Source organism: Molothrus ater, chromosome 19, assembly GCF_012460135.2.
Source record: "Molothrus ater isolate BHLD 08-10-18 breed brown headed cowbird chromosome 19, BPBGC_Mater_1.1, whole genome shotgun sequence".
NCBI lineage: Eukaryota > Metazoa > Chordata > Aves > Passeriformes > Icteridae > Molothrus > Molothrus ater.
In genome coordinates this window covers 4,596,771-4,714,571 of record NC_050496.2, presented here as the reverse complement: position 1 = coordinate 4,714,571, position 117,801 = coordinate 4,596,771, and the positions used below count along the sequence as shown (strand labels likewise).

General features: G+C 52.3%; 4 protein-coding genes and 1 long non-coding RNA gene across 5 annotated transcripts; 3 read left to right on the top strand and 2 right to left on the bottom strand.

The window, feature by feature from the left end:
* The first annotated feature begins 5,518 nt into the window (after positions 1–5,518).
* On the top strand, positions 5,519–12,628 carry SPHK1 (sphingosine kinase 1). The gene is given in 6 exon segments (XM_036394369.2): positions 5,519–5,956; positions 10,024–10,173; positions 10,502–10,596; positions 10,822–10,937; positions 11,411–11,529; positions 11,532–12,628. Coding segments are annotated over 6 exon segments (1,551 nt in total). The 5' UTR covers positions 5,519–5,538; the 3' UTR covers positions 12,185–12,628.
* Positions 12,629–14,396: 1,768 nt separating this feature from the next.
* Positions 14,397–76,746, bottom strand: UBE2O (ubiquitin conjugating enzyme E2 O). The gene is made up of 18 exons (XM_036394456.2): positions 76,348–76,746; positions 43,155–43,214; positions 38,002–38,112; positions 37,233–37,330; positions 35,814–35,877; positions 33,976–34,119; positions 33,239–33,348; positions 32,286–32,436; positions 31,039–31,550; positions 28,152–28,306; positions 27,153–27,265; positions 25,971–26,096; positions 24,878–24,967; positions 21,939–22,596; positions 20,947–21,083; positions 20,243–20,446; positions 19,524–19,581; positions 14,397–18,123 (listed from the first exon to the last, which is right to left on the bottom strand). Exons 1-18 carry the CDS (start codon positions 76,720–76,722, stop codon positions 17,402–17,404), a joined length of 3,888 nt encoding a protein of 1,295 aa, XP_036250349.1. The 5' UTR covers positions 76,723–76,746; the 3' UTR covers positions 14,397–17,401.
* Positions 76,747–83,084: 6,338 nt separating this feature from the next.
* On the top strand, positions 83,085–88,809 carry LOC118693868 (uncharacterized). The gene is made up of 3 exons (XR_004981336.1): positions 83,085–83,103; positions 85,138–85,311; positions 88,693–88,809. It is a non-coding gene; the product is annotated as an uncharacterized LOC118693868 (long non-coding RNA).
* Positions 88,810–88,908: 99 nt separating this feature from the next.
* Positions 88,909–92,771, top strand: AANAT (aralkylamine N-acetyltransferase). The gene is made up of 3 exons (XM_036394686.2): positions 88,909–89,065; positions 89,765–89,919; positions 91,704–92,771. The coding sequence occupies exons 1-3, from the start codon at positions 88,909–88,911 to the stop codon at positions 92,007–92,009; spliced, it is 618 nt and encodes a 205-aa protein (XP_036250579.1). The 3' UTR covers positions 92,010–92,771.
* A 1,759-nt stretch (positions 92,772–94,530) lies between these two features.
* RHBDF2 (rhomboid 5 homolog 2) lies at positions 94,531–114,724 on the bottom strand. The gene is made up of 19 exons (XM_036394593.1): positions 114,670–114,724; positions 104,578–104,684; positions 102,848–103,003; positions 102,650–102,756; positions 101,599–101,791; positions 101,315–101,527; positions 100,548–100,673; positions 100,082–100,215; positions 99,637–99,849; positions 99,398–99,509; positions 98,974–99,048; positions 98,485–98,646; positions 97,793–97,893; positions 97,332–97,395; positions 97,118–97,212; positions 96,837–96,912; positions 96,366–96,466; positions 95,613–95,766; positions 94,531–95,030 (listed from the first exon to the last, which is right to left on the bottom strand). Exons 3-19 carry the CDS (start codon positions 102,977–102,979, stop codon positions 94,611–94,613), a joined length of 2,478 nt encoding a protein of 825 aa, XP_036250486.1. The 5' UTR covers positions 102,980–103,003; positions 104,578–104,684; positions 114,670–114,724; the 3' UTR covers positions 94,531–94,610.
* Between the last annotated feature and the right edge of the window lie 3,077 nt (positions 114,725–117,801).

The window sequence follows — 117,801 nt, the reverse complement described above, 5'->3', positions numbered from 1 at the left end:
CATAGGAAGCTGGCTGCTTCCTGAGGCCCCTCCTGCACCCACCAGAGAAATGGCAGTTCCTAGGGGAGCCAGGGAAATCTTGCTGCAGGGGGGGCATGCCCAAAGGGTGGGGAGGGAATTGTGCCACTGCAGGAGGCATGGCACTTCCCTCTGCAGAGCACTCAGCCCTCCTCTATAAAGCCCTTCTCTGCCTGGAATCAGGCATGTGGAGAAGGAAGGACTCTTTATCCTCTCCCAGCTGGCTCCTCGCTCAGCACAGCAGCCCAGGGATGGTGCTGTGGCATCTGAGTGCCCTCAGCCTCTGCTTTGCCCTCTGGGTCCCCCAGCACCCTCCTCCTGTCACCATTCCTGCTGTCCTGTGAGGTGCTCAGAGCCATCCCAGCCATAGGGAATGGATCTCATCGCCATTGTCACTTCCCTGGCCCTTTTCCCACCTGCTGAGGCTGAGATGCAGCAAGTTTGTAGGTTCTGCTGCAGGGCAGACAAGGTGTGCACTCCTTGGAGGGGCTGGGTGTCCCAAAACCCCCCACCCCGTTCTGTGCTCCTGAGATTCCCCCTCAGTGAATCATCGGCTGTCATGGCTCTCATGGCTCTCATCCCTGTGGGGAGAGGCCAAAGCCTTGAGAGGGTGGCCCTGTGAGTCCTACTGGGATCGTTGTTGAAGCTGCAGGGTTGGGATCAGCCCTGGCAAGGGTGGCAGGCAGAGATCACGGTGTTATCACTGCCACAAGCAGCCTTCCTCTGGAAAGGGGAGCAACTCTGATTTCTCTGCGGGCTGAAGGTCGCGCTCAGTTTTACAGCCACGCAAAGGAGAAGAAAGGAGCAATTTTGTTTACTTAGGGAGTCATTAATATCCCAGCTGCTGGCATGTACCGAGGCAGCAGGAACCTCCCCCACAGAGCAGCAGAGAGTGAGGCTGTGCAGCCCTTTATTATTCCATTATCAGGCAGGCAGGATTAGGAGGGCGGGTCAGGGAACAGTGCCGGCTTTGAGCAGGTTTAGCTCCTTTCCAAAGGCTTATCCCGGCTCAGTCTCACTCTCTGGACTCGACTCACTTATTCTCTACGTGGAGGGGTTTGAGTAGTGCTGGGGAGAGAGTGGCCATGGGGTCATGGAGCTTTAAGGGCCCAGCAGGCAAAATCTGGGAGGTTCCTTTAGCAGGGACTCATGTTATATGTTGAATTTCGGAGACCAGGGAGGGCAGTTTCTCAGCTCCGCCAGCTCCTGCATTGCTCCCCAGGGAAAACCAAGCCTCGGTGCTGCTTTGGGGCACTTCTGTTCTCGGAACAACGCGGTGCTGGGGCGGGACAGCCATTCCAGGCAGCTTCCTGCAGAGCTGGACGAGGTTTTGCTCTTTATTCTTACCCAAGTTTCTCCCTGGAGCCCGGGTGGGGTGGCCGGAGGTACCGATCCCAGCCCGGCAAGGGAGGAGGAGCCGTGGGAACCGAGGCAGCAAATCCCTTTCTTCTTCCAGGCCAGAAACGGGGTCTGTGATGGGATGTTTTTGTCCCCTGTAAGTAATTCCACTCTGGGAGTGCTGCCTGCCGGCATCGAGCATCGCAGCAGGGATCAGCCCTGGATCGGGATCGAGCCTCCCAGCCTAGCCCCAGCCAGGTGGTTCTCATTGCAGCCTCTGACTCACCTCCCAAAAATTCCTGCGCTCACATCATCGCAGGAAACCGCTACCGGGAAGTGGTAAAACCCCTGGACGGCCTGAAATTCGGCTTCCCCCAGCGAAGGGGGAGATCAAACGGCAGCCTTTGGCCTCAGTCCCTCTGACGCCAGGGCTTGTCATCGGGGGGGACGTCTCGGCCAGCGAGTGGTGGGTGTGTGGTTCCTCCAGACTCAGCAGCTTTTTGCCTGGCGTTTGGGAGTGTTTTCCCTGAGGAGGCCTGAGCTCAGAAATATTTTTAAGCCAATTATCAGCTGGGAGGAATGAGCTCAGCTCGTCGGCATTGTTCAGGGCCTCCCGGTGAGCCCTGCAGTCCCGGGCTGTGCCTGCTGCTGCGGGAAGCTCACTGGAGGGTCAGTGTAGGGGAGCAGCCCCCAACAAGTTGCAGAGCCTGGCTATGATTTAGGAGCTGCCACAAAAAGCCTGAGCTCCTTGGAGGCTGAGAGAAGATGGATTTTGGGGAAAACCTGCCCCCCCTGGGTCATGGGGGCAGGTAGAAGGTGCAGCCACTTTCCCGAGTTCTGCAGCAGAGCCCAGCCCTGTGTCCTAGCTCAGGTGGGATGTGTTCCCAGTCACTCTCCTCCACGAGATATCTCTGTTAGCTCTGTCCCCTCCTGCTCTTGCTGGTCCCCCGTGTCAGCCCCAACCCCACCGCTGAGCGGGGCTGATCCGCAGTCGCGGGGCTGGGTCTGCACGGAAATGGCTCCATCTCTGCGCCGGCCGCTCCCGCAGGAGCTGCCTGGAAAGTTCCCACTGCTGCAGTCGGTGCCTGTCCCCCTGCCAAGCCTGCAGCCCTGCCAGCCCCGATGCAGCGCCAGCCGCGCTATTTCTGGCTCCACCTTGAGACGTGTACCTTCATCAGTGGGAACGATGCTAAAAGAGATGGATTCGGGAGGAGTGCCTCCCCCTCCCGTTCCCGTCCCCCGGTGGCTGCCGGCGGACGCGGCAGAGCGGGCAGGGATGTGGAGGAGCTCTGTGCCTCCAAGGGAAACGCTGCAGTTCATCTCGCAGCAGAGGCTCGTCCTCTGCACGCCTCCTCCGGGGCTGTGATGTGGCAGTGGGGCCCCGAAATCCGGGCCTGCGTGGGAAGACCCGAGGCTCTGTGCTTTTCTTTCCCCAGGGTAACTCCCAGTGCAGATCAACTCCTCCAGCAGCTGGGGGCAGGAGCAGGAGAAGCCCCTGCCCGGAGGGAGCTGAGGGAGGTTGGTAAATTTAACCCTTGGCTTCTTGCACAACTCAAGACAAACCTTATCTGGTGTTTCTGCCTCAGTTTCCCCACACTCAGGGCACCCATCATCTTGCCCAGTAAACCCAGGCTTCAAATGTACAAACGTTCTCCACCAAATGATGTCTGCAGAGTCTGGGATCCTCCAGGGCTCCTGCCGGGACAGGAGCTGGAGGGATGTTTGCTCTTGAAGGGAGACTGGTGTCATGGCTGGACTGGACCCTCTGCTCCATGGGCGAGTTCCCTTTGCAGTGAGGAAGGAAGTGGGGGGATTCTCCAGGAGCTGTCCCCCATCACACCAGCTCTGTGCCACATCCCCACGTCCTATCCTGGCACTTCCCTCCCACCCACACGGCCCGAGCAGCACCACGCAGGCGGGAATGGAGCCGATCAGGACAAACCCGACCGGCAGTCGCCTGCCCACAGCCTGGGAGCTGCTGAGCACCCTTCAGGCTGCCCTTGGGGTCGAGGGGCCTCGGTAAGGCTCTCCTAATTAAGATAGCCCCAAACGAGTGGTTATCAGCATGGGGAAGGAAGTGATCCCACTTCCACCTTGGACATCACATCTGGAGGCAAACCAGCGGTGTCCGTGTGGGACCGGGTTGGATCAGCCTGTGGCTGTGGAGAGCAAAGGGACCTGCCTGGGGCTGGTGGTGGCCACAGCGCTGGTCATGGTAGGGAGTGGGCATCCAAGGGTGGTACAGCACCAGGTCAGTCTTCTGGGAAGTCCCCACAGACCAGAACTGAGATGGAAAAGCCCTGTCTGTGTCAGCTTGCCATCACAGAGGCCGGGCCTGTGCCAGTCCCATTCCCCATCTGAGACAAACCTGGCTGCAGCCCCCAGCCCTTGGCATCCCCACCGTGCACAGCCCTTCCCCAGCCCTTCCTGCACCCACCTCCAGCCCTGACACCGCGCGATGAAGCCACTCTCAGCTCCTTTCTCTATGAGCAGGGAGGATGGCCAGCAGAGCCTGGACGGGCATTCCACTCCTATTTAAAGCACAGGCTGGCAGGACAAAGGGGGATCCCTGCAGCCCCAGGGCACGGGGCCTTGGACGGATGTAACATGGTGAGGACAGAGCCCAAAGCAGCCTCATCGTCCCATGGCACCTGCCAGGAGCAATGGGACAGCTGCTCTCACATCCTCCCAACACGACTCATGCCTTCCTGAACGGAAATTGGGAGCGGGTTAGTCACCAAGAAGGGTGAGGGGCAGGTCAGGACGCTGCACTCCCCGGCATCCAGCCATTTCCTCCCATGACACCTTGCTGAGGAACCTCGGAGCTGTTTACAAACGCTGGACTGTGTCATGGCAGCGGCGGGGAAGCGGCTGAGCCCGAATCTCACCCAGAATCAGCTGCGACTGCTGCAGTTCCCAAGCCAAAAGCATCAGGGCTGGGAGCAGGTTTGGCCCCTCAGAGCATCCCTTTGTGCCCACAGCGCCCAGGGAAGTCTTTCTGGAAAGCACAATGCTCCAAATCACAGCATCTTGGCTCTCCTCATAGGTCTGCTAAGGGAAAACAAGACTCAACCATGTTTTCTGCCCAGGTGGTGATCCTGTGTCCTCCCTGCAATTTCTTGGCCAGTTCCAGAAGGTTTCAGCAGGGACAGAGGGCTCGCTGCTAATTAAACTGCCCTAAGTGTGAGGAGTGATGCCTCCCTGAGGTGTGAGCTCAAGGTTAGGACAGAATTACATCCATGGGGAATTGGTTGGCAAAAAAAAAAAAAAAGTCCTTGTTGGGCTGGGCCAGACCCCTTGGAGCCCAGCAGTCCCTTGGGAGGGTGAGGTCAGTCCTGTTGCCAGCAAAAACTGCTGTCAGTGATTTTTGCCAGCTGCCGTGAACACAAAGCAACTCCCAGCCTTGCTGGCACCCTCCAGACAAGTCCCCTGGGCTCTGTCCCCAGAGCTCTGTGCCCCAAGGTGGGGTTCACAGCACAGCCCACCTCCCTCCACGGGGCTTCACGCCCATGGCAACCTCGAATCCCGAGGGATACCTGATGGCGAGCCACCGGTAATGGGTGGGACATCACCCCTCTCCGTCCTCCTCCCCCGCCGTCTGCCCACTGTCCTCACCCCTCACCGTGCCTCGATTTCTCCAGGCCCCCGCCTCACTCCTTTCGTGCTTGGAGAGATGCAGAAATGATATTAAAATTCTGTTCAGTCCGAGGTGGGGGCTCCGGGCACACCTGCCAGCGCCCATGCGTGCCTTGCTGGGAATGATGTGCAGGAGCTGGGGCGGGGGTGGCTGCCGGGTGCTCTGCCTCCCCTCTGCCGGCAGCGCCGTGGGTCTGTTCTTTGCACCCACGCCAGACACCCACCCCAGCAGCGCAGAACCACCCGCGGCAAACCCACGGCGTCCCTTTGCCCCCGCCCGTCTGCAGAGCCGGTTCCCCCGCGGAGCACTGCCCGGAGCGCGGGGCGGCGCTTGGGGAAACTGAGGCAGCTGGCGGGGGGTGTGGGGGGTACCGGACCAGCCCCGGGACGGGCCCCCCTCGGCGGGGGAAGAGGTGGCTGGGGGGGTGGGTGGGTTAAATTTTTATGAATGGGGCCGCCCCGCCTGCCATCGCCGGGCGTCAGCAGCGAGCGGCGGCGGGCGGCGCTCCCCGGTGCCTCCCGCTCCGCTCCGCGCCCGCTCCGCCGATGGCCGCCGGCCGCCGCGCTCCCCCGGAGCCCGGCGGGGGCCCGGTGCTACTTCAAGGCATCTTCGGCGCGGGGCCGGCCCCCGGTGCCGCCGCCTGCTCGCTGTCCCTGACGGCCCGGGAGCTGCAGGTGCGGCGTGCCGGCGGCTGCTCGGGCGGCTCGGCCGGTCCCGACGCCGCGCTCCGCCTGGCCGACTGCGTGGGCTCGGCCGCTTTCCCCGCGGCCGCGGCCGCCGCCTGCTTCTCGCTGGTGTGTTACCCGCTGCGGGGGCCGCGCTGGGGGCCGCCCTCCCGCCAGCGCCTGGAGCGGACCTTCCGCGTCTCCCGGGGTCCCGACGCCGAGGGCAACCTGCGCATCGCCCAGGCCTGGAGCCGCCGCATCCGCGAGCTCGCCGTGCCCGCCGTGCCCGCGCAGGACGGTGAGTGCCGAGCCCCCCCCGCGCCCCCCGGCACCGCTGCCCGCGGGGCTCGATCCGCCGGGGCCTGGCGGGGCTCGGGGTCGCGGCCGGGGTCGCTCCGCCGCCGGGCCCCACGCGGGATGGCTGTGGCCGAGCCGCGGGCGCTGCGCGGTGTCGCGTTCCGGGGACACGGGGGGGACACAGACCGGGTGTGACCCGCGCCACCGCGGGGTCACTCGGACACCCCCTCCCCCCACTTTCGCCGAGTCTGGGGGGACAGAGACATCTCTGCTCTCAGCCCCACGCAGGGCTTGGTTGTTTCGCTTTCCTTTTACCTTTAATTTGAAGGGGCAGCAGGGACGTGGCCACACTATGGGGGCCCTTTGCACCCCCCATCCCCATTGCTCCCGTTTGATAACTCCAAAGCTCCAAAGGGCAGCATGATCCAAGGAAAAAAAGTAATCATTGCTGACGCAGGCAGGACGGGAGCCAGGCACTGTCCCCAGCAGGTCCCATCCATCACTTGGGATTTGGGGACAGGCAGATCCCCCCAGGACCCCCGCGGTCCAGCGGGATCTCAGGGCAGCCTGGCGGGGGCTGTGTTTCTGATCCTGCTCCCCTCGGGAGCTGGCAGTGTCTGGAAGGGGAGGGTCCTGCTCGGGGGCCGCATCCCCCAGCTCCCGCAGGCAGGGCAGGGTGTGCTGGCAGATAGTTGAACATCTGAGCAGAGATTCAATTATATGCACTACTTCATTTATTTGGCTGTCCAGTCGCTCTGATCAGACTTGGAAATTAAGAGGCATGCGGTTAGAGGGATCCTGTCAAATCACATTTAGCCCAGCTGTTCCTTGCTTGGATTTTAAAATGCAGCTCTTTTTTTTATATGACCTGCAGCTACAAAACAACTTTCTGTCTCTCTTCCTAAGGAATTACAAAAAAATCCAGTGGAATGGGGTGAGGGCAGAACCAGTTCCCCAGCTCTATTTCCAGCCTGAACTCAGCAGCTGGAAGTCTCCAAGCGCTTTCCAACCCTCGCCCTGTGAGCAGGCGGTGCGAGGGTGCTGGGGCAGGAGCAGCTCATTGCACGCAGGGCCCTCAGGCCAGTGGGGGGAAGGAGGATGGGAGAAGGCAGTGCAGAATTTTGCAGTCACTTTCCTCGCTGAAGGCCATCAGGATTTGCAATCCTCCTCCCTCAGTTTGGGACAGAGCTAAAAATGCCCCTCGTCCACACCCAGTGCTTGCACGTGCCGGCAGAGAGGCCTGTGCGGGACTGATAAGGCCGTGCTGGGAAGCTGCGGGTGAGTCCGTGCAGAGAGTCCTGTCACCCTGTCCCCATGGGGAGGGGACCTGGAGAGCCACCAGCGATCCCAGCCTGGTGCTGTCGCAGGGGTGAAGGGATGATTCCCCCTCCTCGTTTCGTCCCAAGGGATAAACAGAAAGTTCCTCAGCAGCTGCTAACCCCAAAGCTGGGGCTGCCTGCAGTGTGTCCCAAACTGCAGCTATCCAGGAGGGAACAAACTGCCCCCAGGCTTGTGTCCCAACAGGGAAATCCAGATTAGGAAACAGCCCCAGCCTTATTCCACCTGGCATGGCTGCTCCTTGTGCTGAGAGTTTCCAGAAGGATGCAGGGATGCAGTGGAGTGGCTTGGGCTGCAGACAGCAGAGCTGTGGCAGTGTGGTCCCGGCCTGAGCACAGCCAGGGCACATCACACGGGAGGATGTGGGCAGAGGGAGTGGAGCAGAGTTTGTGGCAGCAGCTGGAGCCCCTTCCTCCTGCTGACTCAGATTCTGCTCCACTCAGCATTTGAGGCTGAAAGCGACCACACTGTGCTGGGAAGTGGAATCTTGCTGGGATGCCAGGGACTGGCCGGTGTTGTGCAACAGGAAGGGTTGGATGGGTCAGGATGCTGCTGAAATCTGTCTCCCTGTGCATCACCATTGCTGGGCTCCAGCTCTGATCCAGCACCCTCCAGTTCCACCACCGGGCTGAGCCTGGTGCTGCTGGTGTCACCAGTCCCACACTGGGATCACTATTCACAGCCTGGTACCAACAATCTGTCCCCTGGGAGGCAGTCATGGCATCCCTCTGTGCCCTGAGCAGGGTTTGTTTTCCCCCTCCAGCCAAGGAGCTGATCCTTGGGGTCCCAGCCTTTCCCTGCTGCCCAGAGGAGGCACTCACAGGTCCAGGGCAGCACTCACAGGTCCAGGCAGGATTTTTAGGCAAGACTCAGCTGCAGATCCATGTTTGTGTGAGAAACAATGTGCTTGGTTAGCACTGCAGGGTTGAAAACTGCATTTAGGCTTTTGAAGTGTCTTTGCCTTTTGCTTTTCAATATCCAGGACTCGCGGGAGGAAAGAGAGAGAAAGCCCCCCAGAGAGAAAGCAGCTGGGCTTGGGTTCAAAGCCTGTGTGGGCCTTGTCTGCATTTGCTTGCAGGGGATTTAGTGCCTGTGGGGACCAGGGAAGCTCCAAAGGGCTCTGAGCAGGGTCAGCCCAGCCCTGGGCTGCTTTTTGTTATCCCTGACCCAGACTGGAGTGGCCTCTGCTCTGGGTGCTTCACTGCTTTCCCCGAGGGCAGCTGCTCCCTTTGTGTCTGGAACCCCCTGATAAGGGGCTGGGGAGGGGGGTGGGGGGGAGCCACTGGCCCTGGGCAGCAGTGGGGAGAACCAGCTTGGAGCCAGTGCCTGGAGCCAGCACCCAGGGCCAGCCTGGAGCCAATGCCCAGAGCTGGAACCCAGGGCCAGCCTGGAGCCAATGCCCAGAGCCAGGCTCAGCCCTGGGGCTCTCACAGGCAGATCTTTGTTGTGGATTTGGTGGCAGGTCCCAAGCAGCTGGCAAGGGGCTCAGGAGGTGCCCTGGAGGGTGATAGCACTGCTGGGTGATCCATGGGGCCAGGAAATAATCCTGGTGGTGATGTCAGCAGAGCTCTGTGTGCTCCCAGGGCTGGGATGGGCATGGAGATGGGATGCTCCAGTCCCACCTCCCTCCAGGCAGCTTGTGGAGCTCATGGCCATAGCTGGTGTGGTGCTGGATGTCACCCAGGGGAGGTGACACATGTGGTGTCATCCATGGCCCCATGCTCACCTCTCCCCACCACTGTCCCCACTGTGGGTGCTGAGAGGATTTAGCTGTAAAACCCCAGCTCGTGTGTTCAAACAGCTCAAATCACTGCACGTGTGCAGATGAGGTGGGGCACCCCCAGTGCCAGGAGGGCTGAGAGGGGATTCCCAGCCCAGGATGGTGCTGGGAAAGGCCTCTGCTCTCCTGACTCAGCAGCTCTTCCTGCTGAGTCAGCAGGCGCAGCCTCGAGCTGGGTCTGTGTGCTGGGGTGGGCACCCACCCCCCCGAGCCCAGGGGGCACAGAGCTGGTGGGGACATCCCCAACAACCCCAAATCTGGCTCCTCACTGCAGAGCCAGGGATCTCCAGAGGCACGGGGAGACCCTGAGGCTGCTGCCCTTCCTCACTTCAGGGCTTGGGGTGCCCAGCAGCACCCGGGGTTCCTGCCCTCCTCCTCCTCCCCTGCCTCCCTCACAGGGCAGCTCAGTGGCCTCCCCCTGTCCCCCTGCATGGGGACCACTGGGCTTGGGGAAGGAGAGACTGGAAACAACTGGGGAGGCAGAGGGATGGGACCCCTGCCAGGCTTGTAATTACAGCCCGGCCGAGGCCCTCGCAGGCGAAACCTGAGCCCCGTGGGGAGCAGGGAGAGGAGCGTCCGTCTGCCAGCACAACTGTCTGTCCTGGCCCCGCTCCATCTGGGTGGATGCGGGGAACTGGGACCTGGAGTTCTCATCCCCCCACTCTGGTATGGCTGGAGTGCTGCAGGGTGTGAACATCTCTGCTGATTCTGGGGGAGCTCAAATGAGTCCCTGCAGGCCCCTGTGTCCTGTCTGTGCTGCCTCCCCAGCATTCCCAGCAGGGACCCTCCATCCCTGCTCGCCCCCGTGCCCTCTGGGTAGGGATGCTTGCGAGGATGGGGGAGGGCCAGTTCCCCTTCCCCTTTTGGTTTTGGCAAATGCTGCCCTGGCTGGCAAAGCCCTCCCAGGGCAGGGCCACGGCCCAGCAGCCTAAGCCCCCTGTCCCCCCCAGGTGACAGCTATGGGGTGCTGCCCCGGCCCTGCCACGCGCTGGTGCTGCTGAACCCACAGAGCGGCTCCGGCCGAGCCCTTGATGACTTCCAGGCCGTGGTGCAGCCCATGCTGGCTGAGGCTGACATTGCCACCACTGTCTTTGTCACCGGTGAGTCCATGAGCAGCTCTTCCTCCTCCTCCTCCTCCTCCCTTCCCTGGGATCCTGCCTGGGCCCTGCCACATGGGGACAGGTTCTTCCAAGGGCCTCTGACTCTGCATCAGCACTGCTCTGGGTCCTGCAGAGGAGCAGTGACTGCCTTGCCTCCTGCATCCCTGGCTGGGGTCACTGTCTGGGGTTGGGGTCACCATCTGGGGTTGGGGTCACCCTCTGGGGCTGGGGTCACTGTCTGGAGCTGGGGTCACTGTGTGGGGGGTGGCAGCAGGAAGGGCAGAGGGATGGAGGGTGATGCTCCAAATCTCTCCACTCTCCCCAACAGAAAGAGCCCACCATGCCCATGAGAAGGTGCGAGATGAGGACCTGTCGCAGTGGGACACCTTGGTGGTCATGTCTGGGGACGGGCTGCTCTTCGAGGTGAGGGCACCTGGGGCTGGGCACAGCTGGGGTGCCTGGGGCAGGAGCCAAGCTCTGAGTCACAAAGTCAGGCTGGGAATGGCAAAGGAGAGATGGCACCGGGCTTGGAGCAAAGCAGCCATCACCCCTGTCCTGCCCTGGGCAGGGGCACCGTGGGCTCTGCTCCCCCCGGGCTGGCAGGGGTTGCTGGGTTCCTTGGGTACCACGGGTCCTTCATCCCCACAGGTGGTGAACGGGCTGATGGAGCGTCCAGACTGGAGGGAGGCCATGAAGAAGCCGCTGTGCATCCTGCCAGGAGGCTCTGGGAACGCCCTGGCTGCCTCTATCAACTACTATGCAGGGTGAGTCCCAGCCCCGCGGCACCCACTGCCCCCTGCGGGAAGAGAAAGGCTGTGTGGGGCTGCAGCCCAGGGAAGGGTGCTGGGATGCCCAGGGCTGCCCGGCAGGGTCCTCACTCCCCACAGGCTGGTGCAGCACCGCCCCAGCTGTGAGCAAGGGATTAATCCCTGTGTATCCTACTCCCCCCACTCCCTTTCTCTGGGCTCAGGGACTGTAAAGCTTTAACCCAAAGGACCCACCCAGGCACAGTCAATCCCAAGGTGTGGGGGACCAGCATTGCCCTGGCTCGGTTCCCTCTTTCAGGAATTTATCCCTCCCAACCCCAGCAAAACGACTCCCAGCAGCTGTCCCTGAGGGACAGTGTCACCCAGCAGGGACATGTCCCAGCCATGGCACAAGGGTGAGGTTTGCAGGTGGATGCTGGGGCAGCAGGAGAGTTCCTGAGCTCCAAACTCACCCTCTCCATCCCTCACAGCTACGACCACGTTGCCAAGAAAAAGCTGCTGACAAACTGCACCTTCATCCTGTGCAAGGGGCTGTACACGCAGATGGACCTGGTGTCGCTGAGCACGGCCTCGGGCAAACGCTTCTTCTCCTTCTGGGCTTTGGCTGGGGCTTCATCTCGGACGTGGACATCGACAGTGAGAAGTACCGCTGGCTGGGCAGCGCCCGCTTCACCCTGGGCACGCTGCAGTGCCTGGCCAAGCTCAGGGTGTACCAGGGCCGCCTGTCCTACCTGCCCATGGCCGCGGAGCAGAGCAGCTCCCCGGCCCCCCGGGACGCCCCCGCGCCCGTCACCAACGGCCACATCCCGCAGCCGGCGGGGACGGGAGCGCCCGGCTCGCTGCCCCCCGACTCGCTGCTGGCGCCGCTGGGCCAGCCCGTGCCGGCGCACTGGACCGTGGTCCCCGAGGAGGAGTTTGTCCTGGTCTACGCCATCTACCAGTCCCACCTGGGCACCAACCTGCTGATGGCACCGGCGGCGCGGCTGCACGACGGCTGCATCCACCTTTTCTACATGAAGGCCGGCATCAGCCGCGTGACGCTGCTCAAGCTCTTCCTGGCCATGTCCAGGGGGACCCACCTGGACTTGAACTGTCCCCACCTGTCCTACGTCCCCGTCCGCGCGTTCCGCCTCGAGCCGCGGGTGGCCGCGGGCGTCATGACAGTGGATGGGGAGGCGCTGGCCTGCGAGCCCGTGCAGGGCCAGGTCCATGCCCGCCTCTGCCGCGTCCTCAGCGGCTCCTGAGCTCCCCGTTCGCCCTCCCTGCAGCGCTGAGCTGCCGGCACGGCCCGGCGCGAGGGTGGCAGAGCCTTCCTCCCACTCAGGAACCCCCTCCTTCCATAGCAATAGGTCTTGGGGGGGCGTGGGGCTCATCCCCTCGCTTTTCCCCACGCTTAGCTTTACCCCCTCGGGACGGCCACCAGTGCTGTTCCAAAAATGAGCCACAAGCCCCATCAGGTACTCGGTGCCGGCGAGACGCCAGCGTGTTTTATCCTGGTACGAGGTCCCGGCCCCCAGGCGGCTGCGCCGGCACAGCCCCGTCCCCTCCCCGGCTCGGACGCACACGGTGGCATTGCTGTGTCCCCACCCCGGAGCCAGTGCCACCCCCCAGGGAGGGTCAGGACCAATAGATCTAATACAATAAACCGACTTTTTAAAGAATGTTTCTACCCAAAGCTTCCTGTAGAAGCGGAGTTTATTCTTGTGAGAAATGCAAAATAAATATCTAGCGTTTGCAAAAAAAAAAAAAAAAAAAAAAAAAAAAAAAATCCTTCCTGGGTTTTGAATCGGAGCTCACGGCCGCTCTCAGGGGTTGGGCTCAACCGCGGCACAGGGACCGCAGGACAGGTTTAGCTCAGCACCGCAGCCTTTGCTCCCTGACATCCTGACAGGAGCAGCACAGAGCGAGGGCCCCGGAGGTGTTCCCATGGGAGATGCTGAGGATGCAGGACAGGGCAGTGCTGCCACCACCCACCCCCATCTCTGGGGTGCAGCGATGCCTCCCTGCTCAGCCTCATGCTGGGGCTGATCGTATCCAGGGAGCTCAGCCCTGCAGTGACACTTGGGGACATGCTGGGGAAAGTTCGGTGCCTCTGAGTGACAGCAGGGAAGGACTCATGGAAGAGCTTCAAGGAGGGGTCTTTTGGCTTTCTGCCTGCAGCAGGGGCCTTTTGGGGGACCCTCACATCCTTTGTTCTGGCTGCCCGGGGCCAGCTGGAGCCCTGCTACAGGTCCCTGCCGTGGGGCTTGCCTGGGGGGGATTACTCAACCTCTTTGATATAAAATTGCAGTAATTAAACCTCATTTTCAGCGCTCAAGTACAAAGCAGAAGAGTAAACAGTGGTGGCTGTTTGCATTTATTCAACTGCAAACTATGCAATTAGGATGGCAGATCCGGGAAAGAAGAGCACGATTGTCTTCCCCCCATGGCCTCACTTGCTCATGGAGAGGAGCCCTGTTCCTGAGCCAGCAGGGCAGGCGGCAGCTGGGAACCACCTCCCAAAATGAAGTTATTTCCCGCGTGGCATCGGGCCAGGTGTAGAAACAGGCTGAGCAATAACTCTCTAACCCTGCTGCGCTGCTGGAGGCAGAGCCCATGGCAGGGGATGCGCTCAGAGCTCTCGCTGTCTCTGTCACCGCGCACGGAGCAGCGGAGCGGAGCCGTTCAGGCTCACAGCCCCTGAAAGGCGCCCCGCAGGCTCCTCCCGGGATCCCGTGCGCCTCTCAGCAGCAGGTTGGCCAGGATCGCCCTCGCCCTCCCTTTCCCGGGTTTCACTTTGCAGCTCTGCCATCACCCATCTGCTTCCAAACCCTGCTCCTGGTGGAGAGCCCCCGGCCCTCCTCCCGCACAGCCCCTCGCTCCCGGACCGAGGGAGGGAGCAGAGGGTGCTGAGAACAACCCAGCACCCCGGGACACTGCCCGGGTCGGGCACTGGCAACTCGAGTGAATCCTGCAGGGAGGGCCCCCAGGGGGACAAAACCGAAGTCAGGACTCCCGAACTCCACATCACTGCTCCAGATTCCGGCAGCACCCAGCAGTGCTGTGTCCAGCCCCGTCCATCACACCCTCACCTGTGTGCTGAGGTGAGGGGCAGGGCAGGGCAGAGCTCCCAGGGGCTTACAAAAGGTTTTCTTTCGCCTGAGTCTGGCCGTGAGCAGTGGGGCCACCAGAGCCGTGCTGGGGCACGCACTGAGCAAGCACCAGGCACCAGCAAGGAGCACAGAAAACGAAAAACTCCAGCCTGAGAGATGCCCTCTGTACATCAGGGTCTTGGGGAAGAGTTTATGGAGAGCCACAGAGCAGCCCCTCCCTGCCAGACCTGCCTGGATCCCTCTGGACTCACCGGCCTCGGCTTCTGCCAGCAGGATGAGGCTGGCACAGGGAGGAGCTGGAGAGGGCAAGTGCCAGGAGAGTGACAGGAGATGGTGGGGGAAAGAAAGAGACAACTCACAGGTCTACTCACAGAGGCAAAATTTAATGGCAAGTCATCTTCCCTCCTTTATTACACCTTGGTTAGCCAAACAAAAAAAAAATCTGCAGGTAAAAAAAGTTTTAATGGTCACACAGCACTTTATACATATATCATAAGCAACCAAGCATCCACATCTGCACGTGAACGACACACCTCTAAGCATGGCCTCAATAGTCAGGTTTGTTTTTTTTATTCATTAAATACTGTACAGAATCAAGGCTACAAACTGATTTTGTAATGCTTCTTCCCCCTCCCCAGCACTTAAAACAGTTACAGGCTGCTCTCATTTGTACATCACACAGTCGTGTAGCCAGTTTTAAGGCTAACAATATGCATCATGCTTTGGCTTTTTTTGTGTGTTTTTAAATTTTTTTTAAGGTTTTAGCCTTTTAAATTTTGTTACCCTTAAATATTACATACATACACAAAAAATTACATAGCTGCAGTGTGCTCACCACCAACCTCATCACCCAGGAGCTTCACATTATCAAAAGCTTTAGAAAATTTGTAAACCTCTGTGCACGCTTGGGTTTGGGACAGCTGCAGAGAGCGAGCGGTGCTGGGGGAAGCAGTGTCCCCTTCCAGAAGGCCAACATCCACCTCCTCAGAGGGAGCCCAGCCTGTGCAAAAGCTCTTGTGTAGGATCAGAGACTTTTTGGGCAAAGGGGAGGACGTGGTGCCTGCCCTGTGAGATGAGAGCTGCAAAGTAAAGGAGGGGAAAAGGGGAAGTCAACAGCTCCTCCATCCCCAGTGGGTTTCTCCCTCCCTCCCTCTATCCCTGGTGCTGTGGGTCATGGGGCAGCCACAGCCTGGCTCTGGGGACAGAGGGTGTCAGTGTCTGGATCACAAACTGTGGTTGTGCCTGGAATCAGCCTCTGCCTGTTCTTCCCCTGCCCTGGAGCAGTGGCCTCCCCTCTTGCCCCCAGCCCTCCGAGACACTCAGTGCTCTGCTCAAAGGGATCCATTCACTCCTGATCTGGCCGTGGTTACAGCTCCAGCCTGCCCTGCCCACGGCTCCCAGCACCTTTCTGCTCCCCAAATCGGCACCTGCCCAACTTCCTCACCTGCCAGGGAGGGCTCCTGGAGCAGGGCTGGAGCTGCTGCAGATGATGCACCCACAGAGCAGTGGCTGGAGAGCTCTGCAGCCCAGGTCTTCAACACAGCCAAGCCCTGCATCCTCTGGAGCACCAGGAGAAGGATTTGTCTTCCAAAACCCCAGTGGTAGATGGGGACATGAGAAGGGCTTTGTGCAGCCAGCCCCTGGCTCAGGAGCATCATGGGGATGCAGGAAAGCACAGGGAGCGGAGGCTGGGGGCGAGGGGGGTGGATTTGGGCTGTTGGGTGCAGCCCTTGGTGTTTCTGGAGCAACAACACGTTTGGATTCTCCTGCTGTTCTCCATTTATAACTGCAGCTACAGTGAGCAAGAGCAAAAGCAAAGGAGAGCTTTGGCTCCATCCTTACCTCTGGCAGAGCCACCTGCTCAGCCTGACTCCTCCCTGGGCAGCCTGGCACCGCTGTGCAGCTGGAAGGACTCTCCCTGCCAGACTGTGCTCCCCATGGTGCCACGTGGGTGCCTCTCCAGTGCCTGAGCACTGGGCAAAGGCAGCAGGGCTGGAGTGTGACTGCCCAGCTCCAAGTGAGGGTGTGTGCAGGCTGGACCAGAGGCCTCAGGAAGGGGACTTGACCAGGGGACTGGCAAAACACTGTCTCAAAGTGCTCATGGTCACCAGCATGGGCTGTGGAACACAGGCTGCCCTCAGCAGGTGTTTCCCTGAGTGTCCAGCAGCACCGTGGCTGGGAGCAGGGATGGGAGGTGCTGTGCCCACAGTGCTGCTGGCCACAACCAGGCCACCATGGGAAGCAGCTGGCAAGGGAAGAAGCTGATAACAGCCCAAAACAGCTGCTGTAACAGCACAGGAACCAGCACAAACTGGTGCTGCCACAACAGGGCCTGGCCATGACATGGCTCCCCTGGGGTGACCCTGGCTCCCACGGCTCCTGAACACCTGTGTGCAGCTGGAGGAGGGAGCAGCAGCCACACCAGGCTCATCCAGATCTACAACAGCCCCCAGGGTCACCCGCTGCTGCCTGCCCGGGTGAGGCCGGGATCCAGGGTGGGTGTAGTGCTGTGTGACAGCCACGATGGCTGGAACAAAAGATACCTAAGCAAGTAACACGGGCAGAACCCTGAATCCCATGTACTTCTAGAAGACAGGCATGCATGGTGGGGAAAGGGAAGTTTGCCTCACTCTGGAGAAAAAGAAGTGGGGATGGCTAGACTTGCCTCCAGGAGACTGACCTGGAAGTTGCAGAACTGCATGGAAAGTTTGCAGCACTCCCAGGGCAGCACAAGTGCCAGTGCAGAGCTCTGGCCCTGCCTACCAATCCTGACTGGAAGAACCTTGTAGCTATGGGTGAACAACTAAGACTAGAGCAACTCCGTATGGTGTAGACAACTCCAATGCAAACACAATCCAATGTCTAAGTACAGATAAGCTGGGGTGGACTTCATAGAACCCATGGGAACGCTGAGAAAAAGAAAAGACTGGGAGGGCATTGCCCTTCATTTCCAGAAACTACAGCAATCCCTTCTCCTGGCTGGAACCCCACCAGAACAAACTGCTGGGTGTAGCGCTGGGTGGGAAGAGTCCTTGTGTGGAAAGGTGCCCCAAGATGAAAGTGCAGAGGGAACGTGGCTGCAAGACTGCTTCTGTGCAGGTCTCAAATCTTACCATTGCAGGGTCAAACTTGCAAGAAGAGCACGTACATGGGACAGGGGGAAGGAAGAGGGGTTGGGGGAAAAGAGTTATTCATGCTTAAACAACCTTTCCTCAGAGGAGCAGTCAGGCCTACCACCTTCTTTGGAACAAACCAAGCTGAGGAAGAAAAGCTGGAAGGAGAAGCCAGTTGATTGATAACAGCATTTGCCAATTTACTTTCTGCTGCTTTCCCTTCTCCCCTGCACCTGCCTGTCCCTAACCTGATGGTTTATTTGTCCTCTGTCCACTCTGGGATGTTGGCCCCTGCTAAGGCAGCCCGGTACTGCTGCAAGACACCGCGGATGCTTTTAATGAACCCCTTGGACAAAGGGAAGAGGGGAAACCCGATATCAGGGTAGCCGCTCTTCTCCGGCAGGAAACTCCTGTAGCTCTTTCTCCTTTTCTTTGGTTTCACGCTGGGCTGCGAGGCAGAGTCCTGGGCAGCCTTCCCCTCGTCCGTTCGGTCTCTGGCCAGGTCCCCCCTGGCTTGGCCCGTGCTCTCCGAGTCTGAGTACTGTTGGAGGTCGCCGGCGTCGGGCGTCTCGTCCGGCTCCTCCTTCGCGTCCAGCGCCGAGTCGGACAGTTCAGCACCCCCGCCCTGCTCCGAGCTGCCCTCGGCCAGCGCCCCCGCCGTGTCCCCGGGGCTCTCTGCGCACAGGAGGGCGGCAGAATCCGCCCCGTTGGCCTGTTCGTGGCTGCGCTCCACCAGCTCGTTGGTCTCCAGCCAGGACTCGATGCGGGACACCAGGCGCCAGCCGTGGCAGCGGAAATGCTCCCGGATCTCGTGCTCGAAGACCTCGACGGGCCGGCGCAGCAGCTGCATCATGGACTGCACCACGCGGATCAGCGTCATCTCGTTGTAGCAGCGGCTGTTCTCGTAGCCCTCCTGCAGCCCCCGGTCGCTGTCGAAGCCAGCCTCGTTGTAGTAGGGCTCGTTCACCAGGATGAGACCTGCGGGAGAGCGGGCAGCGAGGGGTTAAAGCAGGAACATCATCGCCCTCCCCTGCCAGTCTGCTCCTGCCAAGAGGGTCAGGCACAGGCCGGGCTGAACCCCCAGAAGCTGCAGGATGCAAAGGTCTGGTGTGATGTGGTAGGGAGTGGCATCCATGTTCCTTGGCTGGCAAGAACAGCCCTCTGCCAGCACAATGCAGAGGGCACACAACAGCAGAGGAGTTCAAAAGGGCAGGAAGGGAGAGGTTTCACAGCTCCTTTCACTTCCCTCCTGCAGAAAACCCCACAAACACAACAAAAGCTTTTATTTTCCTCCTCCTCTAAATCAGAACAAAGGCCAGACTGCATCAACAGGATTTGAGCTGGCCAGGTTCTGCTCTATCCAGCAGAGTCCCACCAGCCATTACAGTTCTGAGACACAGAAGACTGTGACAAGTCACCTTTACCAAGATTTTCTCCTGCTTACTTCTGGTCTAATGAAATTACAGGTATGTAGCAATAGCCCCAGCACTGCCAGGCTGCTGGCAGCCTGCCACAAGTTGCATTAGAGCTGGGGAGATCATGTGTCTCTCAAACCCCGGGCAGCAGGAGAGGAGATTTTCCCCTAACACCAAGTTGCTCCAGTAAAACATTTAGTATTTAATTTTCTAAATTTGGATCCTTGGCTTTGGAAACGAGAAAAGGCTTTTATTGTGGTGTCCTTCCCCCACAGGAGGATACAGGTGGACTGTGGGAGTTCAGAGGAGCAGGAGCTGCCTCCAGTCAGCAGGAACCCTTGCTCTGTGTCAAAGGTTTCTCATCACATGCCTGAGCTCCCTGCACAGAAAGTCACCCAGGAGGAATTTATGTGATTTAGTGTGTCTGCTCCCAAACTGGATGGGGCAGAGCAAAGCCCCATGGCAGGAAGCCCTGAGGCTCGTCTAGGCACGCCCCTGATTATTCTCTGCTTTGGTAGGAGCATAAACACCAGCATCATGTGCAAAACATGTCCCAAGTAGAATGGGCGGGTGACTCAGTGGGGATAAAAAAAAGTCCTGCAAACGAGGCCCAGTTTGGCAACTTCAACTAACTTTGGTAACAGGCTGAGGACACGGTGGTTCACCTCTGTCAGCTCACAGTAACAAGCAGACAACTCTGTGCTTGGCTGCTGCAGTGAGAAAAGGGAAAGCATTGTGTCAGAGCCCTGGGATGCAGCCAGAACTCTGGGCATGGGAAGAGCTGGCACCTGTTTCCACTGCTCAAGCAGAGAGATAAGGACACCGCTTTGTCCAGCAAGGTGAGACCAAAAGGCAGCACTAACCCAAATGGGGTGGCAGATCCCAATTGTGTGCCCCCCAAAAATCAACATCCCTTCCTCCCTCTGCCTTTTCCTGACCCACAGGCTTGGCAGGAGCGTTTACCTTGGATGGAGATGAGTACTTGAAGGAGACTGGATTTACTGGTCCACCTTTCTGTCCCCTGAAATGCAAACACAAATATGCTAAAGGGCTGGAGCACCATCAGTTTGCTCTGTGACTACTGTCAGATGAAGTGAGGCCCCAGCTGCTCTGCATTCCTGTTGCTGACATCCTGTGGCTCACGGCAGGAACAAGGAACTGACTCCATGAGCACATGATGTGCTGGTGTCCCATCTCAACAACACATCTCTCCGTTATTTTTTTACCAGCACCACACCCCCTCAGGCCAGTTCTGTCTGGAACTGTGTAAACTTACACACCAGCCATCAGTTCCAAACCCTTCCCAGCTGCCCTGTCCTGCTCAAAACCTATTTCCCTGGCTCTGCTTATTCCAAGTCTCCATCTGGACTTTGTACCACATGATTTGTCCACAGTGTGGAAGACAGAGCCCTAACCCACAGGCACACCCCCTGCTGGTGTTGGCATCTCTGCTATGGCTGGACTGACCACAGACTTCTCATTGAGGAGAGACAGTTGAGCCAAATACAGCCCCAGAAAAAGCCAAACTACACCAGCTCTCTGCTCCAGATGCCCAAAGCCCAAGCCACTCCAGCTCAAACACCACCCAGAGAGAATCACCCAGGTCTGGTAGGAAGTGACTTGTTCCAAAAGCAGCCCAGCACAAGCCCTGCTCCCCAGAGCCAGGTGGAGGACAGCATTACCTTGCCTATCCAGGTCCCCAGGAGGCTGACACACACTTTGCCATTGTCGTAGAGGTTGGGATTCAGCCTCCCACTGCACTGGGAGAGGTAGCGGAAGAGAGGCGGGACAGCGGGGTAGATGTTGGGGAGCTGGATATCGAAGAGGAAGAGGCCATCTTCATAGGGTGTGCGTGTGGGCCCTTTGATAAGTGCTGAGAAGAGATCCTGTGGAGAGAGGCGGGAGGTCAGGACTGGGAAACACCCTCTTACCCTGGCAGAGCTGTATTTACACAGAGGGAGAGTGGGGATGTGATTGACTTGGCCCTTTCAAGTGTCAGGTCAAGCAACACATCTCATGGCACCTTCCCCTGCCAGAAGTTGCACCCTGAGAGCAAAGTGAGCATTTGCAACTGAAACAGGGCTTCGAGGAGGGCCAAAAATCCCAAATTTACTCCCTGCTGACACAGCCCCTTGCTGGCTGTCTTCCCACTCAGCATCCAGAACAGACTCCCTGCAATCAGCAGCTCTTTTTTTGCCACCTTGACTCAGTGAATGCAAAAGCAGCAAAAGCAGCCATTTTGGGTAATTACAGCCCTGTTTCACATGATGCACACATTCCTGCAGCTCTAATGCAAAGGATTAGGGCTAAGCAGGGAATTGCAAAGACAGGGATCTGGATGCTGAGCCCAGCACCAGCACAGAGGCATCTGAGAGCAGGCACTTGCCATTCGATCCTCGAAGGTTTTCACCATGATGCCATCGGGCAGGGAGGTGGCCAGCAGAGCCATCTCCTTCCGCACGGTGCTGAAGAACTTCTTGGCTTCTGGGGGCTGGAACTCCATTTTCTTGAAGGCATGGGAATCTGTGGGACAAAGAAGACAACAATTACAGCCTGCCTTTAGAAACTGCCACAGGTTCCTCATGAAGGCAAATCTACCCATGTGTAATATGCATCAAGTGGAAGAGAGGAGTTAACTTGCTTTGGTGCTGAGCCAGGAGGCAGGAGAGATGATTTCCCACACAGTGCAGCAACCACAACCTGCATCTCCTGTTCTCACTGTCCCACACAACGCTGTCCCCTGTGGCCCAGCGAGGAAACTTGTCCCACAGAACAATGGCCCTGCCAAAACCAACACAGCTCCCCACTTCCCCTTGCCCACACCTGCAGCTTCACAACAGTCTGGCCACCCTTCCCACCCAGGCTGGAGCACCTTGGGCTCCACTGTCACCAATGTTCCCCACAGCCAGATGCTTTTTTATTCCTGGCCACTAACACTGGCGCCAGTGAATAAAGACACCCACTCACCAAGGAGACCCAGCACAAGAACACCAGCTGGTTTTGTTTTGCTTTGCTTCTCAACCAATTCAGCCTTGAAAAAAAAGCCTGAACAAACCCTGCAACTTGCAAGGAAATGTCTGCAATGGAAAGCAACTGATGTCTGCAGCCCTCCAATGTTAGTCACCACCCTGGGAAAGAGGGAAGCACTCTTCTGAGGCTTGGGAAGGTGCAAGAGTGCCTAGAGTTGCTATCTAAAAGCCATGTTTAGGTCCCAGAACACACTGTGCTACAGAAGTTGGCTTAATTTCTCTTCTCTAGTTAATGAGCTACGAAAAGGACTAAGATGAGAGGGTACAGAATCCAAAAGGTTTGAGGCAAAGGTTTTGGATAAAGAAACACTGCAGGAGAGCAGTGAAGGACCAGGTATCCCACACTCACCTGGAGCATATTCCAACACAGAGAACACTTCTCCCTTGGCACTGGTGAAGGTGACTCCAGGCTTCCCTCCACTCTGCTGGCAGAGCACTGGTGTCTCACTGGGCCACTCTGACCTCACTGGTGTCTGTGCCTCTGCTTTTTCTTCCTTCTTCTCCGTCTCTACCATTGCTTCCATCTTTTCCTCCTCGGCAATAGCCACATTATCCAAGGTCTTCTTTAGATTTTCCTGCAGCTTTTTAATATCGTCCAAGAACTTCTTCTCTCGAGTGGGTTTTTCCAGTTCCACAGTTGGGGAGGTGGGAGAGCCAGTCAGCAGCTGCTCCACAGTCATATTTTTCAGGCTTTCCAAGATCTTGATGGCCTCCTTTAGTTCCCGGAAGCTCTTTGGGGCTCCATCCTTGCCAGCTTTTTCTGTAGCAAGATCTGCAACTGCCATAGCCACAGCTCCTTGGACTTGTTCTTCTACTTTTTTCACCTCCTCTGCTGCTGGTTCCTCAGGCTCAAAGTCCTCAATTTTTGGGTGGTCATCTTCCATGAGGCCATTATCTGTCTCCCAGCTGTCACTTTCATCCTCCCACTCTGAGGATGCCCCGCTGGTGCTGCCATCAACAGAATCATAGTCTGACTCCTCAATTTCTGATTCAATATTGTACAAGTGCTAAAGGAGAACAGAGTTACATGACACTTAGGCTGAAGCACAGTTTTAGTTGTTTTTAAAAGTAAGTAAAAGGAATTTCCATTTGGATTTGTTTGGGCTGTTTAAACCCATTCCATCTATACTGGCACAGATTATGAAACCACACAGTCCCATCCTCCACTTTTCCAACTGTGGCATTGGGGGTAAAACTAGGGCAAGTTCTAGATGGGCTGCAGTCCTGCCACTGTCTGGGATCCAGCCCTGGAGAGCAGGCAGGTGCCCCACAGCTCCCTGGATGCCCCAGGGTTTCAGAGCACAGAGCTCAGAAGGTATTTGGTATCATGTGAGGAGTTGGTATTTCTGGTCCTGCTTCTGCACCAGCAACTGTGTTGGCACAGAGCCCTGGTTTGGCTGCCTCCACACTCTGTCCTTCCACAGAGACAATGCTGGAACCAGGAACACATTCCTGTAGCAGCTCTCCTCTCCTGTGGCACACAATATTTGCCAAGAGAGCCTTGCTAGACTGCTTTAGCTGTTATATGTGGCTACTGCTTAAAATTCAGCTGGGACAATGGAGCCTCACCCAAGTTGCTGAATAAGCTCTTATATAAAATGCTCTCTTTCCCTCTCACTACTGGAAGCTGAACATATTCCCACTCCATCCAGCCTCACCTCCTACCACTTGCTTTTGCACATGCTACGTCTCAGGAGGTCTCTCTGCAGAGGTTTACAGAGCTCCTCCAGTTTTAAGCACCAACACTGAATCAGGGGAGCAAGAACACCTTTTCAGGGCTGTGTTTGCAGTGACAAGATGGGAGCATTTTATCCACATCTTCTGATACTTGAGTGACAGCCCAAGAATCCTCTTAATCTGGCAGGATACAACCCCAGAGGCTAAAGCACAGGGACCCTCAGTCATCTTGTCAAAGCCTTTAACTGAACCAGCACTGTTGAGCCAGTCCTGTGCCACCCAGAGCCAGGCAGCCAGCAGAGGTTAGCTGGGTTCAACACAAGTGACTGCAGGCACGAAAAGCCATCAAAACTCACTGCCCTCAAAGCTAATCCAAATCTGAGTTGGAAAGTTAATTAGCCTGCTATGCCATCTTTATTTTTAGAGCTGTGAAAAAGCACCCAGACAGCTCGTCTCTGGGCACATGGTCAGGCATTGATAAATCATGGTTTTACCAACTGATAATTCATGCTCCTGACATTTCCCTAACTCCCATAATTACGCAGAGGAGCAGAATCGAAGGGACTGGCGTGATACAGCAGGAGCTGCTGCAGAGCCCCAGCACTGCAGTGTGAGAACAGCCCTTTGTGGAGCAGGCATCAGACCTCTGATTGTGCCTGTGATCCAAGCACATGTGACAACGGGGAAGGGAGACAGCAGCCTGCTTTGTACGCCCCAGTCCACTGCCACAGTGCAGGCATTGACTATTCTACTGTAATTAATGCAGAGCTGCTTGGTTTAAAAAGAGATCTTGCTCAAGTACATTGTACTTGCTAAGGCATCTCTGCAGTGGAGGCAGTGGCTGCTCTGTCAGTGACAGAATGGACTCTACAGACGTAGGTTGTCTTGTATCTTTAGGCTGTCTGCCTTCATTCCAGGCAACAAGGAGAGAAGACATGGGATGAAACTGTATGGGGAGTAGCAAGTATGAGTACAAGACATTACAACAAAAGCCTTAAAAGAACCCCAGACAAATCAGCAGTGCAGTGGATTAGCAGTGTGGCTGTATCTGTATTTTTCAGCTTGCATTCAACCCTTTCCCTCCCTGCCTGGAATAAGATTTGAGTCTGATCTCTAGGTTAGCTAAGGTGACAATTTGTGGCTCTGGCCCAGCTTCTGGAGGAGTTTCTTTAGTGAAAACCCCACTATGGTGGCATTTCACAAGAGAGACAGAACATGCAATAGTCTTTTGGCAGTACCCTGGTTGGGCAATGCACTAACCTGGGCTCCAGTCAGAACCAATGATCCCTGAGCTCTGCCAAGCTCCAGGTGCCTGAGGCCAGGAGCAGGGCTGTGGGCAGAGCTGGGAGGCACTTGTGAAGGCAAAAAGAGCCTGTCCAGGCTTTCCTAATCACCAGATTAGAGAGCAGTTATGACCAACTAGTTGCCTCCTGACAAAAGGATTTTCCTGTGATAACAGAATTGGGAAGTCACCCTCACATATAGGACTGCACCAATCAACAGAGCAAGAGTCCCTTACCCAGTGAATCTCTCTACACACAGGACTTAAATCCACATCTTGTCACTCAGCTAAGAATTATGGTGATAATGGGAGCTGGAACAGGACCTCACCTGAGGCAGAATGATAGTCTTGGAATTGTCAGCCCACACCACTTCCACCTTGCTGCTGACATCCACGCGAGCCACCTGTCCGACCGAGGGCTGTGGAGACAAGAGTGGTTTGTCAGTCCCTTTTCTTCCCCAGGCACTTCTGTGCAGAGCAGGAAGGATTTGAGAAACACATTCCCCAGCTGGAGAACCACCTAGAGCAACACCTGCATCCTACATACAGAAACCACACAACTCTGCCATGGAGGGGGGAGAACTCTTCTCCACAAGGAGCAGGAGTGCTGGTCTGGAAGGAGATCCTGATCTTTGACAGGACCAGCAGCCTTTCAGTGCCAGCAAGGGACAGGTCCTCCACGGAATGGGGGTGCCCTCTAGTGGGGTGTCCTCAGCTCCCCCAACACCCAGCACCAGGGGCTCCTCAGAGAGCACAGGCATGAACAAACAAGCCACAGCCTTGCAGGGTGTGCAGGCAAGGAGCACCTCGCCCTGCAGCAGGTTATTTAGGTCAGCTGAGCACGGCTGGGATGTGTTTTGTGCTGTAAGAGCCACACTACACCTTTTAACACTTTTTTAGGGCAGCAGGCTCAAAAGCTGGAGGTCTCTCCAGAGGTGTTTTGTCTACAATATAAATTGTTCCTTCCTCCCCCAAGGAAATCAATCAGCTCAACAAAATTTACATGAACATAGCTCAGTCACCAGAGCTGAACCCCAGTCTTCTGTTGCCAAGTAGAACATGACAAATCCACCTCATGGTAGCTCAGGAGCCCACAGAATATCCTTTTATTACAAGTTAGTCTGAAATCCTAAGCAAGAGTTCTATGTAAAGCCCTCAGGCATATGTTCAGTCCTTGTCTCAGCTTCACTCTTGCTCTGCTGCAGACTGTCATCAAGGTCAAAGCATTTCAAGGTTGCATCTCCACCAGACAGAGCTCTGATGTGTTACTCATGACAGCAGGGGACACCAATACAAAATCAGGAAGCTAGGGAGTTTATTTAGAATGCCAATGCAGGGTCTAACATCTTCCTATCAACCTTTCCAAGTGCCTCCACCAACACCTGGAGACACTGTGGCCGCAGCAGCGTGGCCAGGACCCACCTCGTCCTCCTTGGCCGCGGCTCCGTCGGAGTTGCCGATGCGGATGACGATGTCGGTGGTGCGGAAGCGGAAGTCGGGGTGGTCGGCGATGTCGTAGACGCTCACGTCCTCCTCCTCCCCGATCAGCTGCAGCCAGACACAGCCACACGTCAGCCCCACCAGGCTGCACTGACCCCCAGAACACACCTTCAGCCCTCCAAAGCACTTGGTGTTTTGTTTGATCCCTTTTCAGCCTGCAAGGGGCTGCTGCTGTCCCCTCTTGTCACCTCATCCAGTGGATCAAGGCACAACAATGAAAGGAAGCAGATATTCTGTCTCATCTGCTCAGCCTCACTTGTACCTCAGGGTTCACATCACCATGACGAGGAGATGTGCAACCACAGTGTTTTATTCCCTTCTGAACACCCAGATTTCTCAAAGCAGTTCACTGGGGCCCAAAGGGCAAGAATTTACTTTTGAAATTATCCAATGCAACAGAAAGTATATGACAAAAAACCTGTCATTTAATGGGAACATCTTTCCTTTGATTTCTCCTGGAGAAAGAGAGCTAGGACCTCATGAATTATGAGAAATAAGTGAAGCACAACCCTGGGCCAGACATGTTCTGCTTCTGCATGTGAAGAGCCCTGCTCAGTTATGACAATGTGCTCTGGCAGGCCAAGACAAAGGAGTGTCGAGGCCCCCTCTCATCTCCAAGATGTCCCCTTCTGCATCTTGATAGACTACAGTGTATCAAGACTGGAAAATACAGCATTCCTACAAATCCCAAGAAAAAGGTTAACTATGGGCAATACTACCTGGCAAACAACAACGTGCAATAGATTGATCCTATTTCTAGGAACCATGCAAAGACATGGGGAGGAAAAATTCTTACAGTGAACTCAAGAAATCCATTGTCTGTGACAACTTTAGCAAAAATCTTTATCCACACCAGAACCTGATGATGCCATGGGATGTAAATTATCTGCCTGATCTTTGCCACCTCACAGGCATCTACAAATATGAAGTGATATCACCTCTAGCTAAGTCTCCCAGGCCCATAAGCATTGTTCCCTTCCTCAAGGACACACAATCAATGCAGAGCTGATTTCCAGGCTTATCTGTGTTTATCTGTTAGGCTTGTATTATTTTGTGGCTGCTTTCTCTTAGCTGATTGTGGCAGGCCCTGGCTCCTGCACTTACCTCCACATCATCTCCACTGGGTTTCAGCTTGAACCACTTCACCACACAGGTACGGCCGATGTGGTCCCCAGACTGCACCACTCCATACAACCCAGGGTCCTGGGAGCTCTGAGCTTTTGGTCACAATGGTAGGGAAGAAAACAGACAAATCAGGCAAAGGAGCACAGACTTTGCTCAGTGACTGAGGCTGTCAGCTCCTGGGCTCTCGTGGCTAAAGCCTTCCACTTGTGAATGGCATGAGGAAAAACACTTCTTCCTACACAGTGAGAATTGTTGCCAAACTAGAATGGTAGAGCTGGAACTGACGGGTAACTTTAGTTTCCACAGACTACGTGTTACCCAGAAGACCAGTCAGACATTACTCATCACAAATGGCCACATAAAATAGCCTCTATTTATGCTAAGCCACTTTCCTGCTTCCCAACCTATCTTCTGGTCCCCACTGCTGAGGGCCTACCCTTGCTAGAGAAGGAGCTGAGAGCCAGATGGCTTCATCAGTATTTCATATCCAAAAGCTGTAAGTCTCCTTGAACTTGTCCTGTGGCCCTCACTAGCATCACCAATTGGTTTGGTGAAGAAAAGGGATTGAAAAAGAGGCCTCTGGATACCAAAACTCTCCATGAAAAAAACGTGAGGGTCATGCTAGATCAGCTGTACAGAGAAAATAGCCTGAGGTGAGCTGTTTGTTTCTCCCCTCACTCTGGGACAGAGCTCAGAGTTGCTGGTCCTTTCAAGGTGGGCAACTCCTGCTTTGCAGAAATACTGAAAATCCTAGTTTGTATCCTTGGTATTTATTCTTTCCACATCCCTCCTGTTGTCACAGTTCAACTTTGGTATGTAAATAATGATTCTCTGCTGCCATTCCCACCAAGTCAGCTGAGTCACTGCTGTCTCTGTCAGGTGCCCACCTCTAGTGAGCACCAACAGCTACAGAGTAAATTAGGGGATCCAAACTGAACAATACTTTGCAATTAAGAGCATTGCTCTGACACCCAATACCTCTTTTGTCCACCACAAAATCTCCAGGGCAGAACTCATTGTTGTCCAGGTGATGGACAGGGATCAGCTCGTTGGAGCGGATGTTTGTCTCCACGGTGCCATCCTGCCACATCACATCAGCTGAAGTCATTGTGGTCACCACTTCCACAGCAACCCTGGCAGCACAAAAAGGCAATGAGTCACCAAAGGGAACATCAAGGATCAAGATGGACCTCAGCAACACAAAGGTACACGGATCAGCAGGCTGGGAAGCAAGTCAGGAAACCCCATGTGGAGCACATGGACACAGCTACACAGCAGCTTTGTTTTGATGGGCTCTCAACCCCTGCAGGAGTTACACTGCTGAAGGAGCACTGACTTTCCAGAGAGCTCCTGCTGAGTTCACTTTTATTCCTGTGGAGGCAAATTAACATCCACCAGCACCCACTTTCTGCCCCTGACAGGAGCTTCAAATAGTTTGAAGCTTGAGATCTTCTCCACTGGAGCACTTTCCAGCTCTGAGGAGTCTTTGAAACTAGAAGAACACATGAGTGGAAAGATAAATCATCACAGCCCTTCCAGAGAGAAAAAAAAAAAAAACCAAAACAAAGGAAAGAGGCTACACATTGAATGTGAGCAAAGCAAAAGGATTTGGTTTAAAAGAGAAAAATGTCCTCCCCAGCTGTTCAAACACACATGTGTCTTTGCAGCTCAGAAATTAAACCCAAACACACCACAACGGACCACATGCTGGTTCTCTGCTGAGGGGCTTGACAGGGATGCTTGAGGAGGCAAAGTCCTTGGGGCAGGAGGGGCAGCCTAGCTGGACACTTTTCTAATGAGCCCTCCACTAATTTCATCTCTCCTACAGAACAGAACAAACCAAACCCCACACTGGCTTTAAATCTTCCCTTTACTTTGCTGGCCAGGCCTTCTAGAGTAACACAAGTGCTGGATTTATGTTGGTTTCAGAACCCAATCAGAATGAAGATACAATAGGTAAATACAGCTGCTTGTCCCCAGCCTTGTTTTTATGAATGTCAGAGAAATATTTTTAAGTGGAAATAAGATGAAGTTTTTAGCAGGGCCAGCACTCAACAGCAGAAATTATCAGAGAAGGGTCTGTAACAGGCCAAGTGTGTGTGTGATACACAACAAGATGGTTTCTGGGGCACAAAGGACATGTCTGGGGGACATAGGACATGTGCAGCTGAGGATGGCAGTGGAAAGGCTGTGCAAGGAAATGAGGCACTCTTGTCTGCAATGGTGGCTCTAAACAAAAATCAAGACTTGATGTTAATAAAAATCCTTGTATAACCTCACTAAAAGATATCCAGCTGTCTGTGTGCTGCACAGAGAGCTGCAGCAGGTCACTCACTGATGGCAAAGCCACATGCTGAGCTGGCCCCTGCAGCCAGACTGCCCAGGAGCTGACACACCACATGTGCATCACCGAGTGCAGGCAGCTCTAGCACTTGGCATTTCTCAGCAGTGCCTGGCAGAACATCTCTGATCACCAGAGAAACATCTCTGATTCCTCAGCACCCCAGAGGAATATTCAACAGCACTGGCCCCTCACACTGAGCTGTGCCCAGCTGCCCCATGTACCCTTCAGAGCATCAGCTGGGGGCTCTCAGTCTGTGCTGAAAAAGCCTCTAACTCCTACTCTGTGTCATGGTTATCTCTTTATATCCTTGTATTGAGCTGTCCTGATCCAGCACTGGAATTTCTTGGGGCTGACACAGGGATTTCTCCCCTCTGCCTGTATGGTACAGGGAGCCACCAGGTGCCCTAGCTATGCTCTCCTTAGCAAAACCTTCAGTAAAACAGAGACACTCAGCGGGGGAGTGAGACATGAAGAGTGAACTGAGAATCCATTCCCAGGAACTCTCACACACTCCCATTTTTTTCTCACACTTGGATGCTGCTCTGCTGGGCTTTGTGACCTTCAAATCTAATTTCTCCAGAACTTACAAGGACTACAAGAATCACTCACAGGCGAGGCTTAATACCTACAAAAAATGCCAATGAAGTTCGTGACATTCTCAAACTAGTGAATCTCTTGAATAACCTCTGATAATGTCACTTTCCTGGGAGAATTCTCACATTTCTCTTGCATCAGTTGGTGCAGAATCTGTACACAACTAAGCAGCCCAGGGAAGCCTGCAGACAGGCAGGCCACTTGTCAGATGTCCTTCCATCCCATGAAAACAGTTTAAACGTTCCTAAGTTAAAGGCAAAAGCTGCTGACATCCAGTTTTATCTAGAAATGGGCAGATACATGCAGTGCTCCCTCCCTCAAGTTACTGAAATAAATTCCTCCAAGGCTCTCAAGGAGTGAGTGCAATTTATTAATTAAAAAAAATTCTAATATTAAGATGTATACTGCTGGCAAAAATCGCAGATCTCTGCAGAGCAGGGCCAGGATAACAGAGACCACAGCAGCACTACCACCTGCCAGCTCAGAGCTCTGTGCTGCTCTGGAGACAGCTCTCCAGGATAAGCTGTCCATTCCTAGCATGGTCTGTCCTCAGCCTCTGTGCAGAAGCTGCCAATAAGGTAACCAATTAGTGTCATGTTTAAGCTGTGTGATCTTTATTCACCTCTTTCCCTGCACACAGAATCCAGCACAGCACAGATATGCTGTAGATGCCCTGAGGCACAGCTGAAATGGAATAGCATCAGTGTCAGGTCACATGGCCCCAGTTTCATCAGAAGCTGGACTGAGACCAAGCTGATTCCACACAGGCCACTGCACAATCATCACAAGATAACTGCTTTCAGTTACTACCAAGCAGAGCCCAAACTCCCCATCATCTTGCACCCGAGTTCAGGTGCTGCTTTACAGCTGAGCACTTGGGGAAGGGAGATTTTGGCAATTACACATGGGTGTGGAAATCTAGCTCACCTGTCTCCTGGCTTAAACTCTCTTGAAACCTTAGTCTTCTTCTTCTTGTGCTTCCTCTTCAAGTTTTTGATGGAAAGAGGGATGCTCTTCTTGCGGCAGGTGCCACTGCCACTCTGGGACGAGGCAGTGGAGCTGGCAGAAGAGGTGACAGAACTGGTGTCATCAGTGTCATCAGCTGCCTCATCATCAGCATCCTGCTCCATGGACTGCAGCCTGTAGTCAGGCAGCCCTTCATCCTTTAGGAGAAACGGGGGCTGCTGCTGCTGCTGCTGCCGTGCTGCTGCTCCCTCCTTCTCCTTCCCTGTTTCTTCAGGCTGCTCCTCCTTTCTCTCCCCAGGACTGGGTGCACTGTTGGAAGAGTCATCCAGCTCACACTTGGATTCAGGCTTAAGCTCTTCTGATTTTTGGTCAGCAGCTGCAGCAGACTCTTTGTCAGGGGCTTCACCTGTGCCCTGAGACTCTGGGGAGCACGACATGATCTTCACGATCTGCTTCTTCAGCAGCCGTCTCACCTGGAGAGAGCAGACGTGGGTCAGACCTGTGTCTGGGCACTCAGCAGGCTGGGGAATGCTCAGCTTTGTGCAGGAAAAACAGCACCCATGGGGCTCTGCAAATTTCACCTGCACCAGACTACTCTGCAAACCAGCAGCTCACAGTACTCTGCTCAGGAGCAGCACTGCACTAGCCCAAGTAAAGTGAGCTTTGCTCCTTCAGCTTATTTTAGGCATGTTTTGAACTTTTTTTATCATGGAAGGTCACAAGTAGATCCATGTAACATGCACAGAGGTCACCATCTACACACTGATGACATCCTGTTATTCTAGGAACACCATGGCTCTACAGCCAGCAGGTACAGACCACAGCATGATTCATGTGGCCTAGGAAGCAAAACCAACTTCCTTGTTTCACTGTAGCAACTGAAACATTTCAGCTCCATGAGAATACTAAGGAAAACAACATGTTTATAAATCCCAGCTGTCAGAGCACACTTGACCCCTGCAAGGTGACATTTCTGTGCTGAGGCCCTGTTCATCTTCTCTCAAGGTGTAGCTGCATGCTTCACCCAGAGCAGTCAGAGTGCTCCACAAGGTGACTTCCCTGCTGGCAACAACAAGCCATTACTCTTCACAACCACCTCAGGAGTCACATTTCAGACCACATGACTACCAGGAAGATCTCTGCTTTAAAAGCCACAGTGACCACAAATACTTAGAGAAGTCAACACCTCCCTCGACCCCTCAACTCACCTTTTTGGCAACTGATCCTTCACCCAGGACACAATTCCTCTCTGGACATTCACAGGTGATTTTTGCAGGTTCCACTTTGTCTGGGAACACGTAGAGGCACCTTTCCCCCAGCTGCCTTTGGGCATGGTCAAAGCAGCCCAGACGCTTTACCCTGGCAGAACAGGAGAGCCATGAGCACAGAACAGAAACAGAACCCAGCAGTGCCCAGAGCCTTGACAAGGCTGGCACGGCCTCACACCAACAGTGCTGCTGCAGGGCTGGCACAGCACCACACTAAATCATTTCCAGGCACACAATTCTAAAGGAGAAGTGGGAATTTCACCAGGGACTGGGTGGGGATACAAAGGGTTTGGGTGGGACACAAATCACTCCTCTCCCTGTAGCTCCCCTCCTCCTCCGAGAGAGCTGCCAAGAGACATTTGGGGCTTTTTGCTGTAATTTGAGAGTTGCTCCCCTCCAGTGCAGGAGCTCCAGGCAGGACCCACACTGACAGTGCTGCTGCTCATCTGACTTGTCTTTTGAGCTTTCCCAGCCCATTCCAGCAGCTGCAGCCTGCAGAGGGCACCAGTTACTGCCTCAGCACCAGCCCGGGCTGCAGCCGCACCCCTGAGCCCCACCCCGACACACACGGAGCTGCAGCCTGCTCCAGGCAGGAGCCAAAGGACAAGGGAAGAAGGAAGCTGCTGCCAGACACCACTCCGTGCACCTGTCAGCTGGAGAGAACTTGGCATTAGCAGGATGCTTGCCCTCGTGCTGGTAACTCAAGGGTCTGCTAAACTAATTTGGAAGTTGCTCTCGTATTTTTGAAGCTCTGGGATATGCAGGCATGCAACATGGAAAAAAAAATCCTGCTGAAAACAGAAGCATTGTGTCCCTTAACCTGGTAGGCCTGTCACCCACAGTCTGCAGGACCTGAGTGCTGGGAGTGAAAAGGGCTTTCCAAGGGATCTCACCTGGACAGCTTATCCTGGCTGATTATTGAGGGAGGAGGGCTCACACTGTCAGTACCTCCAGGACAGAAGCTTTTAGTGATCCAAGTAACCTTTAGTTCTACCACCTGTACCTACAATGTAGTGATAGAAAAGGCAATTACACATTTTAGAGACTTTCCCAGACCCATATCTCAGATGTCAAAGTTTACACACAGCAAAGTGGCACACCTGCTTTTATCATTTAATATGGGCAAGTGAAGTTTCACCCCATCCAGGACAATTACAGTGCCCCCATAACCTGATAACAGATTCTACAGCTTTTAGCTTCAAGGAAAGACAAGTGGCTTGGGAAGGAAGCTATGGTACATGTAAATCAGCAGTCCAATGTCACAAAGAAATATGCTAATGGACTTGGAGCTGCTCCTTCTTTAAGCAAAGAATCAGCAATATTTCTCCTTTTTGGACAGCATGCAACATTAAGTTTCAATAGAAGATGTGCTCCTACTGCCCTAATGATCAGCAGTACTGCCTCTGAGTGTGCTGACACATGATCACTTTACAGGGTGCCAGCAGGGACCCTTGCTAGGATGCTCCAAAGTCCTGCCAGTCCCCAGTGAGAAATTTGTCACCTCAGAACAGCACAGCCACAGCACATTTGCTCTTGGGAGGTTACCATGGCAAGCTGACTTTGCTCCAAACAGCCAGCCAGGGACCATGCAGGGCAGAAGGAGGCCATGTGTCAGGGTGTCAGTCCTTACCTCCTCCACCACCACTCTGAACTTGCTCTTTGTGCTCAGAACAGGCTTCACACCCGAGAGCCACTGCACACTGGAGAACACTTTAGATGGCCCAATGAGGACTTGTCCAGGATAAAAGCCATATGAATCATCAAAGAAGAGACCCTGTGGGAGAAATAGAGGGGAGAAAAACAGCATAAAGGACTCTAAGATTTAATATTCCAGCATTTCCCTTCCACCTTTTGTGATCAGTAAAATTAACTATAAAGGTAAAGTCTGCAAGATGCCCATCTCCAGTATCTCATCCTCTCCTGAAGGCAACCCAACAGTTCCTATAGCAACCTGCTCTGTCACACAGCCCAACAGGACCAGGACTTGGTGCAGGAGAAGCAAGGGTACTCGCAAGAAACTAAAGATGCAAATTTCCACGCAGAGGTTCTCAGTAACAAGGTAGCCAAGGTCAGCAGGGCAAGGACATCTCTTTTCCATGCTCTAATTCAAGCACTTATATCTTTCACAGGCAAAGGATGTGTGCCTTCACTCCCTTGCTTGTCAAATTTAGTGTGTAAGTACTAATCCTGTCTCAGGTGGATTAGTTAATATTACAGTTCTTTGAAAACAAAAACAGGACAGTAAACACAACAATTGCTTTCCTAGAGCTCCTTCCCACTGATACTGAGATTCAGAGTGTGGGGGCGGACAGAGCAGTTTAGGGTAGATAAAATACTGAGCACAAAACTGCATCAAGTCTTGTAATTTGTCAGAAGGGATAAGAGCAGTGTGACAAGATCTAAGTCAGGTAACCATCTAACACACAGCAATTCTGAGCACAGGATCAAGAGTAACACTGGAGACAGCTGATTCAGCCCAAACTGCGATTCCCCAGGGGACTATGTACACTTAAAAGGCAGCCTGACTCAAAACAAGCCATCTCAAAATTAGGTAACCAGAAGCTAAATGTTGCTACAACATCCATTTAGTGAGCAGAAAACACACTGCACAACCTAAAGTTGCAGAGACTGAGGTATTGGAGAATATCGAGTGACAGACCACTCCTTTCCTGTACAGAACCAGGAAACCACAGCAGCACATCCTATTGAACTGATATTCCATTTACTCTTCAACAAGCTGGCATCGAGTTTTAGCAGAAGTGCAGTTTTAGATCAAAGGGACCTTTGCTTTCAAGGCTGGGAAGGATAAGAGCTCAGTGCTTTGCTAGTTCCTAAGCATCACACGTCATCCTCTGTCATCTCCCAACACTGCTGCCAGGAGTGCAGCAAGGCCCTTTGGAAGAACAAGCAAGCTGTCATCAGCCTCTGAAGGTGAGAGAGGTTAGATCCCATCACACAGCAAACTGTTTTACCCAAAAGCAAGCAAAACCTTCCCTGCCATGTGATTTGGAAAATGCCAGTGTGGTGGCAGGTCTCTGCTCAAAAAACACCATGGACTGCAGTAACAAGAGACATTACATTACATGACCTGAAAACCTGCTTCTAGCAGAACACCTGTTAAACAAAGCCCCTTTTTCCAGAAGAGGAACAGTTTTTAAAAGCAGTAAATGGAGTTAGAGCCTTTAGAAGCATGTGCAGATATAAGGAGCAGTGAGTGAACTGCCTTGACACCAGCCATCTGACAGCGTGTTACTCAAGTTGTTTACAAAGAAACCAGTTGGATGTATCAATTTGCAATACCTCCTCAAACCCTGCTCGTGACTAACATCACCTTTAAACTGTTACTGTAAGTGATACATTCTTAGGATTAATAAATTCCTATGAATTTTGCCTTCTCCCTCTCTCCTGCACAAAAAGTTTCCAAGACAAAGTTGATCAAAAGGACTCTCAGGAGAACCAGCAGCTCACCGAGTCACTGACATGGGGACAAACATCATACAGCTTGGCTCCATCTTCTGTGCTCATGGAACACCTGGAAACAGACAGGAGACACAGGGTCACACTTCCAAAGTCATCTACCCCAAAAGCAAACAGCAGCCAAGGAACAGCCTGAGCACATCTGGCCATGCACCCAGCAGTGTATCCCTGAGCTTTTATGGGGCAGGGAAAAACTGGTTATAGACAGACAAGCTGTAAAAGCATGAAAGGTATCTAAAGGTCCCATTCAACATGTAAAAAAGCAAGCTAAGTAACAGGCTGGGTGCTGGATAAGACCTGCCTGCTGCAGAGGTCCCATCTGTTACTCACACCATGCTGGGACTTAAAGGCAACTTAGGCATATTTCCTTCAGTAATATCTTCACATATTTCCAGAGTAAGTTCTGGTGGCATTTCCAATGATTCATTAGGAAGAGGTTTTGCAAGCAGTACCTCACTTTACTCAGCTGTGCAGGAGCTGGTACAAGATTCCAAGCAAAGTTTTAAATTGCACCAATAACTGCAGGCATTACAGACAGATGTGTGGCTATTTTTCACTCCTCGTTTAACACAGACCTAAGAACCTTCCAGCCTGGGTTAACTGCACAGTAACACAGTCAAAACTCTCAGATGCATCCACCAATCATCTGCTACAGCTCCCACATTACTCACTCCTCTTAGACTCAGAACTGGCTGCAGAATTGGGGATTTGGTTGTTGTGTTTTAAACATCAATGTCAACACTCAATTTACAAGACAGATGGGATATTCCCCAGCTGCCAGGCCCATACGCCTCTTGGCCCTCCACTGGTTCCCTCCTTCCCTTGCATCAGAGTTTGTTGGATAAGACAGGCCTCAGTAACAGAGAAAGCAGTGAATCCATAAGGGTTAGCACACAAGTCACTGTTTCACATGCAAGAGAAACAGAATTCAGATCCTTCTGCTGGCTTTGCAGAAATTTCTATATTGGGTTGCTTTTTCATCTTTGATAAAAAACACAAGCCTGCAAATTTCCATCATTTCACAGAGCCTTTTCTGAGGTAAGAATTCTCCCTGCATCTCAGTGATGTTATGCTCTCCTACTGAGAAATAGTCTGGAGCAACCACCCATCTTAAACAGCTACTTTTGCAGAGGAGAAGCACAGTTTAAAGTGAGCTTTAGTTCTGGAGCACTGATCTGCTGGGATTGAAAAATATTGCCACCTTTCAGGCTACAGCTTTTCCAGAGGGTTGTCAATGAATCTCAATGTTTTCAGACAAGGAAGTATTCTCTTGCTGACACCTGAAGATCATGCAAGCAGGTAACTTATCACTTTGTAAAAATGAAGCCCAAACTGTTTCTTGTTCTCATAAAACAGATCAGGATTGTGAAAACCAGGGGGGACAGTCTTCCAGAGGAAGGAGAGAAGTACCTGGCTCCATTGGAGAGCTTGAGGATGACCTGGTTCTTCAAGTCATAGACCTTGCCCAGCCAGCAGTCATAGGCTATGTAGTCACCATACATGAAAGGCTATGATAAAGACAGGAAACAAAACTTTTTAAGTAATTGTTGCAGCTGGAGCCAATTTTTATTACTAAGAGTAATTTTTTATCCTAGAGGAGCTCATATCCAACTGTCTTCCTGAAGGCTGTGACTTGGGATGAGTTATGACACTCCTGCTCTTCACTCCCAAATTATTTTTATCTCAGAGGAAAAACAATGATGAAATCCTACCCCACCTGGTCTCTGGAAACCAACTATCCACTCAAAGAGAGAAACAGATATGTTTGAGACTGTTCCAGCTCAACAGAAACATTCTTGACTCATCTCAGCATTTTTATAGCCTGTTTAAACAGCAGTGGTGTCACAGCTCAGCAGCTCTGGGCCATGGCCATGGGCTGCCCTGGTCATGCTGCCACACCAGCTTTCCACATGCAGTGCAGGAGTTCTCACATAATTTCATGTCAGTCTAGCTCTTCAAGAAAATTTGGTCTCAGCAATGTGATGAGAAACACAGAACAGATGGGGAGATGAGGAGATGCTGCATCATCTTCTGCTAGGGAGGTTTTTAAAATAAAACCAAACTGCAGATGCATCTTGCACAACATGGATGCTTTGCCTTCAAGAGAGACTTGAAGTGCAGCAGCATCCCTGCACACCACCAGGCCCTGGCTACCAGTGTATTTTGGCTGTGTTCTCACCCAGATATGCTGCAGGTCTTTGCTGTTGACAGGGTAAAGGATGCAGTTGGTTCCCACCAGCTTCACAGCACACTCGATGTTGACGTCAATTACGGTTCCACACTGACTGTCCTGAAAACACAAAAGGGAAAAAGGTTTTGTTACCTAGGGAAGGTCCTACATACAGACCTATGTGTTTTGTACAAGTCATAAGTTCAGAGACAAATAAACCTCAACACTAACCCCCTCTTACCCTTCAGGTCCTTGCTCTGCAGGGGCATTTCATACAACACATGAGAGCTCAGAAGGTGAGATCACTATTACAGACCTATAGTGTTTTCTTCCCAGCTAGAATATGAAATAGATGCTAAAGCAGAGACTCCCACACCTGGTCAAATAAGACCATACTGTATCAGGTGATTAGAGACTTGCTTTAAAATCTGCCTGCCTCACAGCTCTACAGGACCATCGTGCAGGTATTGCCTTGAGTCAGCAAAGGCAGGGGCAGAACAGCAACTAAACAGAAATTCTTTAAAGCTGTTGTGACTTTAAGTCATAATTCTGAAGGACATTACAAATAGTCTTTATTTTGTGTCATACTGAAAAAAAAACCCCAAACTGGCACCTGTGGTCAAATTTCAAGGTTTGCAGCCAGATAATTCACAGTTGGTCTAATTATAAGATGGTCTGTCATTATCTCCCTCACTTTTAAACGAAGTTTTAATCTTTTTTGTCCCCAAGAAAAGAAGGCATGCTGTCAGGAGCCTTCTGGGGGCAGCTTGGCAGGGAACACACATTGTGCATGTTGCTCACACATATGGTGGAGGCCTGCAAGGAAGGGCTGCTAACCCAAACAGTCAAAGGTAGCAGCTGCCCTGGCCTCCTGACAGCTGGGACAATCGATAGTTTTATTTATTAAAGACCACAAGTCCATTATCAAAGCTGACTGAGGGCCAGCATGACAAATGCCCTGGTATGAGCTGTCCTTATCTCAAACATCAAGGTCTCTGCTCCAGCAGGACTTGAGCACAACACTCAAAGGGCTTATACCCTGTGAGAAGTGGATTTGTTTGCTCAGTTCTGTTCTTTAAACCAAGGGAAATGTTTAGTCAAGGCTCTCACTCAAAGCCCCGGGCAGCCCTTGTGGGAGTTCAGGAGTTTGCTGGTGCTCAACCCATACAGTTTCATGTTGAGGACTGGCAGTTGGAGCAAAGATAGTCCAGGGTAATTCCTGGACAGACTGCTCAGCCCTTCTGGCTGGTTTGCTTTCCACCTGCCTGCTGCTGGCTCTCTCCTCACCCCACACCAGTGCCTGCAGCCCTGAGGCTCCCAAGGCAATGGGATCAGGAGAGTGGGGCCAGCCCCAGGCAGAGCTGTGCCAGCATGGCCAGGAGGGCTGGGGGAGCCAGGCTGGCAGAGCCCAAAGCAGCAGGGGCTCATTGCCTCCAGCTGCTCCACATATCACTCCCATGCCTTTCAGAAGGGCTGCAGAGCAAAGGGAGCCTTTCCCAGCTTCAGCTCCATCACAACAGACTGCAGCTAAGCTTGCTGCCTGCACAGGCTGCCAGCAAAGAGCCCAGCAGAGCTCTACCATCACTCTCACCTGAAAAGGGTTGGCCAGAATGACTTTAGCTTCACAGCAGCTACTGCCAGCACGATTTGAGCTGTGGGATGAGTGAGGCCTGCTCAGAAGTGGCACCTGCTCAACAAGCCCACAGCTTCTGCAGGCTGCAGCACAGCCACCTGCCCTGCTTTTCCTCCAGAGTCAGCTAAAACAAGTATACCCACACCATCCTCTGACTGTGCTTTGCAGTTCAGGCCCCGTGTTTTAGACCATTTGTTAGTCAGAACCAAAAAGCCTTCCAGAAACAAATTCCTTGCCCTACATTGTGCATTTCAAAATTAATTTTTTTTCCTTTATCAGCAGCCAACATGACAGCAGCTCTGAGACATGATACAATCCACCACCTGTGATTTCTGTGGATCATATTGTCTCCTGGTCTAAAATCCCTTTAATGGATGGTGAAAGTACAGCAAGCAATAAAACCAGGACTGGAGTGACTTATGTGCTCCAGCACCTTTCTGCCTATTCTCTAAAAGAGTTTCCCCATGGAGAAGGCACCTGCACCACCCTAAAGGTGCCTCCCACCTAACACAGCTGGGTGCTATTAGTCACGGCCAAGAGCAACAGGTTTAGCTCAGCCCTTGCTTCTCCTTCCAGTTACAAAATGCTTGAGCAAGTGCAGAGCCCTGTCTGTGGTTAAGAAAGCAGAGATCAATGTTGTGAGCAGCCCCAGGACCTACAGGGCTGTCAAATCAAAGTTCTCCTCCCTCACCTGCCACTGAACCTTCCTTTATTATGAGTTCACTTATTTCCCTGTCACATGAAGCATCAGCCTGTGACAGAGGATGCAGATTTGCAGGCTGAGGGGTTCTGCTGAATCACTCTGAGTTTATAGCAGTGCTCAGCAGTGCAGTCCCAGAAAGAGACATTGCCAACTTGTCTCATCTTCCAGGGCAGGTCCTCAGCTGGGCACAGCTCAAACACACCCATCCTTTCATTAGCTGATCCCATTAAAGGAGGGGCCAAATGGAACAAGCTGACATTTCACAGCTCTGTTACAAAATCCATTTCCATCAATTCCAACAGCAGAACTTGAAAAGGGAAGTGACTGAACTGAGTGAGGAGAGCTGATGGGTTCAAGCCTCACTCACTCCACAACTGAGTGCACTCCCTAGACCTTGCTCCTGCTTCTTCTGGTACCCTGACATCATGCACCACGCTGGAGATAACAGTGAATTGATTCCTTCCCCATCAGAGACGAGGCTTTAAGGCAGACCAGCAAACTCCCATCCAAGAGCTCAGCAGCTCTGCAAACACAGCCATCAATCCCACATCTTCCACCTCCCATCCTTCTACTCTTTCCCTCATCACTCTCTTTTCTAATAAGAGGATCTTTACACCACCTTAATTCTTTTGTTTAAAAGGAACAGCATAGCCCAGAATCCTTTGAAACAACAAAACCCAGGTGTCTGACAGATTACAGATCTACTTCTTACCTTTTCCCCAAATTAGCATATCACCTGAAAAAATTACCTCAGCCACTTCTCCTGCTTCTCATCCAGCTGGATTAGACTTTCAGGCCCAACTGCATTCAGTGAAAATGATCTCATTTTATGCATTTCCCCCTGAAGCAGTCTTTTCCCACACTCAGTGCTCAATGAGAGCACATGGATTTTGAGTCAGCTCTCCTCTCTTGAGGAACAGAGGATTTTGAGTCCTTCTGGCTCAAGGTTAAAAACAAGCCCTAAGAGAGTGTGTTGAATACAGAATAAGTTCCACATTCTCCACTTGCCAGGCCAACTGGCGCAGGGCAACCATCCCACATCCTGAATTTGGCAGGCTGACACTTGCAGGTTTTCTATTTTAAATGCTCCTGTAATTTTTGGAATAGATCTGTTAGCAAGTGAAGGTTTTCTTTGGAATAAAGGGGACTTATTGTTTAATTTACACCCACCAACATTTAGAAACATTTGAGGGTGAGGACATGTAAGTCATCCTCAGATTTGTTACGCTTTTCAACAAAGAAGAAATTGAGTTATAATCTCACCATTCCATCAATTATAAAAATGAAGTTACTGGGCACGAGGATCAAGCAAATACCATTATTTAAACATGCAAACCAACAAAAATGAACATGCAAGACAACTGCTGGGTACATATCTACCAAAGCATGTGCAGCAAGCCAGGGGAGCCAATTTCTGCTCAAATGAGAATGGAAATTGCAAACAAAAGCAGCACATCCATGTTTGCCAAGAGGAAAACAACCTGCTGTCCTGAAAGCTTAAAATGACTTTAAGAAGCATTGGATAAGAAACAGCTGAGAGACAGGACTCAAAGCATCCCCCCTGAGTGAGAAGAACATTCTGACAGCTCCAGCTGTGCCAGGTACAACAGTGTTAATAACAGCCTATAATTCCAGTTTCTACCTGTTCATTGTTTTGGATGAGAACTCTTCCATAAAGCTGCAGTTTTAGAAAAATACGTTGACTTCAAATTTCCACTTCAAACAACCATTAAATTTCTTAAGGAAGTACTTTGCTTCAGCAATTTTCAAATTATTCTTCAAGGTTCTCATTCCTTTTTTTTTTTTTTTTGTAATATTCTGTGAAAAAGGGGGTGGGTTTACTTTTATTAATTGACAAAAAAAGCTTTATCTAAAAATAACAAAAACCCAAACAAGGCAGAGAGGTCAGAGAATAGCCTTCTCTGTCCCTGTACCAGGCTGCACACCATGTGGTGCAACTGCAGCAGTTAGTGGCCAGCTGCTTCCTTCAGCACAGCCTTGGTAGCTACATTGCTGGAAGCAAGTCAAGAGAAGAAGAGGCAAGCACATGGCAGGGCCATATGGCTCAGGGTTAGAGGTTAGCTCTGAGCCACAGCAAGAAATTGCCAACCTTGCTGAGCTCCTAAAGAGTGCAAATCCCATCTGATCATCAATACTCAACAATCTCCCCAGTACTCCCTACACAAAACCCAAATCCACACATCTCTGATAGGCACAAGTGCCATACAACTAGAACAGAGGGGCTGGGACATAGAACAGCATCCAGAAAGAGCAAAGGGAACAATTATCAGCTGCTGTTCAGAACCAGCTTGCTTTCTGTCAACCTAGCTGTGTTGGATGTTCCAGCAGTGTTGGGTTTGCTGAATTTCTGGGAGAAGCTGGAAAAGATGCTGCTTACTGTAGATTAAGAGATGTGTCTGAAAATATTCCCCCCAAATTCTCTACCAGGGCACACAAAGAGGCAAAGGCAAGCAGTGGAACTGGGACCTGCCCCCACTCCAATCTCCCTCTTACTGGGAGAGCAGGTCCACAGTCCCCACAACCCAGAATGGATAAATGTAAAACTTTAATAATGGCAGGGTAGATAGGCTTCTTGTCTCCTGCCCAGGATTGCTTGCTCAGGAGACCTTTGCAGATATGCAACTGTAGAGAGGCAGCCTTAGCAGAATTCCATTTTCACTGGAGGCAGCTAAGTCTATCCAACACACTAAATATAGAACATGCTCAAAGCATTACTGTCCAGCTCCATTCAGGCAATTTGGCAAGTCCTAGAAATCCATGCAGCAGTATCACAATCAAAAAGGACAAAGGAAGAAAAGCACTTACACTGGAGCTCATGTGTCTGACCACATCTCGAGGGACCACTGAGCGATCTTCAAGTTTCAGCTAAGGAGAGAGAGAGAGAGAGATTGGCTTTAGTGCTGACCCCAGATGAAACTCAGTCAGAAATAACATGACAAATACAAATGCACAGTATCCCAGTCCTCTGGACTGAGGAGGATTGCAGTGGAGGATGTTGAGGCACTTCCATCCACACAGAGTTAATCCCCTTGGCACAGCTGCAAAATCCAGTTGACAGATCTGACATCAGCAACCAGGGGATCCATCCATGACTGTGCTCTAAGTCAGCAGACACATCAAAAAGGGTGCAGACATTGACTCATTCATCCCCTCAAGTCTCCCTCTCCTCTCCCTCTGCCTGTACCACACATTATTTCCTACCCACATCCAGTTTACGTAGTAGAGAAGACAGAAGACACACAAAGCAGCACATCACACCACAGCTCTGTGTCTCATCCTGCACATTTTTCACCCAAGATATTCCCAAATATCTGTGGAAAGCCTGTTTGGCTTGGGACACAGAGCAAGGTCCTGTACAGTAAAAGTCTTGGCTGGCAGGGAATAGGTGACAAATCCACTGCAGCAAGAACTTGGAAAAAAGGAAAAGAAATGGCTGTTTCTGTACTTAGAAGCTCTCAGGTACACAGCAGGTAACAAAACATCAATAAGATGTTTTGTTAATAAGATGGATAAAGTCAAAGCACTGCTGACTCCAGCTCCTGCTAAAGCACTTGCTGGCAAAGAGCTCATTCTGGGAACAAAGGATGTGCTTGGAACAGCCTTATGTACCCTACAGCAGCTCTCACAGACCCGTGGGCACCAGGAGTGTTCTTGGAAAGGGAATGGATCACTTGATGGATCTCCAAGTGATGTCCTTCCAAAAGTGGCCCTTCATTCAGCTGTTTCAGTGACCTCAAGACTACTTGCAGGCTATTTCATCAAGTGTTTTCAACAAGCTTCAAACTACAAAATGCAGCTGCCATTGAACACACTGGAATGCTACATGAGGGATGATGTCCTCCTGAGGCCACAAGACTGAACTTCAATTTCAGGCTTGCTCAGCCTCCCAGTAACTCAGCTAAAATCTCCCTCTACTGAGCAGGGAGAAGCCTCATCTGCATTTCAGTGGTCCAGAAGTTATTTGCATTGGTACATCACTGAGCCTTGCAAACACACTCATTACACACCCTGTGCTCTGGAAGTGCCACATGAGTGCACCATCAGGGACAGAGCCTCTCTCACGTGTCACTTTCAGAACCAGCAGTGCCACTGCTGCTGCATTCCTGGCCTCTCCTTGTTCAGCCCAGCATGAACTCCACTGTGCTCTGTCAGCATTTCATCCTAACCCACTCCCTGGCTTACAGCCTGCTTTACTAAATTAGACAAATCTATAATCCAAGAACAGGATCTGGAATCAAATCAAAGGACCTGAGTATTTATCATCTTCTTGACTGTGTGTTTCAGTAAGAGGGGAAGAGACCCAGGCAGGCAGGCTTTTAGACCCAACTTCTGGAGTCAGAACCTCACTGGAGTGGCAAACCTGAAGCCCACAGCACATTTCCAGATTGTAGAAGTGTTTTCACTGCCTCCCACATCCCACTGTAGTATATAGATAGACATCAATTTTTATACAGCTTTCTAAAATTATTTGTTAAACTAAGTACTGTATAGGCAGCCTTTTAAAATCCAGAATCAGGCTGCAACATTTACATTCCAGTAAGTACTCAAGCATGAGCAGCAGTTTGGGTACTGTAACTGAAGTATTCTCACTGCACAGCTCCAAGTGAATGATGATACTTTCATTTCAAAATGCATTAGGGCTTAAATTGATGCATTATGTTTCAACACATCACTCAGCCACACTGCTCCCTATGATGCAGCCTCTGAAGAACCCAGAACATGAGGATGATTTGATGTTACCCAGCAGCAGCAGCAGCATTATCTTTGGGTTACTCAATGCTGGTAAATCCCAGAAGCTGTCAATCAGCAGCATTCCCATTTTGTGATCCTTTCTCAAGAATATAATCATACAAATTCTTCCCAAAGCAAAGCATAAAGCTTCCTCTACAGGGGGGGACTATATTTAACCTATTTTCAGGTCTCTTGGCTTTTAAAGGCAGCACTATTTTCAGCTTCATGTGCCAGACCCACCTGTCTCAGTGGCAAGAAAAAGCAAGCCAAGGAGGAGGCAGAAAGCCAGCATCAACAATAAATACTTCACAGGTCTGTCATGTCACAAAAGACTCAAAACCCACAAGAAACCCAACCAGAGTGAGCTGGGATGGCTGCTGATGAACACAACAGTTCAGGGATTCTTCCTGTCCTCTGTCACACCCAGAGCAATGTGACCATCAATTGATGGACAGCCTCCTCCCTCAGCACTGAGGGAATTCTGTTGCAGAAGCACTTTTAAAATAGGTCCTCACAGTTGCTATATTTACCTCTATGAAAGTCAGTATTAACATGGCTGGGTTTATGTTTTAGCCGTGTGCCTCAGTAATAGCCCCAAGAATGACAAAACAGCAGTTTCCAGAGATGCTCTGAGGAATCCTATGCTCCTGTTTGCCAAGGTGAGCTCCCTCCTCAAGATGTGTTTTGTGTTGCTTTTTAAAAAATAAATTCACTATTACAAATGTTAAATAAGGCAAACCAAATACACCCATCACTACAGACACATTTTACCCTGGTGAAGAGGGTGACACACCCAGCTTGGGGTCAGTTATGTTCCTTAGGGCCTTGCCTGCAAAAAAGTGGCAGAACAGCTCTGGCCCCCATTTATTTCCTTTGCTATTCAGGTGCTCTTGGTGCTCAGCACTGAATCAGTGCCTGAGCACCACAGCAAATTTACTCATCAAAAGGCAGCAGCTGCAATCTGGAGAACACCTGACACTTTAGCAGGGCTGATGATGCTCTCAAACCACACACAGCAGGAGGAGTACACAAATTCTGATTTTCTGCATAAAGAACAAGCACCAACAGGACCACATTCCCCTTCTCAGCTGAGTCATCTCACCTCAAACTAAATAAGGGAGCCATCAGGGCTCACACCTGGAACTGGGCAGACTGGGAAAGGACAGACACTTCACTGAACATTAGCCCATTAAGCCTTGGGAGCTTTCTGCTTTCATCCACTGGCTTAATTTTTTTTATTACAAACTTGTCATTTGAAACAAAATCTTTGTGGTTTGGGTTTTGTTAGTTTAAACTAACAGCAGAGGTTAGGAGAGATGTCTGTGACAGAAAACTGAATTCCCACTTTAGCAAACAATTTGGCAGCGAGGTATAAACATCCCCAGGCAGGGGTGGGCTAAACTCCCACTGTAACTCTCTGGGTTTAATCTCTCAACTCCCTTGAACAAATGCAAGATATGGTGCCAATTTTCCTCTCCAACAGCTCCCTGCTGACAAGAGCTCAAAACCAGAGCAATTTACTTTGATGATCTGGACTAGCCACAAATGCCAAATATTGTGGCAGGTAAATAAGCAACAATCACTTCTGAAGTTCAGTGGCAAATAATATGGGAGTTGCTGGGATTGATATAGGGACAAGCAGCCCTGGGTGGTGTGAATCCAAACAAACTGAGTACTGGAGATACTCAGTAGTGGCTTAAATCCCTGCATAACTAAAGCAGAGCTTAAATTAATTAATTAGCAATCTAGGTTTGTTTATAACATCATTGGTACCCAGCAGTGGACAGAATCACTCCCACACCGGTGTCACCATCCCTCAGAACGTTTTATCCAACAAAGGAGAAAGGACAACTCATCCACACTTACTGCCAGCACATCCCTTCCTTTCCTATTCCCAGAGTTTCTTTTCTGCATGGGGCAGGAGTGCTGGTGCTTCACTTTAGGAGAAACAGAAGGTGGTAATTCTGCCCGCAAACAGCATTTTGGTTTGCTACTGCCACATTGCACTGCAGGTAAACAATATTGTCACAGGAGGCAGGGATGAAAAAACTCTCCCCTGCTCCAAACATCCCAAGAACAGAAACTGGGGACAAGTTTAAACCCAGACAGGAGCCTGAATGCATCAACACACAGTCCTTGGTTGCTCAGTCTCAAACATGCCAGGACATTCCTTCCTTCAGAGGGGCTGACTGCTGAGCTGCATTGCAGGTTCAGCCACACTGGGACACACCAGGAAGGATGGGAGACCCTGGCACTGAGACTCCACACTCAGATGTGGGGGCACAGCTTCCACCTGGATCAGTCATGGCTTTACAGCTGCATTTCTGCTCAGCTGCCCAGCGACAGAGAGCACCCTGGCTGTGGGAGAGGGCACCTGATGCAGTATAATGCCTGCCAATGCCAACTCTCCCTGTTAAGGTTCATGCTTGGCCAGTGCTGTCTCAGATTCTGGAGCAGTTGAGGGAACTGGGGGGGCTCAGCCTTGAGCAAAGCAGGCTCAGGGGGGGATCTGCTCCTACTCTGCAACTCCCTGGCAGAAGCTGTAGCCAGGTGGGGGTCAGGCTCTTCTCCAAGGTAACATGACAAGAGGAAGCAACCTCACATTGTGCCAGGAGAGCTTCAGACTGGATATTAGGAAAAATTTCTTCATCAAAAGGGCTGTCAAGCACTGGCACAGGGAAGTGACAGAGTCACCATCCCTGGAGGGATTTAAAAGATGTGCAGCTGTAACACCTGGGGACATCATTTAGTGGTGGGTTTGGCAATGCTGAATTAATGGTTGAACTCAAAGGTCTTGTCCAACCTGAAGAACTGCAGTGACTGACCAATAAAGAATGACATTTGCTCAAGGGTGACAGTGTGATCCCACAGCCTCTACCTCCAACGCAATCACTGTGGTGACAACATCACTTTCTATTCCAGACACATCCTGAATTTCATCCTCCAAAACAAGAACTCTGGAAATAAACTCCACAGATGGAGGAGAAAAAGCAGCACACACACATTGGTATCTGCTTATAAAAATGAAAATACAAGGCACCACAAAAAATGGAGGAAAGCACAATGCTGGATGTGAAACTCTGTATGTTAACCTGAACTGCTGCTGATGGTTGAGATGTTCATCCAGCTGACTCAGAAGTGAATTTTCTGTTATGAAAGCTGCTTCTGCCTCTTGACTTAAACAAGGACTTGTGGCCACCACAAGGGCAGAGAGGCCAGGCTGTGACCTGCACAGACCTGTCACTTCAGCTCAGTCTGGGCTCCTTGCCCATCTCACAGGTCCCAACCCTCCCCTTGCACATCTTGTGTCACTGATCTCTTTTCAAGCACTGCTCTCATCCCAGGCTCTGCACCTACAACTGTAAACAAAAAAAAAGTAAAAAAAAAAAGAAGAAATTACTTGCAATTTTGTGAAGTCTGTTTTGAATTCTCTCAATGGGACTAAGAAAGAAAGTGTGAGGGGAAAAAATAATGCCTTTTTTTAGATGTATTATTATTTTCTGGTGTCCTTTTTAGTCAAGCCAAGGTTTTAGCCATAGAAAACATGTCACACTTGTCTTTTTGTGACAATGGACAAACATTGTGACGGAGGAGACATGAACTAGGTACCTGATTTCTGTCCAGCATCCACAGCTAGAACTTTAGACTCACACAGATGGAGGGGTTTTTTTAAGCTGTGCTGGAGAGTTCTCCTGGCAAGTCAATATCTGAAATGTTCTGGAGTTGAAAATTAATCCACTCCCTGGGACATTCCTCCAGGGTCACCAGGACTGTCACTGTCCTACAATCACCACATTAGCATTCTGTTTTGAATGGACAGCACCGACTTGAGAGCTTGGAAGTTGCCATGGAAACTTGTAACAGCAATGCTCAGAAGACAAGAAACCCCACAGGTTAAGAGCAAACCACAGGGAAAGCAGCTACTGCAGCAACCGGTAACAAGGCATGCCAGACCCCTCCAAACCTCAGTACCACATTCATAACCAGTTAAAGCTAAACCCAAATGCCTGCTGCTGGGAAAAGGTAAAACCTTGATTCACTGAACTGACAGACAGACTCCTTGGAGGTATTTTGAAAGACCTGGACAGCCTCTCAGCACCTGAAACAGGACATGAGGTACCACAGTTCCCATGCCTGGTTTCTAAACCCAAAAGCAAACAGATCCTTTTCTCCTCCAGTCCTGAAGCTGTGGCTTGGAAACCTCCACCAGATGCACTGGTTTGTGACTGGAACCACTGCCAGGCTCTTACTGGAGGCTAAGAGGAAACTTCCTGACTACATGAAGCAGCTCCTGGCCACCAGCAGCTCCAGCCCCAGACACCAGGAGCAAACAGAGCAGCTCCAGAGCTGCCTTGGCACTGGAAGGGCTGTGGGACGGGTGCTCATGGAAACGGGCAGGAGGGAGCACAACTGGCAGCAGCCAGCCCAACTCAGCATGCCCCAGCTCTTGTTTTTTAACTCTAAGGTCTGATTACACACCCAAACAGCTAAAACAGAAGTGTAGCAATGAATTCAACACAAGCTGTTTTTATTTTAAATCTAGATGAGGTGTCTAAAAAAGCAAGTCAGCTGTCCAAATATAGCATGGATATACCAAGTTAGATGACAAAGGTTCAGAAATTCAATGACCCAGAAGATCTGAAGCCAAGATATTAAAATATCTTTTCAATATCAACACATTACCAATGGCATCACATACTACTGTTGGAAAAATATGTTTCATATCCAAAGTTCACCTCCAGTGAAAGCCTTGTGTTACATTGATCAGATTGCATTGCACATGAGCAGTTGTGAAAAACAAGGAGAGAAGAAAAAGCAACAGCAGAGAATTCCCTGGAAGCTCAGAGTTGATTCACACTGTGACATTTAAAGTGGCACATGTTGTTTCACTTCTAACTGGAGTTTTCCAGCCACATTGCATTTTTATGGGAAAGAAAGATGGGCAAATAGGACAGAAGACAGACTAACAGAAACTTTAGACTCCTGAGAACTAAAATTCTACTACCCAGAACAGCTGAACAATGAGCTACACAATACAGAGGGTTTTAAAAACAACCCTTGAGGGATGCAGCTGCAAAAATATGAAAATAAATCTTTTGCACTGATTGGTACAAAAGTTCTGCCTGTGACACCTCCTGGCTATTCCTACATGGCAAGCACAAGTAGTCTGTGGCTCTTCCAGACAAAAAATTCAAAGTCTTAGGAGGCTGTGGAGACTCCTGCATTACTTACAGAAGAACTATACCCTTGTGGGGAAGGTCTAAACCTTCACCTGCACAAGTATTACATGTCAAAGTAGTTTGTGCCTTCCTACACCAGCAGAGAACTGAGCTGGTCACTGCTCTGCCACATAACTCACACCTGTAATTCATAGGATGGTCTGGGTTGGAAGGGACTTGAAAACCATCTCATTCCACCCCTGCCATGGGCAGGGACACCTTCCACTATCCCAGGTTGCTCCAAGCCCCATCCAAGCCTGACCATAAACACTTCCAGGGAAGGAGCAGCCACAGCTTCTCTGGGCAACCTGTAGACACATGGAGGTTTTCACCCATTTCACTTTAGCATCAGTCTGCATTATTATATCATGATAGTGCTTGTCATCTGAAAGCACTCAAAGAATCACAAAAGGAGAAAATATTAAGTTACTTAGGAATTGCATCAGGAGATGAAAATTGTGTTCGAATATGAACAACTGAACTAACTCTGAAGAGCCTTGAGTGACTCAGGAACACACAGTTCCTTTGGTTTGGTCAAGCTGGGGAAGGACAGTGAGCAGGATCTTTGTTTCCTGTATTCTGCACAGGAGTCCAAAAGCTTGCTCATGAGGCTGCTTTGGGCAGTGCAAGACATCCCTCTGTGAAAGGTCAGGTTGATGATTAACTTCAGGTACAGAAGGACAGCACTGGGGTAGGCAGTGGGAGTGCTAAAATGCTCCCCTGATCTGAAATAGATGTTTTAGAACACTTCACAGAGGCCAAGATGAAACCAAGACAGCTTTGCATCCCAGCAGCTCTACCTGCAGGCAGTCACCTGATCACAGATTACAATTCCTTTGTTCATGCAACCAGCAGCTCTGAATGTGCCAATCATCCAACATTCAGCACATCCACAGCAGCACAAACTGAGATTCACCACTAAGCCAACCCCAAGTAGTGCCTGTTACCTGCAAACTACTGTGGATTGATTGTACAGTTTGAACAGTTTTTTTTTCAGGAAACAAGAAAAAGGCATGGCCTAAAGCAGAATTCTATTAGCTCATGAAGATTCCATCAGTGGTAGGGATGAACACAGCAGTTTCCAGCCCCAGGCCAGCACAAACTAAAACACACTTGTCTGTCACCAGCTGAATGCCTACAAATCTCCAATCCCTGTACTAAGGGAACATGATTTTTTATCTAATTACACACAAATTGTACCCAGGGCTGCCAGAGCCAGGCAGCACCTGCCATCGTGCAGAGTCACTGAGTAAACAAGAGGAGAGTTCGTGGCAGGCAGCAAAGAAGAGAAGTCTCTGTGACACCCACAGGAGAACAGGCAACCTGAAAAATGAGAGCCAGATCACTGCCTCCACATCACTGCTCCCTTTTGACACTGCCAGAGGTGCAGGGAGCCTTGGAACACAGCAGCTTCAAAATCCAGCTGTGTCATTAGTTCTGATAATCTCCCAACGCTGTGAAGCCTCCCTGGGGACCTGCAGCTCTTGTAAGACAAAGTGACAGCTCTGTAATTTGTCTTTATGACATATTATGGAGACACAGAAACCTGAAGTCACTCAGTTGAGTCCCTTCCAACTGCAGGCTGAAGGTTCCTGAGTCTCCCCTATTTTCACATTGATCCCCAATGGACTTGTAGCTACCTTTGTTCCTGTTCATATTTCTGACCACAAAAGCTATTTTTATTTTTGCCTTCCACATTATTTTTGGGTAATAAAGTACAAAACCCTTTCCACAGCAAAGTTCTGGTCTTTCAGACACAGCCAAACAATGCAGAATCTTCCCCTCCTCCCAACAAATATCACCTTTGAGCCTCCTGGCAGAAAGACACTGAAATATTCTACTTTCCTTTGCCAAGAGGTAGAAACTAGTTAAAAAGTCTGAATAAATCAATGGATGAAACAAAATTTCACTGTAGTTATAATGTGGGTAAAAGCTGTGCTTTGGAGCAGAAGAATTTGGCTTTAACAGAAATCTTTTGCTAAGCAAAAGTAAACCTTCTACTTGGATTTCTCTTGTCCAAGAAATACATTTATTTTACTGACAACAAATCACTTCTGTGGTTCTGCATATTTACATGACATTTTGGAAAACACTACAACACAGATTCCCTGGCCCAGTGAACACACCATTCTGAAAAAGAAGTACAAGGCAGTAGTTCAAGGGAAGGAAGATAAGACAACAGGAAGATTACTGGGTTGTTATTATTTAAAGGAAAATAAGTAGGTTGGGAGCATTTCCCAGAAGAGAGAATGTGGCTGGGAGAGAGGAGGATCCTGGAAGCAGACAAGCAAAGCTGCATAAACAACAGCCACTCTCAGCTCTTCAGTATCCTCAGCCTCACTTTTCTAACTGGTGTGTAAACACTCAACACCACCACACACTCACATGTGCCAGCCTGGGTTGGATATCTGAAAAAGGGGTAAAGCAACAAAGACAACCTGGTATATAAAGAAAAAAATTACACAAGAGTTTGAATTTTGCCAACCTTGTCACCAAGTGCTGTTTGTTCAAACAGCACATTCCATATACTCACTCCCATCAACCAATAACCAGGACTTTCATCTGGGAACACAGTCAAACCCTGTGTCTGCAAAAAGGTTTGCAAAACTTTAGAGGAAATAAAAATAATAAAACAATAAAGTAAAAATAATTCAGAAAGAGTGAAGATAATAATGCTCAGCATTAAGATATAGAAGGGTAAAGTTTAAAAGCACATGGCTGTGACTAGAAAATGTGTAAAGATCTTTCAAGAGAAGATTTAGTGACTAGGAAGTCACTTATAGTCCTACAGGGAATCTTTCAAATATGTCCCCAGTTACAGGATTTAATCTAAATGTTGGATTTTAGTTCTTAGCAGCAGTTTTAAGTAAAAAATTACCTCCCTTCTCAGTGTTTACAGTTCTTGCCTCATGTACTCAGACTTCCTGTAGAGCAGCTCTGGGAACATCAAGTGTTAAACAGAAAAGTCAAAAGGATCGTGTCCAGGTGCAATGTCCCCAAAGCACAGATTATTACAGGACACCCCCTCCCACCTTCTTACAGTAAAATGGCTGAGAAAAAGCAATACTGCTCTCCTATCACCTCTGCCTGAGTACTTGAGGAAAGCTTGACCAAGAGCAGTGCTCCAGCACCAGATGGCACTGTTACCTGAGGAAAACCACAGGAGACCAGAGTTACAGGCACAGGAGGAGCTGGTTGAGAGCAGCAAGCAGCAAAGTGGACAACATTTTGCCTCTCCATCAGCCAACACTGCTCACAGAGGCTGCTCAACACTCCTGCAGTAAACCCAAAGTACAATCAGAGAGGCAGCAGCCCCCAGGAAGAAACTGCTGTGAGAAGCCAGCAGCTCCACAGAGCCCCAAAGCCTCAAGTGTGTCAAGAGATGCCTGCTTCCAGCAGGACCTAAGGAAAGGCTGCAGAGACCCTGGTGAACATCTGACCATGCAGGTGAAAGCAAAGGCTGTGCAGCTCTTCTGGCAGCATCTGAGAAGCTCTAAGGGAGTTGCATTTCACTGCCAGAAGAAACTCCCCTGAGGAGCTCACATGGATGCTGACACCACCCAGTGTGATAGGAAGAAGAGATTCCCATTTCAGTCTGGATTCCCAGGATTCCCAACAGCCCACTGTTTTAACTTGCCAGTTAAGCTCTGTTCCTCCTTGTGTGCAAAAATAGCCTGTCCAGTAGCTCTTTCATTTACCTGAAGCAAAAGAATTCTTCAAATTGTTGCCTTGGGAGGGAGGTGGCAGTTAATATGCAACAGGTTTTCCAGGTTCTTGCTGAACCTGGATGGATGGGGATGCCATCTGGACAGCATCAGCAGCACAGAAATTAGTCACTGGCCACTCTGAGCTGCATTTGGGGCACATGCCAGGTCTGGAGGAAAGAGTGGGGCTGCTTAGATCTCCATCTGCCTTTCAGAGGATCAAAAGGATGCTGTGAGGAAATCTGTGTGACTCTTGCTGGCCAATTCACTCCCGAGGCACAACAATGTACCTCACCTTTCTACATCTTTGAGAGGAGAAGTAAAGAGTGTATCCATAAAAAATACTCTTTGCTCCACATTCCTGGAGGAAAGCAGGGTGGGCTCTTTTGCTGAGCTAAACTGGACTCTGCTGGGTTGGTGGTAACCCTGTGCTAGGGCACAAAGCATCCTCCTTCCCCTTTGCAATCAGGTCAGCAGCATGCAGGAGAAACTCATTAGCCCACAGCAAAAAATCCACCTTGCAAAAACTGCCAGGGAACAACAAGAGGGAGACCTATCAACAGAAAATCACCGTGTCTGCTTTCCAGCTGGTTAGCTCATTTGCTGCTGCTGTGAATACAAACCAGCCATTTAAATTAGCTTCTAATTGTTCACAATTATTCAGACACAGCATAACCTGCAAGCAGGAAGACGTCAGGCAAGTAGGAGAGAAAGAATGGTTTCAGATGCCTTGACAAGATTCACATATTCATGCCTTGCAAGTCTCACAGCCTGCCATCTCCAGCAATGCTGCCTCTCTCACAGACCCCCCAGATGTACACTTAGCATTGCAGAGGAATGAGATAATCCACGGCTGTTCCTACACTTCAGGTTTCTACTCTTTCTTGCTCCCATTTTTGGACTGGTTCAAAAATTAAACCAATAATATTTTGGTCTACCCCAGTCGTTCACAGTCTCTGCACACACAGGCAGTTTGAGCAACACTATTTATAAAGCTGCTTAAAATTCTGGCCACAGCCAGAGCTCTTTGATAGGATGTCAGCCATGCGACACCCGAACGTAGGAGGTTGACACAGGATGGTTAGTGTAATACAGCCCACTCTCCTTTCCCTTTCTTTCACCTAGAGCCTCCACTACCACCCTCACAGGAGTCCCTTCCCCCCACAATTACTGCAATTTTCTCTCCTAGGGAAGATATTAGTGTGTTACCCTTAAATCCCTAGCGTGCCTGTTTTAGTTTACATATGAGACTCAATGCAAGTCCAGTCTGCAGGTCAAATTACTTTAGGGGACTGAGTCCAGACATATCTTAAAGAAAAAATTCCCTCACATTCAGCCCTGTTTGGATCCAGAGCTAGAGCGTTGCCACAGAGCTAAAATACTCAAATAGGTCTAAGAACTTCAGAAAATTTAATAAACTTGAGCAAGAATATTTTATCAAGTACAGAATCTCCTAGAGGAGACAAAATAACCCTGAAAAGCAATGTATAAATAGCTGTAGCTGAAAGCACAGCAAATGCTGTGTCATGCCACATTCCCAAGTCAATCCCAGGCAGTGAGTGCACGAAGCTGCCCAGCCTCCCTTGCACCTTCTCTGAGGTTCATGCCTGCTCTGGAATCAGAGCATCCCCCTGGAGAAATATTGCTGGTTGATCTCACATGCAGAACACACTCCCCAAGCACACTGCAGTGCCTCTGTTACACAGGAGGAACACTGCATGGACAGACAGAATGCCTGCAGCCCGAGGAGAGGAGGGAATGCAGTGCGTTCCAGAGGCAGATCAGGACCTGGCTGGCTTAGCTAAGAAATACAGGATGCTCAGGCTGGCTTTGGGGGCAGTTTCCACAGCCAGTGATTAAAAACACTCTGGGACACTCAAATTTAGCTGACAAGGAAACCAGTGCTGCTGCCCCCTCATGGGGCCACAGCCAGGGCAGAGGCCTGGGGTCACCTCTCTCCCTCCTGGCACAGAGCAAAGGCAAACACTGCTTTAGAGGTACAATAGCCAATGCTTGCTCCAAGGCAGAGCAAGCATTCAGCAAAGGCTTCCTGTTAAATAACACTCCTGAGCCAGCTGTATCCACAGTTAAGTCATACATTCCTTAAAAAACAAAAAACAATCAATGCCTTTATATTCAGCTGAAACAACCTCTGGAATGCTAGAGAGAATCCACCCAAATTTCAGTGACAGCAGTGGGTACCCTGTGCATGCATTTATTTCTGATAAACAGCAAAGCCACTCCCCCAGCTCACACTGCAGAAGAGTATGTGAATGCTACTGGGACAATGCAGCACAATTGCATCATTGCCCAAAAAACCTCAGCTGCATTTTCTATTCACTGAAAGAGTTTCAGTTATCCCCCACATACATAAATGCTGTATTGGCCATTACAAATGGAGGAACAGCCCCTACTGAATACATACACCGAGCTACAGAAGCTCAGCTATTTAATGACTGGATTTCTGCAACCCCTACACTGTGACATCCCTTTCTGTGAGGGGTGGATCCACCACCTGCAGAATGGCTGGGGGAAGACCAAAACATCTCCCAGGCATAGTAGTTTAATTCACTGCCTTCTGTTTACACACTCCGTAATACAAAAGCAACCAACCTTCAATTCCTTTCAAAAAATCTGAGAAAAATCTCAACAAGAACCAGTGACAGTTCTGATACAATAGAGACAGAAATATAAAAGCCCTGCAGAGTTTAACTTAATACCCCTGGAGCAAAACCTTGTTTCTCCCCCCTTGCACAGCTAAGTCCACTGGACTGACTTTTTTTTCCTTCCCATCTCAGCCAGAGCACAAAGCTTTCAACACCATATTTAAAACTCATCAATGTCATCATAACAACACTCCTGTATTATTTTGCCTTCAGGTGTTTTCTTGGCTGACTTCTAAACCATTTACTGTAAGCTCTCCAGATTCTGCCAGCACCCTGAGACAACACAGCATTTACCCAGCAGAAGATTCAACATCCACATGGAAACACCACTCTCCTCTCCACATTACTCTGCAGGTTCAGTTATTCAGCAGCATATTTGATGTGGCAATAATTCAAGCTTATAGCTCGGGGAATCTTCTTTTCTCCCCATCTCTTCCTTGGGAACTAAGCAACCAAGCAGCACATCTAGAGATGGCTCACAGAACTCACCCAGCCCCTGGTGTAAGTAAACACTCACAGCAGTGGCACAGGAACCACAGGAGTAATCAAGCCAGATGTTCCCTGGTTTTGTACAGTGTACACACAGTTCCCATTCTAAACCTGCTCCAAGGTAGATTATTAAGTTCTCCTCTACACATCTTTTAAGGCAAAATCCTTTTTATGTGCATGAATCCTTGCCAGTGTTGTTTTCCTCTGGACATAACAAACAGACAGCTACAAAATTCCGGCAGGAATACATCTTTATGCTCCTCTGCTCTGCACAGGCTCTACAGCCCAACAGCTACAAAGCAATCACAAATCACTGGGAAAAATATCTCCCAGGATACTGAAATCCAGTTTTCAAGGAAACCTTACGTGTTTAGGAGACCCAGCATCTGAAGAGTCCCCAGGGGAGTAACATACTTCTAGACCAACCAGGAAGCTGTGAAATATTCCATTTTTAACAAGAGGAGTGTTTCTGAGAGACCTGGAACTGCCCCTTCACTAAAAACATTTCTGAAAGGTCACCTCTTACAGGCAAGCAAGGTGAGACTGATTGTTAGCAGAACTCACCTCAGAGCTGACTATTTCCCCATAAATGTCAAAGACTAAAGGCACAGGGCACAGGCTTTTCCAAACTGGAGTTTATAACTGTTTTAAGGGATGCTTTGCTGCATCTTTCACCTTGCATACAGAGCAGGAAGCTGCTTCTAGCAGGAAAATTTCTTTAGTGTCTTCTTGGCCCAATGTCACAAACATCACAGTAACATCACCTGTAGGGTATTTCAGTGCAGAGCTGGTTAGAGAAGATGCTAAAACATGATTGGAGATGTCATGTTTGACTTGGAAACTGTCAAATGTTTCACATTTACAAAGTGCATTTGTTCCCCTCCTGTCCTTCCCACCCCTCCTTCAGATGTGCCAGCTCAGCCTAATGCCTGAGATGAGCCAAGGTCTTTCATCTCAAGCACCTTCCCTGCCTCTGAGGACTCTCTCAGGTGTAACCTAACTGGATGTAAGCAGCTCTGCTGAGATGCCCTCAGAGGAGTAAGTGCTCACTCCAGACAGCACAGGCAAGAAGCACCAAAAGCCCGTTTGCCCAAAGTCAGCAGTTCTGCCACATGGCCAGGCAGTGAGAGGCTGTTTTTCCCCCTCTAAAAAAATCATCCAGAGCATCTTTCAGAGCAGGGAGGTACCAGGTCCTAGTACAGTTGCAATAGAGTCTTGCGCTGTACCTAATAGCAAATATCTTAACCAAGAAGAAAAAATACTAAGGATGAAAGATAAAGCTAATCCATTACAAAGCCACTGATCCTTGTCCTGGCAGTGGCTTGACTCCAAGTGCATGCTTTGTACATCTGGATGCCTTTGCATCTACACATCAAACAATAAAAAACAGTCTGGTGAACAACTAATCAATAGTCTCCTCTGCAAAATAAATTTTACCTTCTTAAGCCAAGCCTGTTACCCTTGACAGCAAGCCCCATATTTCCTGGAACTGTAATTCACTTGATGCCTACTTCCTAAAATTACCTTTTTTGAGGATATATTGCTATGCACATATACAGCAGATAAGTGGGTATTTTGCTTTAACACCAGATTCTGTTATGTGCTGTACATACATAACAAGTTCTTTGCTTTAATGACTTCAGCTATAAGAGAGGGATTTCAGCTCATCACAACCCTGAAACATTGAGCCATAAACACAGGTAGAGCAGATTTGCAAACACTATGAAAACACCCTTGCAAGATGACTGAGAGGGCTCTGCTCCCCTGAGAGCTGGAAGAGTGCTCTGCCTCTTTCTCTTCTGAAAAATGGAGATTAACTGAATCTGCCTTTACCCAGCACTGACAAAATGCCTGAGTGAGGACTGTTCTGAAAAGCCTTGAAACAGGGACAAAGCTGCAGGCCTGTGACTGAGGAAGGAATGACTGGACAGCAGATTTCAGAGTTGCTGAAGAGTGACATGGCATGAACTGAACAGCATCAGCACAACAGTAAGCACAACTGCTCTGAGGTGCTGAGCCCCAGCCATGTTCTGGGAAGGATCCACGGGTTGATAAGCCTTAGGCTGCATTATATGGCCTGTCATTCCTAATTAAACACACAAACTAAGTTGCTCCTTAAAACTGCCCCTGCTCATTAATTGCCACTCTACACTACTCAGATGTGGCAGGCTCCTGAGCAGGAGATGTAAGCCCCAGCAGCAATTCCAACCAAGTCACACGAGGCACTGCCAGGACACTCCTATGCTTACAACAGTGATTTTTACTTTAAAAGGTTGCTCAGCTTTGCAGGCATATGCAAGGTACTGTGCCACGAGGCACTGAAATGCAGCAGCACTGGGGTTGAACAATGGTACCTATGAAAAACCAGGTGCACAGTTACACTGGGACCATAAGACACCAAGAAAATGGCACCTCTCCCTGCAAAGGTGAACACTCTGCATATACTCAAGTATGTACTCATGTACTCAAGATACTGGCAAGATTAAACAGTATGTTGAGTATACAGGAAAAAAAAAAAACCACAAAAGGGACACTTTTGCTAGGAATATGAAATGACTCACAAAACACAGAAAGCACCTGATGCAGCAGAATCTTTACTGAAAAGTCCTCAACCATGAACATCTGCATAACAACCACCAGCCGGAGGCTTGCTGCTGACAGGCATTCCTCATCTTCCTATCAGAATTTTTTGGGGATACATCCCCTACCAGGTGTGCATTAGGTGGTCCCCTGCATGTTACAACACATACCTTTGCAACAGAGTCGAGCAGTGACCAGAGCACCTCCTCCTTCCCACACAGCCACGTCATTCCTGCATTGGGATTCATCTCTCATTACCCCAGAGCTCCTGTCTGCCTCAGACTGCCATGGATGCACTGTTACCTTCATCCTATCTGACACTTAACAGGGCCTCAAACCTCACTGCTCCTCTCCACCCTGGCCTTGGGCTCTGACACCAGAGAACCATGATTTGGACAGGAAAACATGGCACACAGGAGGATGAACTGCTCAGGATGCCAACACTAAAGCCTTAAGGATTCTAAGTGCCATGTCATTCAGTAAGGCTGAAGCTGCTGTTTAATTAGGTTTGTTTAATGAGTCATATTAAATAGCACATATATAAGACCAGGTTTTCTATTTGTTCAAGGACCTCATGGATTATTGTGGTGAAATGCTGCCACTACAATGGAGTAGCTTTTCATTTTATATACTTAACCATGACCTACATTCCTTTGCTCAAAGAAGCCCCATCTCCAGAGGGCATGTGCCTCTTTAATCAGCTCCAGCATTTTTTCAGGGTTCAGCAGGGATGGATGGAGTGGCCTTATGTCTCTTCAGACAACACAGCTCACAGAAGCTCCACAAGAGAGTGGTAAAAAAGCCACCAGGTTCAAATAATGGCAGGCAGTACTTGCAAACTGATCTGATGGGCACCTTCTGCTCCAGAGACAGCTGGGATGGATCAACACCAAAGCCTCCACATGCCCTCAGTGAGCCTGGCCTGTTGCTTTACCTTGTTGGACAAGAGCTTGTCTCCTGGAGGAACTGCAGTCAAGATCACATTTGAGGAGGAAGACAAATTCAGGAGGCAGCCATGGGGCACTCAAATTCAGGAGGCAGCCATGGGGCACTCAAATTCAGGAGGCAGCCATGGGGCACTCAGCAAGCTCAACCCTTGTCTCCACAGAAAAGGAGACTGTGAGCCATTAGTGAAGACAACAAAGAAAAGCAGACTCATGGGCTGCATTAGAATACAAAATTTTGAAAAATTAAAAGCAACTCACATGTAAGTATTATACCTAACTCTTGTGTCCGAAAAGTTATGGGAAATTCAAACTGCTATCAAGATCCAGCTCTACTAATGCAGAGCTAGCAAAAACCCCCCACAACACACACCCCCAGCTCACCCTAAGAAAGTCCCCAAGAAACCAAAAATGAAACACGGAAAGTTCAAAAGAGAAATTAAAAGAGAATTGTGTAAAGAGAATTTAAAAAGAGAAAAGAGAATTTGTGTAAAGCTGCTCTGGGGCAGCATATCCAGGGAGCCAGGCCAACCCCTCAGAGCTGCAGCCTGAGCTGCTCAGAGCCTGCCCATGGCACACCAGGGACATGGACACAGTCTGTCAGCAGGGCATCAGGGACAACAGCTCACACTGAAGCCATCAGAATGCAAGAGGAACTGAGAAAAGGCAGAAAAAGCACTGACAGAATAACACAACTCACTGCCACAGCCTTTGGAAAACACATTTGAGCAGTGCATTCTCCCCATTGGAATTTGTTTCAGCTATGTTTTTCAATCCCATATTCATCTCAGACATTCAAAAACCCAGCAGTTTTTACAGGCTGAACCTCATCATTTTTCTGCCCTCTCCATCACCAGCAGCAGCACAAGTCCCTGGTCCCTCTGAAGGCTGCTTGCTTCATGGATGCAGAGCAGGATACGCCCAGTGCTGCAAAGCTCAACACCACTGACAGCAGTAAAAATAACTCCTGCTTTGGTACACACCAAGCAGTTCAGAGCAGCAGATGCACATAGAATGTGCATACAATAAGCTGTCACAAAACAACAAGGATTATGGTGCACAGAAATAGGTCTCAGATTTAAACAGATATGAGATCACCAGGGGCGGAGTAAGAAAATCACAGATGAAGAAACAAACCAGAGGAAAAATCGTGGGATCATCACTCCAAACAGAACAAACTAAGGAAAGATCAGCCTTAAAGTTCCTTGTAATTGGAAGGAAACAAGCACATCCTCTCCTTTTTCATGGTATAAACTCCTTCCTTTTTTTCAGGCAGCTCTTCTGAGATGCTGGCTGGGAAATGTCAGTGAAAAGAACTTTGCACTAAGGCAGTGGTCAGGCAGGTCTGGCAGCCAGAGCACATCCAAATCCAGGCTCCCCAGGGCAGGACAGACTCGAGTCTCTCTCTGCAGCAGGACCCGGCACCACAGACACCATTTCTATGACATCCACCCCCTCACTGGAGCACCAGCACTTCTCAGGTTCCTGGTGCTGTTCAGCATCTCATCTACTCAAACTTCTCCATCCTTGGAGAAATGAAACAGATCTCCCAAACCCAGCTGTGTGCAAGCAGGCACCCTCACTCTGTACAACATACATGCTGCTTCAGCCTCAAATTCAGAGCTCTTGATAGCTTCCAGTCTGGTCAGCAGACCAGGCTGAGATAGAGGGTAAGGCAAAACCAGGAATTACTAAAAATCACTTATACAGAGGTGTGGTACGCTCTTGCCCATCAGTGCTTGAGTCTGCCAGCACAGCCGTGCTCCAGATCCTTTTCAGGACTACACTGTCACCACAATGCCAATACCCACAGGCTTCTGCACTAAAATCCTCCTTGACAGTCAAAAGCAGGGCAACAGGGATAACTTCCATGGGCTTTGGGTCTCCAAGTTCTCCAGATGGGTGCTCAGAAGCCTCAGTGTTAAAGCACTGAAGTGTCACACACCTTTTGAAATGGAACAGCCTGAAGATCTGATGTCTGCTTAAATCAAAGTCTGTAATTCAAAAGTCCCAAATCTATTTCATCTAGCAAAGATGTTTTCATAAAGTAGCTTTTAAAAAAAGACATCAATGAAGTTTAAAAAGAAGCTGCTGCTCTCATCTCAAGACCAAGTGATGACTGGTAGAGTTCATCTCGAAAAGTGATTGTAATAATGGCAATTTGCAATCAAATCCTACTTTTCTTCTACCACATGTACCCATCTCAGACCCTTCCACAAAGTTCAAGAAACACTCTAGGGCTGAATGGATGGATCAAGACAAACTAATTTTCCTCTTGCAGAACCCACCGGTGTCAGAAGTACAGTCCCACAAAACACTGCAGAGACAGCATGTGACAGATGAATATTCCATTGGGAGAGTCACCATGGCTCACTCTGTCAGAGGACAATTATAAAAACAGAACTGTGAAGATACTTAACAATCCACCAAAAAGCAGACTGCCAGATGTTACCAACTGTCTGGGCACCCAAACAACACTTCTTTTCATAACAACGGGGAGAAAATAATCCCTTGTGATGTGCACAAAAGTAGGGAACTGAACAAGTATAGAGTTTCCTGAAAAAAATTCCCTATGGCGGCAGAGTAAGGTGGGATAAAACCAAGACAAACCTAACAGTGTAACATTTTAACAACAGCAGCTTTTGTGAATGGAGCACTGAGATGATTCAAGGAAGTATTAGAGTTTCAAAACACTTCAAGTGTAGCTGTGATCGATATCTATCTCACCATTACAACATCTCTTGGCAGAGACACTGCACGTTTCAATACATCCAACAAAGACAATGCCTCTCTTGGCTCAGACACACACAACTTGTCACTCAGATTTCACCCAAGTGACATTTCAGTAGCACCTGCCCCCAGTGAAAGCAGCTATTTATAGCAAGGTGGGTGTTGAGAAGGGTGATTTCTCCCATCACTTGAGGCCTGGGTGTAAACCACAGACTGCACGTTGTCATTCCTGATTAAAAGCTCTTCCTGGTCTCTAATGAAGATTTGCCACTTTGCTAAATCACACTGGAGCTGCAAGTGGCAGGTGCCTGGTTTTCTTGAAAGCAGGAGAAAAACTCAAAGGCTTTGTTTGGATGAGACTAAGCTTAAGCAGCTGCACTAGGTATGCACACAGCACATACTAACCTTGCAATGTTCCTCCCAGAGCCTCATTTCCATGAGAACAGAAGAAACATCCTTTGTTTTATTCTTCTTCAGAACACAGACAATCCTGCTTCATTTTATACACCCTAAAGCAATTTGGGGGGTGGGGAAGGGGAAATGTTATTTTAGCTCACATGCCAACATTGTTCACCAGCAGGAAAACCTAAAAGCTCAGCTCAACATCACTCCTCGATTCAGATGCAGCACTCCCAGGCTAGAAGGTCATAATTAACCAGTTAAGCATTCTGAGAATATCTAGGGATCTTTTTCTGATGAAACTGGAAAATTGAGAGAGCAAATGGATGCCCTGCCAGCCATCCAGAGCAGGGTAGGGACCACTCTCAAGAGCAATGAACATGCTATTGTCCTGAATAACTTAATTCTCAGAGAACAATGAAAATAGCAAAGATATGTGAAGAGAAAGGGTCTTTGTGTCTCTCCAGGTGTGGAGAGAAAACTAAACCTAATAAAAGGGAGGAATACTTCAGGAGCTCTGAAGCAGCCAAATGGTATCAAAATCAAAGAAAGAGTTGTGAAAAAACAACCTGCTACAACAACAAACTTTTGTGTACAGCAGCAGCACCTGATCCTCTTACAGCACAGCAGGAGCCAGCTCAGCCAAGAGCCCAGCTAGCAAACATTAAAGAATCCTTTTGAAGTGAACTTGGAGACCTTGCCCAGGAATGGTTCTCCAGGTCTCACTGTGAAATGAGGGTTGCCAGCTGTTGCAAACTCTGGATGATGGTACAGTACTCAGAATTGATAATGCATTGTTCTAAATCACCATCCTATCTCTCATGTGCTACTAATTCTGTGTATGACCTTACTTATCTCTGCTTAGTGTGAGTTTATTGCTTCAGAGAAAAATTACAAAGCTTATAGATGAAATATTGGAACCAACTTACCAATTATTTGATAGTGTTTTAGATTGGGAGCTTTGTCCTGCCATTATCCCTAGCTACAGTTTGCAATTTGATGTTTTTTCCACCATGCTCAGTTGAATACACAGGTTGGACAATGATGCTCTGAATATCATCTTGTCTCTAATGCTTGATCTTTTGTTTTAAGGTTTTATTCAATCATTGCCAGCCCTGCAGATCACAGGCAGGCAACTGAACTGTGCTAAAGCTGGGCTAAGTTAGCAGCACTAACAAGAACAACTGGCATTTCATAAAAATTCCCTGGGCTGCTTTCCAAAACAAGTATCATGGACTCCTCAGCTCCTGGGGAGTTCAGTTTGCTGCCACTATCACAAATTCTTCCAGCACCAAGAAGAAGCAGAAAGGAGACACAGCAGAGTTCTAAGATTGCTCATAAATACTTTTATAGAATGCCTTGCTAGCCCAAACACCCAAACAGTAACAAGCAGCAACAAAGATCGCAGTTCTGGAAAAGAACTCTCCACCCTGAGTTTGCTGCCCTCAGCAGCACCAGAGCACAACACTCAGAGCCACAGGTACAGGAGCACAGAGATGGGCTCTGCCCTAGAAACACCACCTTGAAAGCTGATTTTTCAGTACCTTCATTTCTCATCACAGCTCTCCTGACAGCAAGCACTTATCACTGCCAGATTAGAAGAGATTATCACAAGAGAAAGTTAAGGTTCTTTCAGACAGCAGGACAGTCAAGTGCACTCAATGGTTACTATCAGAGGTAGGGAGGGTGATGAGACCTCTCTAACCAACTGACCATGGCCAAATGGTGCTTGTTAAATCAAATTAACAAATACTGCTTGTTAAATCCAACAGACTGGGTTTCCAGCACTACCAGTTTCCAATCTGGCACAACCACTAAAAGGGAAAAAAATCGCTTTTGCAGCTTCACTTTGGGAGCTCTCAGATAAGAGCATTTCCTCCAGAGCTGCCCTGCCTGGCTGTACATATGCTAATCAGAGACTGCTGGAGCTCAAGAGAAAGCAACAGTGGGGCACTAACAAAAGAAACCAAAGCATCCCTGAGAGGGAGACATGAGGTGTGAATTCTCGTGTTGGGTTTGCACCCAGCGCCAATTAAGCAGCAGAGTGTACAGGAATTAGTGCAACACTAACACTCAGGCTGCATTCACTACACTAAAATAAAAGCAAATTCGAATCACAATTATTTTAACCATTGTGCACAAGCAGATAAATTTCAAATGGTAACCAATACCTATGGATGGCAATTTGGTACTAAGTTATGTTACTGAGAATAGAAAAAAGAACACAGCACAATTAAGAGGAAGCCAGGAATTTAGCCTGGATTTCTTCCAAAGTTCAGAGTGTCAACACTGAAAAAAACCAGGAAGACTCTTCTAACTAAAGAGTTTACACATTCATTGAAGTGACCAGAGCAATCACCATAATGGTAATATTTATTTTCCATAAATTAAATTTTCTCTAGGCTCTACAACAGAACAAGAAACAGGAGAGCAGATCACACTATATTCCTGTGAAATGCAAAGAGTGCCTGCTGTGGGAATTGTTTTCATCTAACACTTGGGCTCAGGAAAGAAAGATTAACAGCATTCAACAAAGTACTTGAGGCTGATCAGGGCAGCCAGAGTGAACTCTGATGAAGAAAGCACGGTGTGAACTGGAGTAAGTGTGGACAAGGGTTGCACAAATAGTGGGGAAAGCCTCTCTGGGAAGGAGTTAGTGATGTACAGTCTGAGGGTGAAAAGGGAGAAAAAGGGAGAAAATAACTGTGCTTCAGCACATAATAGCACATTTCTAAAGACAGGCAGCTATTTAGGAGTTACATTTGCTTTTTACTAGAGGAGATGGGTGTAAGCTGTTTGCATGTTTATGCTAGAAATTACAGCTTTTCTCATCCAGACTGACACAGGTTCCTAATGCAAGGAATCAAAGCAAAGAGCTAACTCTTTATAGAACTTTTCTGAGAGACGGAGCAAGCAGCTCCTGTAGTGATGCCCTCAGCAGCACCAGCCCAGACTGCTCACAGGGAGTTCCTGGCCAGCACACAGTTTGTTACAATAAAGTCACCCTGCACTTTGCTTTATCATTACAAGGCAGATTTCATTTGTGAACCAAATGACATTTTTCTCCATCATGTACCAGCACAATCCCCATCACCACACAAAACAAAACAGAGGAAGTTTCTGGCCCCAGAGTCAAAAGCACCAAAAAGCCGAATCAGCTGTGCAAGTCAGATGTTGTGGCTGAAAATGTAGTTACTGAGTCAATGGCACACTCTGGATCTGCTTGTCCAATTCAACACAAAGTGAGATCCCACAACATTGACATTAGGATGATAAAAATATCAGTTAATGAATTAAGAAAGCCATCCTGAAGTTTCTTCCTAAACTAAGCAGCCAGGAATGCTGGTGTTTCCTGTGCAGTGTCACCTCCCCTGCTGGGGCATTCCACAGGGTGCTCTCTTCTTTCTCCTATTTCAGGAATGTACAGAGATGCACAGTCGAGGAAGTTCTCTGATTATGTACTACTACAACGAGGAAGAGCTTCCCAAGCTCTTTAAAATACACTTGAAATGTTGGCCAGACCACCCCTTACAGGAAGCAAATGAATCATCCACATCTGCAGACTTTAAGAAAAAACACAAAAGCAAGTTTTAAACAAAAGATGGAGATTGCTCCCTCTTCCCTGCTCCCACTTTCTGCTTTAAACTGAACCCATGGACAGTTCACTAAGACAAGACTGTACCACAGCATGGGAAATCAGAAAAACTTCAACAACCTGCAGCACGAGGACAGAGAAAAGACTTCTGACAGAAGTTACATGTGCTAAGGACAAAACAAATCTGAAGAGGAGGTTCATGATTTATCATTTCCAGCCAGTTATCCAACTGTGTAGTAACTCTAAATTTAGAAAATGTGGCTATTTTGTCTCAAGACTAATGTTGTTTCAAGGAACTTGGACTCAGAGGCTGAACGGAAGCATAAATATTACTTGCAATAGTCATGAGATTTATTCACTTGGATTTGATACTTAACCCACCTTCCAAGAGGGGGAAAAACCCAAATTTCTTCTTCAAAAGCAGACAGAAGGGCAAAGCCAAAGGACAAGCAGGGCCTTGCTGGAAATGCCATCAACTCTCAACAAAAATATTAAGCAGTGCTCTGTGCACACTCACTCCAAATACTGACAAGCAAAGATGTGAGGGCAGAGAGCAGAGGCAGCACTGGGCAGTTGGGATGGGCAGAGCCCCTCACACTCTGACACCCCAACCCCTGTCCAGCAGCAGGTAAAGCAAAATAGCCATTTTAGTGCCATGAGGGTAAATGAAAATACAAAGGCTCCTGGGTGATCAGTACTACTCAAGCCTCCAACTGTTTCTGTACAGCTGCTGCCAACAATTTCACCAAGGACTGAGACCTAGGACCAGTTCTCTAACAACACATCTTGAGCCAAGAGGTCTGAAACACCCACTTCATTCTAGAAACACCACTATGAACTAACTTAAGAGTTAATCTTGGCTGTTCCTCGCTGACTACACTTTTCATCCAGCCTTGCAAAACCCCCAGCTCACTAGATTTCCACCTAAACTAACTTTTAAAATACTGGGTTACTCAATTTAGCTCCTCACACAAGTGAAACCAAATCAAACTTGAGTTACTCAATGCCAAGTGGGGAGTTCCCAAGCATCCAATTTCACCCATACACCAAATATCCAATGTATTGTGGCTCTGCCTGAGAGAAATTTTCCCAGACAAATCTCTAGCTGTAACTGCTCTCAGGAATGTCAAAAAGTTTTTCCACTGAGCAGTCAAGTCATGCTCTTGAGCCCTGAAAATGGTCAAATAGAGAAAGCACTGAGCACACACCAGGAAAACACCACCTGGCAGCACTAATGCTGCCTGTCTTACCCAGAGTCACCTGAGGGGAGAGATTCTGTCACCTTTCCAACACCCACTGCCACATCAGAGCCCAGGAAATGCTTTGAAGATGAAAAGTGCTACTTATTTGCTAAGTATCCTTTATCAGCAGAAAAGCAGCACCGTTTCTTATACCCAAATGATTCATACGCAAAGTTCTTTTATTATCAAAGAAGTTTTATCCTTTCAAAAGTAGGTAAAAAATAAATCAGTCATGATGGAACTAATTCCAGCTCACCCTATTAGTGTATTTTACTGAGCAGCAGAGTCATCATCCACTGACAAATGACAACTGTACCCAGTCACTTCCACAGGAATAAGGTACCAGAACTCCCAGCTCCAGGCTAAGAAAAAGTTAAAAGCCTTAAGCTCCCCATCTTTTCAGCTGGTGATTAAATAGCCCTCTTCACTTGTCTGTCTCCAAACCCCTCACAAGCAGAAAAGCTAAAGGTTTTACAGGCAGCATAAGAGCAAACCACTGAGACTGTGTCTGATGTGTGCTGAATACAGAACCACACGGTACCTCTGCTGCAGTTTCATTGTACAAAACCAATCCTGCTTAATGGACCAAGGCTATGGCTGTGCAGCTTCTCTTCAACTCAAGAGGCTGTAACCAGAGGCTGTGAAGTGATACCACTGCAAATGCAAGCTGAGCATGGTTTCCTTGTTCCTAATGTACTCCTGTGAATTTAATTTTTCCTGGCCTGGAAGCTACAGTAAGACAGCAAGGGCTCCTGTCCTCTCCTGGCCTGCTCTGCTGCCAGTCCTTGGTCTCACCTCCTGCCCACAGCCTCCACACTGCCCATTCTTTCACACAGAGAGCACCAGCACCAGCTGTTGAGGAAAGAAACAGAACTCATGATTTTAAACACAATGGCAAAAGCATGGAAAAAACCCAGCTCTGCAATCTCAAAGAAGCCTACCTACCTAGAGCATCCAACATACATCATCAGGGAGCTGGTTGTTCAAACTCTTTGAAAAACTGGACAGATTATTTATGGTGTAGCTTGATGTGTCCCACTTTCAAGATCTCAGCATATGTGCACAAAAAGCATTTTGTATCTTGGCTTCCACCTTGTATATCCAAGCAACCTGTATGGCAGCAGCTAACACAGCAAGCAAACCCAAAAATCCACCACAACTACAGAGGCTCTTCAAGATACTGGTCTAACACACCACTTCCACACATTAACTATTCATTTGTTAAATTTTAGACCAGCAGGTCAGGCAGGTCCACACTCCTATCTCACAGCACAGAAGCATCAATGCTATTTAGCTAAAGTCTTCCCAGTAACCTGAACTGAACTGCAGCTCCCTGCAGTCAGAGCTTCTCTGGTACAACCTGCACCTGACTGATGGAGAGGGTTGAACAAAGCATAAAAGTGATGCCACTTTTAAAAAGCAATCCAAAACATGTACAGAGCTACAGGTTTCTTAGCTCCAAATCTGTCCACTCTCAACCCATGGTTTTGGCCTCGACCTACAGGTCATTCTGTGAGAGGAAGAAATTCCATCTGCAGGTCCTTATTGGGTCTCTCCTTTAAGTTGCTCTAAATCCTAATACAATTAAGGGCAGAAACAAAGATAACATCACCTATCCTTCCCCTTACCTCTCCTGCACACACATAAATCCAACACAGTTACCAAATCAACATCCAGCACCACCACATTAGTTTCCATCTACACCACACATGAAGATTTGAGCCCAATAAATGTTCACAATTTCCTCCTGTACCTCTTCCATGGCCTGGTTCAAGTGCTCCCAAACATGGGGCAGAAAGCACAGCAGACACATGACTCCAGCCCTTTCTTTTGGCCAGATGTGCAGTCAGACACACATGGGAGGTAACAACAATCCTGAAATGCACAGGAAGAGATGCCTGCTGTCCAGAAATGCATCTCCAACTGCACCAAGCTGGGCTGTGTGTACTCTGTACCACCACAGGATCTTCTGAAATTCAGTCAGCACAGACCAGAAACAGCATTAAAGCTAAGAAGACACCTGTCAACTTGAAACTCAGGCACATCTGAAAGTGCTGCAGCTATTACAGTAACCAGCAATCCCCAGCATCTTTACTGTCAAAACCACATGCTGTTCATAGTATTTTATGTTTTTAATCACCCCTAACAATCATTAACTCCTCAAAGTTTCCTGCTCCTTTCACAGAAACATTTAACATTCAGAAAGAAAAAACCCTATTCCCAGTTCCAGGATATTGTCACATTAAGTGAAACTCACTTTTGCTTAACTTCACAAATTCAAGTTAGCAGAATATTTTTGATTCAGACATAAGCATGCACATTTCTATTTAGCAGCTTAAAAGCAAATGGAAGAAAGCTCAAACATTACCATGGAGCTTCCCTCCAGGTTTGTTTTTTTTTCCCCTAGGAGTCAGCATTCTCATACCTTGCCACAGGTCTAAAGGTCTCAGGAATGGGACACACCAGCTACGTAAGGTAGAGCCTGAGCTGAGTTACAGGTCAAGTACTCTGGAGAACCATGTAAAACACAGAAGCTGAGCCATCATCTCACATCTCAGTTCCAGGAAAGTCAGGACTGCCAACCTCAAAAGGAAGCACAAGGATTCCAGCTCAAATGATCAGCTCCTGTACTCAGGATGACCTAAACAAAGGTCCCTTTGGGCAAAGACCCTGCACAGGGTGGGAGGTAACAGCAGAATGGAAAAAATGAGGCAGGGTTTTCCTAAGTAGCATTTAGGAAGGTGTCATCACCTTCTGAGCCTTTGAAATCCCCCAAGCAATTAAACAGTCAAAGGAGAAGAGGCTTTTAGCTTTCCAAACACCAATTATTTCCCACACCAACACAGATGTTGAACATTAAAAATAATGTCTTTCTTCTGAAGAGAGGAGAGGAGCTAAGAACAGCTGCCATAGGCAAGCAAGACCTTGTCCCAAAAACCATTTGTCAAAGCCGCTGCTATTTAACTTCAATAAAGAATCTTCAGCCAAAAAAGAAACTTGATAAAATTGCCTAAAGTCCCTTTTTTTTGCCAAAGTCTGCACTGGAGCTGCATCGCATCAGCAAATAAATTTGTATGAGAAAGCTGCAGCAAAATGTCTCACCCACACAGGTATTTCAGAGCCTGTCACGGGCATCGATTGATTCCTTCCAAAGCTTTTAGTGCACATTAGTTTGTTTACTAGTCCTAAAAGCATTACTAATTTAATTTGGGGTTTTTTTAAGCTACAGCAGCACACTGAAAGGGAGCACACCTTGGAAGAGAGCACATCACCAACACTGCTTGCTTGAGGACAGGCTTCGCTCATTTTAAAAATAACAATCCTGTCTACATTTGGAATAATTATAATAAATGGCTTAGCCCAGATGGCCACTTTCAACTCCTGAATTACCAATTCACTCTGCACACAGTACACAAAGCAGTAACAATGTACAACATTTAGTACTCCTGAGACTTCCACACTGTGAATTGTGCCGGATTCCACTTTTGCAGTAAAATATTAATGATGATCCCCAAGTCTATATCACAAGAGCCAAACAAATCAAAGTAAAACAGAGAATTGACCCAAGGGTACCTAACCTTGCAATGGATACCCACAGGATGGAAAGGTCACACATTAATTGGTTCTATATTATGCAGAACTGCAAAAATTCCAGTAAGCCTTTCCTCTTCTGTCTCTAACAGCTACAAACATCAGGTGGTTTCAAAGAACCCCCCTGGGAGACTAACTGAAATGTCAGATACAAGAAGAGGGTTAGATACAGCTTCCTCACGCAGTAAAACCCACTGTTAATAGTTTATGGGCATGGGATTTGTGTGCTGCAACAAAACCAGAGTTTGGCTTTATGGCCAGCATTTCCTCACAGCCCCAAAAAGGATCCTGCTCTCCCCCTTCAATGTACCCACACTGCATCACTGCACTTCCAGATGGCCAACACCTCACCAGGTTTGAAGATGGAAGATTTTTAAGGCTGTTTTCATGCCTCAGCTGTAAATAAGTTGCAGAGTCACTAGCCAGGATTAGCATCTGAAGGGCACATGGGATCCCAGCAGTGAGGGCTCAGAGTGGCTGTGAATGGACAGAGGGAAAACAGAGCCTTGAGGATCTTCAGAAACTCCTACTGTAACCCTGTATTAGATCCATGACCCAATATCTGAGGTCAGGAAATTACAGGAGCAAAAGGTAGAAAAGAACAGAAGGTCTGTGTGGGATGAAGCAGAGCTGAATTCATGGAGAGCCTTTTGGAGACAACATCAGATAATTTCCAGATAATGAGTTTATCAGCCACCAGCTTATGTCTGAGGAGTTTGAATCTGTTTCCAAAGCAAAGTTGACTGAGGTAAGAGAGTCATCCAAACTAAATCATATTCTGGACCTTACAAAAAATGCTGTGAAAAACATTTATAAATTGCACCTGGACTCTTAGAGCAAACCTGGAGTCCTGCAGTGGTCCCTGCACATCACCCAGCACTGCCAGGGTATCACAGCATCACACCAAGCCCTAACTCCCAGAGGCAGGCACAGGGAACTCGGGAGGCCTGGCTGGTTGAAGGCCTTCAGATAAGGTGCTGAAACACAACACCTGCACTTTCCCCCAGCTGCACAAGAGGCCAATCTGCCTTGCCCAGGCTTTATGGAAATGAAAGGTCACAGAGAGCTCTGAGGCTTTCAGGGGAGAGGCAGGAGGAAGGGCAGCAGCATTTTAAAGTCCCCAGAGCCTGACTAACACCTAGTATGTTCAAGTATTCTCATAAGGTTCCCAAAGGCAGCTCAAGTGTGCAGTAGGAATGCTGAACTACAGCAGAGAGATCCTGAAATTAAAATTCAGCTGGGTCCCAAGAATTCCTGATAATTTATTAATAAAAGCATCAGGTGTTCACAGCAGTTCATAGTACTTCCAAACCTGCCTTCCAAATTACCTCCAGATATGGCTTTAGCCAGCCAGAGGAACTGCTCTGCAGATTTGTTGGGTCAGACAACACATGGATGGCAAATACATTTGGAAAGGGAAGCTTTCTCCTTCCAGGTCTGCTTAGGTTTTACAATACTCAGCAACAGTGATTTCCCAGTGTCTTAAATGGGTGATATGGCCGTGGAGAGCAGGAAAGGAGCACTTGAAGTCAGAGAGAAAGAAATCTTGGCTCTTTTTATTCTCATCATTTTTATGCTGCTAATGACTATCAACAGGGGAACCAAAGGCAGGAATGTGCACAACATGCACAATTCTTGGAGGAGCTGGTGGAGCTTTGCACCAACTGCCAAGCTCAATCTCAAGAGAAAGTTTCTATTATTGATTAATATCAGTAATTGTGTGCCTGGGTTTAAGTGGCATTCTGCCACTTAAAAGATCTTCTGCCACCTGAAAGAGCAACAGCAAGTGTTGAACTTCCAGAAGCAACAGTGAAAATTACTGTCCAAGAAAAGACAGGAAAGCTCGAGGATTATTAATTAGGTACTTTTGACCTTTACACTGCTTTTTGACCTTTGCACTGGAAGCCAAAGGTGCTGTTTCACTTGGTCAAAATTTCCGACAGCTTTATTTCTCCCTTGGTTACAACACTCACTGTATCCAACACACACACACCAGGATTCCCAGATCTGAAGCACCGGACAAACAGGAGGCAGACAGGCAGCCAGCCTTCTGTGTGGAATCAGGATCTGATACACTAAATAGGCACAGAAACCCTGGCCCCAAGAGCACCTTTACCCTCTGCCCTTTTCAGATTTAAGGGAAATAAAAGAGTGCAACAAGCATCCTCTGGAGCCCAGGGTTGAGCTGTCACCTGGACAGGTTAATGTTTTAGGGACATCAAACAAGATCCTCACAGCCAAAAATGCTAGAGAGTCAGGAACAGCCAAAAGATGTACCTGTAGGCAACAGCACCAAAAAGCCAACAAACTTTAGACCCAGGATAACCATATAATGCCTATGGTTTGTACCAGCAGGGACAATGACAAGCTTGTCAGGCTTACCTGGCTGGTTCTCACACATTAGTGGAACCCAAAAGAGGCTGGGTCAGCAGACAGCTAAAAACCCCAATTATAACCACAAAACCATGATCAGTCCCACTGCATGCTTCCAGTGGCGTCAGGTTTGTTTTCAGCAACCTCAAACTGCAGTGCAGACTGTACACAATGCCTCTCAATTTGGTTAGTGGGCAGCTTTCCAGAAAAAAAAAAAAATCAATAGAAGTACACCTAAATTTCTCTAGCACTCAGGAAACTTCTCCCCAGGGTCCATTACCCGAGTGGTAAAGGCACCTACACCAGGGCAGCAGCACTAAAAGGGAAAACAGACAGACTGTTTATTTACATAAGTGTCTTTGATTTCTGATCCTCCTCAGTCCAGCTTTTTCTAACACTGCAATGGGTGCAGTTAGCAAGTGACTGAAGTCAGAGCTAACACTTCTGGATTTAGGAACCCAACAGCACCAACTAAATCCGTGTTTACTCACCCAAATGGAGGTGGCTTTGTTTAGATGCTGAAAACCAAACTCAACTTGGGACAAATTTTTGTTGCAACAACACATGAAGATTTTACTGGAAGGTTGCAGTGACTGAATTATGGAGTTTTTCTAGAGAAAAGAGGTGGGTTTCTTTTTAAGGTAGAAATGCATAACATGGCAGTATCTTTTCAGAATACCTGTTTTCGTTTTCCTTATCTCCAAGCAGTCACGTGTCTAATGACACTACCACCTAAATTTAGCTCATTCTGTAGCACTGGCAATCCTAGCGATGCCTTTAAGACTGCAACACACCTTTCTTCCTCTCAGTCTCCCCTCTCTCCTGCAGGTGTGGGGCTGTTTCTGGGCCAGCAAAGCAGACGGTTCTCCAGAAGCCTCCTGCTTTCCACTGCCAGCCCAGAGGAGCAGGGGGAGCCTGCGGGGACAGTGCAGGCACCCGCTCTGCTCAGTGCAACGCCCATCCCTGGCAGCCCCTTTGTGCTCTATCACAGTGCCCCCCTCGCCCGCTTTTGTCTCTGAACTGTCAGTCAGCCTGGGCTAAAACCCCAGGCCACAACAACTTTGGGAAGTGGGAATATTCCAAGGCAGACCTACACCTTGTGGCTCGTCAGATATAATTAAGATGCCACAGATTTACGTGCAACTCATTAGCAAGGGGTAAATGCTCACGTAAACAAGGGCAGATCCAAACCGTGTTTGCTTCCTGCTGGAATCTTTATCCAGGGGTGGTTTCCCTGCTCAACTGCTGACTCCCCTAGAACAGGCGCTGACGACACTGTTCAATAAAGGCTGAGACACTGGCCTACAACTCCAGAAGTAAGAGCTGACTGGAAGTTCGCTCAAATCACCTTCACAGGCCCACTTCTCCTTATGCCAGCAAGCCCCAGTGCCTGAGCAGAGCAGCCGTGCTCTGCCATCAGCGCAAGGCAGCGGCAGCATCCATGCTGGGCTGCCAGAGGGAGCGTGATGAAGGGAGAGAAGGGGATTTCACACTCTGGAGAACACCGTCCCCCTCCCCGCCCCGGCTGCTCGCCGCACGGGCGGGCGTCACGGCGGAAACGGGGCAGCAACCTCCGCCTGGGGAGCCTCCAACGCACCGACCCCGCAGCCCCGCAGGCCGTGCAGGCCCTGCCCCAGGAGGCCTCCAAGGCGGCGCCCCGGTCGTGCAACCGGCGCCAGCCCCCCGGAAGGGACCCGTGCCCGTGCAGGCCGCGGGCCGCCCCCCGCCCCGGTTACCTTGGTCTCCTTGACGTGCTGCTTGATGCCCTCCGGGTACCACTGCACCCGCACGTAGCCCCGCCGCAGCGGGCTGGCGCGGCCCTCCTCCCCGCCGGCCCCGGGGCCTCCCGACTCGGAGCCGCCCGAGCTGGCGGCGCCGCCGGCCGCGGCCCCGCGCCCGCCCTCCTCAGAGTCCTCCTCCGAGTCCTCGCCGTGGATGAGGCGCACCAGGCCGAAGCGCACGGAGCCGCGGTAGCGGCCCGACACCAGGTCGTGGGAGAACAGGAGGCGCTGGGAGCCGCCCGGCGGGGCGGAGAGGGGCAGCGCGGCGGGGGGAGCCGGGGGTGCCGGTGCCGGCGGTGCCGGTGCCCCCTCCTCGGGCTGTTCCGCCATGGCGCCGGTGAGCGGGAGCGCGCGGCCGGCAGGAGGGGGAGGGCAGAGGAGGGGCGGCAAGTAACGGCCCAGGGGCGGGGTCATGGGAGGACACGCCCACAGCGACCTCAGGCCACGCCCACAGGGGCGGGAGGGCGGGACCGGGGAGGGACCGGGGGCGGGGCGGGACCGGGGCAGGGCAGGGGCGGGGCGGGGCGGGACCAGGGCAGGGGCGGGGCCGAGGCGGGGCCGGGGCGAGGCCGGGGGGCTGCGCTGCGTTACCGGCCCCGGGGCGGGGTGGCTGCATCGTCTGCTGGTTCCCGGGAATGGGGATTGCATCATCGCCCCCAAGGATGGGGGGGGGGGCTGCATCCTCCTCTGAGCCCCAGGGGTGTGGGGCTGCTCTGCACCATCCCCGAGGATTAGGGGGCACCGCATCATTATCCCCAGGGATGGTGGGCTGCACTGCATCACCCTCTGATCCCCGGGGATGGGGGCGGCTGCACCGCCCCCTGATGTGGGGCTGCACTGAATCGTTCTCTGACCCCGGGGATGGGGGGGCTCTGATCCCCAGGGATGTGGGGGCTGCACTGCATTGTCCCTGAGCCCCAGGGATGGGGGGACCCTGCACTGCATTGTCCCTGAGCCCCAGGGATGGGGGGACACTGCACTGCATTGTCCCTGAGCCCCATGGATGTGGGGACCCTGCACTGCATTGTCCCTGAGCCCCATGGATGGGGGGACCCTGCACTGCATTGTCCCTGAGCCCCAGGGATGGGGGGACACTGCACTGCATTGTCCCTGAGCCCCATGGATGTGGGGACCCTGCACTGCATTGTCCCTGAGCCCCATGGATGTGGGGACCCTGCACTGCATTGTCCCTGAGCCCCATGGATGGGGGGACCCTGCACTGCATTGTCCCTGAGCCCCAGGGATGGGGGGGCTGCATTGCATTGTCCCTGAGCCCCATGGATGGGGGGACCCTGCACTGCACCATCCCCCAGTTCTCAGTGGCTGGGGGCTGCCCTGCATCACCCCCTGCTCCCGGTGATGGGGCTGTGCTGTTCACAGACCCCTCTGCCTGGGCGCAGCTGAGGGTCCATCCTGGCACTGCTCTAAGCTGGGAGCTGCTCTCCAGCTGACATCAAAGCCTGGTCTTGCTTTTCATGGCTCCTAGAAGCCCTCATTAGGGTGTGCAAATGAGCAGAATATTTGGCTTCGTAGACTCTAAGGATTTTTCCCCTCTGTCTGCAGAGATTTTGTAAACAGAAAAGGTTTTTTTGGGTAGGTCCTGCTGCTCTGACAGGCAAAGGACTAAAGGAATCCAAAATAGCCTTCACTGGCTATCTTTTACCACAGCACATCCTGCCTCTTCCCTCCCTAGACCTTCCTGCCTGTGGAGCACTGGCTTGAATATCAAGAAAATGCCTGAAATCCTCAGCCTAATTTGTTCTCTTGCAGAAAAAACCCCAGGAGCAGCAGAGCAGTGTTTTCCCTCTTGTCCTCTCCCTCCCAGACTGCTCTGCCTTGGCTGGATCAACCAGCTGGCTTTCAGTCCACCCTCCAAGGTTTCTCCTTTCAGGAAAAGCAACGAGGATAAAGGTCTGCCTGTGCTCAGTTCCTAAATTCTGGAAGCCTCTCCTCAAGATTGGGATTTTGCAATCTTGCAAATGGCCCTAAAGCCCTGGGATGCAGCTGAGAAGAGGCTGGGCAGGCAGAGTGTGGGTGATGGGTGCATTGGGAGCTCTGTCCAGCTCCTCACTACCCTGGGTGAGGGTGGCAGGGCAGCAGGATGCTCAGAGGGATGGAGAGGTACAAACTGTCCCTGTCCTGCCTCCAAATCAGGGAGTGAAGCCCTCCAGCCCCTGTCTGCTCCCAGGCCAAGCCAGCCTCCACCCCAGCATTTAATCACTCCCCACAGCATCCTGTTAATCAGAAAGGCACTCTGTTAACCTGATTCCTTGCTGGAGCAGTTTTGGCTTCAACCCCAGGGATAAGAAACAGAATAGAGCTAAAAGGGACCATTGGGTGGCTAAATAGCAGCATGGCCCACAGGGAAAGGCAGTTTAAATATCCACTCAGTGCCACTGTGGAATTGCAGCTGTTTCCAGGGATGTGCTCCTGGGAATACAGACCTGCATCCACATGCCCTGACCTCTGTGGACGAGCTGTAGGGTTGATAGGCAGCATTCAGAGCACGAGTGCCTCTGGCATGAGGATTTCACCCTCTGAGCATCACTGTGTTGGAGGGGGGAGCATGGCACATCTCCCCAGGGCATTCATCCAGCCCACCTGGAGCTGTGGACAAGGTTCCAACCCCTCTCCCTCTGTAGCCAGGGAGAATTGTGCCTTTGTGAAAGCAGAATCAGGCCTTTGGGAAAGGCAGAAGGTGCCCTTTGGCTTCATTTAATCCGATGCCATGTCTCCTCGAGGTTTCAAAGCTGAGCTTTATCCAGCACAGCAATGCTCCTCATCATCTCCTTAATGTACATTGCAACAGCCACTAATAAAATATAGATACAGTAATGGGCACAATCATGTGTGGAGATGGAAACCGTCCCCCTTCAGGGCTATTATGTGCTGAAGAGCAGTGGTGGGGTTTCAGGTAGCCACAAATAGCCAGGAAAACAATCACATTATACCCCTGACCGGGCTCACGGCAGGGGGACTGTAATGGGGACAAGTCAGGGCTGTTTGCTCGTTAGCTGGGTGTGTTTTTGCACTCTGGTCCCTGCTGGAGCTCTGATATGCTTCCATCAGGAAGTGCCACTGAAGGAGGACTGATTGCTTTTTTTAGGACACAAGAGCCCAGGGCCTTGGCTGTCACAGCACTGACGGCCTGCAGATTTTACAGTGCCTGGGTGTCAAAATGAGCCTCTCCTGTTTAACATCACTATCCAGATGTCCACTGAGGCACTGTTGGGTTCTCTCTCGCTGGTCACAGTGACCCCGAGATATGTTAGAAAGTCTCTTTTCCCAGCCCGGCGCTTGAAGAAGGAGTCAGGGCTCTTCGTTTCTTGGTCTCAAGGTTGTTTATTGTATCTTATCAATAAAATTCTTTCTCCTGTCCAGCTGAGGTCCATTCAGCAAGACAGTCCAGGCACTTTGCCTGCCCCTGGGGCGGTGTTTTTTATACTAAAAACTACATATACAGTACTTACAACTACTTTCCAATACCTATCACCTATGTTAGACAGGGAGCTTCTACTCTAAGCCCATCTAAAAGTGCCAACATCACAGCAGAAGATGGAGGCCAAGAAGAAGAAGAAGGAGAAAGGCTGGACATGCCCAGTTCCTTCCATCTTGCCCCCCTGAATCCCCATTCTAAAAACCCCAAAATCTACCTTTTCACCTTGTGATAAATTCACTATCATTCTACTTAATTTGCCATAGTTTGCAGATCTTCATCTAAGGTTGGTAATTTGCTCCACAGGTCATAATCAAAACCACAGGCATTTTTGGGTTCTGTGCCAGAGTCCCTGAGACCCCTGCAGGGGTCTTGGTTGCTCAAGACAGGCAGAGGGATGCCCTGGGTCCTCACAAGGCACCTCTGCAAGCCCACACCACCCAGCAAGACACGCAGGACTTGTGCAAAGTGACACATGGCAAGCAGCCTCCCTGCCCAGTTTAGGGACAATTCTTGCTGGTAAGGCTGTTTTGGGAAGGGATGGCCTTTACTCTGCAGGAGAACATCCTCCCTGGAACCAAGCTGTCCCTGTGATCTAACCACCTTATGGCACTTGGGTTAGATCACCAGCATCTCCCTGCTGAGCTACTGCTGCCCAGAGGGTGTGTCACAATGCCCGGAGGGTGCCAGAATGCCCAGAGGGTGCCAAGGTGCCCAGCAGGTGCTGGGGTACCCAGGGTAGCCCTTATCTCCCTGTAGAGGTGCTACTGAAAAGCAAGCCCTGCCCTTCCTCCTTGGGTCTCTCCCAGGGTCTCTCTGCTCAGGGTTTGAGGGCCAGGTGCTGGGGGGGCTGCCAGGTACTGGAGGTACCCACAGGATACAGGGAGGCGTGGCAGCGCCAAGGATGCCAGCAGGGTTCTAGGATGTCTGCTGGGTGTCGGGGATGTCCCCAGGGCCTGGAATGCCCGCTGGGTGCCGGGATGGGCCCTGGGGATCCCGGAGGGTGCCAGGTGCCCGGTAGGCGCCCGCAGGGTCCCGCGGTGCCCGCTCGGTGCCGGTGCCGGGCTGCGGCCGGCGGGGCTCTGGTGCCACCTCGTGGGCTGTCGCCTCCCCGCGGCTCCGCTCCGGCGGGGGGAGCGGTGACACCGGCCCGTGGCTCCCCAGGGGCAGCAGCTCCGCCTCGGAGCCCCGCGGCTGCGGCGGGGCTCAGGGCTCCGCGCTCAGGTACAGGTGAGCGCTGAACCCCCCCCTGCTCAGCCCTCAGGTACAGGTGAGCTCTGAACCCCCCCTGCTCAGCCCTCAGGTGCAGGTGAGCGCTGAACCCCCCCCTGCTCAGCCCTCAGGTGCAGGTGAGCTCTGAACGCCTCCTGCTCAGCCCTCAGGTACAGGTGAGCTCTGAACGCCTCCTGCTCAGCCCTCAGGTACAGGTGAGCTCTGAACGCCTCCTGCTCAGCCCTCAGGTACAGGTGAGCTCTGAACCCCCCCTGCTCAGCCCTCAGGTACAGATGAGCTCTGAACGCCTCCTGCTCAGCCCTCAGGTGCAGGTGAGCTCTGAACGCCTCCTGCTCAGCCCTCAGGTACAGGTGAGCTCTGAACGCCTCCTGCTCAGCCCTCAGGTGCAGGTGAGCTCTCCATCCCCCCTGCTCAGTCCTCAGGTGCAGGTGAATGCTCCATCCCCTCTGCTCCTCTCTACAGCCCCTCCTTGGCCAATCCTCCCCGTGTTTCCCTCTTTTGCTTTGCAGAGGCACAGAGTTCCTGTCCTTTCCCTGCTGGGAAGAGCTGGTGCCTTCAGGAAAGGTCTTTCAGAGCAGCTGGTGTCACAGGGAATACATGCAGACCCTCCCCCAGGGAGAGCTGGGGGTTTATCTTCATCATCACGCAGAGAAACAGCTCAGCAGGAGTCCCTGTGTCCCCATTAACATCAGGGAACAGAAATGTGAGCAAGCGATGCAGCATATGGCAATCCTTCATCCTGTCTCTGTGGTCCCAGAGAGCCTCCAGAGGCTGGGTGGGCAGGGAAGGAGATGCTCTGTGGAATCCCTTCCACCTCAAGCCATTCCATGATCCTGCACGAATTGTGATTACCCAGCCCTTCCCCCTCTGGCTGTGCTGCCCTGACCAAACACTGCTGGCTCTGCTACAGAAAACTCAGAGCAGCATCACCTTGTGCATGAACAAACAACTCCATGTGAGCATGATCCTCCTCCTCTCCCTCCTCTCACGTTTTTCACTGAGACCAAGACCTCAGAACTCCCCCAATGGCCTTGGTCCAGGCTCAGCCTTGCCCTCCAGGATTTTTCTTCCCCATGGATGGCATCTGATCCCCACCATGTCCAGGGTCACCCTGGCTCCCAGCAGCATGTGCCAGGTTTAGGGCTGGATCGAGGACAGGACAGATCCTGTAAGCAGCAGGATGCCCCAAAACTGCCATGCTGCTGGAACCTCCTCTTCCCAAAGCCACACTGGCTCCAAACTGCTTGGAGGTCTGGGTCTGAGGGTGGGGCTGCCACTGCTGGGCTCTTTCCCACCTGCCCAGCCCTCTCCTCCCAGAGGAGCTCCTGCAGCCCCCACTGACCCCCTTCCCCCAGGACTGTGCCATGAGTGGCTGTGACCTAGTTACAAACCCAGCTCACAGACTGGAGAGGAGGTTAATCAGCAGCACTGCTGTGCTCCAGGAAGGGGACTACAGAGGTCCTGGCTGGGTCCTGGCACCCATCTCCTGCTTTTGGCTAAAACCATCTGCCAGACTTGTTTGTTCTCCTTCCTCAAAGGTAGAAAAGCAGAAAGATACACCAGGCCTGCAAAGGTGTGACAGTGTTCACAGGAGTCTCAGGATGAGGGAAGAGACGAGGAACTGACTCCATGTTTCAGAAGGCTTGATTTATTATTTTATGATATATATTATATTAAAACTATACTAAAAGAATAGAAGAAAGGATTTCATCAGCAGGCTAGCTAAGAATATAAAAAGAAAGAATGATAACAAAGACTTGTGTCTTGGACAGAGAGTCTGAGCCAGCTGACTGTGATTGGCCATTAATTAGAAACAACCACATGAGACCAATCCCAGATGCACCTGTTGCATTCCACAGCAGCAGATAACCATTGGTTACATTTTGTTCCTGAGGCCTCTCAGCTTCTCAGGTGAAAAAATCCTAAGGAAAGGATTTTTCATAAAATGTGTCTGTGACACAAAGCCATGTGTTTATCCACTGCAGGTCAAAGCCAGAGTTCAAAGCTGTTCCTCTAACCATGCTGAGAACCCAAAAAAAGCTGTGAGTAACATCCCTTCATCCTTTCATCCCTTCCCCAGCTCCCTGAGAGTGTCTGTGGGGAGAATCAGTCCCACCACTGATGGGCCAAAGGAAATATGCCAGAGGGAAGACATGTACATGTATATTTGCATGTTATTCATATTATAGATATACATATATAAACAGCTCAGAGCACAGAGCAGAACTGGCCCCTCCAGGGCCTGTTCAGAGCATGGTGCTGGGGGCTGGCCACCCTCCACAGGAGCCCTGTGTTGCTATTTTGAAAGAGCAGCAGCTGGCAGGTTCCTAAACCACAATGTCCTGCTCCAGAGGAAGGGCTGGAAGCATGCTGGCTTCACAGGAGCTGCTGGTGAATTAAAACCACTCCTGGCAGCTCGAGAGGGAGCACTGGGAGGTAGAAGCAGCAGGTGGGCAACCTGGCAAGTGCTGAGAATAGTGAGTATGTGCAAAGAGCCACGTCCTGCTGGGAAGTTACAGCAACAACAAGCAGCAGCACGAGTGATGAAAAGGAAGGAGGTGAGGGAGAGGGAAATCAGAGCCCTCAGCTGACCTTGCAGCAATGCCAAAGTGCAGAGCCCTGCTGCTAGGTCACTGCCAGGAAAAAAGCATCACCCTCTTGGAAAAGTGGGTCCCGATGGCCAAGCCAGAGGAAGGTGCTGAGCAGGGATGTAAACAGCATCCAGCCTGGGAATTATGCAATTACGTGAGTCTGAGAGAGAAACCTCTCCAGCGGCGTCACACGGGGAAGGATCCCGATGCCATCTGCATCCCGTGAGGGCAGACCCCGCCTCAGAGCCGGGGCTGCAGACACCACAAGCCGCTTAATCCGCTGAGCACCGGGATAATGGGGCTCGGCGGGGCCGGAGGAGCCCCTGAGCTGCCTGTGCACGGCTTCGTTCCCAATCCTGGCACAGGGGGGGCCAAGCCGTGATTCATCTGCCTCCCACATGTCGCCCCTCGCAGCAAATCCTGCCCGGAGATAATTGCTGCCTTCCTGAGCGGGTGCTCCAACACAGGGACCGGCCCGGCTGCGGGGCCGCAGTGACAGCTCGGGGCTCTTTGAAGATGCTGAGAGAGCTGCTAAATATGCAAATCCAGGCACACTGCTGTGGCTCTAATTTAATGGAGTTGTTGACCCTCTGCAGCTGTGTGGGAGCAGGAAGAGACAGACTGTGGAATGCGGCATCCCTGATTGACTATTCCAGCCACGGGCCAACCCCTGCTCTGCTGGGCTGTTTTAATGGCTGGGAGTTGATCCAAAATGCCATTTCTGAAGAGCAAAAAGCTGCTGGGTCATATTTCTGTTTCGATTCAATGAAAAAGCTTAAAAGAGAGAGATAAGGGTGTAGCTCCAGGTCTTTTCGCCCATGGCTGGAAGCTAAAGCAGGTCCAGAGCTGCCCTGGAAATGTCTCCAGTGGAGCAAAGCCAGCTCTGCCTCCTGCTCCAGGCTTCTTTCGGGGCTGCATCTGGTTCCCAGTGATAATGATGTTGCCAACATCGTGCTCCTGCCTGGGATAATCTCCCTTTTGTTACACGTGCCCTGATGGGGCCAAACATTGCTGGTTCTGCCTGTCCAGTTTCTTATGTAACAGCTCCCAGGGACAGAGGGCTGCATGGGGGAGAGATGCTTGGTTTTTGGAATAAGCTCCTTGGGCAAGAAAGCTTAGATATGACTCCCCATCCTACAAGGAGTCAGCTGAGAAACTCCCCCGAGCAGTGATCATGCCTGGCACAACCAGCAGCCTCCCCATCCTTCCCCAAACAAAGCTCATCCACTCTGGGCAGGGCTCCTGATGCTGTTGGAGAGGTCAGGATCAGAACAGGACAGTGCTCCCTTTTCCTGGCTGACCCCTGCTCTCCCTGCCCAGCCCACAGAGCAGAGCAATCAGCTAAATGCTTTATCCCTCTGCAGCCAGTCACGCCAGGGGAAAAAAAAAAAAAAAAAAAAAAAAAAAAGAAAGAAAGAAGCCTGAAGTGATCCCTTTGCTGGCCTGACACATTAAAGCCTCTCACCTCTCCCTGTCTTTCATCAGAGTTCTAAACTCCTTAGGATGTCATCACGTGCTCCATAAATAACAAATATATATAAGCAGGGGCTGTGGAGGATGCAGCAGACAGAGGAGGGGAGGCAGAACCCCGGATCCTCCTCTCCTGCCAGCGCTGAGACGGCACCAGGCGGGCAGGGAGCGGCTCAGCGTCCCCGGCTGGTAAGCACCGACATTCCTGTCACATCCCAGGGACACTGCCCGCCTCAGGGACAGCTCCTGGTCCCCTGGGCACTGCGGCTTGCTCCTGTGTCCCAGGATGGGGGAATTTCCCCAGAGGGGTGGGGGGTTGCTGTGCAGAGCTTGGCTTGCTGACAAGTGGTTTAGGCACAGGGAAGGGTGTGACTCTCATCCCAGCCCCTGTCTCACCCCTACACTTCCAACATGTGCTTCCAAAACCCAGCTGTAGGGACTCTTCTCACTGAAACCCTCCCTGTTCTGGATGTGGGAAGAGCTTGAGATCTTTTGCACAGAGTATTTGATTTTAAGACTGGGTGAATAACTCTGTACTGTCAACTAATTAAAAAAAATCCAGCTCCCAATCCAGGCAGACAGTTCATAACTTAGTAAAAGATATTTCCAGAGGGGTTCTGTGCATCTGCCTGTTTATTTACCTGTGAGCATCGCTCTGTACCATGGGGATGCTCTGATTTCTGGTGCACAAACACAAGTGATGGCAGAAAAAATTTACAGAGCAAGCTCTTGGTTCACTGCTACAACACACAGACATAGTGGGCTCATCTCAGGCTGGTCTGGCAAGGAGTCACAGCACAAAATTCAGCCTGGGGTTTAAGTGACTTGAACAAATACAGAAGGCTTTGCTGGAGCATCAGAGGACAGATCTATGGAGAGAGAATTTTCCTCATTGCTGTTTCTCACCTACTCTGGGACCTGGGCAGAGTTTCCTTCACTTCTGCAGGTTTGATGCTTCCCATGGTCCCCCCATGGCTGTGGAGGGCTCGTGGTTTCTCCAGGGTTAAGGAGCACTGTTGGTTCCCCTGTGCTCTGCAGGTTCTATGTATCCTCCCCAGAAGACCTTTGACTCTTCAGGGAGCTGAGAAGCAAAGCAAGAAGTTCATTTCCAGAAAAAAACCATAAATATATCAGCCCTTCGGCTGTATAACCTGTGTTGGCAGGAATAACATGCTGGAGGGGAAATAATGCAAGGAAAACAAGCAAGGAGCAACCTTTCCCCCTCCCTGACTACTGCTCCAGGGTGTTGCTGGTTGGGGTCTCAGGCAATTCCTAAAAATAGCTGGAGGGACCTGATTGCCCTTTCCCAGTTTTCTCTAATGGGATTGGAGCAGACACTTAAACAGGAGGTTTTGAATCTTCAGCTCCTTGGATGTCCCTGTGGAGACTTCCTGGGACTCTGTTTCCAGCCTCCATATGCTCTGGGATAAAGACTTGCTCTTGGACAGTGAGCACTGGATGGTGGCTGTTGGAGAGCAAACACCCCTGAGGAACCTGGGCTGGTCCCTTCTCCCTGCAGGGGAGTGAACTCCATGACCTTTAACAGTCCTTTCCAACCCAAACCATGCTGTGATTCCACAATCCAATTCCCATGGAAACTGAAATGCTGGCCCTGCCTGAGGCCATATTAAACTGCCCTCTCTGCAGGAACCTGGGCTGGTCCCTTCTCCCTGCAGGGGAGTGAACTCCATGACCTTTAACAGTCCTTTCCAACCCAAACCATGCTGTGATTCCACAATCCAATTCCCATGGAAACTGAAATGCTGGCCCTGCCTGAGGCCATATTAAACTGCCCTCTCTGCCCTGCCATCCCTGCACAGCCATCCCAGCCTGATCCAGCAGCATCTCCCCAGCAGCATCCCCAGAACCCACCCGAGGCCCTCAGCACCCCCAGGATCAAACCACCACTGCATTACTGCATTTTCAGGGTCCCCTGAGCTCACCCTCTTGCCTACTCTGGGATTTATTCATGCAGACGAGTCCCTAATCCAATTAGTGGGACAGGGAGTTCCAGAAGATTTGACAATAAGCTCTATGAACATTAGAGCCACCCCCAGTCCCCAGCACCCCACTCTCCCTGCCAGCTCACCCTGCTTTGCTTCCCTGCTGCAGGTGCATGAACCACCCATTCCCAGCATAACTTCAGTCAGTCTTTGGTGGCTGGAATGAGCACTGGGGATGCTAAATAATTCCCCTGCCAAGGAAACCCTCTGTCCCTGATGGATCTGATCCCTCAGATACACACCCACAGCCAAACCAGCCATTCATTGAAAATAAATCCTGACCACCCTGTCTCACCTCAGGCTGGATAACACTGGCATTTCAAGCATCCAGCCCTTGGCATTTCAGGATGGAAAATTCCCAGCTTGTGCCAGTTGTGCCCTGTGCTGGTAATGCTTTTGTTTCCATAAATCCTATTAGCTGGAGGCAAGTCTATAATTAGCAGGGAAAGCCAGCACCTCTGAAACAATAATCAAAAATGACCTGGCTTTGCTCTGGCTTTGCTGGAAATTGCTTGTATATTGCTCTGAGTTTGGATGGATGGATGGTTGAATGGGTGCTCTGAAAGCCATTCCCACTATTTCTGTCTGCAGGATGTGTGTGCTTGGTGAAGTTATTCACCCAGTTTGTGGTTCTCTCTGGGTTTATTGACTCGGTTCACTCACACGTGAAAGCAGAGGCAGATTGAAGGCACAGGCTCTGATCCAGGTCAAGGGATTTGTCTGGGCTGTGCAGGATGGGTGCTGCCAGATGACCTGGGGTGCTGGTGACCCTCTTGGGGGAACCCATGCAGAAGGTGCAGTGTCCTGGGCTGTGTTGGGTGGGATCAGCTACCCAAAACTGCTGGGGCAGGGGGCAAAGCCTGAGGGCACCTCACCAGGGAGGACAGCCAAGGCCTTCAGCCTCAGTCACCGGCTCAGCCCTGCCAGGGATCCACCTCTGTGGGTGTGGACATGACCTGAGAAGCCAACAGAGGTGCAGCTGTGTCACTCACCTGCTCAGTGGGTCAGAGAAGGGGGTAAATCCTGCCAGATGGGGTCACTGACCTGCTCAGTGAGTCAGAGAAGGGGGTAAATCCTGCCAGCTTGTGCTCTGGAGGAGGTGGCTCTGGCTGCCTGACGTGTGTCCCTGTCAAGGTACCTCTGTGACCTCCTGCTCCAGCACAGCTGTGCTGTTCCACAAACACCAGAGCATCACAGGGAACTCTCACACAGACAGGAGCTTGTTTTCCAGCTCTCGGCTTCCTGCAGGCACATCCCACCCTGCCTGTCCCAGGGCAGCAGCTCCAGGGTTCTCCTGCCCGTCCCACTGCCTGGGGCTGTCATGGGCTGGGCAATGTTGGGCAGGATGCTCAGCCCCCCACCTGCTCCAGCTCTAGCAGCTCTGTCCCACCACCTGGATCACTGTGCTTCTGTCCCCCTGGTCCCTGGGGTTTGCTCACAGCCAGTGCCAGCCTCCTGTGTCCCCAGCTCACAGCGAGGGCAGCTGGGCTCACTGGGGGTGGCTATTTGTTGTGTATACAAACAGGAAAAGGGGGGCAAGCAGCCTAATCCTGTCTGTGAACAACAGATACTTCTGCTGGCTAACGGTGCTAGAGGAACTCGGCTGGAATAAAGGGTGCGGGAGCCGGCAGGGGCTGCTCCGAACCGAGGGAGCGGCGGGAAGCCGGGCAGGAGCAGGAGGAGCAGGAGCAGTAGCAGCAGCAGCAGCAGCAGCAGCAGGAGGAGGAGCAGGAGCAGCAGCAGCAGCAGGAGCAGCAGGAGCAGGAGCAGCAGGAGCAGGAGGATGCCGGCACTCAGCGCGTTGCCGTTCCTGAAGCCGGTGCAGCTGCGCTCGCCCCGCAGCCCGCCCGGGGGCCAGCGCCGGCACACGCTGCCCGCCAGCGAGTTCCGCTGCCTCGGCCCCGGGGATGCCGCCAGCGTGTTCGAGATCGAGCGCGAAGGTACCGGAGATTCTGCCTGCTGCCATCAGCCGGGTCCCCTGGCGTCTGTTTCCAGTCTCTTGTGCTCCTTGTAGTCGTGAATTCCCCTGTGGGTGCCCCTCGTGGGATGGATGCAGCGGTCCTGGCCACCGCGTGCTCCCTAATGAGGTGGAGGATCTGTGGTTAATGAGCTGGAGAAGCACGGCCCCAGCTCACCCCGGGAGGTGATGCTGAGTAGGACCCCAAAGCAACCCTGTGAAAGACAGGATAGGAAAAGGGGAAGTGGGAGGAAGGACACCTGCTCTGCCTCCTCCTGCACAGGGGCACTTTGAGGTGCCACCCTGGAAACCTTTCCCTGTTTCCTTCACCGTAGCTTCCCTCACCCAGACTCACCCAGCCCATTCTCCCTCCTCTCCAAGGGCAGGGCAGTCAGGGAGATGCTGAGAGGGATGGCTCAATTCAGCACCAGCTGCTGTAGCTCTGGAACCCGCAGAGTGAGGAGCTGGTCATTGGGCCATGGGGAACTGCCTCTGGAGAAGCAGAACTGCTCCCTGGAACCATCTCTGTCCCTCAGAACTCCTTTAGACCTCGCAGGCAGCAGGACACGTGCCATCTCTCCCCATCACATCCCGCTTTCCCTGCCCTACATCAGTGCTGGGAGTGTTTCTGGGTCGGGTGTGCTTTGTGTCTCTCACTGTGGTCACCACTGCCCCCCTCCAGCCTTTATATCGGTTTCTGGGGACTGTCCCCTGCACCTGGATGAGATCCGACACTTCCTGAACCTGTGCCCGGAGCTGTCCCTCGGCTGGTTTGAGGAAGGGCGGCTCGTGGCATTCATCATCGGCTCCCTCTGGGACCAGGAGAGGCTCAGCCAGGTATGACCCAGTCCTTCCCACCTCGTGCAACACCAGGGAGGGCACCAGCTGGCGTGAGGGGAGCATCCAGGGCACCTGGGGGCACCTCAGCCTCAGGGGAGAAGGGGCAAATCCAGCCTCAGGTCATTCAGTGAAGGGTGGGATAAAGGCAGGGGTGACTCTGCCCTCAGGCAGGATCAGGAGGTTCCATGGATCCAAGGGTTTGGCTTTTCCTTCTGCTTGAGACCCTCCAAACCCTGTCTCCTCCCAGGGAGGGTTTGAGTGGCCCATCAAGGCACCAGCCCTGCCAGAGCCTGGGGACCAGGAGAAGCTCTCTGGGGCCCTGAGGCTACTCCCAAAATCTCCTCCCACAACTAACTGTTACAGGGCTGCTCTGGTAGAAATGAACTTCCTCATTAATTAATTTTTACCATGCTGTTAAAAAATATGCCAAGTAATTCCCCTCAACATTGATTTTAAAATTAAAAACCCTCTGAGGGCGATGGGGGGAGCTGAACAGGCATGGGGAGAGTGAGGACCCTTGTGACAATGTTCACAGAGGTCTGAGGATGAGGCAAGAGACGAGGATCTGACTCCATGTTTCAGAAGGCTGGATTTATTATTTTATGATATATATTATATTAAAACTATACTAAAAGAATAAAAGAAAGGATTTCATCAGCAGGCTGGCTAAGAATAGAAAAAGAAGGAATGATAAAGGCTTGTGTCTCAGACAGAGAGTCCAAGGCAGCTGACTGTGATTGGCCATTAATTAGAAACAACCACATGAGACCAATCACAGATGCACCTGGTGCATTCCACAGCAGCAGATAACCATTGGTTACATTTTGTTCCTGAGGCCTCTCAGCTTCTCAGGAGGAAAAATCCTAAGGAAAGGATTTTTCAGAAAAGATGTCTGTGACAGACCCTGGTTCTTTAGGGTGGGGAATAAGAAGCAGGATGAGACACCCTGGTCCTGCTAAGCCCTGTTTCCCTCTGGCAGGCAGCACTGACCCTGCACAAGCCGCAGGGCTCGGCCGTGCACAGGGCTGCTCTGGCAGAAATGAACTTTCTCATTAATGAATTTAAACCATGCTGTTAAAAAATACGCTAAGCAATTCCCCTCAACATTCATTTTAAAATTAAAAACCCTTTGAGGATGATGTGGGGAGGCGAATGGGCATGGGGAGAGTGAGGACCCTGGTTCTTTGGGTATTGGAATTAATTACCAATATGGCCAGATGGGACATGCCTGGGCTTGTCTGGCCCACGCTGCTTCACCAAAGGTGGCAACTGTGGTGATTTCACCTCAGAGACACCTTTGGCCAGCTGTGTGCTGCAGCTGGGCGCTTGGGACAAGTCCAGGTATGCAGGAGCTCAGGTTTACCTCTGGTGGAGAAGCTTTAAGGCGATGGTGAAGGAAAAGGAGTCGGTTCTGATGGAGGGTTTCAATCCAGAGCTTTATTCCTGAGCTTTATTCCTGGCCCACAGCTCTGCTGCTGAATGCAGCAACAGCTCCAACAGCTCCAACAGAACTCCCCGAACCGCATGGTTGCTGTTCCTTTTACCCCAGGGAGAGGGGCAGGGAAGGAAAATGAGGGACCACCAACCAGGTAGCAGGGGGGACTCTCAAGGGACAAATGACACCTGGATGGCCCAATGTCCCCTCAGGGGTAGGGCATCTTTTGAATTCTGCCAAGCACTTGACAGACATGGGGAGAGCAAGGAGCCTGGTTCTTTGGGGTGGGGAATAAGAAGCAGGACAGGACCCCCTGCTCCTGCTAAGCTCTGTTTCCCCCTGGCAGGCAGCACTGACCCTGCACAAGCCGCAGGGCTCGGCCGTGCACATCCACGTGCTGGCCGTGCACCGCACCGTGCGCCAGCAGGGCAAGGGCTCCATCCTGATGTGGCGCTACCTGCAGCACCTGCGCTGCCTGCCCTGCGCCCGCCGCGCCCTGCTCATGTGCCAGCCCTTCCTCGTGCCCTTCTACCAGAAGTGCGGCTTCCAGCCGCTGGGGCCCTGCCAGGTGACCGTGGGGGACCTGGCCTTCGTGGAGATGCAGCACGCGGTGCGGGGCCATGCCTTCATGCGCAGGAACAGCGGCTGCTGAGGCCCTGGGGATGGGAGGCTGCAGCCCCTGTCCATGCCCAGATCCATCATCCCCAGCCGGCCCTGGATACAGCTGCTCCCTCTGCCACATCTGCCTTCCAGCCACACCAGCCTGGCCCCATCCCATTCCTGCAGGGCTGGGCACAGGAGCTCCTGCCAGGTCCTGCTGGAAGCATCAGCTCCCAGGGCTGGGCACAGGAGCTCCTGCCAGGTCCTGCTGGAAGCATCAGCTCCCAGGGCTGGGCACAGGAGCTCCTGCCAGGTCCTGCTGGAAGCATCAGCTCCCTGGGCTCTGCTTGAGCTGCCCTGGCTGCAGGGCCATAAGTCCCCTGGGATGGAAAGGCTTTGCCCTGGGAATGGCTGGGAGGGCTCTGATGGTCTGAGGACACTCCCACCCACCATGGTGTGCTGAGGCACCCAGCAAAGCCCCTGCAAACACGTGCCCCAGCCTGGCACACCTCCCACCATCACCACCACCACGAGTGGAGCACACCATGGCCAAGCCCTCCCTGAGCAGCCCCCAGGCCAGGCGGGGGTTGTGGCAGCCACCCCCTGCCCACAGCCATCCTTCCAGCCCCCTTGGAGCACATTCCCAGCCCACAGCCACCCTGAGCTGCACCTTGCAGAGCCTCCCCAGGGAACCAGCCCAAACCATTTGGTCCTCCCTGTCCCAGACCCACAACCAGCCCAGGACAAGCCTTTTGCAAACAACTCAGGTTGTTGGAAAGCAGTAAATAAAGATGTGGTGGTGATTTTCTACACAGCCCATGTGTGTTCCTGCCCTGCTTTGATCATGATCTCACCGCAATGGCCAGAGGGAGGGCACCAGCTGGTGTGAGGGGAGCAATGCAGGGTACCCTGGGGCATCTCAGCCTCAGGGGAGAAGGGGCAAATCCAGCCTCAGGTCATTCAGTGAAGGGTGGGATAAAGGCAGGGGTGACTCTGCCCTCAGGCTGGCTCCATGGAACCTCCTGATCCTAGGGTTTGGCTTTTCCTTCTGCTTGAGACCCTCCAAACCCTGTCTCCTCCCAGGGAGGGGTTTGAGTGGCCCCTCAGGACACCAGCCCAGCTTGTCCTCCCTCCCTGCCACACCAGCCATCACCAGAACAACCAGAACCCCCTAAAAGTGCTCCATCCCCACCCCTAAGAAGGGAGGAGAGGCCTTGTGCATCTCATTAAATACAGGTAGAAATTTATTAAGGATGGGGGAAACCCACAGCTTTTTAAAAAAGTATCAAAAAGAGACAAATGAGGTGAAGTGTCTGTCTTTGGCTGGAGCAGCAACTGGAGGGACAGAGTGGGGCTGAAAACTGGCCCAGGGTAGAGGGAGGGCTGCAGGGACGGATGCAGATGCTCCTGGGCTCACTCAGCAAGTGGTTGTGGAGTGGGAACCAGGCTCTCAGAGCCTTGAATATTCATCCCAGGACATCCTAAGTGGGGCATTCCCACCTGCCCCCACTTAAAAGCATTGAGGCCTCCAGCACCAAAGCAACACATCTCAGGGGAGAGACAGCCTGGCACCAGCCTGGGTCCAAACCAGCCCAGAGGGGTCACCTGGACCCCAGGAAGGACCTGCCTTCGTGCCATGGCTGGTGGTGAGGAGGAGGAGGAGGAGGAGATGCTGGGGAGAGCAGCCCAGGGCTGGGGGCAGGTGGGACTGTGCAGCCTTGGGCAGGGAGAGGGAAGGTGACAGCCCCATCCTGCACTTCTCCACCTGACCAGCACCACTGGAGGAAGGAAAGGCTGCCTGGGCCTCCATGCTTTGAAAAAGGGAGAAGGGAACTAGCAGGGACTCAAGGCAGAAGGGGGGAGCACCGACAGCTCCCTGAGAGGTCTGTGGGCTCCAGAAGCAGCCACAGGAGCCTCCCAGGGGGATTTTCTCCATGTCTGCCTCCCACCATGGCACTATAAACACAGTCCTTGCCACTCCTCCCCTTCCAAAAGGAGAATTTCATGGAAATAAGGGAAGGAAAAGCCCCCTGCCCCAAGTCCTGCCTCTCCATCCAGTGAGGAGCCAGGCAGGAAGGCACAAGCCTCCTTGGGGACCTCAGGGGGAACAGGACTGAAAAATATCTTTGAAGCTCAGCCCTGAACATCTTGGAGCCACGACAGAGACTCCAGAGAGCCCAAAAGGGGGAAACTCTGGGCCTAAAGAGCTGTGGATAAAAAGTGCCCCTGCAAAAAGGGGGTTGTGTTCACAGTATGAGCTGCAGCACTGCAGGGCACCAGGGTGGGACGGGGCCCCAGGCAGGCAGGGGCACAGGCTGGAGACTTCAGCAACTTCACCCCAGGACTGGCAGTCCAGCCTGGCCATGGACACACCAAAATCCCGCTTCCCTTAGCCCTTTCCCCACACAGGCAGCAGCCAGAGTCAGTCCCCAGGCCAGTTATGGCTTTCCAGCATCAGGAGGGAGCCCCAAAGGGGTTCCAGGCAGGGCTGGCTCAGCCCTGCATCCCCAGCACTGAGCAAGGGGTACCCCAAACCCACCCTCCCTGAGGATGGAGCCATGCCCAGAGTCTGCCCCATCCTGGAGCAGCCACCAGCACGTCCCACAGGCTTGGCAGGACCCACCCTGTGGGAAACACGGCCCGTCCAGCAGGGTCAGTGCAGGACCTGCTCCAGCTCGTACTTCTCACAGAACTTGCTGGTGAAGGGCAGGCAGGTCAGGTACTCCACCCAGCGCCAGTTCACGGGGTACACGTAGAGCCACACCACCAGCGAGGCAAAGAGCCCCAGGAAGACCAGCAGGGACACGATGATCATGGCCCGCTTGCGCAGCTTGTCCACCGTGCCGAAGGTGATGTAGGGCAGGAAGGCGAAGGACAGCAGGAGCCCGCTCAGGAAACCAAACAGGTGGGCAATGTTGTCGATCCAGGGCAAGAGGCCACAGATGAAGAGGAAGAGGACGATGCCGAAGAGGTTGAGGAAGGCTTTCCAGGGTTTCTCCAGCACTTGCCAGCTTTGGAAGAGTTCCACGAAGAGGCAGGCCAGCAAGCCGAACTGGGAGCCGGCAGGGCCCACCTGCAGGGATGGGGGAAGTCAGGGCTGGGCTCTGTGTCACCCCAGACACACCCTGTGTCCCCCAGGGATCATCTCCTCCCCTAGCAAAGCACATTTGGCTCCTGCATCCCCGTGCAGGATCCTGCATGGGGCTCAGGGGTGGGAGCCCTGGCACAGGATGAGGAGGGGAGCAGGGTGGTGCTGTTTTGGCAGAGCTGGCACTTTCTGTGACTCAGCAGCCAGACAGCATCAACCCCTCACAGACCACAGCCCCATCCTGGCACACCTGTGGGGGGATTAGGGCCCTTGGCATGATCTCATTTAAAGGCTGACAGGGTTTGGCTGGCAGCAGATTAGCCATCTGCCTGCCCAGAGACCCCGCACGCTCACGGACACGTGGTGACATGTGACACACATGGCATGTGCCAACACCACACGTGGGGCAGGGACACCCCCTCCTCCTCTCCCTGCAGCAAACCCTGCCAGGGGGTGAGAATCTGCTCCAGCCCCTTCCCCAAACCTCTGCCTAGGATGGGGATAGAGAGGCGCATCCTTTGGTCCCTGGGAGCCAACAGGATTTGGGACAGACCCCCAGACCCTCACCTCTGCCCTGTAGGGTAGGAAGATGGCACTGGCCAGGTTTCCCGTGATGCCACTGAGGATGAAGATGATGGAGATGCGGTGCCAGCCTGCCAGCTTCTCCAGGTCCCGCAGCACTGTCATCTGGAATGTCACTGACACCAGGCAGTGGATGATGCTGGGGGAGAGGCCCTGGGTTAGAGACCCTGCCCAGCCCTCCCACCCAGTGCCCCAGGGCATGACACAGCTCACAAAACACCCCTGTGGCAAACATCTTTGTATGAAAAAGCCTTTCCTTAGGATTTTTCCTCCTGAGAAGCTGAGAGGCCTCAGGAACAAAATGTAAACAATGGTTATCTGCTGCTGTGGAATGCAACAGGTGCATCTGGGATTGGCCCATCTTGGATGTTTCTAATTAATGGCCAATCACAGCCCAGCTGGCTCAGAGAGAGAGTCTGAGACAGCTGCCTTTGTTATCATTCTTTCCTTTCTATTCTTAGCTTAGCTAGGCTTCTGATGAAACCTTTTCTTCTATTCTTTTAGTATAGTTTTAATGTAATATATATAATAATATAATAAATCAAGCCTTCTGAAACATAGAGTCAGATCTCTGTCTCTTCCCTCATTCGAAAACCCCTGTGAACACCATCACACACCCCCACTGAAGGCACCTGTCACAGTCTGGGAGTGCCCTTCCCTCCTCTCTCCCAGCCCATCCTGGTGGGCACTCCAGTGCCCAGTTCCCCCATCCCTGGGGATATGGGGTCTGTGGCTCACCCAGCGTGCAGGAACAGGGACAGCCACAGGCGGTAGAACTGGTCAGGGACCTCCGGGTTCAGGAAGGGCAGGAGCCCACAGACCTCGTCCAGGCAGTGCACCTGCAAAGGCAGCAGGGTCATCCCCAGAGCCACAGGGAGCAGAGGATGGGTCACAGGGATAGGTCACCAATGATGCCATGTGGCAGCTATGAGGGGATTCTGGATGGTGTGGGGCACCCACATTGCCCTGGTGCTGGTAAAGGTGCCCACATTGCTGGTAAAGGTGCCTCCTGCCCCATACCAGCAAGGTGGGCACAACAGCAGGAGCTTGGCCAACAGCTGGGCAAGGCCCTGCACTTTGCATCATTCCTGCTCACACCCATCCCAACCATGTCCCATTCCTGGCAGGACACTCTGAAGCCCTTTGGCATCAGCATGGCTGCTGGCATTGTATCCCACACGCCCTGCATGCCTCCCTGGCCCTGCTCACCTGCGAGCAGAGCGTTGCCTCCTCGTGGAAGTAGCCGTGCATGAAGTCGCAGTACTCCCGCGTGGTGATCTCACAGCTGCCAGGGGCAGGAGGGGGCTCATGGGGGCAGGGCACACTCAGGACACCCCTGAGCATCCCCCTCTGCTCCCAGCCTGCTGCCGCTGTGCTTCCCACCCCCCAGGCTCTGTAACCCCCCACCAGGCACAGCTCTGGACCCTGATGGGACAGCACGAGGCAGGAGTGCAGAGGGGGGAGCCAAGCCAGGTGCCCCCTTTGCCCACCTGCCCTTGGTGCCAATGCAGCAGGGCCTGCCCTTGATCTCGCAGTCCAGGTGGGCAAAGCCCGTGTGGTTGGTTTTGGTCTCGTAGGTGCAGATCTAGGAGCAGGAGGGAAAGGAGCCCTGGTCAGAGCCCATCCCAGGGCTGTCCCTGCTGACCCCTTCCAGGCTCACTGCCACCATGGAGCCACCAGCTGATGGTGGCACCAGGCTCTCACCGGCCACTTGGTGATGTCATCTGGCCACACATGGGGTGGGTTGGACGCAGGCTCCTCACACGTCCTGGCAGGAAGAGGGGGGTGAGTCGGGTGGGTGCCCCCAACACATCCCCCTGCAGACCAGTAACCCCCTCAGGCACAGACAGCTCTGGGACCTGCCTCGATCCTGCCCACCCGTGGGTGCCCCACAACACCCCACAGCAGCTCCTTCTGCAGCTGAACCCTCAGAACTCAGAGCTGTTGGACAACCATGCCCATGGATGTTCCCATCCCAGCAGGACAGGCCCAGCCTCAGTTTCCCCATTGATTCCCTCTTCTTTATCACTCTCCTTGTGTGCAAAAATCTCCCATTCCCTCGGGCAAGAGGATTCAAGGTATCCCAGCTGGAAAGGCAGCCCCTTCTGCCGTGTCCCACACACAGCCAGGTGACAGGGCCACCTCCACCCAGCTGCTATGTCTACCTGGGGTCCTGATGACACACTGCCCCCGAGGTCCTCTTCTCTCCCGAGCCCATGGCTGGCGCGTTGCTGCCTGGCCACTTGATGAACGTTGCCAGCGTCTCCTGCAGGGAGCATGGAGACACTGAGGATGCAGCAGGGAATGCGTGGCTCTGATATATGGTCTCCTTGAGCCAGGTCTCATAAGCTCTTGGAGATCTATATCACACCCAAGATAGCTCAGCTACCTTAGAAGGCATAAAATCAGCAGGATGGCTTCTGTGGTAGTGTTGGAAATAGAAAAGTTTTAGTAAAAGGCAAAATAACAAAATTCCTTTGAGAGAAAAACTGAGCCTGGTGCAACAGGCTCTTGCTCCTTCCTGGTAAAACACCTCACAAAAGCCATTAGTTTCTTTGTTCTCTTCTTTTTCTAGTAAATTGCTCAGGTGGGACGTTTTGGCTCCTGTCCAATTGGCTATCCTTAAGTTTGAGGTGAAGCCCCCCAGGTCCTATGAGGTGTATTTTTACCTAATCGAGGAGAGAAACTTCTGGGCTCTTTTCCTTTTCAAAGAGACCAAGGATAGTTTGGTCACTCTGTCAACAGGGGGCACATTCCAACACGGCTCTGACCGCACCTGCATCCTGCCCAGGGGCAGTGCAGGGCTGACACGGTTTCCCCAGGGATCCGCAGCCCTTCCCACGGCAGGGGCACGCACCGAGCAGTCCTGGGGCAGGGTCTGGATGCAGCCGGAGTTGTCGTTCTGGACACAGCAGCCGGAGCCCCGCTCCCGGTCCCGCTCGCGCTGGATGAGCCGCTCCACCTGCCGGTCCTTCCGGATGCACGGGGAGAACTTGGCTCCCAGGTGGATCAGGTCAATCTGGCAGGGAGATGCCAGTAAAGGGGATTTGTCTGTGCACCTCCCTTCGCTCCAGCTATCCCCAGGGAGAGTTTAGCAGGGCCAGGGGGTCTCCACAGGCAATAGACAAAGGTCTCTGTCATCCCAGTGGAGGGAAAGCAGCACCATCCCACTGTGATGACACATGTCCCAGTGGGATGGGGGCCTGGGACAGCAGGCTAGAGTGAGGAAGTCAAGCTCTGCTCCCCTGAGGAGAGGAGCACAGCAGAGAACCCCCTCAGCTCAGGGCAGGGGAAAGCAGAGGGCAGAGCCTGAGACCAGGGGCCAAGGGTCTGGCAGGGCTCTTACCGAGCTGGGCCCAATCCAGAAGTTTTCCTGCTGGATGTACTTGACACTCTCGTAGACACCCTTGTTCCTCAGCACCTGCCAAGAGAGGCCAGGGTCAGCTCCCACTGAAGGGACCAGTGCTGAGGGGGGGCACCCCTGTCTCCCTCCACTCAAAAGGGGCTGAGCAGCCCCTTCATCCGAGGGGAAGGGCTGTGGGTCCCACCAGCAAGGCAGGAGAGACAGCTCTGCTCCCACCACATATTCTGCTGCAACACGGTGCTGCTGGTCCCCTTGCCCTGGCCATTGCACAGAGCTTCTCAAATGCTGGCTCCCAGTGTCCCATGGTGTCACGCTCCCACAGGATGCTCCCAGTCCTCACAGAGAGCATGACACCATGGGACACTGGTGGTTACAGTCCCCCCTGAAGGATGGCTCTTAAACTTACTAACTCTGTCGTCACGTGCTGGGCGAAGCCAATGGGGGCGATGCCGTAGGTGCCGATGACCAGCAGGGTGATGAGAATGTGCACAAAGGTGATCCAGTACGTGAAATACGGCCTGGAGGGGGACAGGACCCGAAACTGGAGCTGGTCAAAGATCTCTGGGCAAAGGGACACTGCAGTCCCCCAACACTGAGGGGGACACACATCCGAGTGGGGGTGTCCCTGCTGTCGGTGCCCCTCACCGGTGGCTGTCGGTGATCTCCAGCTGGGACTGCACGATGCTGCTCAGGCTGCGCCGGTAGGTCCTGTTCAGCCACTTGCCCACCACGCCCAGCCCGTAGTAGCGTTTCTTGCGGTCGAAGGCGAAGTGCTTCACTTTGGAGGCGATGCGCCGGCCCCGCCGCGGAGCCGCGCCCGCACCGCCCGGCACCGAGGCCAGCCGGGCACCCTCCCGCCTGGTGAGGGAGGAGAAACCCATCACACCTCCCAAAAGGACCAGCTGAGAAACACCCCATGGCCAGAGCTATGCCCTGAGGTGAGGCTCTGAGCACCTCCTGGCTTCATTCTCCCAGGATCATCATGGAAGTGCCCAGTGCCCACAGCAGGGACAGCTGTGGACATTGTCCTGCCTGCAGCAGGGCACCTGGGCAGCCTCGGGGGCAAGACCTGCTGAGGGCTGGTACTCACGGGGTGGACTGCTCCACTTCAGGGGACACCCTGGCTTCCTCTGCCACCTGGTGCATGCGTAAGTACGTGGCTGATAGAGGAGGTGACTCAAAGACGTCATCGGGCATGGAGTACGTCTCATCGTGCATGTCCATCTGGAAAGGGGATGGATTGAGTCCTTGGATGTGTGTGATGGGTCAGAAACTGATGGAGCCCACACCCCCTGACTCAGCATTCCCCTGGCCAGGGGGAGTGGGTGATCCCCAATGACACTCCACTAATGGCCCATCACAGGGTGTGAAATGTGCCTACATGGCAATATCACTCTCTGTCACACCCAAGGGCCATCACCAGGGCTGGGGCACAGCAGCCACCGATGCCTCTGTCACTGCTGGGTCCTCGTGAGAACCCTGCTGCACACCCAGCCCCCTGTGCAGGGCACTGGCACGCGCCCCAGCTCCAGCAGTCAGCATGGAAAGGTGCTTGCCTTACTGAAGAAGGACGAGTCCAGGGTATCAGCAGCATCCACCATGTCGTCGTCCATGAAGCTGGGGTACAGGAAGCTCCTCTTGCTCCTCTGCTTGGGAGCCAGTGGCTCCAGGACAGAGCGCCCCTTTGGCAGCACAAACAAACGAAGGTGAGCAACCAGAAGCCCTCAGTTTTTGCAGCACTGAGGGTTTCTCAGATCTTCCCTCTCCAAAGCCAAGTGGCAAGGATTAAATCCCAATCAGCCACCATAGCCCCTCGTGTGGGGAGGAACTGGCAGAAGATGCTGCCTTTAGTCCCTCAGAATCCACACTGAACCATGGCCAAGTTAGTCAGCACGACAAGTGACCTCTGAATTCATCTGGTCTCATAACCACAAACCCATCCCCAAGATTTGCCCAGGGCTCCTCAGAACCAAGAAAATTGCTGGAGAGGTTTCATTGCCCCTCAGCAAGGGAACCCAAAAGTTGGGTTTTTTTCTCAGATTGTCCAATTTCCACTAGCCCACCACCCCCAGGGGGTCAGGTTTCACTGCCCCTCAGCAATGGAACCTGAAAGTTGTTTTTTTCTCAGATTGTCCAATTTCCACCAAAACTTCTACTTTTAAGTAGCACTTAGGTTAAAAAAACCAATCTCCCCCTCAAACCCACCCTGGAGAGACAGCAATCTCCATGCACAGCAAACAGCCAAGAAACAAAACGATGGGTGAAGGACAGAACTGAAACCCAGCTTAGGAAGGTGATCCCCCCTCACACTCCTGAAACTCACACGGAGGAGAGCTGCAGCCGCCTTGAAGCTCATGTGGGCCACAGACTCCCTCTTCCTGCGCGGCAGGCGGCCGTAGCCCGAGCGGATGCTGTTGAAGGAGGCCAAGGAGACCACGCCGGGGGTGAGCGGGGGCAGCACGTGGTGCGGCGTGTGGGGACGGTCGGTCTCATCAGGATGGCGGAAGGGACGGCCCCTGGCCAGCGGGTCCACGATCTGCGGGAGGGAAGAGCTGTCAGCGCTGGGAGAGCGAGGCTGGCAGTGGGACCCCTCACCCCGAGCTCTACCTTGGGCATCTTGGCGGGCTTGGGCGACTCGCTGGCTTGGAAGGAGGGCACCTCCTGGCTGGGCAGCTCCATGTCGCGATAGGCAGGCTTCAGCTTGCCGTACCTCATGCTGCAGTGCTGCAGGCTCTTGCGCTGCCACTGCTGCCGCTTCCCCTCCCAGTCGCTGCTGACACCGAACCACTGTGCTGTGCCCCTGGACACGGGGTGGGCACAGCTGTCACACAGCTGGCCCCCCACACCATGTACCACCATTGCACCCAGCCATCCCCTCTGCAGGGTGGGCACAGCTGTCACACAGCTGGCCCCCCACACCACGTGCCACCATTGCACCCAGCCATCCCCTCTGGCAGGTGCTTGGGGTGTCTCAGCCCAGCCTGCAGCAGGGCAGTTTTGACCTGGCTATGGGTCAAAGGTGAGAGGAATAGTGGATTTGTCTTTACAATCCAGCTGTGGGTCTGCTGGTAGATAAAAGTAGCACTGGGAGATAAAAGAAACAATGGGAAGGGTTCCACTGATTGATGAATGGAAAAAGATGTTTGCTTTTACAAATAAACTTTAGGTTTGCTGATAAATAAAATTAGACATTGAAAAATGAAAGAAACAATGGGGAAGAAAAACCCCTAAATTCCATAAGAATTAAAAATTAAAAGGGAGGGTTATACATTGGAGGGAAATCTTTGGTATCAGGTGTATCGCGGAGTCTGTACCTCTCAAGTACCTCAGCCAATGGGGAAAGAGAGAAGGGAAATGTGGCCAGGAAATTGGGATAAAAAGGAGCTGCATCCTCCAAATATTTGAGAGATCCCAGGGGAATGCCCCATGACCTCTCCCTTTATTTGAATAAAGCCAGAAAGGACTCCTCTGTCTCCTTTCGCACATAAACCTCTGGTGTTTGTGGATTAATTTTCTTAACAAAGGGATGTGGAGGAAAGTGATTCTTGCACTCCTTTCTGAGACAAAACCCTCCAGCCCCACCCCAAATCCTCTGGCAGCACCCACAATGTCCCCCTGTGAGTGATCCAGCCCCGGCTGGAGCCCAGCCCGCCCTCACTTGCGGATGCTCTGGGACAGGGATGTCTGCCGGCGGAAGCCGGGCCGGCGCTCCGGGCGCGGCTCCTGCAGGCTCTTGCTCTTGCGGTACACGGGCACCTTGGGGGGCTGGAAGGCAGAGCAGGGGGGCATCAGGGACACGATGGCACCTGGCAGCCCCCCAGGCCCAGCGTGGGACAGGCACAGCTGCAGCCCTCACCTCCTTGCGGGCGCCATCCTCCTCGGCCTCGCGGGGCGGGATGACAATGGACAGGTTCGGGGGCTTCTTGCTCTGCAGGCGGCTGCTGCTGCTGCTGGAGCGGCTGCCCCCGTTCTTGTCCCCGGCTGACATCTCCAGCTGGGGGTGGCTGGCAGGCTGGCAGAGTGCAGGGGATCAGCCACAGGGGGAGAAGGGTTCCCCCAGGAGCTTGTGTGTGAGGAAAGGCTGGGTCTCAGTAAGAGATGGGGCCTCATCAGTGGGACATCACCAGACTGAGTGCCCTGAGCCCTGGCTGTGCTGGTGAGACCTGGCCATCATGAACGCAGCTGCTGCATCCCCAAAACCCACATTCCTTCCCTGGGTTTGGGTGGGTAGCAAGGCTTACATCACTCCCAGACCCCCAGGGGTCACCAACACCATCCCTTCACCTGCTGGGTGTAGGGCAGGGGTGGCAACAGTGACCAGGTCAGAGCATCCCCATCATCCCAGCACATGCCAGTGGGACACCCAGGCTTCACACCCCGCCTGGATGAGCCTGACCATGTGCCTTGGAAATATGGGGCATCCCAGCAAGCCCTGCCAGGCCCACGGCACACAGCTGCAGCACAGGGAACACCAGCATGCCCAGTCTGGCAAGGGAGCCAAGGGGAGATAGCAGGGGATGTGTGCAAGGAGCTCCTCTTGCCTGGGCAGGGGGGGAAGAGAGGGGATGCACAAGGCCTGAAAACACCTGATCCACATCCCCACATGCACCACAGCTCCCATGTGGACCTGTCACGTGTTGGCATGCCCCATGAAGGGGAGATGCAGGACATTCCCCTCTGGCACGTGCATGCACACCAGGCTGGGAGACTGAATCCTCCCTGGCACCATGTGCAAGGAGAGGGAAGCTTAGCAGCCAAGACGTGGTTAATTCCTCAAGAAATCCCCTCCCAAGGGTCCCTGCAGCCAGCTCTATCAGGCAGGGCCTGCTTTGCAGGAAAAGTAATTCCATCAGAGTGCAGGAGAACAAGTCCCAGATCCTATTAGGGACTATGAGGGCAATCAAAAGGGAGGCACAGCCTTCTCTGACCTCTTCTGCTTGACCATGTGCCAGTGCCCAGGGGACTCACACAGGTCTCACAAGCATCTCTTGTCCCCTGGGACAGTCATGGCCATGGGAATGGTGTCACTTGCCACATTTGCACAGTGCCACTGGCTGCAAAATGCCAGCTTGATCCACAGGCCTGGTTCTTCTCCCTGCCCAAGATCCCAATGACCAGACTCCTACAGCTCTGCTCTCCTTAGGCAACACCACTTGAGCAACCAGATGAGTGACTGAGATCCCACCAGCCCCTTCTGCAACAGGATCCCATTGGCAACCCGTTCCCACAGCAAGAGGCAGGGACAGGGACACTTTTGCAGCTCCCTTGGCACTTGGAGTCCTGAACACAACCCTCCCCTCAGACCACACCACAAGCAAAATCTGGCTTAAGCAGCATGGGGTGCCCAAGGGATCAGCTTCATGGGGATGCAGGAGTCCAGAACCAGCTCCCCAGGGAGGGGAAAGCCTGGAGTGGGCAGCACTGGCAGGAATTGCTGCCCTCCATCAGCTCCTGGGCCATGTGATAGTCTGCTCCTGCACTAAAATGGGTGCTGGGCTCCCTCTCCAGCACCAAGCTGGGAGCAACCAATTCCCAAATATCCCCTGGGGGCTCAGCCAGTGCTGGTCCCCACAAGGGTCTCCTCACCTCATAAGAGTGACAGGGATCCTGTGCAGTGATGACAACACCCACAGCAGCCTTCCTCTGCCTCCGTCCTTCACACACGGGAGCTCTGGGACGCAGCCGAATTCCTCCTGTGGGGAGAGGCTGGGATGAAAAACCACTCGTGGGAAAGCAGGCAAGGGCTGCAGGAGCATTCTGGCAGAGGGAGAGCTGAGCTCAGTGCTCCCCAGACCCTGGGGACAGGGCTGCAGGTGGCTGGACACCAGGGACAGGGATCAGCCACTGGCACAGTGCAGCAGCAGGAGGAAAAGCCCCCATTTACAGCAGTGCTCCACGGCAGGGAATAGCACGGGCAGGCAGCGAGTTTTGGAGTTTTCCCCTGCTGCTGCTTTCCTGGCTCTCAGGAAGCAAGACACCCAGGAAGAGCAGGCATGGACTATGTGTGCCTCACTGGGTATTTCATAGCTGCTAAACTGGGAGAGTGCCAGCCCCAGCAAGTAAAAGTTTCCATCCCATTGGTGAGCTGGAGGCTCTGTTTGTTTTCCTCCCAGGGCAGCCAGCAGTGAGCCCGAGATGGCAGCTGCTCTGGAGAGCTGGGAATGGGAACACACTGGGCTCAGAGCAATCCCTGGGGCACCCTCATCCTCCTCCAGCTCTGAGGAATGGCTCTGACTGGTAAGAAGCACAGAGATTGGAGCCAAATTCTTACACCCCCATCCCAAAATCCCATCCCCAACTGCTCCCATTGTAGGAGTGTCAGGGGGTAGCACGGTCGAGACGGATGGAGACGAGAGATCTCTGCAGCCAGGTCTGGAACTTGGGGTTTATTGCAAAGGGCCTGGGTGCAGGGCCCTGCTGGGAGCTGCCAGCCACAGCTCAGAGCAGGCCCGAGAGAAGAGAGGGGGAGAGAGGATGAGAGGGTAAGAGAGTAAGAGAGCAAAGTTCCTGTTGCAATACCATAAATCTTCTTCTGTGCTGAATATTCTAAGTCTCACTAACCAATCTAGTGTACAATGTACAAATTCTATAGCATTTACATACAGCCTATAAGAATCATTACATTCCCACACTGTGTTACATTTTAAACCCTAAAATCTCCTCTTTGGACCCCTTCTGCCAAGCTGGCAGGGTCTGCTCTGACCCTTGGGCCTGTCTGCAAGCAGAGGGTGTTGTTTCACCAAAAGGGGATCACCTTCAGTCCAGCCACACCACTGTTTTCCAGTTGTTCAGTAACTGAGGGATCCCAAAGCTTGCTTTCATTTCAATCTCGCTCATAGTTTCTATAGTCTCAAAATCTTTTACCAGGCAATCATATTTGTAAGGCTTTCCTGTTTCATCTTCCCCAACACCCATCACACCCCGGACAGCCCCAGATCTCTGTGCTTCCCAGCAAAGCAGGTTTGCTGCATGTGTAAAATCCTGGCCTGGCTTCCCCCCAGCTCCCCAGGCAGAGGGTGGAGGGCTGGACTGGCCTCTCCCGAGGTGACTCAGGCCAGGGGAGCTGGCACAGCCTGGCTGGCACCTGCTGTCCTGTCACGGTCACGCGGCCGCAGCGCCGGTCACGGCTCTGTGCCTTGGCACTCTTGGCATTGAGAGGGAGGGGGAGGAGGGCAGCAGCCCCCGAGGGCTCAAAGCTCCTTTGCCACACAGCAGCCACCCCCTGAGCACAGATCCTGAGCCACAAGAGCCTTATCCCATGCCAGGCAGAGAAATCCCCATGGGACGGTGCTGGGGAGGTGTTTTCAAGCTCACCACGTGCCTGGTGCTGGTGCCCAAGGCCTCTGGAGCTGGCATGCTTAGCATGGGAATGGGCCAGACAGCGCCTCCATGCACAGACAGCCTGCCCCAGGCTTGGCCCTCCAGATCCCCTGAGGTCCCAGGTCCCCAGGCTTGGCCCTCCAGATCCCCTGGGGTCACAGGTGCCTGTCACCCCCCAGCCCTGGCATGGAGGCTCTGCCACCAGGCTCCCTGCCCGGCGGCCCTGGCATCAGCAGCCCCATCACAGGGCACAGCTCGGCTGCAGGTCCCCAGGGAGGCTCAGCCCAGTCCTTGGACACTGAGGGTGGACGTGGTGGCTTTGTCCTGGGGACAGAAAAAGGAAGTGAGAGGCGACGTGCGGAGCTGACACGGGGGGATGGCTGAGCACGGGCCCTGCTCTGGGGACACGGCAGGTCACAGCAGCAGGAGGGGACTTGGCAGCAGTCCTGAGCTTGGTAGGAGCTGTGCTTTGGGCTGGAAGAAGGGTCCTGGGGCAGCACATTGTCACTTTAGGCTGGAAAAAATCTCCATGCACTGGGGCTGCTGCCATTGTTGGAGTCATAAACGGGCAGGGCATGGAGGGAGGAGCACCAGGTCTGGTTGGTAAGAAGAAATCCCTCACTGTCACCATCTCCCCTCCCAAAGCTCTTGACCAATCAAAGTCACCAAAATCTGACATCCAGCAGCAAGGGACAGCCTGTGCTCCAACAGCAGCACAGGGGTGAAGGCCCCACCCCTTCCCAAGAGGGCAGATGTGCTGGCATCACTGGGGATGAGCCTTCAACCAAAAAAGGCACAAGGAAGATGACCAGGGCTGGCTCCCAACCCCAGGGTGAATCAAACAAGCACTGACCTGAGGAAGCACACCAAGGAAGAAAGTGATGGAAAAAATTGTGTGGTTCATACGAAGTGTCACGGAAGGACACGCTGGGATGGTCCAAGCAACACAAAAGGACCATCAGCAAGGCCAGGTGAGCAGAGCTGGGACAGCCAAGCACAGCCAAGGCACAAGACAGCAGAGATAACCCTGCAGAGCAGCCCTGGCTGGAGTTCTGTTGCCATTGATAAAGCACTCCCTTTCCAAAGAGATGACTACATACGCTTGGACACACAAAGACATTTACTCATTTGTTCTCCCAGATACAAAAAGAGAGAGAGAAACTGAAATCTGTATGCATGCAAATATCAAGGAAAAGATAATAAAAAGCCAGAAGGTCCTCACAGGAACCACAGTCAGAATTCACGTATGTATATGTATGTATGGAAAAATATGCTAAGTTGTTCTTATACATCACATTTGTAAGGTTTCATCTTCTCCAGACTACTGATATTCTGGTTAATAACACCCTAAATTGCCAGATCTTTCAAAGTGTGGAATATGGATGCTTGGAGAAGGATCAGAATCTCTCTCCCCAAGCCTGTTGGCACTGGGGGAAGGGACATTACTGCAATAGCACTGTCTCCATCTGCCACGGTTCAGCTGCAGGAGAAAGCAGCTCTGAGCCACCCAAGGGTGGGGCAGGGAGTGGGACCCCCAGGAGCACCCATCGTACCCTGAGCATGATGAGCCCCAGCTCTTCCTCTCCACCTGCACAGGGCAGGGAGAAAGGGGCCAGCAGTGCCACAGAGCCCCCAAACACCCCCCAGCCTCTGCTGGCACCCAAGAGCCCATCAGGCAGAGCTGCTGCTGCTGCTGCCCATAAATGATTCATGAGCACGTTAAAGACCTCTCTCAAGGCTGGAGCCACGTTAAAAGGTGCTCCCAGTTATTAAGAGCTCCAGATAGGAAACTCAATTTGTGCAGCTGCTCTGAGCATCGAGCTCCTGTGGGCTCACACCCGAGCAGAGACCCAGCACCTTCTCTGCCTCTGCTCCCTTTCAAAAAGCTTTTTACCATTTTGCAGTCTCAAGTTTCAGGGCTGGAGAAAAGGAGCCAAAGCCTAAACAGCTCTTGAAATAAAACCATATTATTGGAGAAAAAAAAGAAAAACACTCCAGTTTTCCTTATGTGTCCCAACCCTGTCACAAGGGAACTGGATGGCAAAACTGTGAGATGCAGGGTTTGGCTCTGAATCTTGAGAGAGGCCCTCTGTGCTCCAGAGGGAATGGTTAGCTGCCCTGTCCCTTATCACTGAGCCACACAGTCAGCACGGACACCCACAGGGGCTTAAATCCAGCCTCCATGCTGGCTGGGGTAGGAAGATGGGTATGGATGAGTGCTGAGATCCCATCTGATCCCCAGGGCGTGCAGGCAGCCAGCACCACCTCACCCACACCACCATTAGAACATCCTCTCCCATTCTCCTCTGTCAGGAGGGACATTGGGCAATGGCAGCAGGTTTGCTGGGCTGGGAGCAGGGCACACCCCAGGAGGAAGGAAAGCAGCTGGGGAGACAGAGCATGGCGGGCGGGGGAGCCACACTGGGGCTGCTGATAAGGAGAGCCCTGCATGGGGACACGGGGACATGGGGACACAGGGACATGGCAGATGGGCTGGGCTTCCCTGCTGCAAGGCCTGGAGAACCAGGAATGTGGCCCTGGGCTCCCTGGCAGTCCTGGGTGACACCATCCCCATGCATGGAGAGGGAAGGATTTGCCTGCAATGCCTGGGAGTGGGTGGAAAAGCCACGTGGAGGATTTCCCACAGCCCATTTCCCATTAATGTTTACCAGAACAAAACCCCCACCCACCCCACTCCCAGCCTGCTGGGGTGGGCAGCAAGTCCTGCTGGGCTGGGGTCCCTCTGTGCCACCCACCCCATGTGTCCCCACACACCCTCCCAGCACAACAGCCCCAACCAGGCAGCCCTGCACAAACCATTCCCTGCTTCTGCAAAGGTGCTGGGAGCTGCTGGAGTGGCTGTGGCTGCACAAGGGGACCCTCAGCCCACTGGCCCCTTCCTCAGGCTGGAGCCCAAGCCAAGTGAGGAACACACACGTGGAGATCTTGGGTCACCCCAGAGGCTTTGGGGACAGCAAAGGGCCAAAGTCTCCACCAGCAGCTCCACTGGTGAATGTGCAGAGGGGTCAGCTGCTCCACAGGCAGGGTCACAGACACACAAGGAAAGCTCTTTTTCATTTTCCCCAGCCTACCAGGACTGATTTAACTTGGTTTTACCTAAGAACTGATTAATTACTTAAATCTACTCCAATTCCTTATTAGCTTGGCTTGAACACAGAGTGCTCAGACATGATGGTGCAAATGCTTCAGCCCTGGCTGCACCTTCTGGAAGGGGCTGAGGGCTCCCAGGTTGGTATTTACCCCAGGGCAGGGGACAGCCTGCCTGCAGGCCACGTGCCTGCCATCCCCATGCTGCAGGTCATTACTGAGCTCACTCCCACTTCCCTCCTGGAAGCAAAATTCTTTGTATGAAAGGTCAGTGGGGCTGGAGGGGACACTCCTCCCTCTGGTTCTTCTGCTGAGCACTCATTCTTCCAGCAGCTCTCAGTGCCAGGGCCCTTGCTGGGCTTCCCCAGGCTCCTGCTGCCTGTTCCAGAGCACACCAGGGCACCCAGGGCAGCACAGGCCTGGCAGAAATGCCCCATATTTACAGAGGGTTCCCCTGCCCTGGGCTCTGGCCATCCCCACGCTGTGTGGGAGGTGGTGCTCAGCCCTGTGCAGGAATTTGGCTCAGCCCAGGGATGAGATGAGCCCTGGGCTCGAGCCCCCTTGGCTACAGCTCCCTATCTCTGGGAACAGACTCCTTATCTCAACACAGCCATTCCAAGGCTTTTAGAAAGTGCTGCTCACCCTGACAGGCCCTGTGCAAAGGGGGAGCCCTGGGTGGACACCAGCAGCCTCCTCCTTTCCCATTCCAGGGTCAGCAGCTCTCTGAGGAGAGGGGAGAAAAGGACCTTGTGGTGTCTCTTTGGGCTGTCATGGTGACACCTCTGCTGGCAGGGGGCTGTCCCCAAACACCCCATTCAGTCTCAGGGCTCCCTGGCCCCAGCACAACTGGGGGAAGCTGCCCCTCCCTCCTCCCAGCCAGCAGCAGCCAAGCGTGGGTGGGCCACTCCTCAGCTTCCTTCCTTTCCCTCCTGATTGCAGGAGGGCTGCAGCACCCAGACCTGCACCCTGCAGGGAAAGCCTGACTGGGAACAGCTCATCCCAGCCAGCACAGTGCAATCCCTGCACAGGGAATCCCACACTCACTGGAACCTGTGCACTGTGATGCTCTTCCCACCACAGCCTCTGCATGGACCTGTGCCAGGCAGGCACTTTGCAGCCTCTCAGCTGCCCAGAGCTGGAGATGGGGTCTCCTCAGCCATCTCCATGCTCCTCCTGCCTGCTGTCCCACCCCTGGGATGCTGCTCCACACAGCCCAGCAGGGGCTGGAGATGCTGCTTTTGAAGGAGCCACCTCCACGTCCTCCCCAGGAGAGCTTGGACTGGGTTAAGCCACCATGTTCAAGAGGTGACTGCTTATGGGATCACCCTTGGAAAAGCTGAATGACAGCAGCACAGCCCAGTGACACGTCCCTGCTCGTTCCACGGGGGAGCTGAGGCCAGGCAGGACACGCCAACACCGAGGGCTGGGGATCCCCTGGCTGCCCATGGTCACAGGGTGACATGGGTCACTCCCAGCCCTGCCTGGCATTCCTGCAGGAATTCCCTTAAAGGAATAACTCCATCAGGCCCCCAGCACAAGCTGCAGCACGACACATGAGGAGTGAAGCCACCCCATGGGGTGGGAGGGGGCAGTGGCACACTGGGCATCTTGGGGGGCACCAGCCACGTCTCTTCTGCCCCAGGTGGGTCTGTCAGGCCAGAGGAATGTCACTTCTAAGCAATGAATCAATAAAACACAAACCAAGAGAGGCTGCTTGAAGGAGGCTCCATTGCCCTGGGAGCTGCAGCAGCTGGAAAAGGTGCCTGGAGATGGGAGGGATGGTCCTGTGGGATGGCTGTAGGGCAGGAGCACCACACACCACCCATCTGGATGGCTCCTCACAGGGCTGGGCATTCAGCACAGAGCCCATCTGCCCTCCATACTGGTGGGTTCCTTCCTCCCACCCAATGTCAGCAGCTTGAGAAAGGGCCAAGAAGATCCCTGGGCACTGTCCTGCTCCCTCCTGTCCCACATCCCACTGCAGCCTCTGGCAGCACAGCATCAAGGGGGTTGGTCCATACCTCACTCCCCCTGCCCCCAAGGCACAGCCACAGCATCAGCCCTGCTCTTGTGCTGCACAAACTGTGCCCCAGGTGACAAGCTGTGGTTTCACTGGACACCCCCGTGCTCTGTGACACCTTTGTGACATTTCATAAGTGGGGACACTGAGGCACTGCCCTACACTAAGGCTCCCTGCCTCCTCACCCTGCAGGGAGCTGGTTCCTTCTCCATCCAAGCCCACACAGCTCTCCCAGTTTTAAGTTCCTAGAGGACAAGGGTGGAGGAGGAAGCCCTCACATGCAAAGCCCACAAATATTTGCTCCCCTGCCCTCCCAGAGCAATTATTTGGGGGTTTCCTCAGTCCTGTTCTCAGCTAATGTGACCAGCACCCCTCAATGCCTGACCTTGGAGTGCGAGTCCCCAAGGATGAGGGGGACACAGGGTCCTGTGTGGCGGGCAAGCAGAGGCCAGGGTTGGCCTGGGGTCCTCCCTGGGTCCATTCTCTACCCTAAATGCCTCATTAAGAGAGCACCCACCAAACAACTGCTTTTTTGTTGTTTTTTTTTTAAAGTAAGAGGGATTAAGTACCAGCGCCAAGGGTTTCCTGCACACCCACCAGCACACACAGAGCTCTCCAGGCTGATTTGGAGGAAATGACCATAGCTCAAAGCACTGCACACCCCCAAATGGCCACAACTCCTGGATGCCTGTAATTAAAAGGGACGGTGCCCACCCTGCTGGGAGCTGGTTGTGTTATCAGACATCTCAGGGCCGGCAGGACAGCGGAAACCGAAAGTCATTAGGCAAAAAGCTCCTCCAGAGGGGGAGAGTTCATGACCCCATCACTTGTGGGCTCATAGAGGTTTAAGTAATTAATTTTTAGCTTTCACTAATTGACTCCTTCAGTGCTGAGCCCCTGACAGCACCAAGCCTGTACTCGCTCCTCCGGGCCAGGTCCCTGCAGGACTCCCAATGCCCACGGGAAATGTGGAAATGCCTCACGAGCCCCATGTTGGTCTGGGCAGCTCTGCAACCTCCCCACCAGCTGGTTCTCCATCACCTGTCTCCTACTTTCTTTGGTAATGAGCTCTGTTCTGATTCCGGGCTTGTCCCAAGGGCTGTTTTCAGCTCAGGAACAACCTAAGGGAAGGAATAAGGATGTATTTGGGGGATCCTAAGGGAAGGAATAAGGATGTATTTGGGGGAATCCTTCAGTTTCACTGTAAGAGCTAAACAGGAGCAGCATCCAAGAACAAAAACAGAACGAGAGGACAGCTGGTCTTTCATCCCAGCTCACATTCCCCAGGTTCCCCAGTGCATCCCAGTGAGTGCATTTTCCCTGAGGCACCCCAGCAGTGCCCTCCCCACCGGATTCACGCCCCCTTGCTCTGCATCCCCATCTCGGAGCTGCTCTCCCGGCATCCACAGGCATCCATTGTTCCTCCCCCCGCTCCGGCAGCGCCGCTCTCACACCCAGCGCTCACACGTGCACGGAGAGACAGCCCCGGGCTCGGCCCCGTCTCGCAGAATCTGCATCAGGGCTCTGTTGTGGTGTCAAACCCCACTCTGTGGTTTGCCCTTTCTCACTCCGGGGCTCGCAGCACCTCCAGGTGTCCCAGCGCAGCTGCAGCGCTGCCATCCCCACGAAGGGAAGTGGTGGATGGTCACTGCTCTATAGCAGGGCTGGCAGAAGCTGCTGGCCACAGGAGCAGCAGCAAAAGGTGCTGATCACCCCATTAACTGCGAAGGAGCTGGGAAGGGCAGAGCCCAGGGAGCCACATGTGAAGCCAGAGCTGACCAGGGTAGCACAGGCAGAGGCAGCTCTGGTTTCTCCCAGGCTCAGCTGCAGCTGAACCCTCCAGCTCATTTTGGAGGTGAGACAATTCCAAACTGGTTATTTCCCACTTGGGAAAAAGGCAGGAGCCAAAGGATGCCGCCTCAGAGGGCACAATGGAGTGAGCTGAGCGGGCAGCGTTTCCTTGCCCAGGACAGCCCTGGCACTGGGGTGGGGGGAGCACTCCCCAATTCCCCAGCTGGGCTGGAGGCTGTGTGCCCAGGGCAGCAGCAGCAGCACGATGAGTTCACCCTGGAAATCCCCAGGAGCAGCCATCCAGGGACTGGGAACGTGCAGGCAGGAGAATGTCCTGGCTCCTCGTGGCACGGATGACGCCACGCTGGGGAAGAAGGCGGACACTTCCTCTTGCCACAGGGACCCGGCGGTGACAACGCAGCCTCTCGGGTCCCCTTCCCCCTGCAGGACGGGCCCGGGGGATGAGTGAGAACTGCAGGGTCTAGATCGCCGTGGGCACCACAGCCTGGCTGTAGGAAACCTGGAAGGACGGTCTCTGCCCAGTCCTGCTGGCCTGGCAGCAAGGCAGGGCAGGATGGGGTAGAGCTCAGCCTCACCCCTCTATCCAAAACCTGGAGGATCAACAGCAAAAATCTGACTAAAATACCCACGCACAGCATCCCTCTGCTCCCGGCGGGATGTACACACGGACGGAGGATGACCCGACCCCTGCTCTGTAAGGATTTTGTTCGCCTGCGAAGCGCTGGTGGCAGCACTCGCCACTCCAGGCAGCACGTGGGAGCGTCCCAGAGCCCGCAACCAAACCCCAGAGCAGCGACAACAACAAAGCCCCGGCGGGCGGGGGTCAGGAGGATGCCCAGGCTCAGGGACCGGCCCCTCCGCCGCCCACCCGGCCTCGCTGCCGCTGCCGAGGGGCGCTGCCAGCCCCGCTCACCTGGGCGGGGGGAAAAGCAGCAAACACAAACAAAAAGCACCCGCCCGCCCGGTTATCGGCGCCAGAAAGTAGGTTAGAGCTTCCCTGCCTGCCTCGGCAGCGGGCAGGGTTTTCTCGCCGGCCGGGTCACCCCGCTGGGACACGCACCCACTTCCCCCTGTGATGGAGAGGAGGAGGAGGAGGAAGAGCCCGGCCCCCGCCATCCGTCCGGATGCCCGCGCTGGAGGCGCCGGGCAGGGCACGGGGCACGGCCCCGGGCAGGGGATGCGCTCCGCGCCCTCCGCCCCGCAAAGTGAGCGGGGTGGGACGGGACAGCCCCCAGCCAGCCGGGCCGGGCCGGGCCGGGCCGGGCCGGGCGGGAGGCGCGGGGCGGAGGAGGAAGCTGGCGGGACGCGGCGCTCACAAAGCAGCAACAAACCGGGCGGTCACGGAGCGAAGCGGCGCGGAGGCACCGGGACCCCCGCCCCGCACTGCTCTGCTCTGCTCCCCTCCTGGCCCCGCTCACCTCGCTCCCGTCCTGCCCCCGGTGCCACTCCCGGTGCCGGTGCCGGTCCCGCGGCAGCGCCGCCGCCTCCACCTGGGCCGGGCGGGGCTGGGGGCGGGCCCGGGGCGGGGCCCGGCGGGGGCGGGGCCCGGGGCGGGGTCTCCTCCCGGGCCCCAGCCGGGGCTCCCCCGGTCCCGCCGGGCCTCGGTCTCATCTATGGGAATCCCCCATGGGAATGAGCCCCTGCGGCCGCCCCGCGGCACCGCCGGTACCGGCACTGCCAGGACTGGGCGCTATCGGGACCAGCCACCATAAGAACTGGTGACCACTTAGAACTGGGCCACCATAAGAACTGGTCACTGTTAGGACTGGGCACTGTTAGGACTGGGCACTATTAGAACTGGCTGCTATTAGAACTGGCTGCTATTAGAACTGGCTGCTATTAGGACCCGTTACTGTTAGGACTGGTAACCATTAGGAATGGTCACTATTAGGACTGGTCAGTATTAGAACTGGTCAGCATTAGGACTGGGCATTATTGGGACCAGCCACTATAAGAAGTGGTCACTGTTAGGACCGGGCACTATTAGGACTGGTCACTAATAGAACCCATTACTATTAGGACTGGTAACCATTAGGAATGGTCATTACTAGGAACAGTTGCTATTAGGACTCCTCAGTATTAGAACTGGTCACTGTTAGGACTGGATGCTATTAGGACCAGGCATTATTAGGAGTGGTCACTATTAGAACTGGCTGCTATTAGGACTGGTAACCATTAGGAATGGTCACTATTAGGACTGCTCAGTATTAGAACTGGTCAGCATCAGGACTGGGCATAATTTGGACCAGCCACCATAAGAACGGGGCACTATTAGAACTGGTCACTATTAGGACCTGTTACTATTAGGAACGGTCACTGTTAGGATGGGTCACCATTAGGACTGGTCACTGTTAGGATCAGCCACTCTAGGACTGATCTCTTGCAACCAGCCACCATCAGGACTGGTCACTATCAGAACTCTCAGTATTAGGACCGGTCATTATTAGGACAATCACTAGTAGAACTGGCCACCATTAGGGCTCTAAGGGATGCCCCCCTGACCCCACACCCCAGCGCTGGGCACTCCGGGGTGCAGGCAGGGGCGGCTGGCACAGCCCCGCGGGCTCGGCGGGCCCAGGCACGTCCCGCCCAGCCCGGCTGGGGCAGCGGGCAGCGGGGCCGGTCCTGTCGGCTTTCACAGCCTGACTCATCCGGGGCTGGGGTGCTCAGCCCCTCGGGAGCTGCACCTGCTCCATCACCATCAGCGCTGGGCTGTTCTTCTTCCACAACAGCCTCACTTCAGCTCCCTCCATCCCTAAGGGGGAGACTCGGTGCTGGCAGGATGGGGGCTGAGGAGAGACCTTTGCAGATCAGGTTTGGCACGGTTTTGTTGCTGAGGGGTCTATACAGGACAATATGCTCTGGATTTTGCCACAAAATAAATTCTTGATTCACAACTAGCTCCAGGTTCCAGGCTGAATTTACAGCTGGGACCAGGCAGGATGAGGAATTTTATGCCTTGCTGTCCAAAACTACAATTTCCTCTTAAATTCATTTTCCCTGCACACCCAGCCTGCATTCACTGGTGCCTGTTCGGGCACTGAGCTCGTGCTCTCATCAGCCCTCTCTGCCTTCCACGGCTTCACGCTCAGCAAATCTGCTCCTGGTTCCTGGTGGAAGGGAGGGTGGGGGAAGCTTTTGGTTCCTGCCGGCTCCTTTGAAGGCGTGGCTGGAAGCGGGTGGAGGAGGGAGGGCCGGGCAGGTGCCAGGGTGGGTGTCTGGGCACAGACAGCCCGACGCGGGCAGGGCCAGGGTGGGGGTGTTCCCTGCCCGTGACTCAGGGGTGAGCAAAGGGTGAGGTGCAGGTGGCAAGCAGGGACCTGTGCCAAGGTGCCAGGTCTTCTCCTGGCATTTGGGAAAGGACAGAGCAACCTTTGGGTGGGATAAACAACGGCTGTCACTGCCGTGCCCCTGCCCGCGTCCTGCTCCAAACTTGTGTCCTATGGGATGTGTCTTTCCATGGAGGAGCCAGGCAGGATGGAAAAGCCCACAGAGGGGAGGAGAGGAGGGTGGCTGCCACCTGTGCCAGCCCTGCTGAGCATTGGGCAATAAGGAAGCAAAAGAAATGACTGAAAAACCCCAAGGCAGCAAGGACAGGGTGTTACGTCAGTGCGGGGGAGACGCTCTGCAGAGCACTTCCCTTCGTGGAGCAAACGGCTCCACAGCCTGGCCAGGAGGGCTCTGGCTGGTCTGTGCTCCAAGGAAAGCAGGGACAGGACACAGCACTCTGCATCCCAGGGCTGGGAGACCATCCTATGCAGGGTGATGTGCTGGGCCCAGAGCTGGGATATCTCTGGGCAAGAGATTTTCCTCCCTCCTGTTCCATGAAACCCTCCAGCATGGGATCTGTCCCCAGCAGCCCAGAGCCACCAAGGTCCTGCTGCTCGCTGCCCACCCAAGGCTGGCAGGGGCTGCTGCTGGGTCAGGTTCTGTCCCTGGGTGTGGAGGAGCACTGCAGGAGATCTGAGCAGCATCAGGCTTCTCCAGAAACCACAGCAGGGAAGGTTTCAGGGGGTTTAAAAGAGGATTTTCAGGGGCAAACTGAGCCAACTTTCCTTGGCCGTGTACCCTGTAGCAGCAGATAAGATCTGTGGTCCCTTTCTACCCAAACCATCTTATGATTCTATTGCTGTTCAGGTATCTTGTAAGAAGGCATGGCAGCTAGTTTTTCTTCCCAAGGATGCTGCTGAACAAACCCAGGGGCCAGTGAGGCTGTGACATGTGGCATCAACCCCATGGTTGTGTTTTGGGAGAGCTGCTGGAGCCAAGAGGCTCCTGCTCCCTGTGGAAAAGGAGCTCTGCATCCTGTGGGTTTGATCTTCCCCCTCACCAGAAACCTCCAGCCCTGGCTGGGGGACACAGGTGGAAAGGGCCAGTATTATGGGATGTGCTGGAACTGGGGAATGGTGTTTTGGGTGGGCCTCCACCTGCAGAGGAGCTCCATGATCTTGGCGTGAGCTCCAGTGACTTTTCAGAGGAAGTGTCACAGGGATGCTTGGGACAAAAGATCTCAGTTTCCACAGCCTCAGAGTTTTTGTGTTGTAAAGACT

Bases quoted from the DNA above. Each gene is read 5' to 3' on its own strand.
- UBE2O (XM_036394456.2), bottom strand. From the start codon at position 76,722: ATGGCGGAACAGCCCGAGGAGGGGGCACCGGCACCGCCGGCACCGGCA. The intron at 33,349-33,975 runs GTAAGGACTGAC...ACTACATTGTAG, and splicing joins TCAGAGTGGTGGTGGAGGAG to GTACAGGTGGTAGAACTAAA. The intron at 20,447-20,946 runs GCAAGTGCCTGC...CTCTCTCCACAG, and splicing joins AAACCTTCGAGGATCGAATG to GATCTCTTCTCAGCACTTAT.
- AANAT (XM_036394686.2), top strand. From the start codon at position 88,909: ATGCCGGCACTCAGCGCGTTGCCGTTCCTGAAGCCGGTGCAGCTGCGC. The intron at 89,066-89,764 runs GTACCGGAGATT...GCCCCCCTCCAG, and splicing joins GTTCGAGATCGAGCGCGAAG to CCTTTATATCGGTTTCTGGG. The intron at 89,920-91,703 runs GTATGACCCAGT...TCCCCCTGGCAG, and splicing joins ACCAGGAGAGGCTCAGCCAG to GCAGCACTGACCCTGCACAA.
- RHBDF2 (XM_036394593.1), bottom strand. From the start codon at position 102,979: ATGTCAGCCGGGGACAAGAACGGGGGCAGCCGCTCCAGCAGCAGCAGC. The intron at 102,757-102,847 runs GTGAGGGCTGCA...TCTGCCTTCCAG, and splicing joins AGGATGGCGCCCGCAAGGAG to CCCCCCAAGGTGCCCGTGTA. The intron at 97,213-97,331 runs GTGAGAGCCTGG...TCCTGCTCCTAG, and splicing joins ATGACATCACCAAGTGGCCG to ATCTGCACCTACGAGACCAA.